This window comes from Colossoma macropomum, unplaced genomic scaffold, assembly GCF_904425465.1.
Source record: "Colossoma macropomum unplaced genomic scaffold, Colossoma_macropomum, whole genome shotgun sequence".
Classification (NCBI taxonomy): domain Eukaryota; kingdom Metazoa; phylum Chordata; class Actinopteri; order Characiformes; family Serrasalmidae; genus Colossoma; species Colossoma macropomum.
Window position 1 is genome coordinate 9,413,637 of NW_023494800.1, and position 124,061 is coordinate 9,537,697.

Consider the following 124,061-nt stretch of genomic DNA (forward strand, 5'->3'; position numbering starts at 1 on the left):
CACCACTGGAGGTCAGTAGGCATGTTTACGAAAGACATTTACAACCAACGATGGTTGCATTTTCCATTGTGGCTGGAGTGCACCTATAAGCCAATCAATCAATCAATCAATCAATCAATTATTCAATCACTCATACATACTTGTTGATTGTGGAATGCTGTTGGTTATTGAAAAGAGTATCTCTGCCTCTACAAAGTTATTTCTGTCTTAGACGGAAATTGAATTAGCTCTAATTTGGTGCATGACTGGCTTTTAGCAGAAGATGAGAAATAAAAAAATAGACCATAATTTAATCTCAGGGAAAATGCTATTTTGAATTTAAGGTAACGCTGACGTTTGTTGTTGTACAATAAGTGATTTTTATTTAGCTATGGGCTTGTTCAGCTGCTGAGCACTTTGTGTCAGTGAAAGCGATGGGCATATATATTGATGCGATCTCCGGGATTTTAAATCTAATCTCCTTCAGATGCTTAATGCTGGTATGATCATTTACGTTGGCCCCATGTACACAGAACGAGCAGCAGCAGAAGCAGTGGGTGTATTTGATGGGATCTTATTGCTCACCATTCTTGCTGTCATATTTTGCCTGGCTGTGCTCTCTCAATCACAACAGAGCTTCAGTCCTGCTGATTCTGATGGGATTAAAGATAAGAGCCATTACCAAGATTTCTGAAAGACATGGGTCTCCCTAAACAGAATCACATACCAAGCCATCTGGCCTTGAGGACTCATGTAATGCTTGGAAAAGGATTCTTTGAATGTTGAGGGGAAAGTCACCAAAAAGCACTGCTTAGCAGAGTCAGAGTACAAGTCTACTACTTTTTATCATTTAGCTTTTCATGATTTAAAGGTTCAACTGTGCCATGTGCACCATGTGGCGGACCCAAGAAGAAAATTGCCGTTGAGATATTTTGCACAGGTAATGTACTGAAATAATTGAGTGCACCCAAAAAAAACCCCAAATGCTTAAAAAAACATAGTATTTTTGCTATTCTACGCCAGCTAAATATTATGACATTATTATTTATGCACACAAGGGATGAATTGACAATAACATGGTCTAAGAATTTACAATTTAAATTACAAATAACCATCCAGGGGTCTGTCTTATCACACAGTATTACTAGCTAACTCACCTTACTTTAAGCTTAGTTTAATCTAACCCTGTTGATGGCTTTTTTACACTTATAAATGCTTTACTTTTCTTTTTCTTCTTTGGCGACTTCTCCTTATATTTCACGTGACTAGCTTCTCATCATAAATGTCACTCTTTCATGAGGATTAATCACAGCTTGAGTATCTAAACCTGGACTAATCACAGCCTGAGTGTCTAAACCTAGATTAATCACAGTCTGAGTATCTAAACCTGGATTAATTACAGCCTGAATATCTAAACCTGGATTTTTCACAGCCTGAGAGTCTAAATCTGGATGGGATAATGTGGATGCTGTATAACAATATTATGTAATTAATAAACTGTTTTTACATCTATTATATTGCACTTATAAATTATAACAGATCAAGACATCTAAGACCAAAAATTTGCAGAAATGCTTATTTATTTTCAGTGTCCTTCAGTCAAGAAAGAAGAAAAATCACCCAGCCTTTCTCACTCTCTTTCCCTCCACTCTTCATTCATTTAAAGGGTGTCTCTTCCCTTCATCTTTTTGTCTGAAAGGTCATGGATGACGCTGAAACGTGTGAGGAGCTCACGGATGTCACTGATCTGAGCTGTGGAAGTAATTAGCCAGGCTGATAGCAGGCCTGTGTGATGCTTCCAGCTCTGGTGATGACTAGCACAGATACAGGTGACCTTCTGTCAGCAGATTACATCCTATCAGCGCACAGAGGCTTTTATAACTGCTCCAGCCGCTCTAAACCCACATGAGCACCCCTGACTTCCATTCAGTCCCTGCTGCTCTTTGATCTTCATTTTGGTCTGCAAATATTACCTACTCTGGAAATTTGTGCTATTGGACATTTGGATTGGGTGCAGAGGTTGGACGAAACCATGGAACCATCAATATATGGATTAGTCAGTCATAAGGCCTTTAGGCAGCCTGTCATTGACACAACAGCTTTAGTCTTTCTTAGAATTTGTGTTATGGATGCACAGTTTTGGTCACAGGCTGATTTATGGAGGTATAAACTGAAGTAGATAGTAATTTTTCATTCTACGTTGACTCCAGGCCATTGCTCAGTGTTTTTTCCTATATATCCATCTTGATTGGATATACTTAAATAGGCAACTGCAATTTTCAGCTGCTGGTTTTTATTTAAGAGGCAGATTTTTCTGTTTCACATCTATAAGTTTGAAGAGAGTTGATGTTTTAGTTGCTTATATGGTTCATAGTTTCTTAATTGTCATATATGTCTTGCTTTAAAGGGGAATTACACTGATTTTTTAAAATTTCTGCCTAATTAAATAATTAAGATGTAAACAGTCATTCAGAGTGGTTTAAAATGAAACAAAAGAAACTTACCCTGTCATAATTCTTCACGGTGGTGGTGTTGGGAACCAGACGTCTGGAGGTTGTAATGCCTCTAAAAGGTCCCTCACAGGAAGTTAGTACATGGTATGTTGACCGATGATGGCCGAGACATTATTTTAGGATAGTTTTGAGAAGCTTTTGGTCTAAAATGTATTTTAATATACATTCAGAGGGGTACATACAGGGTGTTGTGAGGCAAAATAGACCCCAAAGAATTTTTTTCAGATGTATCACTATTTCACTATTATTTACATTACAATAAAAAAGCATGTAGGTATGTGTTTACTGGTGCTTTCAGCGCGTTTCTGTACTATTTCGCATCCAACCACTCTGAATTATTATTTTAATCATTAAATTATGAATGAATTAGCATGAATTAACATTAGGATTGATGTTAAACGGAAAGTAATATAAAATAATAACAGTACTAATAACAGTATAAAATTGTTATTAAAAATGAGAAATTAAAACAAAGATATACAATGATAATAATTACTATTATTATTTAATAATAATAATTACTACTATTATTATGTTCTTATTCTTATGTATAAGTTCACTGGTGCTGTTGGCAAGTTTCAAACAGTATATAATTATTTTCAAAAATATAAATTATGACGAAGATGTACAATGATAATAATTACTATTATCAATTAATTATAATAATAATATTATGATAATTATTATTATTATATGATATAATAAATAATTATATCCCACCCAATGACAGCTGGGATAGGCTCCAGCACCCCACTGCAACCCAGAAGGATAAGCGGTTTAGATGATGTATGTATGTATAATAATAATTACTATTATTCTTATGTTCTTATTCTTACATATAAGTTCACTGGTGCTTTTGGCAAATTTCTCCACAATGAACTATTTCACACCAAACCACTCTGAATTATCATTTTAATCATTAAATTGTGCATAAATTTGGTGAAATTTCATTAAAATAGCATGAATTAATATTAAGATTAATGTTAAATGCAAAGTAATATAAAATAACAATAGTACTAATAATAGTACACAATAATCATATCAAACTTATAATTTATAACATAAATTATATAAAGATTCTTTACACGTCAGTGATTAAGTGGACGACAGAATAAGAAACAGACAATGCTAATTATTCTCTCTCTCTCTCTCTCTCTCTCTCTCTCTCTCTCTCTCTCTCTCTTCCTGTCCACTCCACACACCATTTCCTATCCACTGCACTGTTTGCGCTGCCTTTTAATTGGTGCCCTCAGTCATTATTTGCTATAGAAACGCCACTGAGCTGCCTTCCTGCCTCAGAGACCGCAGGGCCTTAGAGATCTGTTTATTACCTTCTCTGCTTGTAGCATCTTCTGCAACACTCACACAGCAAACCTGATTACTGAAGCCCTGTTGCTACTGGTTATATGTGCTTGTTGAACTACGTGTAATGGGGGAGGGGTCTGAAGGGGTCTGTGCATGCAACAGCAGGGCCAGTGCAGAGCAGGCCGCCATCTCTAACTGTACTGTAGAGTTTGATTCCAGTTTAATCAAAACATTATACATTAAAGTTAAGAAGTTGCTTTGCTTTTCTTATAAAGTCACCATACAAGGATAAATAAAGCAAAGTTACTGTCTATAGAGATATCAACATGGTACAGCTGATAAAATGTTGAGAAGTCAAGATTTATGTTATTTAGGTTTATGTTACACTATAAATCAAAGTTTTTAGGTCATAAAAACCATCTGACCACAGAAAGAGCCATTCATGCATCCAAATGGTTTTTTAACTGTTCATAGTTCTGTGTTGGCAGTACTAAGGAACCCTTGAAGAACCAGTTTTTAAACAGCACAGTGTTTAAAATCTCAACATCGGGTGATTATTTTCTAACAGTAATGTTTTTTAAACTGGTGTTAATTTGCTGTTACAGTCAAGATTTTCCTGATTTGTTCTCAAATGGAGCAGCTCAGCTAAACTTTGTGATGTGTTTCGAAGTGATTTAAGTGTGTAAGTGTGATGTAAGTGTGTTTTCCACAGCTCTGCTCCTCCTTCTCCTCTGGACAGACTCTTCGCTGGCATTTCCTTTGATTAAGCCTTGATTCATAATGGCTTTCACGTCTGTCTTCCAGTGCATACGCATGAGATATCAGGTTCATTTTTTGCCAGCCTTGTGTAACTGAAACGAGAGAGACAGAAAGAGAGAGAGAAAGAGGTTTCCATGACGACCACACATCCTTGACAAATGACACACTTTGAGGCAACAAGAAAAGATTTTGCGCGTGTGTGCGAGTGAGAAGGAGAGAGAGAAGAACAGAGACAGAGAAGAACAAAGAGAGATGCATGATTAGGATTGGTAAAAAGACATACAGACAGACAGACAGACAGACACATACATACATACATACATACATACAGTACATACATACAGTACATACACACTTACATACATATGAAGGGTTTCATTCCAAAATGCAGTAAATGCCACTTATACATATATATATTTTTTTCATTATGTTTGTTGTGGGTGGGCTTCATACATACAAAACATTAAAACAAATAAAGTGTGTTTCAGTTGTTTTTCCTTTCAAACCTCTTTTTGCTATAACTATATATATATATATATATATATATATATATATATATATATAATATTATATGAGTATATTATTTATAATGTACATCATATATAACATATATGTATGTGTGTGTGTATATATATATATATATATATATATTTATATCTGCATAGACAGATAGGAGACAAGCAGATAGATAGATAGATAGATAGATAGATAGATAGATATATAGATAGATGCTCACATGCTTACATATGTGTATACATACATACATAAACATAAATGCTCACATATACACACATGAAGATTTTGATTTGATTTTGATTTGATGAAGAGTTTCATTCCAAAGTGCATTTAATGCCACTTCTATGAATTTTCTTTTTTTTTTAAGTACATATATTGTTGGGAGTGATCTTTACACATACAAAACATATAAATGCTGTATCAGAGATAAAAGCACCTTTTATGGAGAAATAAAAATGTGTTTTTGGCAAATTGTGTTATACTGTATGTCAGCTACTTTTCTTTCTTGTTGCAAATGGATATGCAACATTTTGGAATGCAATTCTGGAATATGGCTACATTACATCACCTTACAGACATTATTTTAAAGGACAAAACAACGTAAGATCATTGAATGCATCAGAGGAATCACATGCCATGATCAGCTTAATGATGTGAAAGGTCAAGACCGGTCTGGAGATACTGCTCTACAAGATGGACAACAAAGCCCAGTGGAGTATTTTCCTTTCCATTTTGACTCGATTTTAATGGCAGCATGTTGACGTAAATCCTGCTCTTATAAGATGAATGATTGCTGATAGGTCATGAACGCTTGTGTAAACCTGTCCCTCTCTCACACTGGCACCTGGTGAATTTGTCCCCTAATTTCCTGCAGCACTCACTCACTCCAGAGTAATGTACACATGTACTGACCACTGGTCATGACGTCTGCTGTGACTCAGAGTAGCCTTTGCCCTATCAGAGCACTGGTTTGCTTCTGTGACTCTAAGCTGGCATTAACGTTCAGGCTTATATGTCGCAGACCTTATTTTACACATCATTACACATTAGAATGTCTTTATAAAGTCATTCCTGAAAGCGGAAAAAACAGCAGAACGGTCAGCATCACTGGCTCATCTGGCTTTTCCAGGATTTGAAGTTGTTTTATTTTTTCTTTATGAGTGTGTGTGTGTGTGTGTGTGTGTGTGTGTGTGTGTTTCATATATTTTCAGGCCAACAATGTCCCGATTGTGTAGAGAAAAACATGACACCGTATGGAACCAACAAAACATACATTTAGGTACATTAAGATTACATATACTCTCAGAAATAAAAGCATGAAACTGTCACTGGGGTGGGACCCCTCTTTCACTGGGATGGTATCCTCAAGGGTGCATCTCAGTACCTTTGGTCAGGGAACATAATTGTACCATAATCCATTGAAATGATGTTTTCTAAGTCGTTTTGACTCCAGACACCCCGTCTCGTCTCCAGGCTTTTTATTTTATTGTTCCATTTTAAAACATTAGGTTAAGAAAAGATACAAATACATACTTTTCACCATGGAAAAACTTACTTAACATACACAATTGGACTTTAAACCATTCCATTTGAGGGAACATTTACAATGTTTGTACCTTGATAAATAAAAAATCTGCCTGCGCAGAACCTTTATTTCTAACAGTGTAGGTACATGCAAATCTAATATATAGGGCAAGTTATTATTGCTTATATGTACTTTTGGTGAACAGCCTGTAATATCTAAGTCTATGTCATAAGTTACTGCTATGTATTGTTGTAGTCCAAAACAAATGTATCTCCTTTTCTTGTTATTTGAACACAGCAGCTGTCTTTTATATCGTATCAGAATTTCATGATGAATGGACCAATAGCAATGCTCCGAAATTACTTGGAAAAAAATCTCTTTACATTGACTTAGATTAAAATTAAAGAGTGTTTTGTTCTCTCCTTTCAAGCTATCATTTTGGAGAAATTTGTTTTTTTTTTCTTTACAGTACTTCTTTGAGAAATAAGAGAAAATCAAGCTCCACTCTTGCTAAAAAATCCACAGGTGTTTCTGTCCATCCTTCCACTGTGAGACAACTCCTACAACAATATGGGCCTGAAAGGATGTGTTACTGCCAAGGAGTCCAGACCTCAACATCACTGAATGTGTTTGAGATTATTTGGACTGTGAGAAGCAGAAAATGCAACCAACTTTTAAGACTGAACTTTGGAGGTGTGGTAAAGTATCCCTGCAGAATTCTTTGAAAAAACTGAAAGCAAGTCTCCTGAAAAGAATGGAAGAAGTAATACAGGCAAAGGGTGAACACACTAAATACTGATATATTTAATATTATATTTAGTTTTGAGTATGTTTCTGTGAAATAAATCTTATGCTTTATTAAGATGATGAAAAGGGAATAGCTTGTACTTAATGGCTGTTTTGACTAGAATTTAAATAAGGACTGTAATACGTTTGGGACGTGTTACTGACCCAACGTCCTGGCATTGAAAAAAACAGTGTGTGTGTGTGTGTGTGTGTGTGTGTGTGTGTGTGTGTTTGTGTGTATGAACAAGGTTTATGCCACATTGTGGCAACCAAAACCTGTTCATACACTCATGTTGTGGGGACCTTTCTTCCTTGTGGGCACCACAGACCACAGGCTGGTTCCCATAGTGCAAATCATTAGCCAGTAGTAGTTCTGGTTAAGGTTTAGGTAGATCTCCAAGAAATGAATGGATGTCTATGTAATGACCTCACAATGCACAGGAACAAGATTGTGTGTGTGTGTGTGTGTGTGTGTGTGTGTGTGCGTGCGTGAGTGCATGTGTGTGTGTGTGTGTGTGTGTGAAAGTCCTGCTGTCTGTGTATTTACCTCACAGATTCCCTGGAATAAGAAGGATGACTGAACTCATCCATCTATGTTCAACAAAACAATCAACCCGCTCAACCCTCTGTACTAAACATGGAAGCAGTGAGCCAGTGTTTTGGTAATTGAGTTCTGAGCTGTCTGAGTAGCGGCACTGCTGCAGAGTTTTCTCAGGGCCAAGCCCTTGCTTTACTCAATGGCTGGAGTCCAATGATTCGCGCTGTTGGACAAAACAGTAAAAAACAAGAGACTGTGTGAGCGTACACGGTTTATAAGAAAGTGTCTATACTGCTTCAGCTAGGATTAATGTCTCTATTTTCAGTGCACTGCAGACTGTGAAGAGGGTCTATAGCGTGCTGTGGAGCCTTGCCAGCCGCTCTAATGCAAACAGGTGTTGCCAGGTAGAGGCAGAGAGCAGCTGCTGAATGGACCGCTGTGCTGTTTGCTCAAGAACCTGCCTGACACTCTGAGTACAGCACTGCATTATCACGCCAACATGGCTTAAATTAACTGTGCAGCCCATCTGAGCTTCTCCTTTAGAGAAGAGAAAGTAAAGGTTCTTTTGTGATTCTTCACATACAGATGTGTCGAGAGACATTCAGAGTGGCTTAATGTGAATCGGTTCATTTGTAGAGAAACTTACTGACTCATATGTTCTTTTGAGTGGTGGTGATAGGAAGCAGGGGTCGCAACATCTAGAACACAAATATAGCCATTTTATTTACTATCCAACACGGTCAGTGACTCTAATTTTGGAGAAAAAACTTTTTTGGTGGACTTTTTCGCCCACATGTACACCACCATGAACATGTTAAATATCTTGTAGGGTAATACCTTATTGTAAAACTATCATAAAACCATGTCTCAGGAATCAGAGAATTCCTAATCATTTCATGTAATAACTTTCTGTGTGGTGTGCTGTTTGCCTAATAGTGAACCCAGATTCATTTAAACTGTTAAATCTCAGATTTTGATGTTTACTGATCTCACTTTGTCTTAATCAGTCAACATTAAACCCATCAGCTTCGTCACATTCATATTCGTCTGCTCACTTTTGCCCTTATTTTTAATGTTATAACTGTTTATTACTGATTAATAACGTGTTTATGACATAACTAATAACCCTTAACAAACTAATTTTAAACAATTCATTAACCCTTTATAAAGATAGTCTTATTTTAAAGTGGTACCTGTAATTTTAACAAATTGATAAAGTAAACAATTATTATAAGCACATCTGATTTGATTTGATTTCAGTATAATTCTAAACCTTCTTTGTACCCCAGGCTGAATACATCTGCATGCTTTTCATTCGTGCTTGTGATCTCGGTTTTCAAAGCTCTCTCTCTCTCTCTCTCTCTCTCTCTCTCTCTCTCTCTCTCTCTCTAAACTAAATTCACACTGGCGTTATGGTGCAACCAATATATATATATATATATATATATATATATATATATATGTATATATAATGTGTGTGTGTGTGTGTGTGTGTGTGTGTGTATATATATATGTGTGTGTGTGTGTGTGTATGTATATATATATATATATATATATATATATATATATATATATATAGATAGATAGATAGATAGATAGATAGATAGATAGATAAAGCAGTCAAATATAGCAAATATATAATTAGATAGAGCTGTCATTGTTAGCCAGTGGTCATTGCTACAGTCCTTGCCAGGAGCTGTCCGGTGCTGTGGTGCTGCAATGACTTGGTGACGTACGTTTCTTCGTCACCGTATGAAAGAAATGAATTAATAAATACATACATTTTATATTTAAAAGAGCTCTTTTGATCACAGAATATGCGCTAAGTCATGTGTGAATCAAGATCCAATTTATTCCAATTTTCGACATATTTACAAAAATCCCTCTTATATGTCGTCGTTTTCTTGAACCTAAATTCCAGCGGCCGTCTTCACCTCGCCTGAGCGCTCAGTGGTTATTTATAGATCCCGTCTCCCCTCCTCTTACCCCGCCCGTCTCTTCCACCCCCCCACTCCCTCCATCCTCCGGGGACCAGAGCATCCTACCCCAGGTACAAACTGACGTCAGAGCTCTTCGTAATTTGACGCGTAAACATCCCTTACCCTTTCACGACTCACTCTCACTGGTAGCTTTCCACGCTTTGCTCCAACTGCTCCCCTCCACGCTGCAGCGCGAGCCTCCCCTCGAGCCTTCATGCCAAAGTCAAACGGAGCGGATCTGATCTTTCTTTCTTGAGCTCTGGGTTTATTTATTTGTTTGCTTATTTACGTACTTATTTATTTATTTATTTATTGAGTTGTTGCATCTCGCGTCCTGCTCACCCAGGAGTCAGCACGCGCCCCCGTTTCTCCAGCGCTGCTCTTTGCTCTGAGATGGCAGTGCGATGTGCTGCTGCGGTGATTTTCGGCGCTCTCACGGTTCTCAGCGCGCTGCCGTGCCAAGGAGTGAACGCCTCCGACCGGCAGTACCTCAACGAGTGGGCCGTGGAGATCCCCGGAGGGGTCGACGTTGCACGAGCGATCGCCAACGAGCTTGGCTACGAACTAATCAGACAGGTAGGAAAACCTAGTAAGCCAGGCAAAGTGCCGCGCGGGTTCAACTGAAACCCTTTGGTTGAGTTCAAGCGTCACTTGAGGCTTTTTGGGTTAATCATTTGGGTCCAGTTGAAACACTTGGGTTGAATTAAACCACTTAGGTTCAGTAGAAACATTTGGGTTGGGTTAAATTTTTTGGGTTGCATTAAAACCTTGGGGGTGGATTGAATCACTTAGATTCAACTAAAGCTATTGAGCTGAGTTGAAGCCCTTTGGTTGAGTTGAAGCTCTACAAGTTTTGTTTTGGGTCGAGTTTAATTCGTCGGGTCTACCTGAAACATTTGAATTGGATTGAACCACTTAGGTTCATTGGAAACCTTTGGGTTGAGTTAAATTCTTTGGGTTGAATTGAAGCCATGGGGTTGGACTGAATCACTTAGGTTCAACTGAAGGTCTTGAGCTGAGTTGAAACCCTTTGGTTGAGTTGAAGCTACACTTGAAGTATTTTTGGGGTTGATGTTGGTTTGAGGTTCGATCCTTTGGGTCCAGTTGAAGCATTTGGGTTGAATTAAATTCTTTAGGTGGAGTTAAAGCCTTTGGGTTGAATTGAAGCCTTGGGGTTGGATTGAACCACTTAGGTTCAGCTAAAGGTCTCGGGTTGAGTTGAAACCTTTGGGTGAGTTGAAACCTTTGGGTTGAGTTAAAGCATTTGCATTGAATTAAAGCTATGGTTTGAAATGAATGGAATTTGCCCCTTTTTATTGATATGAAGCCATTGAGTTGTGCTGAAATTCTTGGGTTCATTTGAAGCCATTGGGCTGTGTTGAAACCCATAAGCTGTTTTGGGACAATGTTGTAAAAAGAGCTATCCAAATTGAATTGAATTGAAAGGCTACAGCTGGACTCCAAAATCTGCTGGAACGCAATGCTGTTGCATATGCATGGGGTTTTATAATGCATGGCTTTGTGATCGAGGAGCTCAATCTGTTGCTGTACCCTGCCAGTTTAGCTTGGCTGGTGGGAATTACTCTTGCTTTTGGGGTCAGAATGATGTATCACAATAAAAATCTGAACCTCTGATGAGTTTGATCTGTTTACATGATGTGTGTGAATTGATATGGGAAGCAAATCATAAACACCGTTTAGCTGGACCTTTTTTTTTCTTAAAATCTGATCTAGTGTTTTTGTGTCATAAGAATTACCAAAATGGATAAGAGCATTAAATGATGACTCACTGATGATCAGTGAGTTCAGAAGAATTCCACAGGTTGGTTCATATGTTGTGCAATTCCTTATAGTCATTCATTTATTGGAACATCACAGTAGAGTTTTAAATGGTCTTAGTGAAGATCTGTCTTTTTGTGCTGTGTTGTTTGATTTCAGAGAATGTGCTTTCATTCACCAGAGGCAGGAGGCACAGCTGCTGACGTTGGTTTGCATACGTCAGCCAGAAGCAGATGTTTGTGAAACACTGGGAAAGAACATACATTGAAAAAGAACACCATAGAGAAATGCCTTTGTTACCGTATAACAGTCAGTTTGCCAGCCCACCGTTTTCCAGTCAAAACAGCCATTATATAAATATATAATTTTTTCATAAGATATTCCAGAGGAGATTAGATTTGCAAAAGGAAAAAAGTGAGAAAACAGGAGTTTTCAAAACTGAAGTTTAAAAAATGATTAAAAGATATATAGAAGATGACTCCAAACAACAATGCAAGACCTGATTGACCACCAAAACTGTCACATCAAATAAACCGTTCTTAAAGATTTTATCTTTGAGAGAGAGAGAAGCACAGCTTTTGCTTCAGATCTGGGCTCGTGAGAAACAGACAGTGTAACCAACTTCTAAGACTGAACTTTGGAGGTGTGGAAAAATATCCCTGCAGATTTCTTTGCCAAAATAAAAGCAAGTCTCCTGCAAAAGAATGGAAGCTGTGTATGGACACACTGCTGATAAAAACTGATTTTGTATTCAGTTATTCTGTGCAATTTACGATTAAATATATGCTTTCTGAAAGCTGGAAAATGAATAATGTCCACTTAATGGACATTTTGACTGGAAATTAAATGAAGGAAATGGTGGTCTCTGACTTTTACACAGCACTGTATATATAGGCCTACATGACATGTTGAGAATTCTCAATATGCAGATATAAATTCAATAGTAACATCTATTTTATGGTATGTCTCTATGTAGTTATTATTTATTACATTTGACAAAAGAAGTATGATGCCATAAGGCTTCACCTCAGGAAACATAAATCTCACAGACACATTTAACCAGCTGAGGCTCATCATTTTGCTTGCAAAATTGGAATAACGCCAGGTTTATTCATTTTTTTGTATAATTTTTGGTTTGTTGTGTACAAATAATATATGCTTTAAAAAAATGGAAAATAGTAGATGTACAAAACTAGAATCATGATAAACCTTATCAATTTGCAAAAGAAAGAGGACCACATCTGTAATATTTAGCTATACCAGGGGCTGGAATAACTGGAAAAATAATAAAAAATATGCCTCTGTACATGTTAGGAATACAAATAGGCCTGCTGTGTGTCTGGCTGAGGAAGAGCCAGGCCGACCAGACCAGACAGATGGAATTACGTCACTTAGATCAAACTTAATTTAGCTCCAAAAATGAACCATCTTTTTCAAAAGATTCTATCACTCTCTTACTCACTCTTTCTCTCTGTCTCCTTTTCACAGATTGGGGTGCTAGAAAACCATTATTTATTCAAACATCACAGTCATCCTAGCAGGACCAAAAGGAGTGCAGATCACATCACCAAAAGGCTGTCAGAAGATGACAGAGTAAGAGCTTCCATTCATGTCTTTTCCTGCTGTTTCTGAGATGAGTATGAATGCCTATCTGAAAACAATTATATAGTCTCATCTGTTGGCCTGTGAGTGGTCAATCTAAGGTGTTTTAAAATGTCTAATGATTTACCATTTTAAATGATTTATATAAGCATGTCTCCTGTCTGTATGGATGTTTGAGGTATTCTGTTTCATTGCCTCCCTCAAGGTGTCTTGGGCAGAGCAGCAGTATGAAAAGAAGCGGAGTAAACGCGCTCCACTGGGGGGTGAATGTAAAGATTGCTCCGTGGACAAACTCTTCGATGACCCTATGTGGAACCAGCAGTGGTACTTGGTGAGTTTGAGTATTCAAATAGACCATTCACTCTTTCCTTGTGCTCTATTCCATTCCTCTGTGCCGAGCAAGTCAACTGACCTACCCATGCTTCACCCACAAATGCATTCTGTCTTAGCAACTGTTGTGAGAATCTTAACTCTAACTAACCGATAGGTCAGTTGGGTGACTCAAAACATACTGACCCAACATTCCCCAACCAACAGCAACATTCAGATGTTGGGTTTTGGCTTTATACTGTCCAGAAATGAGAACTGATTTCTAGACCAAATTCTAGAGGACAACATTCTAGAACAGTGTGAGTAGGGAGAACATTCTAGAACAGTGTGAATGAGGAGAGAACTTTCTAGACCAGCATCAAGTGGAGTGGAGAGCTTTCTAGAGCACCGTCAAAAGGGGAGAACATTCTAGAACAGTGTGAATGAAGGAGGACACTGTAGAACAATATGAATGGGAGACAACATTATTGAATAGTATGAATGATGAGAGGATATTCTAGAACAGTGTGAATGAACATCATTGAATACTGTGGAAGGGGAGAGCATATCAAATGCTAAATAGGCAAAGAACATTCTAGAACAGTGCAAGTAGGCAAAGAACATTCTAGAACAGTGTTAATGTGAAAGAACATCCTATAACGTAACAGGGAGACCATTATTGAATAGCTGGAACGGGGGGGGGGATTATGAACAAAGAGAGAACATTGTGGATCGATATGAATGAGGGGATAGCATTCTAGAACAGTGTGAATGAAAGGAAAACGTTATTGAACAGTATTAATGGGAGGGGCATTACTGAACAGTGTGAATGAAAGCAGAACTATAGAGAATAGTTAGATAATAGAACAGTATGAATGTGAGAACATTCAAGAACAGTGAGAATAAGGGAGAACACTCTAGAACACTGTGAATGGAGGAGAACATTACTGAATTGGGTGAAAGGGGAGAGAATATTCTAGATAGTGTGGATGAGTTAAAGCCATTCTAGATCACTGTAAATAGGCAGAGAACATTCTAGAACAGTAGGGAAGAAGATTCTATAACTGTAATAGGGAAAGCAACATTGAATAGGAATGAGGGAGAATTATGAATGAAAAGAGAACATTGTTGAACAGTGTGAATGAAGGAGAACATTCTAGAGACCCCCAACAATCAAACATAGATATGGCAGACCAGCTCAATGTTTGGTTTGTTGGTGTTCTTTTGGAGAACACAGGGTCGGTGTTCAGCGAGTGTTGAGATGTTTGACAGTGCTGTAGGTCCAGCTTTTATAAATAGGCGAGTTTCCACATTGATCATACTGCTGTCAATAGAAGACAGACCCTCCTCATTGATAAGTGACTACCACTAAATTAGGAGAAAATGAACAGACATAAATCAAAATGAGAAAAAGTCAATCCTTCAAATGGGAGCATCCATCACAGCAGCGCAGAGTGCTTGTTTGTCTGAGCGGTTAAACTGAGTGGATTCCAGCTTCTTGGTGGCTGCCCTGGTGATTTCTTCATTACTGGACCAATCTAGCCTCTGGGTTTGAGCTCTGAGCTGCTGAAGTCCAGCAATGGTGCATTAGGACTTAGCGTTGCATCATTCTTTCCGCTTTGGGATCTTTTTTATGGCCAAGCACACAAAGCCTTAATGAATCTGTGGCTCTATAGACTTTGTTCCTCATTCAGCAATCTGGATACATCGCTATCAACATGGGCTTTGTTTGTAAATGGACAGGGAGGGAGGCAGAGGTTGAGAGAGAGAGACAGATAGAGAGACAGAAGGAGAAAGAGAACATAAGCTGCCAAAAAGTGCATTTGCTTAATTGAGCATGCCTTTGGATATGTAGGAGAAAAGCAGCCTGCGCTAAAAGCAAAACAACAGAAGAGGCAATCAAATGTAAAGTCCTAATTTGTTTCAGCACTGTGGGCTTATCTTACAGAAGCCATGAAGCATGGGCACAGATGCAAATGTCCCAATTCTCCCAGATATGAATTACATCCGCTCGTAGCCTGAGCTGTGACCCACTCTAATCAAATGGAGCGCTCGCCATGCTTTTACAACTGATGGATTCATTTTAGATGTGCGTATTATCCCAGATCGCTCTTTAGCGGCACTATTCTTCTGTTGTGTTGTTCTTTTCAGAGTGTTTCTGTGTGTGTGTGCGTGTTTGCACATGTTCCTGCTCATGACTCCTTCTGTTATATCGTTCATTTATGACTGAAAAACAGGATATTAGAAAATCTGAGTCACCCGTAAAGCACACATTTTGCTTTCTTTGTCTGGGCAATTCTAATTGAACTGGTCATAAAATTCCTGCTTGCTTTGTCATACGCTGGTCCACATCATCAAATCAGCCTGACAGCCCAGCTTCCTCTCAGCGGTTCGGTCTGTGCAGAGTATCTGTATCTTTTCTGTCATGCTGTGATAGCAGTGTTTAGGGGTGCCATTATTTGTCCAAAAGTCTCCAGACAGCCCTTCAATTCAGTGAATTCAGCTACTTTAAAGTGCACTTATTGCTGACACAGGTGTGTTCCACTGCATAGAAGAGAATAGAAAAGCATCGCCAATAGAATGGGACCACAGCCACAGTCGCTGAATTTTTGTTGTTCATGTACAATAATAATTCCATTGCATTCCCTTCACTGGTAGCCACTATGAGATTTCCTATGGAATGAGGATCAATTTACTCATTACCGAATGTGCCAGTTGCAGAAACAAAGCAGAAGCAAAGGGTCATAGAACTGCTTTTGGTTCCCTAAGAAACCTTTTAATGGATGGCTCTTTAGAGAACAGGATCCTCCACTTAATGGAAAATTTCCAGGAAGAACCTTTAAAATGGTATTCAACCTTTACATTAGGTGGAGGTTCTTTAAACCTGCAAAAGGCTCTTCACACACACAAATCTCTTTTTCAAGCATGGTTCTTTGGGGAGCCAAAAACGGGTTGGTAACATTTATTTTTATTTATTTCGAGTGGTCCATTGTAGATGATTAATAAACTCTTTACAGATTATCAGTAACACATCAACTACATATCAGTGAAGTATCAGTAGTGCAGCATCTGAATACACTGAAGTCAATATCTTGAAGATGTTCTGTTGATACATTACTTACATTAAGTAGATGTATTGTTAATATGTTACTTCCATTACACAAAACCTAACCTTACCCAACACCTAACCCTGGCCCTAATCCTAACCCTGACCTTAACCTCAACCCAGAACCTGATCCTAACCTTCATATGTTGTTGACATGTTACTGAGAGTGTTGAGTGTTTGTTTCATTTAAAAAAGACCACTCAAAATAATGCGTTACCAAAGGTTCTTCTATGGCAGGGGTGCCCACCTTTTTGTTTTGGGTGCCAAAGTACATGTTTGTGGTTGGTTGAGGGCCAAAAAGACAAAATATTTGAATGAACAAGGTAGGTAGGTTTCATATTGAGTTTTAAAAATGTATTTTACAACATTATGCTGTGTTCTGTTTCTTCTTGGGCAGCACTGCTGTGGGAATCTCAAAGATCCTTTTGTGGCACCTTTGTAAGAGTGTAGTTTTCCAGAAAACCTAAACCCTGGAAATTAGGGCTCAAACATGTAGTGAAAACAAACACTCTAAACAGAACCAATACTGTAACCACCTAAATGTGATGTTGTTCAGTACTAGAAATAGTGTTGAAATCTATTAAACCTGCAGACAGATATGTCCATAAATATAAAGACATGTCTACACAGTTTGAAATGTACTGTTTTTTAATTAGTAAGTTGCTCCAAAACCTGGTTATCAGGAAGAAGAGAAGGGATGTTATAATGGCATAATGTTGATTTTATAATTAAGTGCATTCTTTTCAGAGAACTTGAGTGACCTGAATCAGTTAACCATTGTAAATATTTTCACATAAAAAATAGAGAATTCTAACCTTTATTTTACTTGACCTGTTTGCATAAGTAGTCTTCGTGGCGTGTCTTTGTGCGCCATTGGCCCTGGTTTCTTTAGAGAGGCACTCTAGTGCAGTGGTGCATAGAGAGGGAGGGGGCGAGCGATAGAGGGAGGATGACGTGCGAGGTATGGAGATGAGACGGAGGATGTGCTAAGAAGAAGGAAGGGCATGAGCAAAAGATGGATATTCATGGAGGAGGAAAGAGAGAAAGAAAGAGAGAAGGAGAGGGACGGAGAGAGAGAGAGAGGGGGGGGTGACTGCATAGCGAATGCATTACCTTATGGTTCTTTAGAGAGGATGCTTGATAATTCTATCAGAGATGAGTCATAAGACAGTTCTCTCTATTTCAGGCTGAGTGCCACAGGCTGTAATTGGGTGGGTGTGGTGAATATGAATGTGTGTTTGGGTGCATGCTGATCCTTCAAAGCTAATCATCATAGAAGAAAACTCCAGAGATACAGTATGATAGGGCTATAGGCTTTTCCACAGTCATGCGTTCTCCACTGCTTTACTCATCTCCATAAATTAATAAATAATAATAAATAATAAATAAAAGTAGTAAATTAAATTCTACAGCAGCTTATTAACATTACATATGTATACATCTGTATCTGTATCTATCTCTATATATATTTATTAATGTGTGTGTGTGTGTGTGTGTGTGTGTGTAAAAACACTGATAAAACACTTATATATATATATATATATATGCACATATACATATAAAAAAATAAGATTGATTAATTGTATTATTCTCTTACCCTGTTCTGAATTCAGGGCAGTGGCCTCCCTGACCATCCAAAATCTTCATATGTGTGGTCACGTCCACCATCAGCTCTAGCCACCTCCTCCTTCTGCTTAAGAGAGAGGGAGGGAGATATCAGCTATGAGTCATGGCTGAGGGGTTGGTGCTTGTGCTGCGTCTATGCATAAATCTACAGCCTCCTGGAGCTGTTTATTCCAGCCTTTTTCTCCTGCTTTTCCTCCTCTGACTCATCAGGGCCCCTGGGCTGCCTCTCTATGCCCCCTCCCAGTCTATTAACCAATTAAAACACTGATGCTAATGATGTCCCCCACCTTCCATGTGGAGCTTCCATACATTATCTGGCCTTTACTGAACAGATGACATGACAATATTGTGTATAGCTGAATTCGCTCTTCAGCACTCTCTCTAATGGTTAATTACCTGGCCAGTGACAGCCTGGTTCTCATTGCCGTGGAAGGACAGTGAATAGAGCCTAGAAAGGTCAACATGGAAGATTATATCATTTAAACAAGAGGCATTCTGCTTTAGAGTGTTGCTAATGGATGCAGTTTGTGGAGAGCCTTTTTATTAAAGGAAGTGGACAAAAGTGGACTGTACAACGTCAATGGATCGATGGATACACATACGCAGAATTCAATTCATTACCTTTGCATGGTCACATTTAGAGACACATCTTCAGGCAAACAGCACAGTATCTGAAAACGAGGCCAGTGCACTAAACTGAAAATGTGTGGACTTGTATATACTGTCTCTACTCCATTTAATCGATTGTGGCCTTTAGGATTCTTCAGTAAAGAAAATGGTTCTATATAGAACTATGAGCACTCAAAGAACCTTTTGCATGATTAAAAGGTTCTTTGCACTGTGAAGTTGTTCTTCAGATTGATGGAGAATATGCTGTTAAAAAAGGGCTCTTCTGTTGTTACAAGCTTGACATCGAAATCATATAAGAACCCTTTTTGGTGCTATATAGAACCCTTTTTAAAAAGGTTCTATATAGAATCATCTACAGCACATTCACCATCAATCTGAAGATCCCTTTCATGATGCAAAGAACCCTTTAATCATGCAACAAGTTCTTTGAGTGTTCATGGTTCTATACAGAACCATTTTCTTGACTAAAGAACCCTTGAAGAACCATCATTTCTTAGAGTGTAGTTAAAAGAAGCTCATGTGCTGATTTACTCTCTCTGTCTTGCTTTCTCTCTATCTCTGTGTCCCTCATTCTCTCTCTTTGTCTCTCACTTGTTCATTTCTCTCTCTCATTCTGTCTCTCTCTCTCTCGTCTCCCTCTTTCTCATTCCTTTTCACTTTCTCTTCATCTTTTTTCTCTGTCTTTCTCTATTTTATTCTTGTTCTCTCCCTCTCTCTTTCTCTTGTTCTATTTCTGTCTTCCTCTGTATCTCTCCCTCTTTCTCTTTATCTCTCTCTCTCACTGTCTCATTCTTTTAATCTCTCTCTCATTCATCTTTTTATCTCTCTATCTCTCTCTTGCATTATATTTATCTCTCTCTTTTTAACACTGTCTCTCTCTCTCTCCCCTTTCTCTCTCTCTCGCTCTCTCGTTCTCTCTCACCTTCTTTTTATCCCCCCCTTTCAGCAAGACACGCGGACGTCTCCATCTCTACCGAAGCTGGACCTGCATGTCATCCCCGTGTGGAAGAAAGGCATCACAGGCAAAGGCGTGGTCATCACCGTGCTGGACGATGGCCTGGAGTGGAACCACACCGACATCTACCCCAATTACGTAAGAGCGTCACCATAGCAACACCCACTCCACCACCACAACACCTTACAGCTGTTTCCATGGTGACTGCTACCCCCAACCATGCAAGACATTATCCATAGTGACATCTAGTACCATCACCGCTGTGTGCGAAGCCGTCTGATGAACATGTTTAGCGTTAAGCTCACATATACGTGACATTCGCGCTGAAGGAGCCTGAAATATCAGTAAAGAGAGTTAAGGGCTCTGCAATGAAAGCTTTGTGGTGTGTTTACATTTAAGAAAATACAAAAAATCAGGTTCCATTTGTAATTTACGTACTTAAAAGGCGTGTTACACTGAAAGTCAGAGATGATTAATCCCTACCTCTGATTTAGATTCTCCAGGTTCCATTGATGTGCATCTCTACTGTAATGTGTCCAATTTGTGCTTAAAAGTGAAGGCAGCAATGAGGATTAGTTTAGAGCTCTAAGGGTTAAATAAAACAAACTCAAAATAAAACAAACACTCAAAAAGTGTTACAAATGCAACTACTAGTGTAGTCTCGAGGGGCCAGACATAACCTTGTATTGAGAATACATGTCTGAGGACAACTGGTTAAACTGATGGTGCTGGCAGCCCCCTCTAAAACCCACCTCACATTCCTCTAGTCATCTGGAATACAATCACTGATGCAAGCAAAACGAGCTAGCAACATGCTACTGTTAACTAGGGGAAATGTGTTTTTGCTTTGAAATGTTTACCTCATGTAATGTGGTCGACACATGAAACACACATCTGCATGCTTTATTGAAGTTTTTTTGGGGGCGACTTTTCAGCCATACTAACTTACCGTACATGCATGAGCTGGTGACAGGCTTGTTGCGTGTTTGACAGTGCTGACAAGGACACCATTGTGCTCTACTTTGAGCTCCGACAATTCGATTGATATACAGATTTCACACTTTGTTTGTTCCTATCCTAGTACATAGTACATGTTCCCACCCACATTAGCCCAAGGTTGTCCCCAGATCCAATACAAGATCATGTCTTGTCATGCAAGACTAATGACCCAAAATGAAAATTCTTGGTGGAAACTGAAATTCAGGGTCCAAGAAAAGAGAATTAAAGAAGCTGACAATAAATAAAAAGACTTATTGTATTATGTACAGTGTGTGCCACAAAGTCCAACATCCTCAACAAAAGAAAAAGCATTGTCATCTAAGAAGTTATATTTTGCACTTTGGAACTGTTGTTTGAGAATTATTTCATCTTTTAGTATGAAAATTTTCGGTGGCTGAATTGTCGGTTTATGCCTAGCAAATATGGCACAATATGTGTAACCATTAGAATATATATGCCAGTTATTAGCACTCAGACATACTGTGTTGCAGCATGGGCAGTTCCTCCACCTGTAGTTGTTTACAAACTGCAGAGGCTGATGGGGAGGTGCTTTGAATTGAGTGCAGGCTTTATGCGTGTGTGATAGTGAATAGATGTGTCGCAGTGACAGACCACACATGCACACAGAGACTAAAGGGGGCAGAGACTGAAAGAGTGAGGCTGGGTCTCCACACAGATGGAGCCACAGTGTGTAATTATCTTTACTCAGTCAGAAAGCCTTTAGTGTCTCGATTGCGCAGCCTCTGGCTCAGACCAGCATTACACTTCAAAATCATTATGGGCTGCTTTCCCAGTCACAGATGCAGGCTAGTGAATGGCACTGTTAGTGGGGTCTAATCTGTGGCCAGAAAGCCCACTCTGTATGTTCAACTAGCAATCAAGTCTATTTTTGCTGGTGTATATTTATAGAAAATTGTGACCCGCTGGATTAAAGGAATACTCCAGTGTTTTTCAATGTAATCTCTATCTGCTGTATCTGTAGCTTACAGTCGAACACCACTGAGAATAATCTTGACATGTTTCCTTGTACTAAGTAAAAGAACAGAAAAACCCTTACCTCAAACAATACTTATAATAGAAGTCAATGGGCAGATGCTAAAAGACCATCGTGCTGGCTTCAGTTATAAGTATGTTTCAAGCCAGGGTTTTTTTCAAGTACAGGAAAATATAATGGTATATTATTATTATGGTAGTCAAGTCAAGTCAAGGTTTATTTATGTAGCATTTTGTACAACAAGCATTGTCGCAAAGCAACTTTACAGAAAAAGCCAGCTCGAAGCCCCCATGAACAAGCCAATGGCAACGGTGGCAAGGAAGAACTCCCTAAAAGCAAGAGGAAGAAACCTTGAGAGGAATCAAGACTCAAAAGGGGAACCCATCCTCCTCTGGTTGACACCGGATAGCAAACAATAACAAAAGAGCAATATGAGCAGAGAATTAGGTAAAAATATTAAAATACAGAAAAGGGGAAAAGCAGGTGAAGCAATGGCTATGATTAAATAATAATAATAATAATAATAATCTACAGATGCAGCAAATAGAGACTGGGTGAATACTCCTTAAAAAGAATCTGTGGCTGTATACTACATACATTACACTACACCTTATAGTTTCATAGTAATTCATAGTAATTTAAGGGATTAAGTCCTGAGTGTTTATCACTAATTACCTTCACTAAATTCATCAAATTTGCTGTTTTAAATATAAAACCTCTCTGTTCTTCTCCAGGATCCTGCAGCCAGTTATGATTTCAACGACAACGACCCCGATCCTTTCCCCAGATACGACTCCACCAATGAGAACAAGTGAGTGCCTTACGGTCATAATTCTTTCATGTCTGCAGATGGATGAGCAGAAAGTCCTGTGAGTGGATGCACACCCAGGCACAGAGCCACAATCCAGGATTAGGAAGTGGTAATCTAGAATTATGACAGGAATATAGGGATCGCCATTATCGGATGTGCTGTAACGTGTCCAGGCCCAGCCACAATGACAGCTGTGTTTAAAAGGCGCTGGTGATAGTGTCAGCAAGTGTGATGTAGAAAGGTCAACTCGCCGTCACACAACGCATGTAATCCACTTCCCCTCTTATACGTTTCCCTCGTCCACTCTTACATAACAGGATTACAATACATACACAGTTTGGCTGCCCTAAACTTAAAACGGAAACCTAGAGAAGCACGCCACACTGCGTCCCAGCTAAGTCTGTGTTGCATCACTGGGGTCATATGCTGCTGTTTAAAGTTTGGAATCAATGTTTTTAGAAATATCAACCCATATTTTGGGGCAGATACAGTATAACCTGGTTCTAATATAATGTTGGTAATTGCTGTTGGTCAGTTGGCCTTATCATCAAGAGGTTGTGAGTTTTCCATGGTCATCTGTGACCAGGTGCTCAAGAGAGCATAACTGGCCTTACTGTCTCTGGGTGAGAAGGATGGTCAGTGTTCTCCTCCAAGCATGTTGAGCTGTCCAGTGAGGTTGCATCTCAAAAATGGTAAACAAATCTTGAGGCAAATATTTGATACATTTTACATTGCACATATGATATTAGATAATTCTAACAATATAAGTATTGTAAATAGATAATTACAGTGTATTTATCATTTAATAGCCTCTTGATGTTCTCCAACTTACTGAAATAATACCATTCAAAAGTGTGGAACCTCCATTCAAAAGGTTTTTAATAATACATTTTTTGAAGAGGTACATGCTTAAAATGATTAGAACATTGATGTAACAACAAAACCAAATGATAATTTTACAGAAAAAGAAAAACTTTTTTTTTTAACTTTGAATAGAAGCAAAATGTTTTTACCAGTGATTTTGGAGCATTTCTATTTCTCCATTCATCATGAAATGTAGTGTATGATTTGTCATTTTATCACTTCTAGGAGTTCCCTATCACATAAAGTATTGAATAAAATATTTAAAAATACACTCTGGCATTTTTGGTGTTAAATTATAGTTATGCACTAGTATGTACATGTATTATGTAGTTATTATTGAAAAACATAACGATTATAGCCTTAATTATTAGCCTCTTGGTGTTCTCTAAATTACTAAAATTTTGAGTAAAACATCTCAAAATACCTTTTGTCTAGATTTTATATTTGAAATTATTTCTATACGCTACCATTGAAAGTTTGGAACCACTTTTTTTGGGTGTTACACTATAGTTACACACTAGTAGTTATATAGTTATTAATGAACAAAATAACAACACTTATTCAATGGCCCATTTTCCACTATTTTCTGATTTTCCCTGAGGTCCACTTATGACACTTGCATGGTTTTATGTACCAAAAACAGTCATAATTCATTTTATATGTGCATTTTCTAACATCTTTAATATCTTAGAATAAGAATATGAATTCTGATTGGCTGCCTTATATTGGGCCTCTTTTAAAAAGTTCTGTGTGAGTGAATTAATGTATGGAGATATGTAAATGTGTTTTTGTGACATCATAAAGACTTAAGACAGGCTTTTTTGCCTTTTAGTTTAGTTTCCATACATGAACTGTGTAGACTGGGAAGTGAACGCTGTATTGTGAAAGTGTTACTACATACTGCATCAAATTCTTAATGTAGTTTTCCATGAGATTGGAACTTTAATGTGATTTCAAACTGTTTAACAGTAGTGTATAATTTGTTGGAAGGTGCATTACATTAAGCAAAATCATATCTGCCCTATGAGATGTGAGGAGAAGCTGATTACTCATTGCCATAAGGCAATTCCTATATCATTTAAAAAACAAATCACACAACAAAATCACTTTGCTAGCGCGCCAGGATGAATGCTGAGCTGTTCTGCAATTAGAGGCTGGCATAGGTGCTGAAATAAAAATGGAAAACACTCATTATTTTCCCCCACCATGAGTTCAGCTGCCTCCATTTCACACACACAATGCCTGCGAGTGACTCATACTGTGGCAGCACACACACGTACGCATGCACACACAAACACACTCATCCTCTTACCCACCCATGTCAGAGCACTCTTTTGTCAATAGACTCAAGGTACTTCACTGTAATTGCTTGTATAATACAGAATTTGTCAACAGTCCATTTATGCTCAAAAGAGAGTTCACATGAATGAGGAAGCAAAACCAGGAGAAAACAGAACTCAGTCATTAACAATTAACAAGATTCAGCCCAACAATTAGCACGTCTTTGCAAATTACACCTTCTAAATGGCATAATGTTATCAAACATAAAAAAACTAAGGTAAATACTCAGAGCAGGCAGCCATCCATCACTTTATAGTACAGCAATCTAAGATCCTTCGAAGAAGCTCGTTTTCTAGATGGAGATTTAGCTCCCCATTGATAGTGTGATGGAGATGATGGAGAAAATAAGTGACATCCTACAATGAATCTTGCTTTTGTGCCTATAAAGCATGAGACAGTGAATTGCAGATGAGGATATTAGGAATACTGAATGGATAGTCATAAAACCAAATCACAAAGCCTTATTTTAGAGCAGAACTGTAATGAATTGTGCTGGATTTCATCTATCTTGACACATTTTTATTGTTCTGTCTTCAGGCATGGCACACGGTGTGCAGGTGAGATTGCAATGCAGGCGGACAACAACAAATGTGGAGTCGGAGTGGCTTACAACTCTAAGGTTGGAGGTGAGTGAAAAAGTAGTTATGGGATTCAAAATATATGCAATAAAACAACCATAATTTTATTGTTTGTTTGCGATGACACATGACTTAGACTTCTGTGCTAAAGTCAGAGATCACCCTTCATTTAAAAGTTATTCCTTTTTCAGCATCAGTAAAAAGCAGGATACAAATATACACAAAATTATACAAAATTCTAAACAATCAAATATAATATCAAATGTATTTTAGCATTTAATCCCTTACCAAGCCATGGGCCCACCAGCAGGCCCAAAGTCTATAATCTAAGAAAAGCTCCATTAGTTTGCATTGAAGTCCCTAGAGTTAATGAATAATAAGCCTTAGTGTGTTTTAGGCCTGGAATGTTGAGGGGTAAATGTGTCCACCCTTTGCCTTCATTATAGCTTCTGCTATTTTCAGGAGAATTGCTTTCATTTTTTCATAGTAATCAGCAGGGATATTTTTCCACACCTCCGAAGTTCAGTCTTAGAAGTTGACTGCATTTTCCCAGTCACACATTTCAACTCATCAGTCCATAAAAGGTTACTCCACACTGCAGGTGTCCAGTTTTGGTGTTCTAGTGCAAAAGTTTTTTTTTCTGTCTATTTCCTTTTCTCATTAAGTGCTTCTTGACAGGAAAATCCTGTTTTTCCTTACATACTTTCCTTTGACTTTCACCTTCCTTATGCAAGTGCATTATGGAATCTCCTCAGAAATCTGGCCTGAAAAACGTAGAACTTGTACTTAATGGCTGTTTTGACTGGAAAACACATAAAGTAATGACGGTATGCAACACTTTTGTGAAGTAAAATAAAAAGTAAAACACACACATACACATAATCTAAGCTGCTTATCTTACTGGGTTGCGGGGGGTGCTGGAGCCTATCCCAGCGTTCATTGGGCGGAAGGCAAGAAACACCCTGAACAGGCCACCAGTCAACAAAGAAAAATAAAGAAGCCCTTAACATTGTTCCAAATAACATGTTTTTAAAAAAAGGAGTTCCAGCAGTTTAAAGTAAAGCAATAATTATTGTTTATTGTTTATTACTGATTGCATGGCCAGGCAAAACTAATGTATAAAGCGTTTTTAGACAATATTGTATCTGAATGAACATTGTCATAAAGCTGAGTATCCTATCTGATATAGTGAAAGGCTATGAATGCTTTAGAACGTTTAGAGTCTGTGCCTTCAAGGTCAAAATCAAATATAGAGGCGGGTGGATGTAGAGAGTTAAGAGGGCAGTATGCTTTTACCACAGCACCTATTACATAACAGCACTCATCCAAATTACCACACACACACATACGGTGCACCTGGCAAGGCCCATTAAGAACGTTTTCTAGGTCAGCTCAGGTTGGGTTAATCACTCCTCTGAACCTCATTTTGCTCCTCAGGGATCCGGATGCTGGATGGCATTGTGACGGACGCCATTGAAGCGAGCTCTATAGGGTTTAACCCAGACCATGTAGACATCTACAGTGCCAGCTGGGGGCCTAATGATGATGGGAAAACAGTGGAGGGGCCTGGACGCTTGGCTCAGAAGGCCTTTGAGTACGGCATCCTGAAGGTGAGAGATAAGTGGGCCTATTTAAGAATGTGTACCACTATTGATTGTGGTAGAATTAGCAATGTTATAGTTTATTTATGCACTACTGGAACATGGGCGTCAATATGCCTTCAGAGTGAGGACACATGTCTTGGGATGGGTACATATATACTGCCTTCACCTGCTTGTCAGATGGTGATATTTAATTGTTATTTAAGTCACTTTAGAAGTAAACTAGGAAGTGTTTTGTAGTCTAAAACATGGAATATATCAAGATGTTATGGTGCTAATGTTGACTAGTTGGCTAAACTGACAGTATCTTCCAAACATTTCCCCTCCCTGTAAAAATTGCGTAATGCAACCACAGGTGACTGATGTGAGCAAATATTTACAGCCTAATTGGTGAGCACTAAAAGTAAGCTGAATTAATATTTTGTCACAGCAGCCATAAAATGCAATAATGTTTATTACTTTTCTTTAACAATATTTACAAAACTGGAAACAAAACTGGATCCTCGTAGATATCCTCATAGGTGAACAAACGAGTCACATGAATGACTTTCTAAAAGTATATTTATTGTGGAGATGTGTTTTCACAACAGGGGGTTCTCACCCCTTGGCTTTCGTCCCTCATTGCTCACTAGCAGCTCAACACAGAGTCACACAGTTCCACAGAACTATGTTAATCTGATTACAGTTACAGGTAATTGTTTTAAATATATTAATTTCAAAATAAAAATATCAGAGTCGATTTCCATTCCACCAAGAGAATAGCCGCTAGGGGGCCTGCAGAAAGAGGCTACGAGATGTAAAGAATTGTTTGGCATTAATTATTCATACCATTCCTTTCTCAATCATGATGAAAAAGTTTCTGTAGCTTGCAATTAAAGGGACATTCATGTGCAACTTTAATGTTGGGTACTTGTGTTTTTACGATAATTCTGATATCTCATCAAGGCAGCATTAGCATAAGCACTGCTGCAGAGGTTTGGTTACACATTGAATTCTATAATTCCGTTAGCCTTGTAGATGCTGATCTAAGCCAGACTTTAGCCCTTCTGTAAGTGACCCTGTTTGCTCTCTCAGGGTCGAGGTGGAAAGGGCTCCATCTTCGTCTGGGCGTCGGGTAACGGCGGACGTCAGGGTGATAACTGTGACTGTGACGGCTACACAGACAGCATCTACACCATCTCCATCAGCAGCGCATCACAGCAGGGCCTGTCGCCATGGTACGCAGAGAAATGCTCGTCCACCCTGGCCACGGCCTACAGCAGCGGGGACTACACTGACCAGAGGATCGTAAGTGATATACGACCATCTCACACATGTACAGATTAAGCTTCACCAGAAATCCTCATTTAGGACTAGTGGTAGTGGAGAAAAGCTCTGACTTACATTTACAGCATTTGGTAGATGCTCTTATTCAGAGAGACTTATAATGTTATGGCCCCCCGAAGTCAGCTGTGTGGAGGGCAGCACTGTTTCTGCTCTGCACTATACCAACCAGCTTTTATTCATTGGTTCTTTAAGAGATTATTCATTACACATAATACAAAAATGTGTATGGGAAGAACTATTTACACAATAGTGTAATATTGATATAATAAAATACACAAATATTTAATAATAATCTTATTTATTAGTAATTAGAATCACAGAGAAGCAGCTCACATGCATTCTAAAAACATCTTTACATATTACATTAAGATGGTCATGACATTTTTAGCAATAATAACAATAAACAGTTCTGCTGTCTCAGTGCCTTGCTGCCCGTGCTGCCTCGTAAGTCAGGGCCTCAGAAGGTAGCGACATGTCACAACGTTTTGAAGATACCGACAGCATTTAGCTGTGCTAGTGTTAGTGTTAGCATCTTTTACCAAAAAAAATCTCTTATAAGAAATCTTTCTTTTAACCCAAAATATGGTATTTTACATAAATTAAACATTCACCTCACAGAAAGAAGCTCTAATGCTACCTAAGCATTGAACATTAGATCGTATTAGTTTAATTAGCACAGCAGAACATAGCCAGAACTAAAATCTTTGGCTGAAACAATCACAAATAAATATTTGTACCCATGCTGGTGTCTTCTGCCATTTGTTCTCCTAATGGCATCAGCAATGACACACAGGATTATGGGACATGTAGGCAGCGAAGGAGACACCTAGACTTCTTTCATAAAAACAGCCAAACCGAGGAAGCTAAGCAGCGTTTTTATACAAACACTCTATTTGGATATGACTAGGTGCCTTCTTACTGTCGGAGTAGGCAGCATTTGTTATGTTTCAGACAGAGCTGTAGTTCATTAACAGTAGGCTACAGATGCCAAGCAACATAACAGTCAAAGATTATTTTAAAAGATCCAGAAACAGATTTTAGAACTAGAACCATCTATATTGTTGAATCATTGCTGCTGAATCACCACCTTAAGATCAGCTGATGAATTTTTCTGGCCCTAGTATTGAACCTTTTTAAACTAGCCCTCTGGTTTCACTGTTCTATCCCGGCACCAATCAGGTTTAGTAGTTTTGCAGTCTAACCGCAGCCTGACACTCACACTGTAAAAGCAATACCAATGGGGTATTATTTATATCACACATGGTACTGTACTAATTCCCTGTATAGAGCAGTTTTCCTCATTGGTGCTTTTCCTGTGAATTATTAATGAGCTCTTTCATCTCTCTTTTTATCTGCATGCTCTAAATCCTTTGTCTTTGCTTTTCTGCTGCAGACCAGTGCCGACTTGCACAATGAATGCACAGAGACACACACAGGAACATCTGCCTCTGCCCCACTGGCAGCTGGGATATTCGCCCTGGCTTTGGAACAGAAGTATGTAAAGACATCTTTATAATAGTGCTATCTTTTACTAAACATATTCATAATGACACCCAACAGAGCTGCAAATTATATTCATTCTGGTGTCCAATACAAGATCAGCCAAGCATAGCAAATGTGTAATTGAACCTTTTTACCTAAGCCTAATTACTTCAATATTGAAAAGTGAGTCTGTTGGATGGGATATTGATCTGCTGTGGAATCAGTACTGTATGACTGTCCAAAGCTCAGACTAAGTGAAACTCTATCTATCTGTGTGGTTTCAGTCCTGATCTGACCTGGAGGGACCTGCAGCACTTGGTGGTGTGGACGTCTGAGTTTGACCCATTGGCCAACAACCCTGGCTGGAAGAGGAACGGCGCCGGGCTGATGGTCAACAGCCGCTTCGGTTTCGGTTTGCTGAACGCTAAGGCTCTGGTAGACCTGGCAGACCCCAAAGTGTGGAAGCACGTGCCTGAGAAAAAGCAGTGCATAGTCAGAGACGACACCTTCCAGCCCAGGTACAGCCTTACACTCATAGACTGTAATTATTGAGCATTGCAGGATAGCAACATCCATAAAAACAAGATTCATGTTGTTTGTTTGTAAACCCTATGTGTTGCATTTATCATAGAAAGCTGGTGAAGGATGTAGGCAAACAAAGCAAAAGAAGCAGATAATTACTGAACTTTATGCAAATGTGAAGCACCAACCAATTAGATTGTTGAAATTTAAAGCACTTTGTTTCGTCATGCCTCATATAATTAAGCTTCATGCTGAAATCAGTGTTGGAAAGATGCAGAAGTTAACAGGAAACAACTACAGTGGCTGGGAAAACCCACATAAACATTCAGCGAGAAATTTTTAAAGCAGAATTAGGCCTGCTGGACTTCACAGAACCAGCCTATAACTCCACATTCACTTTCACTAGACAGCTAAACTTGCTTGCATTTTATCAACACACCCTCAAAGCAGCCAGTAGCAACAAATGGAAACACCTCCTTGTATCTATGCACTTTGTCAGCTCCCCTTACAGTATAGGTGCACTTAGTCCATCTATTTCTCTACATACTTTGTTAGCCCCCTTTCACCCTGTTATTCAATGGTCAGGACCCCAAAGGACCACCACAGAGCAGGAATTATTTGGGTGGTGGATCATTCTCAGCACTACAGAGACACTGACGTGACGTGTAAGTGTGTTGCACTGGTACGAGTAGATCAGACACAGAGTTTTTAAACACCCACTCACTGTCCGCTCTATTAGACACTCCTACCCTGTTAGTCCTGTTACCCTGTTAGCTAACCTTGCAGATGTAAAGTCAGACAGTAGATCATCTGTTGCTGCACAGTTTGTGTTGGTCATCCTCTCGTCCTTCTATTGGAAGGATATTTTTGGTTAGTGGACTATTCCCGGTCCAGCAATGACACTGAGGTGTTTACAATCTCCAGCAGCACTGCTGTGTCTGATCCACTCATACCAGTGCAACACACACTAACACACCACCACCATTAACATTATGCTCTATAAATCCCAGTCTGAACATAGCAAATATATAATAGTATAATATTTTGAAATATAGTATTTGGCTGTGTTGCTTAGGTACAGCTTTGTCCATCATTTTTTGAAGGGTTTTAAAAGGGAATTTCGTCAGTGCGCCGTCAGTTGTTTTCATTTGGTCTCTCTCCACCCGAGGGCTCATCAAAGAAACCACTTTAGCAAATACAGTAATAAAACAGCCCTTAAGATGGCCCTGAGGGGAAATGGCAGAGCCAAGTTGATGGATGCATGTTAAAATGAGTATTGAATCGGTCAGCAACTCTTCTTTACAGCAGACTCCATGCCTTCTCATTGTAATCCTTAAGAATTATATGATTCACATCTCTGTCCCTGTGAGTTGGACAGGGAAATCCTGTCATTCATGTCTTGTACACTGGGGCAGGGATTATAGTCCCCTGGATATGACAAGGAAACATGAGCCAAACGTAGTTATGCTTTGGAAGAGTAAATCAGAGTACATGTCCCAAAGGTACACATACATAAGTATGTTTGGTCTTGTTTATATGTGAAACCTGTGTGTTTGCTGTGTTTCAGGCCTCTGAAGGCAGCAGGTGAGATCAGCATTGAGATTCCCACTAAAGCATGTGCTGGGCAGACAAACTCTATAGACTCTCTTGAGCATGTGCAGGTGGAGGCCAGCATTGAGTACACGAGGAGAGGAGACTTACACATCACACTAACATCTCCGTCAGGTGAGACACATGCTCATACATGTAGTTACAATCATGACAGCACAAGAACACATACAGTACTCCACCAAGCCAGACATCCCATATATGACATATAGTAGACACCTCAGTATAGTGGGACATTATAATGCTGCTGTAATGCTCTTGTTAAGCCTTATTTAGTTTGTAGCTGTTAATTAACTGGCCACTAGAATAGTGAATTAACTCCTTTACATTCCAGGTTTATTTCATACTAAGGCTTATTATTCAGTAACTACAGTGACTTCAATGCAGACTAATAGCATTTTGCATACTTCAATAATAAATCACCAATTAGCTGTACATAAAGTGTTTTAGTTAACATGTAGGTGTGCTAAGGTCTTCAAACACACTTCAACTTCAGGTGAAACGCCCTCACACATCAGAAGCCCTGAGAAAACTGTTTAAAACAATATAATTGGGCTGTGAATGAGTTTTTGCTTATAAATGCACTTAACATTAGAATTGATGCAAACAAACAGCAAAGGTACAGTAAAAAGCAACACGTTTTCACTGAATTGGTTAGAAGAACATAGGTTTAGTTCCTCTGCTCCTCGATTGTACCTCAGCCATTGTATGGATTTGTTCAGTTATTTTCTCAGTGGTCTTGTGCACAGTGTTGTATTCATGTGCATACAAACATATACCACATACTGACTGTAATGGATGCAAAACCCCTTGTTTGTCATCAGGAACTACTACAGTGCTGCTGGCTGAGAGGGAGAGGGACACGTCCTCTAATGGCTTCAGAAACTGGGACTTTATGTCTGTGCACACCTGGGGGGAGAACCCTACCGGCACCTGGACGCTAAAAATCACTGACACTGTAAATATCAGCACATCTTCCTCCCTTTTCATTTTCCTCTGTTAGCACACGTGCAGCTCTCTGACTCTCCATTCTTTCTCTCTCAGTCGGGCCGAATGGAGAACGAGGGGCAGATACTGAGCTGGAAGCTGATTCTTCACGGGACGTCTGAGAAGCCAGAGCACATGAAGAAGCCGAGAGTGTACACGCCCTACAACGCCGTGCAGAATGACCGCAGAGGAGTCGAACACATGGAGGACATGCTGGAGGTGAGAGCTACATACACACAACCTTCCGCGTGAACATTAATATTTCTTTTGTAGTAACTATGTGACAGTGCATTGCTTTGTGCACCCACTGTTTAATTGTGGTTTAGCCTTGAGCGAATAAAGGGATAGTTTGTCAAAAAAAATCTCATTTACACAATTTTATTACAATTTTGTAATTTAGTGCTCAGCCAAGCACTAGATCTACAAGGACAATCTGCTAATAAGTGTTACAAAACGGATAGTTCCGGTTCTAAAATCTGATTGGCTGAGCCGTGTTTGAAGCTGTTGTAAAATCCACGATATACACACTCCTATGACCACCTCACAACAACTGAGTCATGTTTACTACACCACGGCACGAAAAAGACCCTTGTGCTGTAAATGGAATAATCTTTGACTCTCGTGATTCTCACGTGGACCACCAAGTATATTGATGAAGTAACCTATTTTTGTTTAAACTGAGGGGCTGGCAATTTATGTTCTTAACTAGAACTAGGCTGGTCAGCTAGCTAACAGGCTAAACAACTCCATCAGTAATACCACAGGCTTGAATTAAAATACTTACGGTACGATTAACTACAAAATAGCAGTATAAAAGTCTAAAAATGCCACTTGAATGGATTACATGCTTCAAATGTTCGTGTTTCAGTCAGAAGTAGCGTCAAACCCAGGCTGGCTCTGTGCTCCGTAAATAGTGTGCTAACTATGAACGTTTAGAAATTCTAGCCTCTAGAGCCAAATAGTGCATCATTTATCGAGTGTGGATGTGGCTGATTTTGCATTGTTGGGATGCAGGATCCAATACTTAAATTCCTACATAGTGCACTATGTAGGGAGCAGGGAGCCATTTGAGATACAGCCCCAGCACAAAAAGTGGGGTGCTGCTGGATTGGTGCTAAATAAGACTCGTGGTGGTAATTTGGTGACCAAAAAGTACTTATAAAGCAAAAGCTTTTGCATTAAACAGTGCTGTGTTATCGAAAGTTCATTGTTATACAATAAAAATTTTGAAATTCATGAAATGACTGCAATATACGGTGATAGATGACTGAACGTGTAGTTTGCACAATGTTAATTGAAGTATACGTTTTTCTTACTTGCTAGCTATACTGTAAAAACTTTGACTGGGAGTTTTAGCGACTGAATTTTAACATACCCAAGGGAGCAAATGGTTTTGTCTGGAATACTGATGAAAAGGGAGTTGCAGTTCTCTAGATGAAACAATATGAAAGTCAGGGTTTAACTTTAAAAAGTTGAGCAGACTTTAAAATTTTAAACTTTTAATTTTAAAAAGTTTGTCTTCATTTAAATGTACAATCTGGGATACAGGACATTGGGTCAGGCAGTAGGATAGTGGTAGCTTTGATGCTCACATAGATCTGCAGTTATTCTTCAGAGTGTGTTTGGTGTAATGTGTATTTTTTTCTTTCATGTTATTATTTTGATACTATTTTAGCCTTTCTGACATTTATTTTCTGAGACGTATTTGTTTATCTGTTTTCATTTGGATTTGTTTTTGTTGTAGACTTTACCAAACGCTTTCTGTGCTTTAAAATAGGCTTCATAAATACATTTGACCTGACTTCACTTGACATAATCTCACTTTTTATTTCCTCCTCTCTTTATAGGAGTCCTCTGTCCCTCCCAAAAAAATGGAAAAGTCTCGTGCACCAGCTCCCTTCGCTGCCTCTTCCTCTGCCCAGGCTCCTGCCCCAGAAGAGAAGCCTAGAACGGCTCAGGCTGCTTCCACCCCTGACATAGCCCTGCTGCACCTCCTCCAGTCAGCCTTCAACAGGCAGAGCCCTGCTATCTACCCCCACTCTGTGGCCTCCCTCAGCCGGGCTCCCCCGCTGCGGGACAGGATCCCTCAGCAGAAGCTGTACAAGGCCCAGGAGCGCCTCAGCCCTGAGAGCAGCCTGTACAACCACTACAGAGACAGCTTCTACAGGGACCAGGCCGACCGGCACAGAGATGAGCGGCTGCTGCAAGCTCTGTTCGACATACTGGAAGGAGAACAGCAGTGAAGGGGGTGGAGAGCAGAGAGGGGGAGGAAGGGGCCAAGGAAAGGAGTAGATGTAGGGGTAAAAAAGTAGTGAGGTAGAAGAGGGTTCTCAACTACAGTCCTGGGGACCCACTAAGCTGCACAGTTACAAGTATACCCTGGCCTTGTTTCAGCCTTAAAAGCTCCGCCCACAGAGCTACACAGACCTTCTGATGTATGTTATGCTGTAATGGTGCATTTGGACAGTAAACCTTCTTACCAGTTGCCAAGGACCACCCAAACTCAAACACTGGGTAGTTTTGATAACATGACAATTGTAGGATTTTACAAGGCCAATGCGAACTTACCACAAGATGGTGACAGCTAGCAGAAATTCGTCAGCTACACTCTCATTGGCCACTTTCACCATCATGCACAAGTTTTATCAGTCCAACAGAAAACAGGCTTTTGTTTATCAAGCTAAAGACTAGCTAGACATCAATAGCAAGCAGTTGGCTGGCTCTGCACACTGTGACAGTTGAGCCTTTTGGCATAAAATACAGTATATAAACATTTTGCAATGCTGCCTTTGGTGCTACCAACACAGGATTTTCTGGCCACTGTTTCACCACTTTGTTTAATGGGGGTCTGTTTTTGTTGCAGACCGTTTTTAACAGTCACCTGCCCTACACGCCATACAAAAACTATAGTCTGTGATTTGCTATTTTTCATGTCAGTCGAAAGGCCCATTCCTTGAAAGCAGATGTTCTTGGCCTAAGACTATTACCAACTCAAACACACCTGATCCGGCTCATGAACATCTTTATTATTAACAGATGAGTTGCATCAGATATGTTGGAGCAGATTTGGAAACTTTGCAGTGCAGTGGATCCTCCCCAGGACTGGAGTTAAGAACCTCAGAGGTAAAGCAAAATAAGGTCGAAAGATGCATGGGGAGTGAGATCTGAAGGGGCAGAAGGTGAGAAAAAGTGTGGATGAGTGCATTACAGCCAGGCACAGAATGAGAGCAACATTACTCTTCCAGACAAGCTTGTAATTTGACACTACTGTTTCTCATCTGTAAGCGTTCTGAGGCCTGTTTGTGAGTGTCTGTATGTGTCTGAAGTCTTAAGCAGTGCCATCTACCCCTCAAAATACTGGGACCAGTTTCGAAGCCTATCACGTCCTTTCTCGTCCCCCCGACCTCTCTGCCCATAGCCGGTTAGTCATATCATGCTGCTTTCAGTGCCGTTAACTTCTGCATGTTCTAATTAAATGAGATGTTTTCTTTAGTAGATTATGATAACATGGTGTTCTATTTATTGCACAAAAAGTAAAGGTAATTTGCTTTTTAAACCTCTCTTACCTTCATATGTTACTATCAATCCATTTTCATTTCACAGATTATATTAAAAAATACCTTAATGCCTATACAGATCTACATATAGCTCAAGAGTTTAAAGAGTTTATTTATTGCAAAGTGCAGATGATGTTTAGAATTATTTTGATTTTAGATATTTTATTATATTTTGATATATCTGATTCCAGGTTTTCATTTTATGCTGTTGGTAAAGGTGTCTACAAGAAGTAGTTTCCTTACTTGGTTCTGACACATGGGTTAAGCAGATACACCTCATAACATTAGTATTGTGTCTATTACATCTATGGACAGGTGTATGATATCTAGACTCAAATCTACTCAGAGACTTGAGTTTTTACCAGCTTTTGCACAGTTTCTGTTGTAACTTTTCACCCATGGTAAGAGATCATAATGAGAAGGATTGATGCCACATGGGTGAGTGGTTTGGAACATCCTTAAGAGAACCTTAATTTCAAAACAGGGAAATATAACGAGGCATTAGGCCAACATCTAAACCTACTGCTATCTACTATCAGTTGATTTTGTATATTCAAAGATTCACAAAATGAAATAAAAGTTTATTTTTCTATGGATTCCTAGTAGTTTATGCAAATAAACAGAAAATAGTCTATAGAACCCTGATATTTTACCTCATAGGAGAACCTCTCTAGTCACAGTCAGGTTGTGTCTCTTTTATGGCCTTCATGGTTTCAATCTGTGATCAATCAAATCTACTCTTGAATCACCTCTGAAGCTATTTACAGGAATCAGTGCTGCCCTATTGTTGTGTTATAGAACTGTCTATGACTGGTATTCATGAAACAATCTTGAATGTTAGTTTATCCTGCATTGGCCACATCTTCGCTCCTCATGAAGCAACATTTAACAGAGATTGAGTCATGTGTTTGTGAGAATTCGTTGGTACTTGAGTTTACAGCAAGGCCTGGTTTGAGTTTGCCGAGTGTGGCTTGGTTTGACTGGTTCTGCGACTGTAGCCCCACTTTCCTGCCAGCTGAGAGAGAAAGTCCACAAGAGTTGAAGGGAGAGAGAACGAAGAACGTTTACACACACATCCTGTAATTTATACATTTTTCAATGTAGTCAGTGTTTATATGTTAATTGATCGATTGATTGATGCTTCTGTCCAAAGTTGTTTACAAAAGCTGATATAGTTTCAATTCTGTATGATTATACCATATGGATTTTATCGTAATAAACTGTAAAGTTACCTTGCAAGTGAACGCTTTGTTGTCTATGTGTCTCGGCTTCGTGCCGTGTGCTGTTTTGCAAAGGGTGGCCTTCGTGTCGGTGCATTATCGGGAAGAACTAAATTCCCCCTGCCTGCCCCACCACCATTAATAATTCAGACACCATTGGCTTGTGAGAGAATGCTTCAGCAGATATGCTCCAAATATACAAAGTGAAAAGAAACACATGAAAGCAAAAAATAAAAGAGTGATGGTTATGTTACATAGATCTATTTTGAATAAGGGGGATTTTTCAAAATGACTCAGAGTGGTTTGATGTGAAATGCTGACTTGCTATGAAATGCTTGAGAAACTTACTGAGTAAGAATTGTTCGATGTGGTGGTGAGAGGAACCAGACATCTGAAGAGTTTAATCCCTCTAAAAGCTACGTTAGAAACTTATTACATGAACTGCTTATGAATATGCTGACTTATGTCTTAGACATTGCTTTGTGATAGTTTTGAGAAGGTTTTGGCCTAAAATATAATTACAGAACTAGATTATGGTGGAGAGGTACATGCAGGGCATTGTAAGTAAAAATACCAAATTAAAACTTATTTTTTATCAATATTTTACATTTATTTTACTCTCAGCTTTACATATAAAGCATGTGCAGGTTCACAGGTAGTTTTGGATTTTAAACAAAATGGCTATATGTGTGTTATAAACATTGTATCCCCAGGTTCCTATCACCACCACTGTGAATCGGTGTCAGTAAGTTTCTCAACAATGAACTATTTCACATCAAATCATTGTTAATTAATTTGTTACATATTAACGATTGAATTACGCAAAATTAAAAAAAAAAACACACATTTAAGCTCTTATACAGGAAAAAGCTCCATGGCGACACTACAGATTAGGTTAGAGTGTCCTATATACATGTGATTTGCTAACTTACAGACTTTACAAATGCCAGCAAAATGCCTCCCATTGGTATAACAGAGGCTTCAGACTGCCTCACTGTAGGGGTCAAGCATTCAGGCTTGTATTGCTCTCTTGGTGTACACCACATGCACTCGACCGCTTGTTGAGAACATGGTGAAGGATGACTCATCTGACCATATCTTTTTTTCCACATCTCTGTAGACCAGTGCTTATGGCTTTAACACCACTGAACTCTCAAATGAGCATTTGTCTTTGTAATGAGGGGTTTAACTCTACTATAGGATCCGTCTCTGCGTCACTGAGGACAGACTGTTCTTGCTGACACATCCTCAGTCACCTGAGGAACAGTTGCTCTTCTGTTTTCCTTACATATCACACTAACGCACGTTCCAAGTCACAAGTTCCAACCCTGTTTACAAGAATCCAAATGCAGATGTTACTTTAAGTCATTGTTCCTACTGAAACACTATCCAGTAGGGCAGTCTTTGTGACTGAAGCTCCTGCACCCCAATAAACCCTCTTTTAAACTCACTGAGATCTTTTGTTCTTCCCATCTTGACCCAACATCAAGGTCAACTGAGCTTCCTCAGCATTTGTAAATATGCCACAGAGCACAGTAGGATAATAATTGCTTAACTGTATCATGCAGTACATCCGTTTGGAAGTATCTGTACTCATTTTATTTCTCTAGTCTTATATTCAGCTTTTTCCTTTAATTTGTCACCTCTCTACATCATAGTGAACATCAGAAGGATGAATGTTATAAAGAATATACTGCCATCTTGTGGCAGAAGTGGGAGAAAGCTCTTGGTTAGATGGCCAAGAGCGAACAAAACCACAACACTTCTGTTATGATAGGGTTACTATATTTTGTTTTCCAAAAAAAGAGGTCACTAGGGGCAGGAGATCAGCATGGCGCAGACAGTAGAAAGCCGATGCCAACATAAAAGGAAAGTCAATTTAGAAATTAGGCAATTTAGAAATACAGGACAGACACAGTTTTAGGTCCCAAAAAGAGGACATCCGGTCACCCTATGGTATAGGCAGTTGAGCAGTTTATACCCACGTTTTGATGTTGTCTTGATTACATTTTGTTTAGGTGGTTTATGCGATCTTTCTGTAAACATGAGCCAAACATACAATTATATACAGTTAAACAAAACAGATTTAGGCCCAAATTATGGACAACTTTTACATTTTTTACTGTTTTTTTTTTTTTAATAAAACAGTTTGATGCAGTATATAAACACTGTTAAAGTCCACAGTCCACATAGAGAAGTTAACTACAAAGACAGCCTGTTTAATTTTTTGTGACGTCACAAATAAACAGGGGCACGTTCAATCTCAAAATGTTGTGCGCCATTTTGCTATGGTTTCCGTGTTAAGTGACATGTTCCACTGAAACTTTGTGAAATGGTGTGAAACTGGCTTTGAGGTGAGTTTTCTTTCGTTTGATGAGTGTGTCTGAGGCATTACCCAATCAGCAGCGACGTGTATATAAACCTTGCCATATTAAAAAGGCAGTGCACACTATGGATTCTAATAGAGTCCTCTACAAATCGAGCTGCTGCAGCTTGGTGTATACAACTATTGAAGACATTAGAAGACATGTTTGTTGTAAGTATTTTGTTAACAGACTATGCAATGCCTTCTCAGCTGCCATAGTTGCAACCCTTGCATAATACAACAGAGTGTTCAATGCACCACTGTTTCCATTTAAATAAACATTTTACTACGTTTACTTGGGGCTGAACTCAGCCCAGATTGACATATATCCACCTATTCAGCCTATAGCAGTTTAGCTCAACCCCTTCACACTGAAATGATTGTTTCAGCCTAGGCTGCTTCATTAATGGGGCACAAACAGAGGTGAGCCAATCAGAACAGAGGCCATTTACAAGTGGTTGTGTACCTGTTTTTGGTACATAAACCCAAACATATATTCCAACAATATGAGCTCAAAATGACAAATCAAAACAGCACTAACTGTGGTGTGAAATTGCAAAAAAGTGAGTTGGCAGGTGCCCAGAAAGCACAGTCTAGCAAAAAGACCAAAGTCTTGCTCACAACACAAAAAAAAACAAACAGGCAATGTCATATAAGATCTTTAGAACAGAGCTTACAGGTACTGTTACACTTTAAATATATCATATAACACTGATTATTTAATATTTAATGTAGCCTATGACTGACACTTTTCTGTTTTTTTTTTTCTTTTTTGAAGTAAAAAACAACTCACGAATAGTCAGATACTGAGTCTGGATTTATTCTAGACATTAATTATACATGAATTCTTCTCCTGCTTCTACTGCAGTATGCATACCACTAAACTGCTGCCTTACAGAAGGTGAAAGACAGATCTCTGTGCTGAAAAGTGTGATCCGTTCATCATTCTTTTCTGCTCCTCTCTCCTTTCACTCTGGTATCTGCTCTTCCTTTCCTTCTGGCCTCGATTCCCCACACATCTGGCTGCTTTGGGTCAGAGCCAGTGGAACAGATTCCTGAACCTCGAGGACAGCAAGAGTGAGAGAGGGAAGGAAGAGAGCGAGTGAGACAACAGACGGGTATGGAGCTGAAAATAAGGAAGAGGAGGGAACAGAGAAAACATCAGGGTAGAAATTAAGAAAAGGGCTAGTAATGAGACAGTGAGAAAGAAAAAAGAGAGAGATAGAGAGAGAAAGAAAGAGAGAGAGAGAGAGAGAGAGAGAGAGAGAGAGAGAGAGAGAGAGAGAGAGATAGAGAGAGAGATAGAGATGGCACTGTTCCCATGCTCCAGACTGCCCTCAGGTCAGTGGGACTTTGTTCCGCTACTTTCTCTCTCTGTCCTTCTCTTGCTTTCTCTCTTTCACTCTTTCCTTGGCTTCCCTGCTTACTCCATGTTGATCCTCCTTTTTAGAAACATCACTTAATCGTCCATGTTTTGCATTTTTCTGCAATCTTCAGAACGTTTCAGTAGCCTGTGGTTCCCTCCTGCCTTTGGGGTAGCAGGCTCTTTCTTCAGATGCTATGAAAACATGCTGAGACGGCCATAACCAGATTAGACTTTCTATTATTGACCGTCTTGTGGCGAATCTTTTAAGCGTGCATCATTTTTCTCATTTTCACATGAAAATGCTGGAGGGATTGTAGCAGAGTTTAGCAAACTGTCTGCTTTTGGACAAAACACAGAGACGTAGAAGTTTTCAGTTCAATAAAAGTTCAACATGCTGCAGATTAATTCATTCAATTTCTTATGTGACATTATGAGATGTGATTTACGGTTATGAGCTGAAAATGTGCAGCACTGTACATGAGGAAATTGTCTCCTTACCCCAAACGTAGTTGATCAACCTAAACATCTTTGGTGTCAGAAGTTTGCTTCTTTAGTTTTGAACTGGAGCTACATGGCTAACATAGCTAACAAACATAATGGAAGCTTGTAGTCACCAGTTAACATGTGCAAACTTGAAAGACAAAGAGTAGAACGACAAAGTTTACAGAAAAAATGATCGATTTTTGAGCTTTTTCTAATCGTGGAAGCTAAACAAGTACAGAATGGTAATGCAAATGGAAAAATCCGAAAGTATTTATCAAATATATTTTTGCAATGTGTGAAAATGGCCAAAAAAGTATTTGTTAAATATATATTTAAAATGCATTTATTTGTATTTATTATTATATTTTACGATGTATTACATACATCCAATTGTATGTAGTTTCAGCAGAGTTTACAGATATAACTATCTGTGTATTACATTGAACTTTGCATTAATCATTGTGCGTATGCAGTAAGATGTATGTATAAATGTATTTCCAATAAACAGTATATCAAATCATTGGACTGCATTTTCACAGGACTTGCTTTTGCCATATTAACGGTTCACTGGCTAGTGTTTTAAATTAAGATAGTGGAATACATATTAATTTCAAAAGGTATTCCAAACAGTAAAGTGCATTAGACAATATATTGGCTAAACTTTATACATTTTCAAATGTTCTTGATAAATATATTTACATACATTTTTATATGGTGGATTTCTAGGTGTAATATTTCCCCACACATTTTAAAACAAATGTGTTTTAATATATATTTGGTCAATATGGCAATATGTTCTGAAACACATTTTAGTGTTTGGAATGTATTTCAGCCTGGACTGCGATGTATTTGACATGTACTTCATATATAGAAAAATATATGTCCATACATTTTTTTCCATATGGGCAGTCCCTTCATATCGTATTTCAGACCTCCTCCAAATGTGGTTTGGATCTGATTTGCAAAAATAGGATTTTATGTGTTTTTTGCTGTCCAGACTATCAAAAATCTGGATGTGCCAAAAATCAGATTTGGGCTGTCAGTCTGAACACAGCCAATGAAAATGCTCAGATTGGAATTTATCAGATTTTTTCTACTGCGCGTGCGCCATCATTCAGCTTTAACGTGGCAGCAGCTCCAACCTGAAGTCAGTGCCAGGAAACAGTGGAAAAGCAGCACATCTGACACTTTTACATCTTCATGTCACTCTTATAATGAAGAGCTGAGCGCTGTTCAGAGCTGGTCATCTTCACAGCGCAGGCTTGTTCTGCGGGTTAGTTTGTTTGTTGTTCATGATGCGTGTGATTCATTCAAGTGACATCGCTGATTAGGAGTTTGTGGGAGTATTAGGAGGATACTGGACGCCTGTTTTTTCACATTATTAGAATGTCAACCATCATGTTAGAGAAGTTGAATGTGAACAAAAAATCAGATTTGAGCCACGATGTCTGTAATGTGAACGTAGCCAAAGTGGCCCAAATCGGAATCGAACACATCAGATTCAGTGTGTTTTCCTGTTCACACACACACACACACACACACAAACAAACACACACACACACAAAAACATATGACATATGAAGAAAAAGATCAGATTTGGGTCACTTTTACCTGAATGTAACCTAGACTTGCGTATGTGGTTGCTGATTCACTATGGAACCACAACTGGACATGTTGAAGCAAGTATATGATGATTTAGTAATACATCCTGTAACTAATTAACCAATGTCTGTATGCTATTCTTACATCCCTGTTGAAAAACTCCATAGAAACCATTAAGTGTTTATGTTGGTTCCTAATGATTTTGTAACGTGTTTTGTTGTTTTTCTTAATGGGTTGATATCACAATGTAAAAGATCCTAATGGTTTGACCAATTGCTGACTCTAAATGCATTCAGCGGTTTCCTAATGGGATCTAACGGTATTCTACAGTAAACTAGTGGTCTCTATTGGAAATAATTAAGCCAATACAAAATCATGAGGTTTTAATCCTAATGGTTTCTAATCATCTTTTTTTCAACAACTTCATCAACTACATTTGCATTGTAGCATCAGTGAAAAACTAAAGAAGCAAACTTGGTGGCAGAGAAAACCACCTTCTGGCCTAAAACTAGCGTCCATCATTGTTCTCTAACTAACCCCCCTCCCACCTGCTATAAACAACTCCTGACAACTATTGTGGCTGCTGACAGAGGCCAATAAATACAAATGTCTTATTCAGCTTCCTAGCTGTAAAGTTAGAAGTCTGGCTTCTGTATTAGCCAGCTAAAAAAGGTTTTAAAGAGCTGCCCTCAAATGACCAACACCAATGCAACTGTAAATTTTCAAAAGTTCCTCCAACCTTCAAGACACATCATCAGAAGGGGCGCTTGTGCAAAGTGCAAGGAGAGAATTTTCTGTAATTATACAATGTATAGGTTCAAGGTTATGGGGTGCAGAGGATGACTGTCAAAATATACATAGCCTATATTACAGATGACGTTTTTGAGAGTGATTTTTTTCATCTCCCACTTCAACAACAAGTTCCGTGTGTTTTTTTTTTTTGTTTGTTTGTTTGTTTTTTTGGTGGGTCACGTCTCAAAAGGTTTGAGAACTGTGTAGCTCTACTGTCTACTGTTTTTATAGATTAAGCCCCCTCTGTTTACTCTGTGTTGAGTCTTGCATGTCCCTTGCATTGCCCTCTTCTTCTACTCACATTTGTCATTATCAAAGATTTTTTTTCTAGAATAATTATCAATAAAAGCCAGTTAGAAGATTTAATTGAATTTCAGCGACAAAAAATGTAACAAAAATAAAATCTGATGATAAATATGCATCAGAAAATGTATGACATTATACACATACACATTATATGGCAATTTGATAACTATCTGCAGGTGACATTTTTTACCTACTTTTATGCTGTATGTAGACTTTAGCCTTGGTCCCAGCCTCAGACCAGATTTGCACCCCTGAGGTTTTTTCTAGTCTTTAAACTAGAAAATCTCACTCTAGACACTACTGTGAGACTGATGTAGGAGGCAAGTTGCATTTTTTATATATAATAATGTTTTTATATATGTTTTTATAATTTTATAATGTAGTGGTTAAATTTGTGCTTTTTAGCCAGAGTGCACCTATAAGTACTATAATTCTTATACTGAGATTCCCACAGTAAACACCACATGCATGGTATTGCATACAAGCGTTTTTCAATGTCTATTCGACAGGTGTTCACTGTGCAAATCGGAGGCGGCTGCTTGTGCTGTGTGTGTGCGTTCTCTCCGGACTGATCTGTAAGTGCAGAATCCTGTTCGTGTTTCAGCTTGCTTTCAGCTCAAGGCCCCAAGCTCCCTTACACTAGTTGTATCGCTGCATGCCTCAGTCACACTCTGAGAGAAGCTGAATTATTCCTAGAGCAAAATATTCACTCACAGAGTAACTCCAACAGATTTGAACACAGTTACACCTGAATTTTTGCATGTTTTAAAGCCTTTTAAAGCCACACTTAGCGAAAAGGGTTCTATAGTACTGAAAAAGGGTTATATGACTCATTCTTGAATACTAGAATTTTAAAGGGCTCTGTAAAGAACCATATACAACTGGTATTCTATCAAGGAGAGAAGCCTTTTGACCATGCTTAGAACCATTTATGCATTCATATGCTATGTTTGAGTGTTCATACTTCTACAAAGAACCATTTTCTTTACTAAAGGAGCCTTGAAGAACCATTTTTAAGAGTATACTATCTGGTTTGTGCTTTTGAAAAAAGTCAGAAACGTAGTAAAGGATTACGTGTTATGTTTTTTGTCATGAAGTGTTGTTGAATGTACTTTGTTTTATGCTTGCCATTTAAACTGCCCTATGGGACAAATAAAGTTTATGTTATAATGTTACTACTGAAAGGAAAATGCTGCTAACCATGTGTTTTCCAGACTTTTTGAAGGGGAAGAGGTTAGCTGCAGTTTCCACACTTTTGCTGTCAGAAGTGGAGAGAAGAGAACCAGCTTTGGAAGGTGAAGAGCTTCCTGTGAAGACTCCTTGGGGTGCTCCTCTGGTGTGGGGGGACAGCGAGTCCTCAGCCTGGCGTAGGGACGAGTTTGCCCATCACAACGTCCGCACTGGGTTGGCCATCCTGGCCGTGGGGAACTATAACTACTTCCTTCACCGCCTCATTTCTTCTGCTGAGCTTCACTTCCTTCTCAACCTCTACGTCACCTACTACGTCCTAACTGACCGTCCAAGAGAACTGGACCCTCCTCCAAAACTGGGGCCCAACAGGCAGCTGAAGGTCATCCCTGTGGCTGAAATGCCGGGCTGGGATAGGCTAGGTCTGCGGCGCATGGCACTGCTGGCATCCATCATTGGTGAGCGGATTCATTTGGAAGTGGACTATGTGTACTGCATTGACGCTGACCAGGAGTTCACAAACACAGTGGGTTCAGAAATCTTGGGCAAGCTGACTGCCACCCTACACCCAGTATTCTATGGAAAGCCTCGACATTATTATCCCTACGAGAACGACCCAGACTCGATGGCTTATGTAGCTGACGGCGAAGGTGACTATTACTACACTTCCGAGTTCTATGGCGGCCTGTGCTCAGAGGTGTTAGCCATGACCCGGGCCTGCTCTTTACTCATTCTACAGGACCAAGAGAGGGACATTACAGCCCAGGAGCTCGAGGAGAGCTACCTGAACCGCTACTTGGTTAACCGTAGGCCTACCTGCGTTCTCTCCCCAGAATACAGCTGGTGGGAGTCGCCCCAAGTCCCTGAAGTACCCACAAAAAGGATTCATTCTGTAAGCAGAAAGTGATTATCCAAAGGCAATGTGAAGGTGAATACAGATGCTTGCTGAAGAGAAAAGAAGATGGCGGTGGAGTAGAGAGAAATGACCTTTCTATACTCCACCCAAAAATGGTTGACAAACATTACAGAACAGCAGCAAAAAAAGAAAAAAAACAAAAATCAACATAATGAGAAACTGTATCACTCACATTAAAGCTCCGATGAATATTTTCTTGTTATAATTTGAAAGATATGGAGCCCTGCTGGTGACATCCTGTATAAATAAAAATAATGTGTGGCCACGACTTAGTAAGGCATGGGAAAAAGATAATAAAGTCATGGCCACAACTTAGCAAGGCATGATCTCGTCATCACTTACTAAGTCATGGCCACAACTTAATGATCTCATTCCCATGCCTTACTAAGTCATGGCCACACATTAGGATCTCATCCCATGCCTTACTAAGTCGTGGCCATGCATTATTTGAATTTATACGGGATGTCCGTAGACAGAAGTATCTGAGTTACTGCTAAAAGACACGATAAAATATGGTGTTCATGCGCTACTGCGAGTCGTCCTGTAAAGCCTAATAAATAAAATCATTAATAAATTATAAATAAAAAATAATTATTATAAAGAGACATGTTGGATTTCACAGGATTTTTATACCTTTGTTATGTAAAGCGACCTTTGGATCATGAAAGGCGCTATATAAATGTAACTTATTATTATTCTTTTTATTATTTTCTGGGACCGGGCCATACGTCTTTACATATCAACGTCACACGCACAGGCTAAAGAAGGTCCAGCTTGATGTTTAGGTCCCAAATTTAGAATCAACACTATACTGATAAAGATGTGATGACAAAAGTAGATAATTCACTTACATCCTCGCAAGACATTGTTCATCAAGTTTCTATTTCTCTTTGAGTTCTCTTTGAATTCTCTTTCAGTACGCATGTAATCATCAGAGTCATCCACTCAGGGAGGAGTCTGACGCACCAAACATTCTTCTGTGCGTTACTTGCAAATAAATTGACACTATTCTGTATGCATATTAAACGTCACATTCTTTGGAAAGATCAAGTGTAAATTTTTTAACGTTAGCATGGTGACAAATTCATTGTCGTCGTTCTCAACCTTTCTGCTTTTATCTGCCTGTTTGGTAGCATTTTAAACTGGAAACTTTACATTAGTGACAAGTTCTCATTAGGTTGAATGGGATTTTTGCCAACACACTGTACAGCTTGTTCTATAAAAGACCTTATTTGTGGGTGGAGCATGGACAGATCAATTAGAATGTTGATGTTACATTATTTGATAAGTGTAAGATGACATTATGCTTCAAATTTGTAGCATCAATGTATAAAAGATTATTTTTCTGTGTGAAAGTACAGAAGTTTTTGAATTTTATGCGCTGTTTCATTCACCAATATCTGTCAGAGGCACTGCAAAGACATCCAATAACACTAAAATAAACATTTTCTTACGCCTTGACATTTAATTCAGTTCTTTTCCATTATAATGTTATCGGAATGAAATCCAATCATGAGCCTAAGTGTATCTTTCCTTTTAAACAGGAAAGAACTGACCTGGCTCTCTCTCTCGTTAAACAAGGGACCAGCTGCACCGTCTGTGGCTGCTAAAGAGATATGGCTCAAACATTTGTGTTTTTGTGTGATAAGGGCTCGACGCAGTTGGTACCCACTTTGACTGGCTGTGCTGGTCAAACATTAACCAGGCCTGTTGTTCCAAGGCTTTTAAATCCTAGGAAAGGGCAGGGGAAGGACACACTGGTAGCTGCTCCTCACGTGTCCCCTTAACTAAGTGTGCCCAGCTCATCTTGACTCCATCGAGAGCCGGGCTGACATACAGCTCAGTGGGATGTGTTTAGATTCATTGTGCAGTCTGTAAACAGCATCCACAGTGTACTGTGTATGCACTGAATTAGAGTGGCAGATTCATCTGTCTTGCATCCAACAGATTTTATGCATTGCTGGTATCCACTAGGAGGGCTGTAAAACATTGATATTGTTTGTTTTGCCACCATGTGTCACCGGGGCTATCTGAATCTATTTTTATACATTTTTCCTACCTCTCCTCCATTTCCCCATCACTTTTTTTTTATACCAGGTGGTTCCCTCTCACGTTCTTTACTACTGGTGGCCAAACTAATGACACATGTCACAGTCCCACACCATACTGAGGTTCGGGCCTCACGTTTCTAACAGCTTTAGAAACAGGAAATATTTGAACTTCACCCCAGTAGCATGCATGCAAGGCTAAATTTGTCAATAAACCGGAGAGAAACATACATTAGTACTATAATATGAGTTGAGACATATACCGTGTACTTTCAAGCCACCATCTCAAAGACAGAACAACAAAAAATTACAAATGTCTGCATATAATTCAATAGTAAAAATGTAAAAAAAAAGTCATTCAGCGTGGTCTGCGGTAGAATTTATTGACCCTTGTAGGATCAATAAAGTACATAAACCAACACGGATGTGAAATACTCTGTTCTAGAGAAACTTAGAGTCAGAATTGTTCACACATGATGATATGAACCAGACATCTAAAGCATTTAATGCCTTTAGAAGGTCCCTCAACGAAAGCTATTACATGAAATGGTTATGAATACGCCATCTGATGTCTGAGTTTTTGCTTTACAATAGTTTTGTGATAAGCTTTAGTGCAAAACGTAAAATCCATTTTTGGCGTAAAGATAAATGCAGGACATTCAAAAAACTTTAGATACATTCATCACCATTTTACCATGATCATTACATGAAAAACTCACTGGTCATTTTGTATAGCAAATACAATGGCTATATTTGTGTTGACATCATGACCCCTGGCTCCTATCACCTAAAAGAAGTTGAAAAGTTTCCCTACTACACATCATTTCACATTAAACCACTCTGAATGATCTTGTTTACATCTCAATGAGTGAATTAAGCTTTCATTTTGAAAAAAATGGTGGAATTCCCCTTTAAATCATAAAAAAAACTTTACAGGTGACTTGATGTTTACAGTACACATGGAATCTTGTCTGCTGAGTCTACTGAGCTATTGCAGCTCATTTCAAACAATAGGCGCTAAATGAGTTGGTAAGATCCAATCCATTCTGTATTGTATCCCCCAGCAGGCAGGCTTTGTTATAGGCAGGGCAGCCGCACAGGGTTTAGCTGCAGCACTCCTCTGCACTAACGATTCACCACAATGAGCACTTGTGCCAACAAAAAGGAGGAGCTGAAGAGAGGAAATGTAATCAGACGTAATGGCTCAAACATGTTTGAATCATCTCGGTCTTTAGCCATTGTTCTCTTGACAGATGTTTAGGGAGGATCCGTCATTAACATGAAAAGAGAGACAAGAACTAATCAAAGTGGCTTCGCAGTTTTCCACTATAATGTAAAGGGTGGATACTAAACCTTCAATCCAAATATTTCTGGCCAGGTCTGCGTACAACAACAGAGGCCTATACAAAGACACCAAAAGCTAATATCCTGTTTTAGTCTTCAGGATGTTTGTAATAACAGGATTTAAACCAAAACTGATCACTTTTCTTTATTAGCATGTAAATATCATTCACTTTTCTTTACCGTGTTCACTCGACCAGTATCAGTCATTGCAATGAAAACAGCACAGCACAACAGAACCATCTGTGAATAAAGCAAATGTGTTTATAACAAAAAGTGGGGAGTGATTTAGCACACTGTAATGTTAGAGGTATGCTGGGGCTTCGGAGCTGCTTTGTTTGTTAATCTAGCATTCATCTTGCTGAAACACATGTAGAAGGGCCTAATCCTATTATTCTTTCTCAGTTATGTCTCAGGCTGTGCATACATACTGTACATACTGTACATACATTTGTTTTTATATGCTTCCTCATATGTGCATACACAGTAACATTAAACACCAAGTTTTAAGCTAAAGGTGTGGCAGGCTTTTATTTAGGCAGGGCCTAATCTGGTGGATTCACACAAGCTTCCCCACGCCCAGTCTTGGACCATTCAGTGCACCACACCAAACACTCCACATAATCACACTGCTGCCAGGACTGACTGCATGAGATAGTGCAGGTGTGCATGAGTGTATAAAATGCCCCAAGGGTCTTACCTTCTGTTCTGAAGTGCAAAAGCCTGAAAAACAGCCCTTACTTTACTCTTAGAGTAGCATGCCGCTGCATTCTGCACCTGACTAGTACGAGGAAGCAAATATTTGAAATAGGTGTAGTGTTTGCTACAGATAATTACTCAGTAGGAGGTCTCATATAGGGATGTTTAATTTGCTCATATTGCCTACCTATTACAGACCTTTCAGACACATCCTCATAGCAATATTGACAAAATCAACATCAATTACTGCTTTATTAACTATCCTTACTATTGTTCAGTTGTAGTCTTTGTCAGTGTTTCTCCACTCTGGTCCTGGAGGCCCTACTGGCCTGCACTTTTTAGCATTTTCCCTGCTCCCCACACACCTGATCCAACGAATCAGCTCATTAACAAGCCCTTACTGAGTTGAAGTGAGTGTGTTAAAGCAAGGAAAATACTAAAATACTAAAATATGCAGGACAGTGGGCCTTCAGGACCAAGGTGGAGAAACACTGGTCTATGTTAACTACTGTATTGCTAAGAACACAGCACCCACTTCTACAGGAACACAGCTGAGGACAAAGTCAGGGCTTTTAAATTACAAGTCCTAGGCTATAACACAATAGCTATGAGATAAACTGATGAGGACAAAACTCAATAATAATGTCGTTGGGTTGGTGAAATAGAGGCCTGACTCGGACGCATAGCTGAACAATGGAATTTCTTGTTATTGGCAGCGCACATATACAGCATAAGACTGAATATTTGGTGTTTAGCCACAGAGCTAGAAAAGCTAGAGTCAATGGGGATTTATTTTGCCACTAAACATGGACAAACACCAAATAATGTGCTATATTAAAATTTTAAAAATGTGTTATAGAACCACCAGACTTATGCAACACTTCCATTTCCTCTAAAAAAAAAACCTGAGATATTTGTTTACCAGCATAACAGGTAGTCAGAGGGCTGATTACTGTGCAGATTAGCTGCACAATACGCAACCAGGCTCAGCTACACCACAGTATGGTCAAAATTAGAGCCGGGCGATATGGAAAAAAATATAATATCACAATACTTCAAGAACAAACAAATTTCAAGAAAAAAGAACCAAAAAAGCCTGTCAAAACGATGAATAATGATTTGTATTGAACATTTTGCATACTGCACTGCAATAATTCTAATTAAACAGCACTAATTATGCTCTCTTTGTAATGAAATATGTAGCTGCTCAGTGTTTTTTTAAGTACTGATGATGTCCACAACATACTCAAAGAAGCATATTGTGACATAGTTTATCACAATGATGATGAATATTGTCATACTGCCCATATTAATTATGATTGGGCAATAACGCAGGAACTATCAGGGAAAGTTCTGAGTACAAAATAATTACAGTTAACAAACACTTCAATTACAGTTGTGGGTGGCGTCACTGTGAACTGGCTATAAAGATGGCAAAATGATGAGGACAATTAAAGTAGTTTTAATATCACCAATCTACACTCATATATGACACCTTTGTAAGCGTAGTATGAGGTAAACTGATGATCACAGAGAATTTTTTACATCACCGAGTTCCATTTCTTCGTGTCGTCATTGTGAAGTCGCAATGACGCATGACTGTGGCGTAAACCGATGAGGTTAATTCAGAACTGTTTTAAATTATTTGAGAACCGATGGTCGCTGTGATGAGCAGTTCTACTTCCTCGCCATAGCAGACTAACAGAAATGGTTTTGGCTGTAGGGAAGAACAGGGGTAGAAAACCGACTCAGGCCAGCTCCTCCCTCCGCGGATGAAGAGAAACGCTGGGTCTCTATATGCGCCTCAGACAGAGGGACTATGGTGGCAGACTGGTAAAGATGGCCGCTCTCTCTGAGGATGGGAGGTATGGACTAAATTGTGGCCGGAATGCCGACAGGATCACCGTTTTGCATGTAAAACTGACAGAGACAGCCATACGAGCGCTAGAAAACTACCAAAACTGTAAGGTAAGCTGAATGGAAAACAAAATACGTACAGGTTATGTGTATCAATAAACTTTTCACAAGAGAGAGAGGAGACAGCAGTGCCACGCACCAACGCACAGCTAGTAAGTCCAAATGACGAATAAATTACGAATAAAATAGTAAGATAACAAACAGAACGACGTGCTATTGAATCTACACTGTTGTCATTTTTGAAAACATGTATGAGTTTAAGAAAACGATGGATGACTGGACTGGAAAAGTCCAGCCAGCAGCGTTAAGTCAACACTGAATTGCCAGCTCTGCAATCCTAATATTAGCGAGCTGTGCCTGTTGTAATGTTAGTTATTAGGTTAATTGGTTAGCTAGGTGACCTGTGTCTTATATATTCAGTCAGCTACATTACGTGTAAACTATATACAGGGTTGTCAAATTAGGGGGATAACTTTGTCAGCTGTTTGTCAACTTAGTTTGCTAGCTAGCCAGCATTCTGACTGCAGTCAGCTAAGCTAGCGTTCAGCCAGCTACTCGCTGCTAACTTGACTTCCGGCTAAAGAATGGACATAAAATGGCATAACGTTGTACTAAGCTAATGCCCAGGGATTTGAAAAGAGGGAGAGTATCGGGGGGAAGTCTGTTAATGGTCTGTGGTATCAAATTGGCGTGATACCCTTAGCTCAGAGATAGCTAACAGTGCGCTAGCGTTGGTAAAGTAAACGAACGCTAGCTAGCTAAATGTTTGCTATGTTTCTGAAAACATCAGCCACCTAACCTAATCCAGTTTTATCACTGTAAACACCTGCCAGGTTAGGGTTTGTGTCTTCTGAATGGTTTTGCATACAGACCCAGACAGCAGCGTTTCTAAATATAAAGACAAAGCCCGAGCTTGGCTGCTGTCCAACTTCACTTTATTCTTCCCAACTTGGCAGTTGAAAGCTAAGCTAGCTAACTCTAAATGATTTGCTAGCGGTACCTAGCCTAGCCTGCCTAACTGTTTCCTCCTGCCTGACGCGAGGAAATTAATTTATTTGCAAACCGACCAACTCGGTAGCATAATAGCACATCGGCTTATCTAACTTTTAGCTGGAAATGTTATTAATTTGGGGAGTTTTTCTTCCGAGTTTACCCATCGTCAAAACTGTGAGGTAGCAAGCTAACGTTAGCTGGACAACCTATTACTACATGAGAGCCAGACTAAACCAGTTTTATCTAATGCTGACCATCAACGAGCAAACTAGCGAAATATCTTAGATAAATAACCTAAATGTGACTTTTAAAGCTGGCAGTGAGGCACATCGTTTGCAAAGTTGGTGATGTGGGGTGGAATGGAGTTCAGTTAGCTGGCTGTAGCTAAATTTGCACGCTCAGTTTCTGTGTAAAAGCCATGAAACCTGGGTTAGATAGAAAGAGAAGTTCTTTATTGATTCTTAAGTGGTAAATTTCGGTGTCACTGCAGCAAACATGGGGTGCACGTAAAAAGACAATCCTATTCGCCAAGCTTCTTGTTCGATTTTTTCCGTTCCATCTTAAATGTTGCAGTTACATGCCGCACCATTTAAGGTGGAACCCGAACATTCTAATAAGAAGCTGAGCTCAGCTTCAGCACAGCCTCACAGTGCAAAGACACCAGTATGTGGCCATAGATTCCTGTGGCTTGTCTGTTAAAGCGAAGAGGAAGCTGAACAGGTCGTTAGCTTACTAAATCTCATATATTCCGGTCACACATGCGAAGCGAAGTTTACACGAATCCTTTCTCGCCGTTTCTATACGCTCAATAGCGAACACAATGGGTGGACGGTGGCTTAACGGGGGAGAAATTAGGTGGCCTCAATGAAGAGTTGCATTGTCTGAATTTTTAAAGCGCTACACTGGTCAAAGTGCTTACGAGGCACTGTTTGACTTAAAGCTACAGCAGGCCTTTTCTAAAACCTGCTCTGGAGTTCAGCTAGTGAGAAATGTCATTCGAGCCTGAAACCACTTAACCCATGATTTCTATACATTCTCCATTCAGGACACACGTCCACACACGCTAGAAAAGAAGGCATCATTAACTATGCTTTATTGGTCTTTTAACAGAAGTCATGCAAGTTCTGCACTTCTATTTGGGAACCTTATGAACTTTACCTTTGGCTAAACTAGTTGGCGTGTCTCTAAATCTCAAACCAAGTGAGAGCAAGTTTTAAAATTCAACTGAACTCAAATAAGTCAGTCCGTTTGACTTTAAAATAGCTTGGCCTCAGTACTTTGGTAACTGTGTATGTAAAAAAAAGATGGTTCTTTAGTAAAGACAATGGTTCATTTAGAACCATGAGTTCTGTATAGAACCAGTCCGTGCTCAGATGGTTCTTTGCATAGTGAAGTGGTTCTTCAGTGTTGTATGTTGGTTTTATGTAGAATCTTTTTGAAAATGTTTCTATATCACACTAAAAAGGGTTCTTCTGTTGTTACTTGGCATTTAAGCACAACATAGTTTCATATAGAACTCATGGTTCTATTTTATTTACTAAGGTCTCTTAAAGAACCATCTTTTTTAGGTGTGTAGTTTTTTGGTCTTGTGAGCGGTAGTTTGGCTGACTGCTTTTCTCAGATGCTAAACATTTTACAGTGTCCCACTGGGGTCAGCCAGTTGAACAAGGCCTTGGTTGTCAAACTAAACACTCATCTCTCAGTTGGGTGGCTGAGGTTTGCTTACCTTTAAACACTCTCGGAAGTGAGCTGGGTTTAAACACTAAATATGACAGAGTTCACAAAAGGTTAAACATCTACTAAAGATAAATTGGGCCATTGAAAATGCTCCTGCCTGCAGTATAATTTCAAGTCTAGCACATACATATTCTGAGGTTTAAAGTTGGTGGCCGAACTCCCAGAGTATGTAGGACTGCTCCGTCCTGCCTTATGGGTTGGAAACAGTAGGTGTTTGATATGAATTTGGCAGGGTTGCATATTGAGCTGGCGGTAGGCTTAGTTTGCTGTGAATGTGCACTGGAATGTGTGCATTCCTTTTGGAAGGGAAATGTGGCACGTAGTCCCTAGTAGCCTATGTTTAACTCGCGTCTAGCTCTCTATTTGGCAGTATGGTATTTAGTGATGCACAATGATATCTGAATCGTGTTGGTAGACAGTCACTTAAAAATGATCAGCATTTGACTGACCAGTAATTCAAACCAGTATTTGATGAAGCATTTGTGTGTTTTTTCCCCCTCCGGAAGCACAGAACACTTGGGTGACTCTGGGCTACTATACTAAAATATCTGCATCTTATTCATTTTACTGCATTTTTAATCCTGTATAAATACATTCATACTTTTCTATAATATTATTCCAGGCATTTGCGATTCCCTTATCAGTGAACCCTTAATGATATTGTAAATGTCCTGATTGAAGTTCTGTGACTGCTGTTTTGTCTTTACAAGGGATCTCAGGGTAGCCTACTCTCTTTTACTGCTTCTTTCCAATGTAGACCATTTGTTAATTATTACTAATCTCTCTGGGGAGACGACGAGAACAGCAGGGGCAGCCTAAGCGAGTGAGTGCTGAGTCAACTCCTCCTTCATGTTTGCATGACAGCACTGTAGGCCTATAATGTGTTTTGGTCCGTTTTAAGCTTCAAACATTGTGTGAGAAAAGGGAGAGGGATTTATTTTCAATATACACTAGGCTGCCTAGCTTGTTCAGGCTGAGGTTGTAGGTCCTTTTAGACCTGCGCTGGCTGTCTTTGCTGTCTGTGTCTCTCTCAAATTCTCCTTGGTCTTATGTGGTGATTTAGCAGTCATGAGAGAGCTGTCTGGGCCTGGTTCTCCCTGCTACTCTGTAATGTGATCAGCGCTGTGTGGATGTGTGTGGAGTAAGAGAGTGTTTGGGGGTTGGGGAATGTGAAACTGATCTGGTTGTACAAGCCTCTGCAGAGAAAAAGTCTCCATACGGTCATTTGAATATAAGTGAGGACACTGGCTAGTGCCGTTTGTGCATAAGCGAGAGCGAAAGAGGGAGGAATAAATATTTTTTGCATTGCTAGCTTTGCAGTCAGTCATGCTTTTCCCCAGATTCTAAACATTTTAGCAAGAAATAATCAGCACACTAGAGATTTGAGTTTTGTAGCTGTTTAAGCTTTGACAGGTTGAACCATTTATATGCTGTTCTGGTGTTCCTGTGCTGCAATCAAGTTAAAAATAGCCTCTGTTTATTTTACTCCGCAGCAATGGAAACTTCATGGTTCAATTTAGAGACTTTGCTCCAAGCTCGAGTCTTTAGTTAAAAGCACATGTAGGGAATTAGTACGGCTAATCATATAGGCTAATAACCAGATCCTAGTTTTTGGATCTGTGCAGATATTTCATCCAGTTTTAGTCCTGTTTTCACAGGACAAACAAATGTTTCTAGTTGTGGACACCAAAGAGTCACAGTTTCTGTCCTGTATGAGTGACTGAGTGTCCTTCATAAATATTGCTGTGCACACAACCAGCATTGTTTTTAAATAGGTACATTTTGTACATGTGGGGCTCGATGTCTTAACAAACAATGTCTTCTCACTTAAAAATATAAACACACAAGTCACTAATATGTCTTATGAGATTAAAGATCTGGTCTGATTACCATCTGTGGTGCAAATTAACTTAACAAATTTAATTGTCAAATTTTATAATATAAACATATTTTTGAATTCTTACTACTGTATTGTTATTCTTTTTTTGGTGTAAAATTGTTATTTATTGCCAAAAATGTTGTTATAAGCTTTGGGCTGCTGTTTAAATCCAGTGTTTCTTATTTTCCAGCCTTCTCTGGATCTATCCAGTAAAAAGAGTTTTGAAATCTTGAGCTGAGATGACTCAGAAATCTTCCTTCCTCTGCCTTTCTAAAATTGCTTTAGTTTATTCAGCTTTCATATGAGGTCATTAGTAGAGCTAAGAGGGAAGGTCTGTTTTTGGTTGCTTAACTGTTCATTCGTGATGTTTACTTTGGCTTTTTTTCTCTTTTTTTGTCTTACAGAATGTACCGTCCTCACGGCCAACAATACACTTCCAAGGACTTCAAGGGGTAGGTGAACGATTCAGGCCAAGAAACGGACTAAAGGAAAAACTGACAGTAGTGTACTGACAGTAGAATTGCACGAGCAGTCCAACTACGACCCAGTTTATTTCCAGGGCAGAAGTGTGCTTGTCTGTCAGAGTGCTCTCTTAATGGTGGTCCTGTCGTTGAGTAGGGTGCTTTTGGCTTGAGGGGCTATTCTGAGGCTCGTCAGCTCTCAGTTCATCTGTAAAAATGGCTGGTTAACCTCTGACCTTGCACACCGTGCGTGCACTGAGGCTATTAATATTCTGCAGCGCTTATGCAGCTAGGCTCAGGCTCTGATTCTTGCACATGTAGATTCACAAGCCTAGTGCTGCTGTATCACAGTCTGCCTATAATTGACACTGATGTAGCTGCATGAGGGACTAGCAATGGGCATTTCGAGACTAATCTCGTGTAGGGCGATATACCGGTCTGCCAAAAATAAGTGCAGATAAAGCGATGTGCAAACCATGCTAACATTAGCCAGTTTTCTAGAATGGCTGAGTCACGGATGTTTGTCGTGTTTCAAATGAAAATGAAAGCGCAGCATACGTGTCACATAATGATTCTACAGTAAGTCGATTACCCTTGCCCATCCCAATCAGGGACCAGTTTTAGAAACACACATTCAGTTTCTCAGTTTTTCAGGGTCCTTCTTGTCTTGTCAAACATGTAAGGTTTTGTGAACATTGTCAGTTGAGTTTATCCTGTCCTGTTTGCAACCCTGCAGTGCATTAAGATTCCAAAGACGGATGTCTCGGATGGATCTCATACCTTTGATTTTTACCTGTCCAATGTCGGCAAGGACAATCCTCAGGGAAGCTTTGAGTGCATCAAACAGTATGTGTCAAGGTAAGATGCAGTGTCACTTTTGTCAAAAGTTTAAAACTTCTTTTCAACTTTGTTAAATTAAAGCAATGTAAGCATTCTGTCTCTCAAGCCGCTGTCTTCCCACTCTAGCTCTGGGGTCTCCAATTTGTCATCTCTGGGGACGATTCAGGACAAAATCACAGTGCGTGCCACCAACGACTCCTACCAGATGACCAAAGAGCGTATGACGCAGGCAGAAGAGGACACACGCATGAGGGGCACCAAGGTCATCAAACCAGGAGGGCAGTTCAGAGGTAGGTGGCTCTTTTTGGCCCAACACCATGCAAGTCCTTTTGTCTGCACTGTGCATGCATAACCACAAATGAAAAACCAAAGCAAGGTAGCAATAATGTGAATTAGGGTCAGGGAAGGAGGAAAGTAAGAGTTAATCCACGTAATCCAGGTTGGATTAGCCTGACACCATGGTGCATATGATGGATCACCACTACTGCATAGACACTGATGTTTGCTATCATGAACGCTGATGCATGCTGTATAAAATTGAGCACGTTGAGTCCTGTTCAGATTGTGAACCGGATTTGCACCGTCACTCAGTAACACCTGCTTTGAAAACGTTACGTGTGAAACTGGCAATTTTGCATTCGACTTTTCTGTTTTCTTTTTTGGTTTCCTTTTCTCTGTGCTCACTGTTGCGTCTAAGCACAGCTTTCTTACTAATAGAAGATCAAGGAGAGCGGATTGGCTGCAGATCCGAAAAGGTCCATACTGCACTTATGTCAGCATGCTGTGTCTCAGTCTCATTTCGTACTGAAACTCCTTATTACCATCATGGTTTGTTTTAGAGTGTCAGGTCCCTGGAGGGAGTTTTGTGTGTAACTTGAGGGATCACTGAGCTCATTTCATCCCAGTGCTGTCTCGCCAGAAGCTCCAGCCCCCAGGTTAGGCCTGACACTTCCCACCACAGCAGAGTGCTGTGCTGTAAACTAGAAAAGTCAGTTTCAGTGCCTCTGTGTGTGTTCTAAAGCTGCTGGGGGGAGCATTTGCATGGAGTAGCGAAGTGTTGAAATGAGCAAAAAGGAGTGAAAGGACTGAGTCAGGGGATGTAGCAGCTGACTCTGAGGCATCACTGTCAAACTCGCTCTTCTTGATTTTAAAGACATATATAATTTATTTATTCTAGGTTTGTTTTAATTTCTAAGTATAGTCTGTTTCTTTGAATTAATATGCACTTGACCTCTCTGATGCTATGCCATGGGTTAGATTAGGGGTGGGAAATATGGTAAGTTATAACACAATGTTCTTTTCTGAGCAGATCTTGGATATTGTCAGTACTTAAAGAACACTGACCAACTGCATGTTTCATTACAGAGAGTATAATTAAGCCTGTTTAAATAGATTAAGTGCAGTGTTTGAAACGTTTAATAAAAATCTACGTTTTTGATAGTAAATAGTTAGGAAACCTCAGAAAAACTAAATTTTGTAACATATATTTTTGCCATATCACTTACCCCTAGATGAGAGAGATCCTATTACTCAGTTGTGACACAGAGGCTTATGGCTAGATTACATGTGCACTAGCCTCGAATTTCAGATGACACGATATTGCCTGGGTTTATTGAATCATTTCTGTGGAATCACGTTGCCTGTTGTCAGAAAGGGTGTGTCAAAGGCAAGGCAGTCAGTGATATGTCATTCGTGAATATTTCTTAAGTGGTTTCCCAGCTTACAACTCATCAACTACTTCATCATAGCACAACATTTCTAATCAAGCTTTTACTATAAACTGATTGGTAAACATGTCAAGTATGGCATTATGAGAATTAGCAAAGGTGCAGAATTTTTTATGTATTGTTTTGTTGATGTATTTAGGAAAGAACACACTAGTATTCATTATTTAATATCCATCATCCCTTAAGAAATGTATAAGAATATGTCTTCATTTTATTTTGACTGCGCTTAACTAGCTCTGTATAATAGTATGTCTTAATTCTGACTAGACCTGGGCGATATGGCCAAAAATGTTATCACGATAAACAAAATTTATATTGTTCGATATCGATACATATCGCGATAAATGTCATCATTATTTCTTTCAAGTTTGAAGGCTGATTTTTGCTCCTGGGTGATTAATTGCTGTTTTAAACTAGCCTTTATGGTCGGAACACAACAAACGCTCACCAAACAGTGGAACATTTCACAAATCTGTCATGGGAGAGTGGGAGAAAGTGTCTGGTGAGCTGTTTTTACCAGCTGGAAAAGCATGGCTATTTTGTAATAGTCATAATTTAAGAAAGAAAACAGATTATTTTTAGCTGGTGCCGCGCGCTCGGCTACCCCGCTACAAATGACATCACAGTATTCAGACACCAGCTAGCGACGAATGGATATTCGATTGTAGTAGTTTAAGGGGTGAACCGCAAAATATCAACACCAGACAAACAGAGTCCTCCTTTTAGGGATGTTTAAACTGAAAGCGGTGCTTTTGTGTCGTGTTTGATCTACAGTATCATTAATTCGCCGTGTCGTGCAGTGACGAAGCGCTGCTTTAAGTTAGCCAGCTGCTAAAAACAGCTAGCCTGGAAAGCTAGCGCTCTCCCGCTTTCCAATGCCTCACAGCTTCCTCAGTTTACTTTTGTTTACATCAGGGCCGTAACTGCATGAACCCACTTCTTTCTTTCACTTTCTTTGCTTGGGAATGCACTAATGTTTAAATATGACTGCCCGAGCGCTGTAACAGTGCTGTAGTTGTGAGGATTGTGATTTAACGCTGCTAAAGCTGGTTAGGATGTACAGAAAGAGGCGAGTTCGCTGTAGGACAGTATAGTTACACCACTGACCTCGTCACTCACACTCGGTCACAGGAGAACAGATCGCCTGTCGCTCCACTCAAACAGGGAATGTATAACTCCGTGTTTCAGCCATTGCTAAAGACTCATCTTACTCGTGGCCCCCTCCCTCTCTAATCATGTAGAAAGACTCGGAAGTGCGCCCTCTCCTGGCGACAGCACAGTAGTGTCGCTTTCCTTGCAGTAGAAAACGCCACCAAGGCTTTCGCTGAACGTGGGAGTGTGAGAGTGGTGTATTATATCGAACATTTATCGAACATGTCGTATCGCTCTATCGAGGAAAAGTTATATCGCGATAATTATCGTTATCGCCCAGCCCTAATTCTGACATATTTAAAATACACTATACACATGGTTCTATACACACTACACATACTACACACAGGTGGCTCTCTTTAGCCTAACACCATGCAAGTATGATGTCTGTCGTTTTGTTGCATCGTAAGAAATCTTTCGCGGTGCACAATTGTCCCAGCGTGCAGAGCACAACAGTAGTGTAAGCCGCAGCAGCATTTTGCCGCAGAAGCATTTCACAGAAGTATGAGATTTGTGCACAAACAAAACTAAAGCACTTGAGTTTCAGTACATTTTTTTTGCTCCCGCTGCTGGTGAGTCAGTATCCACTGACAGTGGGTGAGACTAAAATGTTCATCTCTTCCAATAATTGTTCTGTTTTCTAACACACAGCCTAATATTACGTTTAGTCATTTAGTTAGTAAAGGTAAACGGAAAAGAGAACATCCAATAGAAGAGATGAACCTTTTTGGGCATTCCAGGGAGGATGAAAGTGGGCCGGACGTTATTAAATCGGTTTTATGATGCTTTCGGGTTGATGAAGTTGTGCAATTTGCACATAGAATCTGTCATAAAATCATAAACACACTGATGTTTACTAATGTAGCCAGTGATGTTTTTAGAGCTTTCTTTGCGACTCTCTTATATTCAGTCATACTTCTGATTCGGTAGGTAGTGTATAGCTATCTGATGTTTGAGTTCGTTTTTATTTATTTATTTTTTTTAAATAAATGATTCTAAAGTATGGTAGTACATGAATTTTGCAACAGAAATAAATGTCAAAGTGGGGTAAACGAAAGCACTGCAAATGTGCATTTTTTTTGCCATTATTGGTTTGTTAGTGTTATTAATTGTTGGATTAGATAATTATTAGTCAGTTAATCAAAAATGGTGGTCTCACTTTATTTGGATAGTCCACTGTTGTCCCCTATAGATTGTCTACAGATGTTCAAATTGGTTACAAACTATCTGTTGAAACTGTACACAGTGGTGTGGGTTAGGTTTAGGGTTAGGGCTAGGACTAGTGTGAGGGTTAGGTTTAGGTTTTGGGTTGAGGTTAAGTTTAGGGATCGGATTAGAGCAGGTTTAGAGTTAAAGACAATTGTAGCCAATTTAGTAGATATGTAGTTGAATGTAACTTGAAAGTAAATTAAGTATCTACAAAGCATCTAAAGTGGACTATCCAAATAAAGTGTTGCCAAAATAGTTGATGCGTTAACAGACTATAGAAGTAATTAAGTGTAATGCTGAAATGGTTTGAGTGGGGCTTTTTTCTTACAGTGAAACGAATGGAGAGATCAACCAGATACCACTACGTTCACACTCACATTTTTGCAGTGACCACATGTCATTGTGGAGCTCAAGGCAATTAGACATAACTTATTATTCGCTGATGTCAGGAATTAAAGTGATTGACAAGCACTGAGACAGCAAAGGTTTTTGTGTGCGTGTATGTGCATTTTGCTTGGTCTGGCTGCTCAAGCTCAGCTCCTCAAGAGATACAGAGCGAGAAGGAGAGGACGGGAGTTGCTGTTCCTAATCTTTTAAAGAGCTTTTTGAGAATGTCATGATTTCCTGAGGAAATCTGTGAGGAAATGTTGTGGCATCTTATGCACTTACACTTACCTGCCCAGGGGACAGCTTGTCTTAATGACGCTGCATCGCAACCCCCTCTGAGTCTTACTCACACCATGTTAACATCAAAGGGAAGAAGTGTGGCACTCTCAGCATCCCTAATTATGATTACCCTACTCCTCATGCAAAGCCGCTTCTGGTTGTCTGTATACGCTGTTCTCAGCTGCTTCTCTATTTGTGCAGGTAAAATTGCCCAGATCCGAAAGCCAGCTCCCTCCGCCCCTGACCCAGTTCCAGAGCGGAAACGGTCCACCCCTATGAACCCAGCCAACACCATCCGTAAGTGCCTTACCAGCAACCCGGTGTCCCAGAGGCCGTACCGGGACCGCATCGTCCACCTGCTGGCGCTGCGATCCTACAAGAAGCTGGAGATTCTGGCCAGGTTACAGCGAGACGGCGTTAGCCAGAAGGACCGTAACTCGCTGGGAAGCACCTTACAGCAGGTAAGCATGCAACACCAGTGATGAGACCAGATAGATGGTGGAGCCCACCTGATATGAAGATGTCACTAATACAGAAATTTTAATAATCAGCAGTATCAACCAATACAAATTTATAATGTCAAAAATGAAAGCCTCTTAGTTTTATTGACTAATGTTATTGAGAATAATGAAGAATTGACAACTATAATAATTCACAATTGTCAAAAATTCTTAAACTCGAACAGCAGAAACTAAAAGTCTTTGATATAAATATTGTGGGTGTGGAGCATTTTTGTTGGGTTCCTTTACTAGCACTTATTTTTCTTGTTGTTCAGTCACATCTTTTCCTATGTTTTGTCCTAACATATCCTCATGCTAAAAAGTAGGTTTTGAGTATTTCACGTTTTTTATTTTAATCATGTTACAGATTGTGTTGCTATAATAAAGATAAGCAGTTGGTTACTGTTAGTATTCTTTGTAAAGGCTGGTATAAGACAAATGAGATGTTAAAATACTCCAAAATCACACTTTTCCCCACATCAAATTATAATGTTAAGCTTATAATTATTAATGTTAATAATCTTCTTAACAACGTTGGTGCTCTGTCGGCAGTTTTTTTTTTTCCCAGATTTCATTTAAGAGGCTTTGGCTCGGTAGAATCTTGGTATTGTCCAGTTTTACCAGCAAAATGACAGCACATGTGTAGATAGCATGGAGAATATTAAAGGAATATTAAAGTGGCAAGCAGAGATGAAAGGGGGAAGCAGGGTTCCAAGGCAGAGATTTGCCAAGAGGGAGACATTGCTCAGTTTGTGATGAGAGGCACACCTTGTAGAAGGTGAGAAATGGAAAGAGATGACTGAATCTTAAACAGGCTCCACTCTCCCTCTGGAGCTTCTCTAGCTGTGAGAACGTTCCAGCTGTATTAATGCGGTGTTGATGCTTATCCAGCTCGGTATGGTAAGGGCATGTGGCTGGGGAGTCACTGCTGTGCACACAAAACAGCACAGAGAGAAACTACCAGAGCACGGGCACATCACGGCTCAACAGACGGAGTGAACTGATAAGTCATTATCACATGGACTTTCATGTCCGATTTTTGCTTGGGCAGGGTAAACTTCTCAGAGAGGAGCACTGAAGTCTGTGGGACTTTGGTATTTTGTTAAAGTAAAAACTCTTAACTGAACCAAAGCAGCCTGGCTACCTAACTCCAAAACCTGTGTCTCATGTCTATTTGATAAAAGGTACAAGGTGCATTACAACGATGCATTAAAGGGCCATTTAATAGAAAACTAAATTTTCTACACCTTTTGGAAATTTGGAAGTTTCAAAATGTACCCTTCATTCTTCAGTCTGTGTAGTTCTTATATGGATAGTGAATTGCAAAAACTACCTGTTTTGAATTCATTACAAAGACGAACACAGTTACATCTGTCTGCTTGTTCAGCTTTCAACAGTTTAGCCCAGTGCATTCACACAGAAAATATAAGGAGTGTTTCAGCCCGGACTGCTTTTTAAATGAGGCACAATGCAGGCCAGTGAATGAAAAAAGAAAAACATTTACATATCAGACTTAAAGGCATAGCAACAAAAGCAGCCTTCGTAATGCTAAAGGGGTAAAGAGAGGTTGAAAATGGTCATGTAAAAATAAATGAATGAGTTTGTTGCATAAACTCACAGAAATGGCAAAAATACAATAAAAATAAGAGTTTATTAAAATAGTTAGTTGTACACAGCAACACATGGACATGGTTTACAGCTTGTGGTAAACAAGATTTATGTTTATTGCTTTGGAAATGACACACAGAATGCTGTTTATTTTTGTTTGTTTGTTTGTTTGCCCAAAATGGAGTGAATGGATGAGGTGTTGTTTTTGACAAGTTCTCTCTTTACACATAAATGTGTTGGATTTGAATGAGGGGAAATCCTAGCAAGTGCTGCTTTCAGTTCCTTCCACTGGTTTCACTGGAGAACTATCAAACATGCTCTTCCAGGACAGTTTATGCGTTGCTTACAAGTGACCAGTTAGTTATTTCTGAGGAAAAAAGAGAGACTGGGGTTTTTTCCTTGTTTTGATTGAAGAGATAAAAAGAGAATCTGAAAATGTCCCCTTCCTGGAATGGAAAGGAAGAAGCTGCTTTATGGTCACTTTTCTTTTTTGCTCTAGGCTTCCTTATTTATTTGGTTTTGTGTGTTTCTTTATCTTAGACACTGTTTCTTGCAGCACTTTAGCAGGGGTTGTGTGTGTGTGTGTGTGTGTGTGTGTGTGTGTGTGTGTGTGTTTTTTTTTTTTGTTTTGTTTTAATTTCCTTCATGCATAGAGGCTCAAAAGTATATGAATAGTAATTTCAAATTATTTAGATCAGGGATGTCCAATCTTCTCCAAAAAGGGCCGGTGTGGCTGCAGGTTTTCATTCCAACAAAAAGAGGTCACCTGATCAGCAGTTTGAAGACTGAAACCAACTGATTTTAAACAAGTGGAATCAGGTGAGCTCCAGCTTGTTTTGAGTGAAAACCTGCAGCCACACCAGCCCTCTGTGGATAAGATTGGACACCCCTGCCTTAGATGATCTCAGACTGCCTGTTTGTCATGTGTAGCAAATAATGCCCAGGGGAAGCAAGAGTTAAAGATCTGCATCTTGCTCATGAAATAGGAGAGAGTTCAGCACTTCTGTTTCTGTGCCATACAAATCTGAATACAGATTTGCTCCATTCCTCTTTCCAAAAAAAAATGTCAGTGCAATCCCTTTCTCAAAACAGTATAAATGCGGACATGGCTCATAGACGTGGCCTGACTGTTCTTAAAGGGAAGTTTTATGTTGAAACAAAGCTGCAGAGGTTCCTCTGAACGCTGAGCAGTTTATCCACTGTCTTTTTGTGTTTATGGTACAATTTATGCAGTTATTGCATAATGATTTATTTTATGCTCATTAAGTTCAAACTGTATTATTGTACAAGACCTTAGCCATGTTTAGTCGTAAGTCACAGTTATTCAAGTTTAAATTGCATTAGGACTGCCAGGCCTCTAAATTAGCTGGGCAATAAAAACAAATGTGCCAGACTGTTCAAAATGCAATTTAGACCAGTTTTCGGGAAATTGACCAATTTTAAATCGCTTTACACAGTCAGTCAATCCCACATGCGCTATTCAGTACTTAAAAGCCAAAGCCCTATATGCCCTGCTTTTTTGCCATCATTCCTCCCTCCTACCTCTAGATAGCCATCCAGCATGTTACAAAATCTAGGGGAACACACCTACTTACAAGTATGGCTCATCTTTGAACCATTTGTGGGCTGTTTGAAGTGAGACACAGTCAGCATGAAAAGAGACATTCATTAAATTTAAAATATTCTCATTGCAGTCTATTCTGTCATTTTGTCAGGTTGCCAATCTTAACCCGAAGGATAACTCGTACTCACTAAGGGACTTCATCTACCGTGAGGTCCAGAGGGACTGGCCAGGATACTCAGAGGATGAGCGTATTCAGCTGGACAGGATCCTGGCTCGGTAAGCGTTCAGTAAGCACAGAGAAGAAAACGACCCTTCAAAAGTGACTGAATGTGGAATCGGAGAGCCAGCAGTACAGGGCTTGGTGAAGTAATGTCAGCTTCTGGCTGAAGTTGATCCTCTTTTTGTGTCTCTTGCAGGAAACTAGGACTGCCTGCAGATTCACTCTCATCCAGCAGTTCTCCTAAAGAACCCACATCGCCACAGGTATGAAAGCAGCTAGAATTCCAAATTAATTAGTTATACTCAAAGATAACATGTTCTCTTTTTTGGTGAACATTTCTGTTCTCAAATTTGCTGAGATAGATAGAATAGTCGATAACGATACTACCTTGCACATGGAACATTAGATTCTCAGACAGGAACACCACTGCTTTATTAATAATAGTCCTTGGTCAAAATTCTTAAGGCTGCAATTGCATGCTGTTCAAAGTCAGTCTCAATAAAAATGCAATAATGTGTGGAAGTGCACACATATTGAGTAACCTTTTGAGGTGCTAGTATTTTAATACTGAAATCACTATTCATGTATGCATTACCTTTCATCATGTTGGCTGAATATTTTCTGTCTTCAGTTCAGTGAAACACAATGATTTTCCTTGTATTTTCAAGTAAGTGTTTAGTACTCCAAAACACAAGTGCCTTAACATGAACATTGCCTTCTCGGTCATGTCTTTGGCAACAGAGATAGCGTGGCTGTATCACTAACTTACTGCTGTTGCTGATATTGAAGTACTCGTTCATGAGCAGATATCCGGTTAACTGGGAAAAACAGTGTTACACCAAAAAAAAAAAACAATGCTAAAATAAAAAAAAAAACAAAAAAAAAACGAATTTGGTTTGTTTTTTTTGTTTTTTTTGTTTTTTGAATTAACATTGTTTTTCCTTCCCTTCAGTTAACCAGATATCTGCTCATGAACTGTTACGAATACTGGAATATCAAAATTGGTCAGAATGCACATTACTAGAATGTATTTGTTTGCAATATTTGTCTGTCTGATTTAGCCAAGACATAGCTATGTGATATTAATCAATGATCCATCTTTTAACTTGTCTTACATTCACTGCGCTTTGTGTATGGATTATTTTGTGATTTATTAGTGTTATTATTATTGGTATCGCCATGACAAGCCATTCATTTTTGTTATCTGCCCAGAAATTCTGTATCAGTACATACCTATTTTGCTTGTTTACTGATTCAACCCTTTTGTTCCTCTGTTTAGAAGCGCCAGCCCGAGGGTGACTTCATTGACCCTCTGATGCCCAAGAAGCCACGTATCTCCCACCTCAGTAACCGAGGGGCTCCTAGCTCATCAGAACGACGCACCCCTACAGAAGCTGAGGAGAAGAGATCTGCACCGCCGGTCACTGCAGCCTGCCCAGGACCCTCCTCCCAGCCGCCTGTCTCTCACCCCCCCTCCGGCTCCAACTCCAACTCCCCGAGCACGCCCGAGGGCCGTGGAACACAGGACCTGCCCCTGGACCAGAGCTCCACATGTGGGGAGGAAACCGAACGCTATGCCCCTCGCACCCGCACCCTCACGCCCAGCCCCCCCAGTCAGCCCACCCTCACCTCCTCTTCTTCATCAGTCTCCAGATCCTCTGTCCTCCCCACCTCTGCCATGTCCCCAGCAGTCAGCAGTAGCAAAAAGCCCAAAAAGAAGTCCAAGAAGCACAAAGATAAGGAGAGGGAGAGAGAAAAGGATAGAGGGAGGCACAAGGAGGGCCACGCTGAGGAGAGCGAGAGGCCCAGGAAGAGACACCGCACTGAGGCAGAGGAGAGGTGTGTGCCAACCATCATCCACAGCCCTGCTTCAGACGCAGAACCACGTGGTGAAGGTGAGTATTGTAATTTTCTCTCTTCAGGAGGTCAGAAAAAGCATAGGGGACCATGTACAGCCCATTAGCAACCACTTTGTGGAATTTGAATAAAGAATATACATTTGGCAGTGCAATCTTTTAAAGGTTCCATATCATAAAAAAAAAAACTGAATTTTCTCTGCTCCAGTGAAATATTATCATTCGATATAGTGTGTAAACATTGTTAGTTTCAAAACCAATGGAACTCCCTGGTCCATACGGTCCACATATGGAATGTGAGCAACAAAAACAGCCTGTTTTGAATTCAGTGCTCAAATTACAGTTTATTTGCACAACTTAACATATTGGGTGGGGGATTAACATAAAATGTGGCGTATGCAAAAGTTATGGTACGTTTTTGTTTTTTTTTTCCAAAAAAAGTTATTCAGCAAATAATTAGAAATTGTTGAAAAAATTTGCTGGAAAACTTCATATTTAAATTTGTCCTCTGTAGAGGATTTGTTAACTTATTTTCAGTTTGAAAATCAACAAAACATGTAGTTTGACCGGGGGTGATTAAATTTCTGCAAACAGCTATGTAGCTGTATATTGAGCTGACAGCAGTTAAGCCGCACCCATTCATGCTGAAGTTATAAAAAGTATTTCAGCAAGGAGACAAGACAAGCCAATCAGAACAGTCTGTTTAATTGTAAGGTAAAAAGAGGGGTTGGAACACAGTCATGTGACAATGAATTGGGACGGTTTGTTTTTGATCCATTAAACCACACAAAAATGGACGTCAGGGAGCACAACTACTAAATACCTTCAGGATGCAAACATGTAGCATGAGAGAAATTATGAAGGTGAACAAAGATTATGAACAAGACTGGATTAATGTTCATGACATTTAATGTCAGTCATGGTTTGCTTTGTCATGGAATTTATGCATCATTTCCCTGTAAGGTACTTTCCTTTCCAGGTATTGTGGAAGATTGAGTCTAGACGTCACACCCATGGTTACTGCCTGTAGCTTTATGAATCTCTGAAATGGTAGCTCAGTGAACGTCTACCTTGTTGCTGCATTGCTTAATTTTCATTTTGAACTGAACTTCTAGGAGAATTATGCCTTATGCCATTAGTTTGAGGAGTAAAGACTCATACGTTCTATGCAGATGTCTTATGTCATGACTTTGATTTCTCCATAGACAGAACAAGCAAATCTGACTTCACTGAACTTTCCACGCCTGTGATCCCCGATTACATAGCGTAAGTTTCAGTAGATCTCTGTAGATGACATTGTCCCTAGGCTGAGTGTGCTCTCTGTGTCAGGTTGTTTTGTTTTAGATCAAAGTACTTACACCATCACTCTCTGTAGACTGTTTTATCTGTACAGCCTCTCTCCTCTAACCTTGGACATTCTTTAATGTTTAGTCAAACAGTTCTACATTGCAAACCAATTAAATGTATGTTCTTTTCATCTTCTGCAGTAAGTACACTGCGGTGGTGTCTACAGACCAGAGGCAGCGCTACAAGGACGACTTCAACGCTGAGTACGATGAGTATCGTGTCCTTCATGCTCGTGTGGAGAGCATAACACGGCGCTTCGCTCAGCTAGACACCCAGTGCAGACGCCTCCTGCCTGGAACCAAAGAGTACCAGGTCAGAGTATATTTGTGAATTAAAACCCCGGGAACTCTGTAATGGAGCCTTATGTGCTTTGTGAATTTATATGTATATGTATGTATGTATGTATGTATGTGTGTGTGTGTGTGTGTGTGTGTGTGTGTGTATATGTATGTGTATATATGTATGTATGTATGTATATGTGTGTGTGTGTGTGTGTGTGTGTGTGTGTATGTATATATATATATTACACACACACACAAATACAAATACAGAGTGGCCTTATGTAAGATTGACACAGACAGAGTTAGTCTTTGCTCACAAAATTGGGTCATTTCTAAATGGTAATACATTTGGCTTTTTTTCCACGCTTACTTCAGCTTTGTAGAGCTTAAGGGTGAATACTTTGCAACACTTTGTGTTGGGAATGCAAATTTCAAATAGATAGCATATGAAATCTCCTTCAAAATAAACAGCTTCAAATATCTTCCCTGTGTAGGAGGTGCATGAAGAGGTGCTACAGGAATACAAGAAAGTGAAAAAAGTGAGTTAGAACTAATAAAGATCAGATCACTCATGGTTGAATATATCCTTAAAAACACAGCCTCAATTTCTGTGGCATGCAATATTTAACAGAATTTAATTGTACTTCCTTTCTGCCTCCAGCACAACCCAAACTACCATGATGAGAAGCAACGCTGTGAATATCTGCACAACAAGCTGGCCCACATCAAGAGGCTCATTGCTGACTTTGACCAGCGGAGGGCGCAGTCCTGGCTTTAGGTGGTGGGGCCCGAGAAAAGCCTGCAACCAATCAGAGCTCTCCAGAGCCTAAAGACCACAGCCAGAGGGAGCGAGGGGATCAAACAGCATTTTTTTTTCTTCTCTTTCTAAATGTCCCCTCTTACCTTCGCCCATTTCCCACTCCCTTTCAACCATGTTTTACAAGTCAACATTTCATTCTTAGTCCCCTTTTCCTTCCCCTCTTCCCTCTTATTCTTCCCTTTTTCTGAAGTGATGTCCCTCCTGACCACTGCCTGTTTAAGAGAAGAGAGAGCCACTCTTCCTGCTAGTGATGTCATGCATGTCCAGGGGGATATCGCTTACTTTGCGAGCTTTTCTTCTTTTGGAAGGACTATTAAAAAAGACAAAAAACAGAAGAGAATTAAACATTTTTCAAAGCAAAGAAAATATTATATCTATAGCTACCTGTATTTAAAAGAGAAAAAGGAAGATCTATTTATTTTGAATGGAAGGAGGAGATTGAGTCCACAGATGATTATAAGATTTAGATTCCTTTTTTGGATGCAATGCAATACCTGGGGCCTTACAATACAGTATGTATTTGACTTCCTGAAGCCTTTTGCACAGGGGCGGCTGAGCCAGTGCGTGTTATAAATGGGGGGAAAAAAACGGAGCCATGAGCTTCCCTTCCTGCCGGGACCCTGCTTGCTTTCAGCAGTATTCTTGCTCACCGTGCAAATGGTGCCTTAATGTGTTCGTTTACACGTTCAGCGATGTGGAGTCCGACAGGGGCCCGGGGCGGGTGTGGGGAGAGAAACGTCTACGACCTAGTGACGGGTCACGCACACATCTATAGAAGGTGTGCGTTCGCGTGAAGAGAGAACGCAATATATTGAGGGATTGTCAGTGTTTATTTTTGAGACAGGATGTGTGTGTAAGAGCGGTCAGGCAGAGAAGTGTGAGTGCGTGTGAGAGAGCCCTGTTGAATTTTCTGTTTTGTGCGTCTGCGTGCGTGTCGGGGGGGATTGCGGGAGGGTATGTGCAAAACTGGGTGGGTGGGGATGTGGATAGAAGACCATAAACAAGTAAAACAGAAAAAAAATAGAAAATGAAAACCAAAAAAAGCTGCTATTGTCTTTGAACAGCCAGAGCACTCAGGATCAACCTGGCTAGTGTTACATGTTCTTAATTTGAAAGAGCAGAAGGGTGGAGGATGGCTGGAGCGCTTTCTCTCCACAGAATTGTGTAAAGATAAGGTACTGTGAGACAAGATCACCAGACAGAGACCTATTAAGATGTGTCCTTAATTATTCCATGAGTTTCAGAGCGGAGTTATTTATGACTTCTGAATAGCAATATATGTTTTTGTTTGTTTTTCTAAAATGAAGAGGAAGAAAATTGCTGATTTACGTTTGAGACAAGTGGATGGAAAAATGATGGAAGTGATCAAATATACTAAAGTCTTTATTTTCATGGTATCAATATTAGAGATGCTTAAAGTTTAAGGGAAATCTTATGTTTACAAAAACCTGTGTTAGGATGTTTTGCCAAAAGGAAATGGATGATTTGGAATAAACTACATAGACTATTGTTTTTAGCCTGTTTTTGTCAGACAATGCACAATTTTAGCTTTCTTAAATCCTTGATCACTTACTCTGTTCCATTCTTATTGTTATCCAAAACCAAAATCATCCAGATTGATCATGTTTTGATGATTATCTATGAATGCAGACACTGTTTTGGCTCCCTGTGATGCAGTCTAGTCTCATTTGAATCTGGTCACTACAGCCATGTGCAAAGTCTTACTGGATAGGAGAGACTTTCTCTCATTATTTGCTCCTGTTTCTTGTGTGTTTGACCCATTTGAGTATTATCTCCACAGATTGTTCACTACTAACATGTGGAGGAGGAAAGATTGTGGGTCAAACTTGATATAATCGCCCCCAAAATGTAGTATTGAGAATCACAACTACCCTGCTTCAAAGGAATACTCCAGTATTTTTTCAGTCTAACCTCTATCTGCTCCATCTGTGGCATCCATTCTGTTACAACAGACAACAATGTGAAAATGTTTTCCAGCTGATAAAAGAACAGAGCTCCAAACACACTTATAATAGAAGTTAATGGACAGGCCACAGATTCAACAGAGAGATTAGGTTGGGGAAAAACACTATTCCTTTAAAACCCATAAAGTATTCAGTGTGGTTCGAAGTCTAAGTTGGCTGCTTTGAAGCTACCCACAGAGAAATGGATAAATCCTGTTCAGTATTTGGGTCTGTGCCTGATTCGCAAATCTGAGGCAGTGCTCAGCAGATGGGATGCAAGCCTTTCCTTAGGGACCGATGCTATCTGAGTAACTAAGCAGGGTCTGCTGGTGCCAGAGCAAGAATGATTTTCATTTTTCTTCCCTTTTTCCCATCCTCTCCCTGGATAATTACATTACTCTTGTGTCCCAGAGGTAGATCAAGCAGTGACAAATGACAAAGCTAAATACATATGATGATTAATTAGCGGAGTTCAGCAGCACTTTATCTCTTGGCCGTGTTGCCCGCTCTCTCCCTCCTTCCTTCCTAAGTCCAATGCAGCTCGTCTGGAGAGACTCTTTCTCTAACTTTTGGCATTGAGAGCTTTAGGATTGACTGTCCCTTCAGCAAACTTGGTGTCTGCACTGTGAAGTGTTTGTTGGGTTCGTGGAGAGAGAGCGAGGACGTTGTATTCTTGGATCTGTACATGCACGCACACACACACACACATACACACACATACATTCATACTGATACATTTCTGGGACTATGTCAAAAAACAAGACTTAATTCCATTGCTCTTTTGAAGAGACCATTCAATGTCTTTGACACTAACTATTTAAGAGATGTTAAGTGTTAAGGGTTAAGGCATGCGTCAGACAGAAAACAAGCAAAAGGTAAAAAAAGACCACTCGTCTTTTGATTTAGCAGTGGGATGGGGTTTATTCAGATTGTTCTCGAGGAATTCCAACCTGCTCACCTGAGAAATGCATTATATCAGTTCAATAAAATGTGAACTTGACAAAATATTATGTACCCAAGCTTCTTTCTTGACCTATTTTTGTTTACATCAAACGCTGTAATGGTTTCATCAGCCTGCTTGAATATTCAGGAATTCTGAGACATGCTTTTATTTATGCAGAATGTCTGGGAGAATAGGAAGCTCCATCTCTGGGAGAAAGATTTGCTTTTGTATTATTGAGATCAAATTCAAGCTCCCTCAAAATGTACAGTACAGCTGCACTCAGGAAAGGCAGCTATGGGGATGGTAGTTCTACGCCTGTAAAACTGAAGCTGGTATAATAAGGAGTGTAACGATACACAAAATTCATAATTTGATACAGCAAAAATAAGGAGTGCCTTTTTGTGCTGTGTTCATATGTCAGTGTTTGCATTATGCACATAGCTTACATGAATGTGCACGAGAGGTGTAGTGATGCTCATATTTCCAGGACTGATAGGATTTTTCAAGTACATTTTTTGATATTTTGTATGTTAAAATGTTTTACACAATGACTCTTAATGACTCCTAGAATCACAGCTCCTAGCATTTATAATTAGTGTAATATAAAGACTTATAAAGAGCCCAGTCAGTTGAGCTTGGGGACATACATAGTGTAAGCCCCTTCCCCTCCCTGCCCACTTTACTCTGATTCCTAGATTTGACCACAGTGATTTCCACAGCAGATGATTAATGAAAAGCCATTTTATTTACTTATTTCCACTGTAGACATCGCAACCCTTGGTTATTATCACCATTACTATTAAGAGTCAGTTTGTTTCTCCACACTGAAATATTTTACACCTAACCACTCTGACTGTTTACATCTCAGTGATTGAATTAGGCAGAAAGTTTGATGAATTTATGGAATTCCCCTTTAATCCGGAACATGTGCTTTTGTTTAGAATGTCTGAGATTAGTGTTGGAATCCAGTTTTACTGGAGGCTAGATGTCCAGGTGGTTTTGCTTTTGTGATGTGGAGATTAATGGGCCTCATTCACCAACAGTTCTTAAGAAGACATTTCTTCTTAAAACCCCTCTTACACAGCTTTCACAAAGATTCTGACATTCACCAATGTTTTATTTGGGATTTATTCTTGGGTAAGAACAAACTCTGCACAAGTAAGAGCACAAAGGTATGAACAATTCTGCAGTTTAAGAACACGTCATGAATCTGATTGAGACTTTTTCTTAGGACCTTCCTCAAGAACAAATTTAAGGAGAACACAGGAAGATATTGGTGAATGAGGCCCAATGTCAATCCCCCAAACTTTACAGTGCAGCTGCAGTTAGGGCAAAAACTTAATACATATAAAACTAAAAACTACTAAAACAACTGAAGTAGTTTTTTCTGATGCTGTAAAAGAGTTCAGAGTGGTCTGCGACTTTGTTTTAATACTAATCTCATATACACTGATCAGGCATAACATTATGACCACCTCCTTGTTTCTACGCTCATTGTCCATTTTATCAGCTCCACTTACTATATAGGTGCACTTTGTAGTTCTACAATTACAGACTGTCGTCCATCTGTTTCTCTGCATACTTTGTAAGCCCCCTGTTCTTCAGTGGTCAAGACCCCCATGGACCCTCACAGAGCAGGGCCTATTTGGGTGGTGGATCATTCTCAGCACTGCAGTAACACTGATGTGTGGTGGTGTGTTAGTGTGTGTTGTGCTGCTCTGAGTGGATCAGACACAGCAGTGCTGCTGGAGTTTTTAAACACCTCAGTGTCACTGCTGGACTGAGAATAGTCCACCAACCAAATATATCCAGCCAACAGCGTCCTGTGGGCAGCGTCCTGTGACCACTAATGAAGGACTGGAGGATGACCAACACAAACTGTGCAGCAGCAGATGAGCTATCCTCTCTGACTTTACATCTACAAGGTGGACTGACAAGGTAGGAGTGTCTAATAGAGTGGACAGTGAGTGGATACAGTGTTTAAAAACTCCAGCAGCACTGCTGTGTCTGATCCACTCGTACCAGCACAACACACACTAACACACCATCACCACCTCAGTGTTACTGCAGTGCTGAGAATGATCCACCACCCAAATAGTACCTGTTCTGTGAGGGTCCATGAGGGTCCTGACCACTGATGAACAGGGTAAAAGGGGGCTAACAAAGTATGCAGAGAAACAGATGGACTACAGTCTGTAACTGTAGAACTACAAAGTGCACCTATATAGTAAGTGGAGCTGATAAAATGGACAATGAGCGTAGAAACAAGGATCATAATGTTATGCCTGATCGGTGTATGTGTCTGATATTAGTCTGGTCGCTGCAGGGTGTGGGGGGCAGCTTTCTACTGTACTAATATTTCTGTAGGGAACTAGAAATTACTGTATTCTGGTTCCTTTTGGTGAAGCTCTAACCTGCTGCTTCTTTTTTTTACAATAATAATATCTGATTTCTCTAAATTATCCAAAGAGAAACAGTTTCTTGCCAACACAAGCTGTGTTTCTATCCAAAAAAAAAACACATGTCCAAAAGTTTTATTGAAAAATAAATCTTACAAAGACTGATGGAGGCTGAAATCCACGATTCATGATCAGTCCATACTGGAACACTCTGAAGACATTAAAACAGGAGTTGACGTTGGCTGCTGTTGCTTTGTGCTGACCTTTTCACCTCAAATTGCTTTACCAGGCTACGAAAGTACAGATTTTGACCTCATTATTCCATCACATAAGGACAGAACTATTTGTCCTGGTCTGACTGGCCAGATATGCTTTGAGGTCACTGTCCATGTGGAAAGACATTGTAAATTCCCTAGACATTTATTTCACATTGCAGTAATGGGCATAATGGAATCGGGTGAAATGGACATTATTAAATTGATGGCGGATGTTCTTTCAGTGAAACCATTCAGCAATCTTGCTGTCTTTCAGGATCAGGATCATCTCAGTAGAAATGAAGCAGTCTGTATGTGTGATATCTAATGCAGTGTGCATTTTTATATTATTATTTTTTGGGGGGATTTCAATTTCAGGATTTTGATTTGGATTTGGCTGGAAACTGTGTTCCTGGGGAACTGAGGAAATTTTACACTATATGTCCAAAGGGTAGATACTTGCTCATGCAATGTTTCTTCCCTATTGAAGGGCATTAAAGGGGGATTTCACCAATTTTTAAAACTGCACAATTAGATTAAGATGTAAACAAAGGCATTCTGTGTGTTTGTCAGTTTGACGTGAAATGCTCCATTCCAGAGGAACTTAGTCAGAATTGTTCACGGTGGTGGTGATAGGAACCAGACATGTGAAGCTTTTAATGCCCCTAAAAGCTCCTTCACCTAAAGTTATTATACAAAGTAGTTATGAATGCACTGCCTGTGCATTCATCTCCAAGGTATTATTTTATGATAGTCTTCAGATAAGATTTTGGCATAAAATGAATTATTTTAAATACATTCATGGTGGATAGGTGTATGCAAAGTGTTGCAAGACACTGTAGTCCCCAAAATTCTTATTTTTTTAGGTTTAGCACTATTTTATCATTCTCATTGTCATCAACAGGTATGGATTGTCCTTTAGGAGGACTGGAACAATTCTCATATTTTTTCACTCTCTTTTTCTTTTGTTCTCTTTCTCCTTTATAGTTTTTTTTCATTCATTCATTCCATTTCTTTCTGTCTTCATATATATTTCTCTTCCGTGTTATCTCCTTTCATTCTCTCTTTCATTTTGGGCCACTGAGAGAGTGAGAAAGAGAGAAATGCATGATTGTTTCTAATGTAGCCTTTTATAAAATGAAGGAAGACTGACTGGGACAAATGGCATGACCCAGGTGAATACTGGAGTGCACATACATTATATGGACAAAAGTATTGGGACATCTATACAGGTTTATGTCATCCCATTCTAAATCCATAGGGATTAATATGGAGTTGGTCCCCCTTTGAAGTTATAACAGCTTCCTAAAATCTTTCTACAAGATTTTGGAGCGTCTGTTGGAATTTTTGCCCATTCATCCAGAAGAGCATTTGTGAGGTCAAACACTGATGAGAGGGCCTGACTCACAATCTCTGTTCTAGTTCATCCCAAAGGTGTTTGTTGAGGTTGAGGTCAGGGCTCTGTGTGGTCCTCCCACACCAAACTCACCCAGCCACGCCTTTATGGACCTTGTTTTGTGCACTGGGGCTCAGTCATGCTGGAACAGAAAAGGGTCTTCCCCAAACTGTTCCCACAAAGTTAGAAGCATACAACTGTCCAAAATGTCTTGGTCTGCTGAAGCATTAAGATTCCCTTCACTGGAACTAAGGGTTCTAGGCCAGTACCTGAAAAACAACCCCATAGCGTTATCCCTCCTCCACCAAACTTTACCTGCATGATTGCATTGTGCCAAGTGTAATGTTCTTCTTGCATTCGCCAACCTTAGACTTCAGATTGCCAGATAGAGAAGCGTAATTCGTCACTCCACAGAATATGTATCCATGGCTACAGAGTCCAGTGGTGGCATGCTTTACACCACTCCCCAAATGCTTGGTATTGTGCCCTTTGATCTTAGGCTTGTGTTGTGCTGCTCAGCCATGTAAACCCATTTCGTGAAACTCCTAATGCAAATATTTAGGAGGGGTGTCCCAATACTTTTGTCCATATAGTGTATCTAGACGCATTACTGGCCCACTGCATTCTCAACGAAATTTGAAAATGCCGGCTGGTATTTACATTGTGTTAGAATTTCATGATGAACAGACCAATAGAAATGATCCAGAATTACTTGTACTTGTTGTTGTGGAAAAAAAAAAATTTGTTCCATTAACTTTGAAAGTTACGAATGTTTTTTCCTCTCCTTTTACTGTTTTGTCACTATTCCAGTTAGTATTTTGGACAAACGAAATTTGTCACAACAGTAACAATATAAAAACTGGTCATTTTGGCTAGAAAATAAAATGGCTATATTTGTGTTATAGACAATGAACCATTTCACATCAAACCACGCTGAACGACTTTGTTTACAACAACTGAATTATGCAGACATTTTGAAAAGCAATATGTAAACATTATATTTGGCACACTTACAGGTGTGCATGCACTAAAAATGGTATACTGGTGAGGGAAATCATCAAAAATCTGGTTGATACATCTAACATGACTGTTGTAAGAACAGTTTTTTGTGTTTTAAGTCATTTAAACTGTCTTATTTTTTGCTGGCCTAAGCATTATGCCTCGAAACAATTAAAATGATAATAGAATAAGAGCATATTTACAATAAGAAACATGTTAAATAATCAATGTTCTTACAACAATCTCCAAATGAGGAATATTAGACAGGATGATTAGATTTACTTTCATTCTTGTATTTTTTTTTTTGCAGTGTAGAGCAGTGCATGATCTTCAAAGAGGCCATAACTCTTCACAAAGCTTCACATTCTTGTTAAATTTCACACCAGCATCACCCAGAATGTTCATATTAAGCATAATCATATTTATTGTATCTGTCCTTTTCTTGCTGATACTAAATTTAGTCATTTAATCATCAGGGATTTTAGAACAATAGTGTCAGACTCTGAAAAGCCCTTTCAGAGTCAATGAAAGGGTTTAGGGACAAACTTGAATTCACAGTCAGGAGGTTTTTGTTCTCTCATTTTCTTTCATTCTTTTTCTCCATATTTATCTGTTTTTTCATTTTTTTTACTTTCTCTAATTCTGTTTCTTTTCTATCTACATTTATTTCTTTCACACTTTCCCTTCTCTTTATCTTTCTTTCATCCTCTCTCTGTTTTTATTTGTTTTTTTTTTCTTCTCATTCTATTTCTTTTTTCCCCTCAGTATTATTTTTTCTCTATCATGGTTTTTCTTCTTTCTCTCTTTTTTCTTTCTTTCTTCTTCTTTTTTCTTTATCTTTCTTTTTCTTTTCTTTCTCTATTTCTTTTCCCCCTCTCTTTGTTTCTTTCTCTTTCTCCCTATCGATCTCTTTTTTTGTTAGTTTCTTTCTTCAGTTCTTTCTTTTCTATCTACATTTTTTCTCTCACGCTTTCTTTTTCTTTTAATCTTTGTTTCAATGTCATGCTTTCTTTCAGCCTCTCTCTCTTTGGTTTTTTCCCTTACTCAATTTTTTTTTCTCTATACTTCTTTCTTTCTTCCTTTTTTCTTTCTTTGTCTTTCTTTCTTTCTCTTTCCCTCTCTCTCTTTCTCTTTCTATTTCTCTCCATACCACACCCCACTCCAACACATCCCAAAGGTATTGGACTCCATCACTCCAGGGAGCTCAGATGCCCTCTACACTGTTAGAAATAAAGGTTCTGAGCAGCTACATTTTTCCTTCATCAAGGTACAAACAATGTAAATGTTCCCTCAAAGGAACAACAGTGGATTTAAGGTCCAATTGTGCATCTTAAATAAGTTTTTCCAGGTGAAAATTTTTATATTTGTACCTTTTCGTAACCGAATGTTTTAAAACAGAACAATAAAATAAAAAGCCTGGAGACGAGACGGGGTGTGTGGAGTCAATACAACTTAAGAGAATATCATTTCAGTGGATTATGGTACAGTTATGTTCCCTGACTAAAGGTACTGAGATGTACCCTTGAGGGGACCACCCCAGTGACAAGAGGGGTACTGCCCCAGTGACAGTTTACTACCTTTTTTTCTGAGAGTGTAGTAGACCCTTAGGACTGGGCATGGTGGCTCATGTGCAGCTGCTCCAGAGCGCGTCATTCTACTGGTAATGCTTTCCTATAGAGATACAGGCTGTGGGCGCCAGCGGTTACACATTAAAGCTAAATTCACTCATTTGAACGGGCCTTTAGCTTCTTTGGACACTCAGTATGTATCAGTTGTCAGCGGAGTGCCCTGTCTGAGGATCTGTCTTGTTTATTTCGACATTAAAAACGATGGACGATCATTAGCCTGACCCTACAAGAGACGCCGCTGTAGCTAAGAGGAAGTAGAAACTGACTCCTCCTCTTAGGGGAAACAAACCGCCGCTGAGCAGAACATACACGGCTGGTCTGTTACTCTCCACCTCTGTCCAGTCACAGAGCTCCTCGGTGGTCCGGCTGAAGTGGAAGTCTGGGGGCGACAAGCAGCAGCATGGCTCAGGAATTCGTGAAAGCGAAAATCAAGGGAGATAAAGTGGTGGTGTTCCTGAAGCCGACCTGTCCGTACTGCGTGCAGGCCAAAGACGTGCTGTCCAAGTACAAGTTCAAAGAAGGACATCTGGAGTTCATCGATATCAGTGGACGGGACGACATGGGCAGCATACAGGACTACCTGCAGCAGATAACCGGAGCTCGAACTGTGAGTTCTTCTCTCTGCATGTCACCTTTTCCTCACTGTTTATAGCCCCTCGTCTCTTCTCCTCAGCTACACCTGTTTCAGTGGTCGAAAGGTTCTCTGCTGCTTCTTTCTGATATTTTTATGAATAACTTATATTGAACAGTTTCAGATTTCTAGGATCTTTCCTTCCGGTTTAAACTTGCTGTAACTGGAAGCCATGAGTCATTTTGATTTCCCAGTAAAAGCTGGCTGGCTCGTGGTTAAGGCACCGTCGTAAAAGTGCACTACCCTGTTTAAGCCGCTGTAGAGGAACAGACTCGCTGTGTTTCTGTCGCCTTAAATCAGAACTAACCGCTGTGGAGGCGACTGTGAGTGTAACAGAGTGTGTGTGGTTGCAGGTGCCCCGCGTGTTTATAGGTGAGGAGTGTATCGGAGGGGGCAGTGACGTCTCAGCACTGGACAGAAGCGCCAAGCTGGCAGGAATGCTGCAGAAAATAGGAGCCCTGCAGTGACGTCACGGTAGGTAAATAACACGCGCACCAACATAAACTTTCTTTCTTTCTTTTCTTTCTTTCTTTTCTTTCTCCACCTCACTATTTTTTTCTCACTCTTGATTTCCTTCTTTTATTTCTTGTCTTTCTCCATTTATTTCTCTTACTCTTCTATTTTTCTTTCTTTTCCTTTCTTTCTTCCCTTTCTCCACATTTTTTCTAACTCTTTCTTTTGTTTTCTTTTATTTTTTTAACTTTCTTCCTCCGCATTTATTTCTCTTGGTCTTCTTCGTTCTTTCTTTCTTTCTTTCTTTCTCTATATTTATTTTTCTCTTTAACTCTTTCCTTATCTTTCTTTCATTTTCCTGCTTTCCTCCGTTTCTTTTTTCTCTATCTTATTTCTCTTGGTGTCTCTTTTTTTCTGTTTCTTTCTTCATCTGATATCTCTCGCTCTTTTTTTATATTCTCTTTCTTTTGTTCTGTTTCTCCTTTTCATTTCTTTCTATCATTCATTCATTCCATTTCTTTCTGTCTCCACATGCATTTCTCACCCCATTTATCTCTTTTTGTTCTCTTTTTCTTTTTCTGTTTCATTCTCCCTTTCTCCACGTTCATCTTTCTTTCTTTCTTTCTTTCTTCCATTCCATTTCTTTTTCTTCTATATTTATATCTGTCTTTATTTTTCTTTCCATCTTTTTCTTCCATTTTCCCTTTCTCCATCTTATAACTATTGCTCTTTCTGTCTTTGTTTTTCTTTGAGTTGTTTCTTTCATTCTATTTTTTTCCCTATATCGATTTCTCTCACCGTTCATGTTTTCTCTTCTGTGTCTTTCTTTCTGTTTTGCTCCTTAACACCTCCCCCATCACTCAGTCTCTCTCTCTCTTGCTCTGTCGCTCACACTCTTGTTCTCTCAGTAAGGATAAAAACAAACACAGCTCCCGGCAGCACCCGCCGCCACCGCTGCTGCTGCTTCTTGGATAGGCACACAGTGACTCTCCGAACGCGCGCCACCTCAGGATCCTTCTAAAATGTCTTTATTCAGTGTGAGATGAAGATAAACAGAACTGCACTAGACTAAAGACAGCCAGAGAAGTCCAACACACTGACTGACTGCACTAAACAATCCACATGCTGGATGCATATACTGCGTACATATTTGTTCCCAAATAAAAATCTCAGATGTACATGTTACAAAAATAGTTGCATCACCGTAAAATTATAACCTCATGGCAAAAAATAAACATTTGAGGTGTTATTCAAGTTGTTTTGCAAGAGTAATCACAAATTAAAGAAATTCGCACCATGAAAGACCATGGCAGACCATGAGAATGTGATAGAAATCTCTAGAGAGTATGAGATTGACCCTACCCTGTTTAACACTTTGGGGTTTGTTCCAGCTTTGAATGAGTTTACGCCACTGAGCTTTCTGACCAAGGTCCAACCACGACTTACCCGGCTGTAGTTACACAGCTATTGTAGTCAGCAGTGTCCAGTTGAAGTCACAGTTTACTTCCGTGTACACAAAGCAGGAGGGCACCATGAGAAACACAGTAACGTCCACAGCCACAGTGTTCGCCACGGGGCCTCTGACAGCACATGACTGTCTGCTGATGTCACAGGATCGAAGGTCAACGTTTATACAGACACAGTCCATCAGAACTTCACCAGAATTCTATGAGAATCCCATTAAAATCCCATTAAAATCCCATCAGAATTCCATCAGAGTTCCACAGGAAGATTCGTGTCTGCCTTTGTGTGTGTTTGTTTGTGACTCCTCTTCCCTCTTTCTCTCCTCTCACCCGCTCCTCTCTTCAGCATGCTGCGTGAGGGAGGTCACATGATGCTGCAGCGGGATTTGCGCAGCTGTCTCCGCCGTTGCTGGTATTCGCTGAGCTCCTGCAGGTATCCTCTAGAGGGCCATCGCAGACGCTCCACCTGCTCACGCTCCTCCTCTGTCCAACAACAGCACTGTGACTACATAGAAACCACAGCAACACACCTCCCCCTCACACCCATATGACCACTGCAATTCACTCTATGCTTTATGCTCTTCATGAATATTAATCACTTGAACCCGTCTAGATTACTTAAAGTGATGTTTTGTGTCCAAAGTTCGTATCTTTAGCTTGGCACTGGAGCTACGGGACTGATGTAGATGTTAGCAATGTGAAAACTGCACATCTAAATCATCAGACATTTGCCTACGATGGCCTTGTTTTTGTGACTAAACTGACACAAAGTCATAAAGTTTATATGTTTTGTTGATTTTCTAATTGAAAAAGAGTTAACACAGCCCCCTACAGAACAAACTTCCTGCAAAGTTTGGTGTGGATTTCTATTTATTCGCTGAGTTTAACATATTGGAAAACATTTTATGTTTTATTATTTTCCCCAATTCAGCAAATAAACAGTAATTATGCATTAAAATGTGCAGAAGTGTGTTCTCTGTATAGGACAAACTTGTAATTTGACCAGGGGTGCCCAAACTTTGCATACGACTGTATACAACACTACTTAAGAAATAATTTATGATGACTGAACTACTCTACAGAGTTTGAGACAAGTCTGAATTGGTTTCATTCATGCTGTATGCATGATGCTAACTGGCTAATTGGTATGTGTTACTTGTTAGCTACATTAGCCTTGTAGCTTGTACACAAAACTAAAGAAGCAAACTTCAGGCACCAAACATGTCTTGACCGATCGACTGAATTCTATCAACTGAAAATGATTTTTAAATGAAGTATCGCTTTAAAGGTAAAACTGTCTTGAATGTTTACCACTTGCATGTGTCTATTACATTTCTATAGCAAGGTCAGATCCGTCCTTCCCACTATATAAAGGGCCTCGTCAGTTAAACTTTGCAGTTTGAAATAAACTTGAATCAGAAGATAACGCCATGATTTGTGTTACATTATTTTCAAAAATGTTATGGCTTCTGTGAAAGTCAACAAGTCTGTTAAAGAGGCTATACAATGCTGAATTGAGCTATTATGCGCTCAGGACAGAACCCCCTGGAGCTCTACAGGCATTAGCATTCTCTGTTTGCAGTACAAATGCCAACAAGCTGGTAGTGATTTGTAATGGTTTAATGTACTGTAGCAGATGTTGGGTGGGGGTTAGGGCATTTGGTCAGGTTTTTCAAGCTTTTAACAACGACACTGTGTTTGCTGTAATGATTATGAAGCAGATGGTGTCCCAGACAGCTCACCTGATAGCTCCAGGAAGTCAGGTTTGTGGCTAAAGATCAGGTAGTTATTGGCGATGAAGTGGAGGAGCCAGACATACAGTTGGTCAGCATTGTGGCACTGCGTACAGAGGGAAAAACAAAACAGGTCAAATATAATCACAGAGAAAATGTACTGTCAGTTACAAGGAACTAATTTATACTGGCACTGGATTGAGTCCAGTGTGTAACTTGCATAGTGTTTACACCACCTCAGTATGTTTGTGCTAATGCAGTGACAAGGTCGATATGCCTACAGCCACTCTTCTGTATATCAAAGTTGTTAGCTGTGATATGGAACAGCTGCAAGCGTGCTTCGTTTGGCAGTTCTCAAACACTAAAATTTCCACATTTTTCTCCTTACCCCAAACGTCCAACATGTGCAGTACTGTGCAAAAGTCCTGGACAGCCATGAAAACTATTTAAAACTATTTATCTCAGCATTACAATAAATACACAGTGGGGTCCAAAAGTCTTGCGCTAATTAGACTCATAATTTACTGTTTACTATTACACTTATATTTACTATTACATTAATTTAACACTATTTTTCATTGTAGGTTATTTAGTAAGCAACCTTTTTTCGCTTTAATGACAGTGTGTGCACTCAAGCTGGCATGTTTTTTGTACTTTGCGCAAAAGCGCCAGACGAGCAGATCAGATTCACCTGAACACAATTTTCAGTTGAAGAGATAAGACAAAAAAAATCTGACGTTTTTGTACAAAGGCCTTAATAATGTCGGAGATTTGCTTAAATGTGTATATTGGCCTAGAAATTATCATAGTTTTTCACTTTTTTTTTTAATTTATCAATTATCATAACTTTTTTTGTTTTAAGCTGTTCACAATTCTAAAACTGTTTTAATTTCCAGGTTAAAATGAAAAATCTCAAAATTTCACTGTGGTCTCAGACTTCTGGATTTCACTGTAAATACAGTAAAAAAAATCTTTAAAAATCATTATTTAGTCATGGCCAGTTCCACCTAGTAGCTACGTCTCCCCCATCACATGATGCTACAAAGCTAGGAAGGTGAAGGCTAGATGTGCTTCCTCCAAAGTGAAGCCAGCTACCACACCTTTTAGAACTGCTGCTACGTCATCAGACAGCTCAACACGCTTGGAGGAGAACTGCCAATTCTGTTACGCCAGCTAAGAGACGCCTGTGTTGGCTAGCGTCATGCAGAGTGATGGGGGGGAAACGGTGGTCCATTCTACTCACCCAGACAGAGCGAGGTCAAATATGCTCTCTTGGACACCTGGCCATGGATAGCTGTGGGCCTTAACCTAGTGATCGCTTTACAACAGGGCCAACGCTTAGACAGCTGTGCCATTCTGGAGCCCAATTTTTTTGTTTTTAAAACATTATTAATATGCTGGCTAGATTAATACAGTTAGAAGAACTCAGATTTGGTTCCTGACTTCTCACTGCACTCCAGCCATTGCACTGGTTTGTTCAATTCCATCAGCATCACCCAGTTTAATTTATAGATGAATTGAAGACTAATTAGATAAGGTAAGTATTGGATGGTAACTGTATGTGGGTCAATGACAAATGAAGTTTTCAAAATGACTTTTTTAATAAAAAAAAAAGTTAATTAAAAAGGACATGATGTGCATTTTTTATGGGCTGTGCCGTCTGACATTTGAGGAAGTATGAACTTGCGGACAAAAGTTTTTCCAGTGAGTTGAGTACTTTCAAAGTTGCCTTATTTTGTTTTATTTTAAAGTTTTCAAACATAATCATACCAAACTCTTTTATTTAGAATTGTATTTAATTAACTTACCTTTTTTGATAATTTACTTAATCAAAACATATGGTTGGATGGTTGTACCACCTGATATTTTGAGACCTTTAGAGGCAAAAGCAAACTAAAATGAATTTTATATGAATGCACTGAAAATTGTTTTACATAAAAGATGGACTTGGGCACAAAAATTCACTTCATGTCAAAGACACAAATACTGGTCTTTTTCAAAGAGAACTTAAATGGATAAGCAAATAGATAAAGAGCACCTAAGACCTTTACACAGTACCCCAGATGTTGCCAAAAATTTTTTGGTGTCTAAGGTTTGCATCAGTAGTGTTGCACTGACATTATGAAGCTAATGGAAGTGTATCATCAGCTATGCAAACCGCATGCCTAAATCATCACAAACATCACAAAAGACTCAAGCTGTGCTGGGTTAATAAGTAATCTCAAAAAGACTTGCTTATGTGTTTTCTGACACTGACATACTGTTATCTATAAAAATGGAAAAAAGTACAGACAAAATACCATATATATATATATATATATATATATATATATATATATATATATATATATATATATATATATATATATGTCAAACTATTCCTTTAATACAACTTTTTTGCCTTGAGGATGGCCAAAAAGACAAAACAATACACAAATACAGAAGGTAGCATTACACTATATTTTGTTACTAAAATACCTAAAAATACTTTGGATTTACTTTAAATTATAGAAATGTGCTAGTGGGCTAGTTAAATGCAATTAATAAGCTCACAGGAGATAACGTTAGATTAAAATGCCATGATTAGTCAGCTAGTCGAGGGAACAGCCCAAGCTGAAATGTATTGATTATTGAAAATTTTAAAAAATTCATCAATAAACACTTTCAAAAGATAGTTAAGATGTAAACAAAGTTATCCAGCGTGGTCTGATGCAAAATTCATCTCACAGAGAAACTTACTGAGTCACAGCACACAGTGGTGGTGATAGGAACCAGATGTGTGAAGTGTTTAACGCTTCTAAAAGCTCCCTCACAAAAAGCTATGACATGAAATAGTTATAGATAGTCTGATGCCTGAGACACTGTTTCACAATAGATCTGCAATGTTTTTGGCCTTAAACCTCTTTTTTTAATGCATTTTTAAATGCATTTATGGTGGAGAGGTACAGGCAGGGTGTTGTAAGGCAAAACAGAAAACATATGTTCACAAAAAAAGATCAGCATCACATATAAAACTTAGAAAACGTGTAGGTTCACTGGTGGTTTTGGATAGTAAATAAAACAATTATATTTGCGTTGTAAATATTGCAACCCCTGGTTCCGATCACCACCACAACAATGAACCATTTCTAACCACTCTGAATGACTGTTTACATCTTAAAAATTTAATTTTGCAGAAATTTCCAAAACCTCCCTGTAAGGCTGTCAGGGGGAGCACTCTTCTCAAGCCGTGCTGAACTCACCTTTGCTCTCCTCAGTAGGCGGATCACGCTGATGCTTGTAGAGGCCAGCTCTCGGCTGGGCATGCTCTGCAGGTAGGCACACACGCACACCTCACAGAGGTGCTGCAGACGCTTCACCTGATACATCTCCGCACAGACCAGCACAGCCATAGCCTGCAACACACTGGCTAAACACACACGCATACACACAAACACAGAGCTGTCAATCATCTTAACCTCCTCTCTTCTCCCCATCAATCAACCCATCAGCCGTTACACTCTGCTGCTGTTTATCCGCTCATATTCATCCACTGCCAATCAAATCTAGCGCATTCTTCAAAAAGACAGTGATGCCTGTCTGTTCAATTCAGGACAAGTTTCGTATTCATTAAATCAAGCGAACCAGCTTGAAGCACTGCCATAACAGAACATGCAGTGCAGTATGACAAGCTGAACTGCCTTTCTTTAATTCCATCTGAAGATGTATTTGTCAAATGCCAAAAAAAGAATGGCGCAAACATTTGGACATTTGTCTGGCTTGTAAACAAGCTGATTCTTTTAGAGACGTTCTTGCTTCTTTGTACGCCTTCGTAAGCTTTGAGAATAAAGAGATGAGTATCAATGATTTTGTCCCGTCAAGGCAATTTTTCAGTGTAGTGTAGGAATAATCTAATGCAGCATTTCTCAGTCCAGTCCTCGCGGTAGAGGTGGGCGATAACTTCATATCTCAAGATAAAGTCTCTAGACATTGTTGATAGGGTATATTAATGTTAGGGTACATTTTAACTTAATAAATGATAAAATGTTCCTTCTTATTCATATGAAACCAAACATGGTGAGACAACCAACATTTACTTTTATACCAGTCCACTCCTACCACAGCGATCCCCCTAACAGTCCACATTTCTGCTCTATCCCAGCGAGGATTCCCAGTACTATCTTTCCGAACATTACATTTAGGAAATGAATCAATGAAGAACTGAATGCATAAGTGTGCTGGGAGTTGGAACAGAGCTAAGAGTGACAGGCTGGGTGTTGGGTGGGTTGGGAAACACTGTGCTTTAACAGTGATCCCAAAGTTGGTCCTGGAGTACCCCCTGTTCTGCATATCTTAGTGCTTTTTCATGTGTTAACACACCCATGTTAACTTGGGGAGGGCTTGTTCAAGGAAAATTCCCCCAACTGATAAAAATGTAGTGATTCAGAGTGGTTTTTATGTAAAATGCAAGAACACTACACAGTCAGGATTGCTCACAGTTGTGGTGACCAAATGTAGAAACTGTTTAATGCCTCTAAAAGCTACAATACATAATGGTATTACATGAAATGGTTACAAATACATTGCCTGATGCCTGAGACATTGTTTTATGATAGTTTTACAATATGTTTTGGATCTAAAATATATGTTTAAAATCCATTCATGGAGGAAAAGGTATATGCAGGGTGTTATAGTACCCAAAGAAAACCTCTTGCCTCTATTTGAGAGTTGCCTCTATTTTGACATAATCAACATTACATACAAAAACTAAGAAGACGTGTAGAATGACTGCTTATTTTGGATACTAAATAAAATGCTTAATTTGTGTTGAACCAGGAGTTATAATTGCTATAACGGCCCCTGGTTCCTATCACCACTGTAAAGACATCTGAGTCATTACGTTTCTCTAAAATGCAATATTTCACATTAAACCAGTCTGAATGACTTTGTTTACATGTCAAGAATTCAATTATGCAGATTTTTCTGAAAATCGATGGAATCTCCTTTAAATTACTTGGATTGATTGGTTGGATCAGGTGTGTTACAGTTTTGATTCTCAAGCCACTGCATGGTACAGTATACAGTAGCCCTTACCCCAATACATCTAATCCAGCTCATGCACTAATTAACAAGCCCTGCATATACTGGAGTACTTGAAACAGTACAGGCTAGCAGGTCCCCAAGACTGCAGATGAGAATCACTGTACTACACCAGGCTGCATTGATGCACTGTGAATAAAAAGCAGACTATAATGCTGTATAATGTGATCAATCTGACAGATTGCAAGGGCATACTACAGGGCATATAGGAGTGCTATGGTTCCTATTGTTTTGATGCCTCATAAAACACTTTTCGCAAGACAGAACTTCCAGTGAGGTGTTGAGACGGACAAAGTGAGAGATCCATTAATCGATTAATCAAATCATAGTTGATTATAGAAACAGTCATTACTCATAGGACAGGGCTACTCCAGGACCAGGGTGGAGGGCTGCTAATCTAGGGTAAGATTAGTGTAGTCGGTGCAGTTGCCTCACCTGGGCAGCAGCTGTCAGTGTAGAGATACTCCAGAAACGCGAGGAAGGTGTCGGAGGAGACTCCGTGAATGGGCACCACTCGACTCCGGGCCTCAGCGTACTTCCCACTGAACATGGCTGCCATAACGTCGCAGCGAGCCACAAGCACAGCTCTGTGTGCCGGCAGCACACTCCCTGAAACCAGATACCCAGCGAACCTCCTTAAGATAAACACACTCACCAACATCACGTATGACAGACGGGCTCACGTGCTTCTCCTGAACAGACTCTCTTCATGTTAAATCATGAGTGTATGTGCATTAATATGTATCCATAAACACTTGCCTTGCACCATAAAAATGACATCAGAGTAGAGAGGGGAATTGAAGAGGTTGCCCAGTGTTTGAGGGCCTTGCTGCGAGCGAGGAGTGGGCGTGTCCCTTGGGGCCTACACACAGAGAAAGCGCCAAAACCATGAGCAGCTATGAAGTGAACCTAGGAGATCTAATTAAAGTTAAAATCTAATTTACATAACTTACATAACTACATAATTTTCCCCTTATCCCAAACGTAGTCACTCAGCAAAGGCATGTTTGTTGTCTGGAGTTTGTCTCTTTACATTAGCACTGGAGCTACGAAGCTAATGTGGCTAATAAGTAACCAAAGCCTAAAACCCAGTGGGGATGGTGTACTCAGACCACTTTGGCAGGGGTGGTTAAGAACTTTAGAGTGAGAAAAAATGTCTCTTGGTTTACATTGTGATTAGAATTCCTAATCTTTCTTCATATAGAACAATGTTTATTTGTAATTCCACAACATGAGACACTTTATATAAGAATTCTCATAATAACATTAATCCAATGGAACTACAAAGGGGCAGTATTACACCTGGGATGATTTTTGTTTTTTTTTTTTTTGGACCAGGGGCTAGCGTCCCCTCGCAAATACCCTTTAATTCAAGCTCTGACAATAGTCCAAGCAAACTGAATGCCTACATCATCACACATTTGCCTGCAACCAAACTTCAAATTTTGAGTTAACTGATCGAATAGTGCGTTAACAGAGCTAGAACCTGTGTCTTAAGTCTTAAGTGACTTACTATTTGTAGTTCAATAAACACAAAATTTTTATGGTAGCCCAGTGATCTATTGCTTTTTCACAGTGTATGTCAAGTTGTTGAGTAATCTTTAAATCAACTCTGGTCCTGGAGGGCCGGTGTCCTGCACATTTTGGTGATTTACCTACTCAAACACACCTGATTACACTGATCTGTTCATTGCCAGGCTTAGTAGGTGTGTATTAGTAGGAAAACCTCCAAGCTGTGCTGGACACCGGCCCTCCAGGACCGGAGCTGCACACCCCTGCTTGTAAACAATGGTTTATTATTTCAAATTTCAACCTACAAAAATGTCTTCATGTGTTAACAAGCAATTTAACATGTTTCATCCAGCTCAAATAAACACTTAGAATGAATCAATGAAAAGCAAAATTTTAACAGTATGATATACATCAAATTAACTTCTGTCCTGTGCCACGCTTTACAGTGTAGTCATGCAGCTTGCATGATGCCAATAGGTATAAATTTCCATTACTTGTTAGCTACATTAGTCTCATAGTTCAAATGCAAAACTAAAAAAACAGTGGACACTGAACATGTCTTGGCTCATCGACTGCATCTGGGGGTATTTCTGTAAAATAAAATGTTTTGTTTAAACTATCTCTTTAATAACAGCTCCACCAACAGCTAAATGCCTGCTTTAACCCTCGCTAAGCAATTAGGCAACTCCCAAACCAGCCACTTACAAAGGTTTCTAGGTGTGTCTGAGTTTTTACCACTCACTACAGAGCTCCTTTAAAGAGAGCTCTTCTTAGATCTACATGTTCCACAGCCAGAGTGACCCATGACCTGTTAGACAGCTACCTTTTCTCTCCCAACGAACGAGCGTATCCTGTCCATCAGCTGGGCCACAGCTAAAGGGTTCTTCAGCTTCTCTGCTATAGCTTCCTCCAGATACTCCCATTCCCAGGCCCCTGTGTGAAAACACACACACATACATGCTTGCGCTGATCTGAGTATATTATGCCAAGCCATCATGCATGACTTGGCTGCCTAGATGACTGCTGAACAACTCTCACCCTCGCGCACTGGCTGTTCAGTAGTCAATGCATATAAAATAACAGATCAATCCCCCAGTGGAAATACAGAGCGGCGCGTGTAGCAGCTTTAATGATACCCATAAAACCATCCTGCATAAAAACCTTCATCATAATCCGTATCGTTGCTGCGTGGGACAAACCAATCACACTTTTTCTCTCCCGATACCTGATCCCAATCCTATCCCTGTGTGCCAGTCCGATCCCAGCGCTGTTTATTTCATCTTTACTTTAAAATCTGTATACTTCACTGTGTGAAATGTGGGATTATTCTGCTATGTGTAAGGCAACATGAAGCTGCACACATCACATTTAACTCTTAAAGAAAAAAACAGATGTTTTATGCATAAGATGACAGACAAATCGAGTACAGTCGTGTGCAAACGCTTGAATGCCTCTGGTCAAATTTTGTTTTTAGTAATTTTCTACAGAGAACACACATATACACTGATCAGCCATAACATTATGACCTCCTCCTTGTTTCTACATTTATTGTCCATTTTATCAGCTCCACTTACTGTATAGGTGCACTTTGTAGTTCTACAATTACAGACTGTAGTCCATCTGTTTCTCTGCATACTTTGTTAGCCCCCTTTTATCCTGTTCTTCAGTGGTCTGGACCCCCATTGACCCTGACAGAGCAGGTACTATTTGGGTGGTGGATCATTCTCAGCACTGCAGTAACACTGACGTGGTGGTGGTGTGTTAGTGTGTGTTGTGCTGGTACGAGTGGATCAGACACAGCAGTGCTGCTGGAGTTTTTAAACACTGTGTCCACTCACTGTCCACTCTAATAGACACTCTTACCTTGTCAGTCCACCTTGTAGATGTGAAGTCAGAGACGATAGCTCATCTGCTGCTGCACAGCTTGTGTTGGTCATCCTCCAGTCCTTCTTCAGTGGTCACAGGACGCTGTTGGCTGGATATTTTTGGTTGGTGGACTATTCTCAGTCCAGCTGTGACACTGAGGTGTTTAAAAACTCCAGCAGCACTGCTGCGTCTGATCCACTCAGACCAGCACAACACACTAACACACCACCACCACATCAGTGTTACTGCAGTGCTGAGAATGATCCACCACCCAAATAGTACCTGCTCTGTCAGGGTCAATGGGGGTCCAGACCACTGAAGAACAGGATAAAAGGGGGCTAACAAAGTATGCAGAGAAACAGATGGACTACAGTCTGTAACTGTAGAACTACAAAGTGCACCTATATAGTAAGTGGAGCTGATAAAATGGACAATGAGCGTAGAAACAAGGAGGTGGTCACAATGTTATGCCTGATCGGTGTAATGCACAATTACGGTTTATTTGCTGAATTTGACATATTGGAAAAAATAAATCCTAAAATGTGGTCTGTGCAAATGTTGTAGCACATTTTATATTTTGTTTTATTTTTTTCTTTATGTTATGTTTCTTTCTCTGTCCTTTCTGTGTGGAGTTCTCCCTGTGTCTACGTGGGTTTCCTCCGGGTGCTCCGGTCTCCTCTCACAGTCCAAAAACATGCAGTCAGGCCAATTGGACATGCTAAAGTGTGAACGTGTGTGTGTGGATGTATATGTCTGTCTGTCTGCCCTGTGATGGACTGGTGACCTGTCCAGGGTGTATCCTGCCTTCTGCCCAGTGGCCGCTGGGATGGGCTCCAACACCACCCCCCCCACAACCCAGAAGGATAAGTGGTTTAGACAATGCGTGTGTGAGTGTGTGTGTAAATGTGTGTGCAAATAAATGCAGATTGTGCAAAATAATTTGCAGAAAAATGTTGTTTTTAAGTGTGTTTCCTGTAGAGGAGGTGTTTTTTCACTTAGAAAATCAACAAAACATGTAATTTGACTGGGGGTGTTCAAACTTTTGCATACGGACCCCAGACCTTTTTTCACATTTATGGCTGTACCATTATCAACATTACATATAAAAAATCAGAGGACACATTTAAGTTCACTGGTTGTTTTTGGATAGTAAATAGTAGGATGTAAATAAAGGATATCTGTGTTGTGGACATGGCGACGCCACCACTGTAAAGAAACTCTGTGCTAATTTCACTTTACGCCACTCTGAATGACTTTGTTTACATCTCAGTGACTGAATTATGCAGAATTTTTTACAAATTCAGTGTTCCCCTTTAAGAATAAAGTCACCATTTCAGAGACAGGTTTTGTTATGACAGCGATGTTACCTGGCTGCACTTGTGCTCCCCTTGATACTGGTGATGCTCATGAAAATACAAAATATTTCAACTGGCACCGTGTCAGGCTGATAAGACTGTTATTCTGACAGCAAAACCAAGCTATCAGACATATTTCTGCCATCTCTGATTCCCCTGATAGATGTATTGGCTTATCTTGTTCATAAATCTTGTCTTCTGACACGTACCGAACAGATATTTCTGTCGACGCGCTCAGCGCGTTTCAATGCATCATTTCTTCTTAATGGGCCGGCTGCCCTTGGAGTAAAGGATGGAGAGAGCTGCTGTACAATGGCTCTATATATCAGTACAGGATGATCTCATTGGTATGAGGCTCATCTCCTTACAGCCATACATGCCCTAATACTGATGAATGAGTCTATCACCTCCATTCAATTCACCTCAGTCATAAACCCCAGTCTAAATCTCTAACTGAGCTGCAATCGAATCAATCCATAATCATTTCTGCGTTTGAACTCCTGATTTACAGCGACAGCGTTTAATGTTTCTTTTCCGGCCGTGATCCTGCATTCCTGGATTATTTCTAGCCGCCTGAAGGCATTTTCACACATGCGCACAGTAAAGTAGACATAGAATCACAATTATGCATTCAGCACCACACGACTAAAGACGCAACACATCCCACATACACACACATCTCTCTCTCTCTCTCTCTGTCTCTCTCTCTGTCTCCACTGCTCCCTTTTTTCTCTCTCAAATTCTCCCCCTCTCCCTCTCTCGCTCTCTCTGTCTCTCTCCACTTCTCCCTTTTTTCTCTTTTCCCGTTTCTCTCCCCATCTCTCTCAATTTCTCCCCCTCTCCCTCCCTCTCTTTCTCTCTCCGCTTTCTCTCTCTCCATCTCTTTCAATTTCTCCCCCTCTCTCTCTCCCTCCTTTTTTCTCTCTCTCTGTCTCTCTCTACTGCTCCCTCTGTTTCTCTTTCCCCTTTTCTCTCTCTATCTCAATTTCTCCCCGCTCCCTCTCTCTCTCACTCTGTCTCTCTACTGCTCCCTCTTTTTCTCTTTCTCACTTTCTCTCTCCCTATCTCTCAATTTCTCACCCTCCCTCCCTCCCTCTCTCCCTCTGTCTCTCTCTCTCTACTCCTCTTTTTTCTCTTTTCCCCCCTCTCTCTCCCCATCTCTCTTACTTTCTCCCTCTCTCTCCATCCTTCTCTCTCTCTCACTCTGTCTCCCTCTCTGCTGCTGCCCTTTTTCTCTTTTCCCTCTTCTCTCTCTCCATTTCTCTCAATTTCTCCCCCTCTCTCTTTCTCTCTCACTCTTTCTCTCTACCGCTCACTCTTTTTCTCTAGCTCCCTTTCTCTCTCCCCATCTCTCAATTTCTCTCTCTATCTCTTTTTCTATTTCTCCCTTTTTCTTCCCCTTTTCTCTCTCCTCATCTCTCTCAATTTCTCCCTCTCTCTCTTTCTCTCTCTCTCTCACTCCCTCTTTTTCTTTTTCCCCTTTCTCTCTCCCCATCTTTCTCAATTTCTCTCTCTCTTTCTACTTCTCTCTTTTTTCTTCCCCTTTCTTTCTTCCTGTTTCTTTCAATTTCTCCCCCTCCTCTCTCTCTCACTCTCTCTCTCTGCTGCTCCCTTTTTCTCTTTTCCCCTTTCTCTCTCTCCTCATCTCTCTCAATTTCTCCCTCTCTCCCTCCTTCTCTCTCTCGCTCTGTCTCTGTCCCTCTCTACTGATCCCTCTTTTTACTTTTTTCCTCTTCTCCCCTCATCACTCTCTACCACTCCCTCTTCTTCTCTTTCCCTTTCTCTCTCCTTTTCCATCTCTTCCAATTTCACTCTCTCTCTCCCTCTTCCTTCCTTTCTCTCCCATTGTTCTCCCTCTCTCTCTTTCCCCTCTCTTCCTCCCCTTCTCTCTTTTCTCTACCCCCCCTTTTCTCTCGCTATTTCTCCCATTCCGTTCTTTTTCCTTTCTTCCGCTCTCCTTCTTTCTTTCCCTCCCTCAACTTCTCTCTCTCTCTCTCTCTCTCTCTCTCTCTCTCTCCATCTTTCACTTCAGGACCTTCCTTCTCCCTTTGTCTCCTCTGTGAATTCTTCTCTCTATCTCTCTCACTCTATTCCTCTCTCTCCTTCACTCTCTCATGGCCTCTCTCCCTCCTTCTTCTTCTCTTTTCAGTCTTCTCTCTCCCTCATGCTCTCACCATCTCTCCCATTTCTGCTTCTTCTTTTCCCTCTTTCTCTCTATCTCTTTTTCCTTGACCTTCCTTCTCTCTTTGTCTCCAATCCAAATCCTTCTCTTCCTCTCTCTCTAACCCTCTTTCTCAGACTCTCTCTCCCTCACCTGTCTCTCATTATTTTTTATTCCTCCTCTCTCCTTCTCTCTCTTCCTCCTCTTCTCTCTTCCTTCTCTCTCTCTCGCCCTATCTTTTCTCATTCTATTTCTCTTTCTCCTTGACCTTCCTTCTCTCTTTGTCTCCTCCTCCCAATCCTTCTCTCCCTCTCTCTTGCACGCTTTCTCTCTCTCTCTCTCCATCTCTCTCCACCTTTATCCTTCTTCTCTCTTTCCTTCTCTCCCCCTTCCCTCTCTCCTTCTCTCTCTTCCCTCTCCCCTTCTTCCTTCACTCCTTCCCTCCGTCTCTCTCTCCCTCTCTCTCCATCTCTCTCTTCTCTCACCCCATCTTACCTCTTTCTCTCTCTCTCTCTCTCTCTCCCCCACTTCTTCCCTGTAAGTTTATGTTTGTGTCTGTTCTCCTCTAAACCACGCTAATCAGCCCTGCAGCCTGGGGCTCTGTAAAGCAGGCTGCAGGAGAACAGACACATGTATGCAGAGAGCTGTGAACGTGAATCATACAGAACTCAACACACAGCCAGCTGCATATAAACCATCCTTACAACGGAACATCCACACAGAACGTCCCTCTATTCAAACACAAAAGGGAAAATCTAAGCATGGAGCGGAGGAGATAAGGCAGGCACGCCGGTGGGATTTTTACTGTCGCTTAATGGATTAAAAGCACATGACTTAGCGCAGAAAGACTCCCCACCGAGAAGAGCTGAGGACGCATCTTTAAATAATGCATCTTTAATAATGCTGATTTCCTCTTCCAATTTACTGTATTGAATGTGCACAGTTCAATGCAGCTGTGAAATAATTAACATCTGTATAGGCCAATTAATGCTCAGTCAATTGAAAACAATAGAAAATGAATGCTCAGTCAATTGAAATTACAACAGTAGCCACATTTGCTGTAATAATGCCCGTTTCCCTTTCAGTTTACCGTATTAAATACTGAGTTAATAATAATAATTACCATATGTATAGTCCACAGCAAATAATGCTCTGTCAATTCAAAACAACAGAAAATCAACAAAAACAGACCAGCCTGATTTAACCCTTTGAACCCATGGCTCATTAAGGGTCATTACTCAGTAACTACCCTACATTATTCAGTAACTACTGCTGTCCAAAGACAAACAGGTGTCTCCAAATTGGAAACTTTACAGGAGAGAAACATTCTTCATTCCAATGTAAGTTAATGTAAAGAGATTTTTTACAAGCCATTTTGGAGCATTTCTGTTGGTCCATTAATGATTAAATTGTCCCACAGTGTAAAGGGCTGCTGCTCAAACACTGAAAAGTAAAACTGAAAAATGGAGATAAATGTTTTTCTTTGGACAGTGATGATGTGTAAGTTTTGTAGTTTGTAGAGTGAGAGCAAAAGTGAGAAGTATGAGCCACATACAGGCCCTCAGCGCTCAAAGAGTTTTCCCAAGAGTAATCCTGACTTCCCCAGTCAGTGTGCTCTACTGAATAAGTACAACATGCTTAAGAAATAATTAACATCTGTGTAGATCTCAAGAATTACTGCTGTATCTCCATTACGGCCCAACCGATGTGAAAGTTTTGTGGCTGATCAATTAGTTACACCATGCTTTATTGAATGATATAATTACCAGTGGCCATTTGCACCAGTGCGTAAGTCCGTAAGTTCCTGTGTGTAAGTTCAAACGTAGGCTAGTTGTAATGTAAGTGTTTACTAAGTTTAGGTTTATGCATTACTAAATCTAAACGAGTTGCACCACACAAACTAGTTATAACGTTGAACTTAGTAGTTACTAAATATTTACACCTCCCCTGAGCAGGTGTACATTTTGGGGAAACTGTCAGAAACCATACAGAAAGCACAAAAAAGACCAAAAACATGACTTTTGTTGGTTAACTAGGATCAAAATTTGAAACGGTATATGCTGTGATTTTACTTATAGCTCTGATCATTGCCCTGGTCTAAATTCCAAATATGACGCTAAACACCCACAGCTCCAGCTCAGTGAGACTCAGCTGCTGCCCAAATGGCTAAACTGATCTGCTGTTGTGTTAGGTAGCCAGAAACCATCATTTAAAAAGCTGCATATTCGGTTTCCTCAGAGAAATATTAAAGACTAAACAGACAGTGGCTGTAGATAATTAGTTTTACTCAGTTTAACTTGTACACATTGTTTTCTTCTATGCTGGATATTTTTTCCATTGAAAAAGTCAGAGCAGCTGCCGTCGTGTGTCCATGGCAACGGGTTTACTGACTGGTTCTGAACATGTTATCGTCATGTTAAAGTGGCATACGCATTAGTTAGTTGTTAATAGTTAAAACACGACTTACGGATTTGTGGTGCAACCAAATTTAGTAGAACTATAGTTTGAAACTAACTAGTGTAACTAAGGACTTAGTAAAGACTTTTAATAAAGTCCAAACTTAATTATAAACTTACACAAACCTGGTGCAACAGTCCAGTTCTCCATTGTCACACTTCTTAACAATCCAGGTTTATTTCATACAACGTCTTATTATTCAGTAACTACAGGGACTTTGGTGCAAACTAATGGAGCTATTCTTAAGTCATAGAAGTGTGTAATAAAACTTGTCTTGTTAAGGGGTTAAACTCAAACAAACAACAGAAAGCAGTATAAATATCGTAGCACTCGGTGTAGAGGCACCCATAAACCTTTCAAATTTTTGTTTCTGTTTATTACCTTTTATTTTTCTTATTTTTCATTAGTTCTCTAGTTTTTTGTGTTATAATAACATGCTAATATTTGTTTTCTAATTCAATCTGTGCTGCTGTTACACTCAAATGAAACATTCGTTACCAGAACTTAACTGAATCATGGGAAGGATTTCCACACAATTAAATGGATGTCTTTCAAAATAAGGCAATTTTGTTGATCCAACATATTTTACTGAAATTGGCTAGACTTCACATGCTGTCACATTTCCACCTCCAAAAGTTGATGAAGTTCTTTTGGATTTACATTATGTTGGTTTAACTTATCCTACTAGATCAAGCTGTAGTGACTGTAGTGCCCAGTCACTTTAGAAGCAAACTCAGCAACAATGAATACGGTAACACATTCTTATGACCAAAAACAACGAGGGTAGATGAATAACCAACACAGAGACTGTAAACATTCACCCAGGGGAAGATGACCTAAAAGGAAAGACAACACAGAGGTGGCAAGTAAAACAAGAGGAAAGACACACCTATCATGCAAATAGATGGAACCAGCAGCCAATAAAAGCATGTCTCTGTGTCAGTCTCTCCAGCTGCTAACGACAGACTAAACTAAATTTCAATATGTTAATTTGACTCAAAGATCCAATATGAATACATAAAACAGTTGGATAATGTGGGATGTATCCTATTTTAAATACAACAGAATTTATTTGGGTATGCGCCTTGTGATAGCAGACGGAAATTTGATGAATCTGAAAAAATTATTTTCTTTTATTTGACCTAATTGACTTTGGCTCTTTTAACATTTGGGATGATTATGTTCTTTCAATGCTAATACTTTAAGTGCATTTCATCATTCACCAAAATTGGTCAGTTCAATCAATATCAATGTGATTTGTTTTCTTAACCCTTTAATATCCCAGGCTTATTACATACTAAGCCTTATTTTTCAGTAACTATAGGGACTTCAGTGCAAACTGGCTGAGCTGTTCCTAGGTATAGAAGTGTGTAACTTTAATAAAACTTTGAGCCCACAGGTCATTTAAGGGGTTAACGTGCAACAGCCTTTTTTGTGTTTTTGAGTGTAGTTCAATAATTGGGTGTAGACCCATATAGAGTCCCCAGAGGCAATTCTGTTTTTTGCTTGTCATCAAGAGAATCCAAGATCAAATCCCAGCGATGCCACAACCAAAAATGAGCTAATTATCAGTGCATTATCAGCAATCCTTTCACCCATAAACCAAAAGCTGCAGATCACCAATATTGGCCAATATATCAGACGGACCCAGTCTGCAGCCATTCAAAACAATAGTCTGCTTCCTTATCCAGACTGCACAAAACTCTTCTGAGATCACTGCTCTATTACTCGTAAAAACATCAGCTTTACTTTGCATCAGCTTTGAAGTAAGCTTTCCGCTCAAAAACATCAGCTTTGCTATTTTCAGCACCTGTGAGCGCTCACCTCTGTAGAGAAACATCAGCGTCTCCCACAGGCATAAACACAGTAGTGGGTCCTTCACCACCAGCCGGCTCAGGGGCCCGGGGAGGTGCCCGTCTGGCCGAGGCAGGTCGTCCAGTCCGCCGTCCCAGGTGGAGAGGAGTGAGTGGGGGCCGTCTCTCTCCCTGCAGGCGCACCGTGACATCGGACGCTCCCACGGCTGCCGGCCCACCAGCAGCTGCCTGAAGTAGGGGCTGATGGCGCACAGCACAGCTGCATGAGCCCAGCCAAGTTCCTTCCCAGAATCCCCAGCATAGAAAACAACATCAGCGAACTGCACCCCGCGCTCCAGCAGCCACTGCAGGTCCTGAGAGAAACTGGACTCCTCCACCCGCACCGGGGGCAGACGGGCTGTCAGCAGAGTCACAAAGGAAACATGTGAGTACACGAGAGCTGTCTTATGAAATGTAAGGCTGTAAACATTTCAGTAAAGTGCTGAAATATCAGAAAAATGAATGTGCAACATGTATTAAACTTTAATACCGCTGCGTCTCTAATTTGCCACTTTTGGTGGAAACCACTGTCAGTGATCGACACTAGGCAATTGGGTGCAGCCTATCAAGGTAAAGCGGGCAGGGCTGTGGGCGGTGCTTATTCTATGTACACACCAGAGGTCTGCCGCCCGACCCAAGCCTCACACGACCCAACAAAAATATTGGGTTCGGGTTGATTTTTCACATACGACATCGGCTCAGGCTTGCTTTCTAAGTATTTTTGTAGTACACGGTTGTGTCCAAAAGTTTGGGCGCCACTGGTCAAATGACATGTTTTATTGATTTTCATTAAAACATATACATTAACAGATCCTCTACAGAGAACATACTTCTGCACATTTTAATGCACAATTATTGTTTATTTACTGAATTTAACATTTTGAAAAAAAACACAGCACACATTTTGTGGCTTGAACAAAAGTTATGGCACATTTTCTATTTTATGGTTTATTTTTTAGTGAGAGAGAGATGAGTTAATGCAGGTGGAAATAAAAGAGCTAAAACAAGACAGATGGGAAGAGTGAGTGATTGCATTAGTGAGTGAACAAGCAAGTGAGAGAGGTATGAGTTAATGTGAGTTGAAGTAAACAATGAGAACAAACGAGAATGGGGTGAGTGTATGAAAACAAGTAAATGAGTGAGAGAGAGGGGGATGAGTTCATGTTCACTTGAAGGTACTTGAAGGCTACCTAATAGAGATTTCATAACATATATAAACATTAAATAACATATTTATAAAGCAATACTTACTTATTTATGAATAGCAAGACGATTTATGTTTTATGAAGTAGATGGCCTTTGCTTTGATATCAAGGACCATTAAATTCCATTCCATTCCATTTATAAGCTCCATTAATGATAATGTTATAAGGCATCATTTCCAAGTAATGGAAGTTCTAAGGCAGAGACCTAGTTTAAGAAAGTTTCTCCTGAATGAAACAGTTCACATCAAACCACTCTGCATGTCTTTGTTTTGCACCTTAACCATTTAATTACTAAAGAAATTTTGAAAAATCAGTGTAATTCCCCTTTAGGAACACAGTTCTACATGTTTCTACTTAAGTTAAAGTGCAAAAGTGCAGTCTAGGTTTGTGGCTGCAGACACAAACAACCTACTCTGTTACTGTTTGCAGCCATACAATTCCCGCATAAATAGGAATTACTCATCAAATCAATATAACATAACTAAAAATCACAGGGTTATTAGAATTGATATGTAAGTACATTGAAAAGCAAGTAATTTTGTACTTTTGCTTTCAAATAGAAGTAATACACTCTGATGAGGCCATCATATAAGTGATAATGTGGTGCTATTAACTGGATGTTGGCCTTATAAGCTCTGTTACTTCAAAATGTTGCTTCATAACAGTGTTATAAATGAAACAAATGTTTGTCACTTTAGTTTAAAGCCCCTTATGTAAATACAATGCCATTCATTTCATAAAACACCACAATGTCATCTTTTGATTACTCACATCAGCTGCTTAAGTACCTACTTTACACCTACATGTGTTACGAAGTCCCTATGTAGGCAGCCTTCAAATAAAGGGCAATCAAAAGTCGGAGGCAGAGCATAAAAACAATTAAAATGAAGCGAGTGAGAGTGAAGGCGTGAGTGAAAAAGGGATGAATTTATGAAAATAGAAGTAGAGAGAGTGAAGAGATGGGGATGAGCGAGTGAGTGAGAGATGGATGAGTTAATGCAAGTGGAAGCAGTGAGAGAGAGTGAGAGAGCAAAAAAGGAGAGATGGAAATGTCAAGGGAGAAGGAGAGAGAGATAAGGCGGGCCAGGGAAGGTATAGTGAATGTAACAGAGTGTGGAGGATGAGTAAGGAGTATGGAGGAATACAGAGGGGGATGGGACAGATAGAGGGATGAAGTCAGATTTGAGGAAATGCCTAATACGCTTAAAAAAGTCAAACACAGGATCTGATGCAGCCTGATTCATACACGCATCGTGGACACATTACAGACATATTTTTGATAAATCATCGCTGCACCTCCTCACATCACTTTTTATGTCCACCCATTTTGGCTCTTGCCAACAGGGCTTTCCAGGATTCAATGGCCTTCATATTTAATGGCCTACGCTCTATAAAAAGAGCTAAGTGGTGCTGGAACCAGCGTCAACAAACTATAGAAAAGCTTTTGGCTCCAGTCTCTCATATTAGTCCTTACAGCAAAGACTATCCAGTACTACAGCATTTAAAACTTTTATTAGGTGAAATGCACATGCATGCATTTAAAACAGCTATTAGATTAATGGTTTTTCTTAAATCTAATTGTCTTTTATATCGAAATGACTTGCAATTTTAAAATTCTGCAAGCACATTATTGACTATCTGTACATTCTCAGCCATTATTAAAAACTCAGCAGAAGATACACTACAAGTTGTATTCATATGTGATGTAATGCATGTTCGTATTCTTACCTGGCTGGTCTAGGTGTGGAGGGCGGGGCTCATTAAACCTGTGGCCCCGCCTCTTGTCCGGTCTCTCTTTAGCTTTCTGCTTCAGACACTGAATCATGAAGTATTCAAGCTGCAGGATATATAACATGTATTTATATTACATGTTTGTATTAGAGTCAGTATACACAGGAAAACCAATCCTGACTTCCCTACACTTTTATATTTAAATTACTTTTGTGTTCAGTTGTGTTCAGTTGTTTGTATTTGTTAGTTAACCTGGATTTCTGTACTTTTGTCTTGTATGTATATCTTTATGTTTTTGATTGCTGTTACCTTAAACCAATAGCTCAGTGAAAAATCACTAAAGGTAGCTGATCAGCCAAGACATTTCCAAAATTTCCAAATTTAGTTTTTTTGGGTTAGCCCTGGAGCTACAAGGCTAACAAACACTAGGAGTCAATAGTCACCTATTTTTTTCATAAATACATGACCAAAACCTCTCTCAACCCACTCAAATCACATCCCGGTCTTAATTATTGTTGCATGGTGTTGTCAGTGTGGTTTATGATTCACTGTGAGCTATAAAAATCATCTTGGGTGAGTGGAAAATTGTGTAAATTTGATTTTTTGCTTTTACTTATTATTTAGTGGTGTAACAATACATTTCATGCTGTATCGCTGTATCATGGCTAGCATGTTAGCTTATGGCTAATGTGTTAGCTCAGGGCTAACATAGCCTGTGTATACTGTTTATATGCTGCAAAAGAAGCCAGTCGGAGTGGATCAGGCAAAACTCCATAGTGCAATTCTAAAGTATCAAATAGTGTATTTTTATAATGTGCAATTCTCTAATAAATTGAAAATGGAAAAATAAACATATAAACATGAGACAGACTTTCAGGCACATCTCATTTCTGCTTTATCAAGAACTGTATTGAGACATGAATCGAGACACCACGGTAACATATCGAGCCGAATTATGAGTTTTGTGAATCATTACACCCCTATTAGTATCTTTATTATACGACTTACTACTTATTATTATTATACTTCTACTTATTATTTGACTTCAAGATGATGAGCTGGAAGTGATGTTTCAGTAGAACCTTTACTCTAAATGAAATCGGCAAATTTATCATTTTTATTTTGATCAATCTCTGTTGCAATTTTATGATATAAATAACATGAGTGCACTTGCACCGTATTTGAATGCTGCTGCTACACCTGTACTGTAGTACAGTTATGAATGACTCTTTGTACTAAATAGCCAGTTGGCCTCTTTCCACTTTCACTGGAGCACTTTATTTGATTCTTGTTCTATAAACATTTTAAATACAGTTTGACCCATTAAACAGCAAATAAAATTATTTATATTGTGACTTAATAGAAATGGCTAATGGCACTAGTGCTAGTGATTTTCTAGTGCACATTTAGCCCAGACAGTATGAGCTTTGGTTTAAAAAAAAAAAAAAGCCTAACAAACATAGACCAAAAAATGTGTGCACCCCTAATGACTATAATTAATTACTACACATCAGAAGTGAGGATGCTCACCACACTGCCAAAGTAGCGACCAACGAAAAAGTTGTTGAGCGAGGGCAACTCCAGGTAGGTGGCCCCCAGGTCCCTGGACAGCTGGAGCCCCTCGCCATGAGGCACACAGCTGCTCCAGTCAGACGCACACAGAGGGACACGTGCACGGGGGGCCTTCATCTGCAGACAATGACAAAGAGTGACAGTGCAGGGGAAAAGGGAGGAGAGGCAGAATATGACACACATACGCAGAAACTCATCCGCTAAGAGCACCGATGATACAGCATTGTTCTTATGATGCACGGGTCAACTGCCATTCGCTCAGCAAAGTCCCAAATATAGCTCATGCGTGCTCCGATGTAGGCTAACACATCTTTACTCATTAAGACACCACATGACATTCAGGGAGCTGTCCACATTGAGACATACGGCACGAGCAAATCAGTGCTGCTGTTACTTCATAATGCCAACACGAATATCAATCAGCAGACGCAAGCATGAGAACAGCGCATGTGTTCGTTTTCATATATTTTCAGGACAAAAATGTCCTGACTTTGAGAAAACCAGAGCGAAACAGGGCTAACCTACAATGTAAACCTAATATATTTATATTTATATATTTTATATATAAGATATTTTTATTACATACAGGATTGTGCAAAAGTCAGAGACCACCATTTCATTTATTTAATTTCCAATAAAAGCGGCTATTAAGACACAGAAGCCTCATCTAGTACATATAATATCAAATATATTACCAAATTCCAAACCTGGAGTTCAAAACAATTTTACAAACGTAAGACTACCAAAGGTGATACTATCGGTACTTAAGCTTTTGTCTTTGAAAAAGAGGAGAAAATCAAGCTGCTTCAGATCTGGAAGAACCCACAGGTGTTTCTGTCCATCCTTCCACTGTGAGAAGACAACTCAACAAAGAAAAACTGGCACCAATATTGGACAAATGAAATGTGCAATAAGGTTTTTTGGACTGATGAGTGTACATTTGAGACCAGTGGAACGTAAGAGTGAAGCAATGAAAGAGTCTTCAAACGACATCAACAACCATCAGTCATGGTGGAGGATCAGTGCTAGGTTAAGCGTGTATAACACCATCTGGAGTAGGTGATTTGTTTTTGATTGAAGGCATCATGTGTGCTGATAAGTACAAACTAAATTGATGCAATGGCCTCTGGAAAATGTGTAATTGAGAAAAAATTCATTCCACAGCAAGATAACGACCCCAAGCACACTGCTGAGAACATGAAACGTGTATCAAACATGGAAGCTGCTGGTGTTTTCAGAACAATGGCCTGTCCACCCAGAAAATGCAACCAGCTTCTAAGACTGAACTTTGGAGGTGTGGAAAAATATTAGTGCAGATTTCTTTGAAAAACTGAAAGCAAGTTTCCCAATGAGGGTGAGTTGTAATAAAGGTAAAGAGCGGACACACTAAATACTGGAAAAAAATATCACTGTCTGAAAAAAATACAAGTAGAGGGCAAAAATATAATTTACCTTTAATGTCAGTTAATGTAAATTAGTTTGATCCAAGCAAATTTGGAGCACTTTTGTTGCAATTTTGAAACATTTTTGTGGTCCATTCAAACTCATTCAATTTTCATACAATGTAAACGGCAGCTGGTGAGCTCAAATGATGTATGAAAAAAAAATTGGAGATTTTTTTGCAAAGGTATATACACAACATATTATATTTAGTTGTTAATGCTTCTATTTACTTTCTGTTAAATATGTCTTTTCTACTTTTTTCCTGACAATGGAAAATCAACAACTTGTACTTAATGACTGTTTTAACAGGAAATTAAATAAATGATATTGAATACATGAAAGGGTGGTCTCTGACCTTTACACACATAACTTTTAACTTTTAACAGATAGAAACACATTGATTATTATTGATTATATATATGGGGCATATTATAAATTATGGGTAGGTTCTCACATATAATACATACGGGACATATGTCTGACCTTAAATCCTAACATTGCATGAAACAAATGTATGTATTTGTGTATGTGTGTGTGTGAGAGAGAGAAAGAGAGTGAGAGAACGAGAGAGAGAGAGAGAGAGAGAGAGAGAGAGAGAGAGAGAGAGAGAGAGAAAGAAAGAGAAAAAGAAGAACTGGAAAGGCAAAGAGCAATGGGAGGGAATTACAAATGGTGGGGGAGAGTCCCAAGGGAATGAAAGCAGGCAACAAGGAGACAGAGGGAAAAGAAAGTAGGGAGAGACAGATAGAGAGTGAAGGAGAGAGAGAGAAAGAAAGGGAGGGGGATGAAATGGCCAGTTCACTGGCAGGGTGAAGGATGAATCATGTAGCCAGTAAAGGCAAAGGCCTGGAGAGGAGGATAGACGTGTCATGTGCATGTGTGTGCGTACTTGTCTTTATACATTTTCAGAACAAAAATGTTCCGACTTTGTAGGAAAACAGGGGTAATCTACAGTGTCAGGACCAACAAAGGGCTTTTTACAAAAGCTACATGTTCTTATTTTTTTCAAAACTGAAAGTGCAAAACTGTTTCTTTTTAAATATGGAGGTTAGGATTAGGTTTATGTTCAGGAACAGGCTTAGAAAATACTAATGACATATTGATACAACAGATGCAACAATGCAACATATCTTATTGTATCACTGTAGCATGACTAGCTTATGGCTAGTGTGTTAGCTTGGAGTTAGCATATTAGCTTGTGGCTTGAGCTTCAGACTAGGACACTATAAAGACCAGCTTAATGAACCGAAAGTTGAAACGTATTAATTAACATTTTCAGACACTCCTTATTTTTGCTGTATTACTAAATGTACTGAATTGAGACTCCACCATATCATATCAAATCAAACAATGAATTTTGTGAATTTTTACACCCCTCATACTTACATATTACACATGGTACACATTACTATTACTTATAAGTACTTACACACAAATACTAGTGTGTAAAAGTTCTAGGCACCTCAAAAATGAGATATAAAAACAGTTTAATTGGACTGTAAGCACGTATTTGCTCCCCAACATTAGAATAAAAACAAATAACATTAAAACAATAAGTAATAATTTTGTTATTGTAAATTGGGTTTGTTTGATACGGAGCCCTGCTGGCGACATCCTTTATAAATAAAAATAATATGTGGCCATGACTTAGTAAGGTGTGGGAATGAGATCCTAATGTGTAGCCACAACTTAGTAAGGCATGGGAATGAGATCCTAATGCATGGCCACGACTTAGTAAGGCATGATCTCTTTCCCATGCGTTGCTAAGTCGTGGCCATGACTTCATTATCTTGTTCCCATGCCTTACTAAGTCATGGCCACACATTAGGATCTCATTCCGTGTTAATAAGGTGTGGCCATGCATTATTTTTATTTATGTGGGATGTCACCAGTGGGGCTCTGTAGTTTGACCATTTCCAAACCTCTCCTCAAGGAAGCCTAGCATTATTTGTAGTTACCATTCAGTAGCTAGTCTGGCTTATTCGATCCTTCAGTGAATGGAATCATTATGTGCTGCTGATGGAGTTTAACAAAACCATGCGATGGCTGGGAGCATCCAGGAAACATCTGCAATCAAACTCTCTTCTTAAAACTAGCTTATTACATGTTTATTTGTTAATGTTATGTAGTGTTTTTACTGTTAAATCACACAGCTAAGATAATGATTTTAAACAATTTGAACAACACTACATACATACCATCTTGTTATTACATTTAAGCGGTTACATATATAATACATATGGGACAAATGTATGACCACACATCCTGGCAATACATATAAACATACACGGATGTGTGTTTATGGGCATGACTCCATAGCTGTGTCACCGCCCGGTGCTCCCCCACAGCCAGGCAACAGAAAACACTATGCAGTTCTCCTCTCATCTTCTGTATTCACTAACAGTCTAGCTTCGTAGACAACAGTGCACATGGCAGCGACCTTCCACAGGTCCAGCGCTAACCCTGCAGCTCATTAGAGCCAGTCTATTAGCCTTTGGGGGTAAACACTGCTCCGGCAGGATTTTAGCATCCAATCTTGATAAATTATATATTTAAAGGTCAGATAGAGAACGCAGGGTGCTGCCGCTGTTCGGCTAATTCAAGTTAAATCTTCAGGCTGAGGGCTGCGGGTCCGCTCAGAATAAATGTTTACCTCTGAGCATGTGCAAATGAGCCCTCTCTACATTGTGCATTAACTACAAAACGTTATTCTATTCTTCATTGCCTTCTATTTTAGCCAGGAAAACTCCAGTGAGGTTAAACAAGATCTTTTACAGGAGTTTCCTGGCCAGGATAAGTGGCAGCAAATCAACTACTTTTGTTCTCACACAGTCATATTACACATATCATTTCGATTTTGTACTAAATATGACAGTGTTGTGTTGAAAAGATCAGCTATAACAGTGGCTGACAGCTGGGGGATGACACTTCTCACTTTAGAGAGAACTATGGTTAAGTATCACTGTGCTTAACCCCTTAAAATCCCAGGCTTATTATATGCTACAGCTTATCATTCAGTAACTACAGGGACTTCAATGCAAACTGACTGAACTATTCTTAGGTTATAGAAGTGTGTAATAAAACTCTGGGCCCACCGGTGGGCACAGCCATTTGAGGAACTTCATCTGCATAATTAAACAATTAAGATGTAAACAGAGCCCTTCAGAGTGGTTTGGTGTGAAATGCTTCGTTCCAGAGAAACTTACTAAGTCAAAATTGTTCACAGTGATGGTGATAGGAACCAGGCGTCTGAAGAGTTTAATGCCTCCAAAAGCTCCCTCACAGAAAGTTATTACATTAAATGGTTACGAATATCCTCCCTGATGCCTGAGCCTTGGGTTTATGGTAGTGTTTTGGATAGTAAATAAAATGGCTATATTTGCATTGTAGACATTTTAGCTCCTGGTTCCTGTCACCACCATAAGAGATCTGAGTTGGTAAGCTGCTTTGACTTGACAAATTACTTTACAAACCACTCTGAATGGCTTTGTTTACATCTCAACCACAGATTTTTGTTTTAAACTTAGTGGAATCTTACATTTTATTTTTTCTCCTAAGGTCCAATTATGGCATTCTTGTGATTTTATGTACCAAAATCAGCCGTGATTCATTTTTACATGACCATTTTACAACCTCTCTTTATCCCTTTAAATTAAACATGCTGTTTTTTACTGTGCCTTTAAGACTGGCTCTGTTCTGACTGGCTGCCCTGTATTGTGCCTCTTTCAAAAAGCAGTCTGGGCTGAAACACCCCTTAGAACTTTAGACTGAAAGGGTGGGGCTACACTGCTTTAGGCTGAATAGGTTGATGTTATGTAAGTAGGTTGGATTTTGTGACATCACAAAAACAGTTCATTCAAAGCAGACTGTTTTCCAGCTTGGTTTCCATATATGGACTGTAAGGACTGGGGAGTGAAACTTCAGCAATGTTTAAATATGACATCTTTTATTTCAAAAAAGAGGAAGATCTGGTTTTCCACGATATGTGCCCTTTAAGCTTCTTCATCCTTCTCCTCCAGTCAGTGATCAGCCAACCAACAGAAAACAATTGTTACACCATCTTCAGGTTAGGATTTGGTTACATTTCAGTGAAATCAATAAACCTATTTAATGTATAACTAGTTTTAACACCACAAGCCCAGTGCTACGTGTCTTCATGCTCTTGAACTTTATCCACTTCAGCTGTTTACACTGTACCGTACACTCTGATCTATTGTTAGTTTTTTCTGTTGTTGGCTGTGTTTTTTGGAGAGCCGTGAAGGACACATTTAGGCCAAAGCGGAGAAGCATATAAGAACAATAAACTTGGAATAAAAACATAACTACCACCACAGCGCGACATGAATACCAAACAGGCTCGAAATATGTATAGCGCTCCTTTGATCTTTAATCCACAACAGATTACCATATGAAAAATATGCACATTTCATAAGCAAACACTCGAGAACTCCATGTTTAACCAACAAATGTTTAAACAAAAGATAACAAGTTAAAGTGCAGTGTCATTATAGCTGTATCAGCCCTCGCGCACGTAGCAACATGCTGTTCATGGCAGACAAACATTAGCCAAAGCTCACAATTTCAGCAGTATTTATTAGAAGCCAATCGTCTCTCACCGTTAAGCCGCGCCCCCACCGCTACCAGGATGACAGGCATGCCCCAGTGGCGCAGAAGAGGGCGGAGTCTCGGGGCGTAGCCGTTTCGCACCTGCTGGAATGCAATCTTGTCGTTGACGGAATACTTAATGACCACGATATCAGCCTGTTCTAGAACACTCCGCACGCTGGCCCAGTCACTGTCCAGTAAGTCCTGAGGGGAGAGTGAGGATGAGTGTGAGGGCAATGATATAGGAGATTAAGGAAAACAGATTTAGAAGCCATGCGTCCATCCTTAGAGCCTCTTCCCAGGTTTATATCCAGCATATTCACAACTATGAAAGTGCTTAAGATCTTTCAGTTCTCTGCTGAGGCAGGAGCCGTCCACCAGCCCCCCTTCAATAGCCTCCGGAAGACCCCTAACCCCCTCTAATCCTTCTTTTGTAGTCCACCGTCCCACACTCTCACTCACTCACTCACTCAGCCACACCCATACTCACTCCCCCACTCACACACTCTCCCACCATAATAAAAACAATCAAACTAGCCTATTTTCCACTGCAAGGCCGAACAGTCCTGAGCACAAAGAGAAACTGTTCCAATGAAACTTCCACCAGGACATGTAATAAACAGGGCTGGGTTTTCCGAAACCATCTTAGCACAAAGATAATTCTTAAATGGTAGAGTGAGCTTCACACTGAACACTCTCTCTGCTAGTTAATGTGATCTTAATACTAAGATGCTTTTAGGGAAACTGGGCCCAGAACATTTATGAGCATGGTTCCCCGCAGCACACACGAACAATCCGGAAGGATGGCTGCCTGCTCGGGTGGGTATTCTATGGGTAATACCTGGCCCACCTTACAGGATAATCGGGCCAATTTTGAGGCCGTTTTGCCCCTCCAACCAGTTGCGAAAGGTGTCCCAATTTCAGGAAGGTCTCAAACAGTTATCTTCTCATATGATGCTCTGATGTGGGGTGTGTATAATCCAATCTTTAGCCCTCCAGTCTCCTCACAGTCCAGTCGTAGCTGGCCCACTTTAACATTGTAAATATTAAACATGTTTAACATCCTTTAGTGTGGGGGATCACAGATTCTGTCATACAAAACGCTGCACAGAAAATCATGCGTAAAAGACCATTAACCAGTGAGAGCTGAGCTGAATAGAGTGCCCAGCTGAAAGGAAGGACAAGAATCACTTTATCCTAATCTGCACTGTAAAAAAAAAAACAAATAAAATAGATCTTCTTTCACTTTTACGCAAATAAATTCACACACACCCAGCACATCTCTGCCTTGCTGCTGTTCAACATGTTTGTTTTGATCTCACATCAGGTTTGTTCAAGGACAACTAAAGACAAAAAAATCTGCAATCTGTCTAAAGACAAAAAATAGTGGAATCTGTCATTATTTGTGGGGTCTCTCGTGTTTTCAACATCAGTTAGGATTTGAAAAATCCAGGCTAAACTGGCTTTACATTTGTGTCACTATTACAGTCTCATCAGGCATAATTTCCAGCCTAAAAGCAGTCCAACAACTCATCGATCATCGGTCAACAGAACAGGACGTCACTGACTCACTGTCATTTCTGTGGTTCTTTTTTGGTTCTTCCACGTCCTGATTTAGCAACACAACGGATGGAAAAACAAACCATAACCATTCACATGAGTCCTTACTGGCACAGAACAGCATGATGCAGCCGTGGCAACCGTTCATCCCCACAGCAGAAAAGAGACTGTACTGAAACCCTTCCTCATGCATTCATTCGTTCATCATACCACAATCATGTTTTCACCTAATCACACATTCACCACAATATATTTACTCCCTCACTCACCCATCACACCATACTCACTCACTCACATCCTCATTCACCACACCATCCTCAGTCACTCACTCATCACACCATACTCACTCACCCACCACACCACACTCCCTCACTCACATCCTTATTCGCCACACCATCCTCACTCACTCACTCATCACACTCCCTCACTCACATCCTCATTCACCACACCATCCTCACTCACTCACCCATCACACCATACTCACTCACTCACATCCTCATTCAACACACCATCCTCACTCACTCACCCATCACACCATCCTTACTCACTCACTCACCACACCATCCTCACTCACTCACTCATCACACCATACTCACTCACTCACATCCTCATTCACCACACCATCCTCACTCACTCACCCATCACACCATACTCACTCACTCACATCCTCATTCAACACACCATCCTCACTCACTCACCCATCACACCATCCTTACTCACTCACTCACCACACCATCCTCACTCACTCACTCATCACACCATCCTCACTCACTCACTCACACACTCATCACACCATACTCACTCACCCACCACACCACACTCCCTCACTCACATCCTTATTCGCCACACCATCCTCACTTACTCACTCATCACACTCCCTCACTCAGATCCTCATTCACCACATCATCCTCACTCACTCACTCATCACACCATACTCACTCACTCACATCCTCATTCACCACACCATCCTCACTCACTCACTCACACACTCACCACACCATACTCCCTCACTCACATCCTTATTCACCACACCATCCTCACTCACTCACTCATCACACTCCCTCACTCATATCCTCATTCACCACATCATCCTCACTCACTCACTCATCACACCATCCTCACTCACTCACATCCTCATTCACCACACCATCCTCACTCACTCACTCATCACACCATACTCACTCACTCACATCCTCATTCACCACACCATCCTCACTCACTCACTCATCACACCATACTCACTCACTCACATCCTCATTCACCACACCATCCTCACTCACTCACTCACACACTCACCACACCATACTCCCTCACTCCCTCACATGCTCATTCACCACACCACCCTCACTCACTCACTCATCACACCACACATCCTTGTTCATCCACCACTCCATCCTCACTCGCTCACCCAGCTGGGGCAGTCCCGCACCATCACTCTAACATCTCCAAACACTCTGGACTGGTACTCCATAAAGGCCGGGTTCAGTGGATGTCTGGACGGAGTGGCAGACGTTGGGTCCAGCTCCCTCGCTGCATGGCCCAGGTAGCTCCACAGCAGGCTCCCCTGCACCTGCCCTGGCCCAGCAGCTTCGTCTCCAGACCCAACACCCCCCGGGCACTCACTGCCCAGAGCCACGATGTGGATAGACCTGCAGGAAAGCACAGGGCATGGCCGTCAGGTACTGCACCTGATAGGCAAACTCACGTGTCACGGAGTGATGCTGGAGCTTGTACAGTGTGCATGAAATTAATATGAGGAGCAGAATATGGACCCCTCAGATGAGCCATATGCTTTGCACAGAACAACGTTAGAGAGAGCCCTCGTGTTTCAGGTGCCTGATCAACTATGTGTGGTCACGATTGCAATTGCATCACATTTTGTCATTGAAGGAATGACACAGACACAGTTTGGGTCTGGAATGTCAATTTCTTTCTTTCTTTTTTTGCATTGATGATGATAATAATGAGGATCGCTATTACCACCAACACTGTTATTACACAATGTAACAGACAATCTCTGTCATGCATTTAGCCTTTCCCTGAGGAATTTAAGAAGACGAGGTTTTTAAAATCTTGTCCCAACTTACATGGTGCCCTCAGCCCGTCCACGTCCTTAAGCAGCACGTTTCTCCCTCGTTTTCCGCAGTGGAGCCATCGAAACCCCGGATCGACTTTCGCCCTCCTCCGTTCGTTCCTTCATTCATTCAAAAAGACCGAAAACGGTGGAGGGGACGGAGGGAGAGAGAAGGAGAGAGAGAGGGAGAGAGGGAGAGAGGATCCCGTACAGCAAGTTGGCAGACGTTCAAAAAAACAAGACAACGTGTGTGTGTGTGTGTGTGTGTGTGTTGGGGGGCAGAAATAAGAAAAACAACAACAAAAACAACCTCTGGAGCGAGCAGCCTAAATAAAAATGAAACTCTGACGTCACTCCAGACCCCGACACGGAGCTCGGTCGGTTTGAAATGCGAAGAAACGGAGAGAAACGGAGGAGAAAGTGAACGAGACGGAGCGCCTCGACTCGTTGGACGGTGTTGGGTTGTGTTTTTTTACCACCCGTATTCCGGAAAGCCCCGCCCACCCACGCTCTTATTGGCTACCAGTGAATTCTCACCAACAACGGGTCTAGCCAGCCCAAGAGCGGGAGGGGGGGCGCTGCTGGCCAATCCCAGCGCAGACTACCGGAAAGAGGGCGGGGCTTGTCTGAATGCGGGTAGTTAAAAAAAACAACGCTGTGACTTGGCGCTCCTGACTCAGCAGGACGGGCTGCTGTTACTGTTTCTGCATGAATTCCAGTGAGTTCCGCAGATTTCAGTCTATTGTTGCCTTTGGATTCATCACGCGCTCATCAGTAGCTGCTAAATCGTAAAGAAGAGAGAAGTGAGACGGTGATGATGGTGACGTGGAAAAGACGCGCTGACGCTGTGAGACGCGTGAGACGCAACAGCAAAGCTGTTAGACATATGCTGCATCCACAAGAGAGACCACGCAAGAGAGCAAGGTCACCCAAGTAAACAGGACAATGCGAGCAAGACCATGTCTGTAAACATGGATACAAGCCAGCAGGGACCATGAGGGCAGCTCTTAGGCCCCAAAGTAAAGCACTGACACAGACAAAGACATGCTATGGCAGCAAGAAAGGACACGCGAGCGTGCGTGATCATGCAGTAACACAGCACCCCAGTAATTATATACACACCTAAAGGTAACCTGCTGCACTGGGTTATCCACTGTTTGGAGACTAACAAACTTTTAAAGCTGGTTACGCTGCGAACAGTTTTACCATTCTCCTCTTTCTCCCTCACACAACCCATTTGTGGGCCAGGAAACGTGGTTGTAGTGAGATATTTAATGTTGTCACACCATTAAACCTTTTGACAAACAAAAGTAGTTGATAAAGCCTATTTCCAGCAGATAGAGGACATTTTTTGTCAACATTTTGACTTAGTATCTTAAAATAAAGACTTATTTCCTCAAAATAATGACTTATCTAAATATTGACAGTGTGCCAAAATAATATTTTTTATTGTAACATAAACAATAAATTAATTGTTGAAGCAATGAAACAATGCACTTCAAAGCCATCACTACCCTGAACTCTGCAGTCAAACACACCTCATGGACACAACTGTGCAATACCTTATTAATCATTACTCATTTATTATTTGAACCTGTGAAGTACACACTTTTTAAAGAATGCATATGGTTGCTAAGGGTGTATGTGTGAGCTGTATGTGTGTGAATCTTGGTGGTTTTAAAATGTGTATTAATATGTATGTCATTTTTTGACATGACTTGAAAATGCCTGTTGCCCTTTACATTGTGTATAAATTTAATGATTAATGAGACCAAAAGAAATGGACCAAAATTACATGAGAAAAGTCTGATTCCATTGACTTCCATTGAAAGTAATACACACACACACACACACACACACACACATAATATATGTATATATATATGTATATATATATATATATATATATATATATATATATATTACTTTCAATGGAAGTCAATGGAATCAGACTTTTCTCAAGTATATATATATATATACACACACACACATTATGTGTGTATGTGTGTGTGTATATATATATGTGTGTATATATGTATTTTGAGCATCGTTTCAGGTGGTGCACATTTTCATGAAATGTAGATTTATTATATCAAAATAATAACTGACTCTCAAAAATCTGATTCAGTTTCATAAGATTGTGAGTTATTAAGACAAAATCTTGACAAACTATTACATTTCTGAAAAGTCAGTAATTATATGGAGTCATTATATGGAGATACAAGGTACAAAATATCAAGAAAATAATGCATTACTTGTATGTGGCAAAATAAAACTTGTGACACATTACTGCCAGAAACAGAGAAAGAACAAAAACTTAAGGGTGATATTTTATCCTCTTCTGAGCAGGACTGGGCTTCCATGGTACTGGCTTTTCTTTTCTCTTGGAATATGACATATTTTATCTGATCTTTATGTGAAAATGTTTTTTGCTTGTGTTACTGTTGAACACTGTCAGCTGCTTTTACTATGGTTTATGTCACAGTTTAACAAGCCTGGTTATGACTGGGTATAACTAAGCTTCGTCTGTTTGCCTATTGGTGGGCTGCGCCAACAAAGACTTGGATTAAATGAAGGCATATCTATTAATCTAGATTCACTGTCTTAGTTTAACAATAACCAGGGCTATATTTAAACATCATTTCAATTATGGTTTTGATTTTATGGTAAATGTAGGTTCTTGTTGCTCCATTATTCAGTTTTAAGATCTCTTTCTCTCTCTCTCTCTCTATATCTCTCTCTCTCTCTCTCTCTCTCTCGCTACATATATATATATATATATATATATATATATATATATATATATATATATATATATATATATATCTTAACTAAAAATAAAGGTTATAGGTTATTTTATTATGTATTCTTCCTGTTAATATCACCATGTCTTTGTATTATCCACACTGAACTAAGAGCACTCATATACTGAGCATTCAGCATAAGTATTTTTAAAGAAGTTTCATGAGATGTTCTTGTCTGTGGTAAAATAATTGCAGTAAATCTGAGAGCCCTCTGTCAGAGCCCTCCAGTTCGCTTTCTTTTGATCAGCCTTTCAATGATTTCCTGAAATAGCATCATTTCATCTGAACAACCTTTTTATCGCTTCATCTGCGCAGTGATAAGTCTGAACCACTGGTCATTCCTATTAGTCACGCAGCTTAGAATTGTAATAATAACACCAATGTAGCTTATATTCTCCTCAGTGTTAAGTAGACGCAATAAATTCTAACAGAAGGAGGACACTTCTTTCGTGTTTTCTGCGGAAATCTCTACATTTTTAGCCTACGATTGATGCAAAAGTGGCTGATGTGTCGTGCATTGCAGGCCTGACATCATTTTCCTTTTCACTGCTGCTTCATTTGGAGTTAATTCAGATAAGGAAAAGTACTGGCATGCAGCAGGTCAAGGTTGCTTCTTAAAATACAAATGTAACCGGATGTAAGACTCAAATAAATGAAAGACGCTGCTGTGTTCAGCGCCTCTGCTGATGAGGAGTCATTCTTATCAAGAGTTCTGGTCGCATTCTGGTGTTTATTGGTCTATTTTTAGGTAGCTTCATCTTTTCTGTTTGACATGAGCTGCTAACAGACAACATCTATTGAAGAGTGGAGAGACACAAACAATAGTGTTATTTTTAACATACTTGATAAATCAGCTTCATTGTAAAATGAGTCTCTGTGATTTGCTTCTAGTAGTGGCGCATTTAGGCATGACCCACTCTCTGCATGGTGAGTGCACACACGTCTGTGTGCCTCTTTGAGGTCAGTTTTAGTAAGCTTGTTCCAAAGAGCAGTTGTTCCATTAGGGCATGGTGGGTTACTGTAGAGAGCGGACTTATTTCTGCATGAGAGCACATTCATATGCCCCCCACAGAAATTCTCGGCCCACTACACTCTGCTGCTCCGCAGGCGGAAGAAAAAGGGCATTATCATACACAAACTGTGCATATAATTATTCACCACCGGACTGGAGAATAAGTGGCACGTTCTGAGACATAAACATTTACAACAGGTCTCCACACGAAACATGATATTAACTTTTGTGGAGTGTAAAGTCTCATCACCTCTGTTCAGTCACGGGGTCTTTACCGTCATTCCTCAATATGACTGGTATACATTGGAATGAATTGTTCTTTAGTGAGGACAAAAAGAGCGCATTAGTACTTTTATGGTCATTTTAATATTATTAACATTTAACATTTTAATATAATAAATACTGTTAAAAAAAACTTGTTTCTCTGAAATGGTAGTTTAAGTAGAAGTTAAATGTTCTTTAAAGGGAAACTCTGGCCAAACTGAAAAATGTAATCCTCATAACATTTGTTGTAAACATGCCTACATGCATCCTACAGTGGTGATGCAGTAGTCTCTTGTATGAGATTGTCTGGTTTGAAGGCTAGGAAAACCCCTTTGATGACATATCTTGAAGGTGGAAGGAATTCTTGAAAAACTACAACTTCTTTGGAGCAGATTTTTGGGGGTAGGCTGTTTAAAATGTTTTGTTGTTTTTGCTGGCTATAGGTTGTAAAAGGCAGGGAGATAAAGTTGAAAGCAAAAGTTTGCTCAAATTACACGGTGTGTTAAGAAGTTGCCCCATCCACAACAGGGAACAAACTTAAGTATGGCATTTTCCTGCAAATTTTCATGCAGAGTTTGTATTTATTTGCATTTATATACATTTTTCATAACATTATATACACTGTTTAATACATAATTGTATAATATTAACTCATATCATGTTTTGAAAAATGAAAACATATATAAATGCAAATCCAAAATTATATATATATATATACATATATATATATATATATATATATATATATATATATATATATATATATACCAAAATTATAAATAAAATTATATGAATGGTTCAAACGAAAGAAACAACTTGTCAGATGAGGAGGACAACAAGCTAGAAGCTAAAGTTTGCAAGGTAGTTACTTGACTATCTCAATATCTTACCTCAGTTTGGCTTCTTTTCTCTGGCTAGAAGGTGAAAAGGTAAGAGTTACACTATTGCTAGTTTGGTAGCAATCAGAATTGGTTGACACCATCGGGATTCCCAGTGGTTACAAACTGGGTACTGTAGTGTGGGAACACCAATGAACGAAAACATGAAAACAATATAAAAGTGTGAATTCTGTTAAACTGACGAGGCTGAGGGATGCAGTGCTGAGCTACAGAATACTGCAATAACATGACATTTAGCATACTGAATGCTAGTTTTGATCTGGAATGAGGGCATTTCTATTGGTCCAATTATCATGAAATGTTCACACAATGAAAAGGAAAGCTATAGATAGATAGATAGATAGATAGATAGATAGATAGATGAGAAACTATATAAGAAATTGTGAGAACTGGATACAAGGTTTTGTTATGACAGCAACAACATTTAAGTTTTTGTGTGTGTAAGAGAGAAATGATGTAGTGGTATAATATGTAGGTATGTCCACATTGTGCTTTATGAGCTGTGACTCTGTGCTCCCTTAACTAGATTCATAAATTCATAATCAATGAAGTTGCACTATGGCCCAAGTCATTTCATGAGCTTTCTACTCGGTCAGTAAAGTGCTGCATAGACAGATTTGTTAAAGCGCTGAATGTTGTGATGTATAGAAATGGACACACATTATTGATCACGTGGCTGAGCATTATGAATTATAAGTTAATAGTGGACAATATTGAAACATGAATCGTTACATTGCTGTTAAATTCCTGAACAAGAGGTCATTTTTGGTATTTGCAGACCATCAAAATGTTCATTGACAGGGGTGAGTAAACATAACATCATCATATATCAGATGATTCTACTGACTCATACTACCACCAAGAGTCATCTCTCATGCTTCCTTCATAGCTCAGCTCTTAGAGTGCCCAGTCTTGGACATGCATGATGAGATCAAGTAAGACTGGCCCAGTTTTACTGGTGACAATTTCTCTGGTCCCCTTGCAGGTGCGTCCCAGATATGGCAACATGCGTTAAGACTGGCTATGATCTAACTGTCACTGTGTACAATATATCAGTGCACTGTACACTGTCAAGTAAATCCATAGATGCAGTTTATTAGTCTCACCTCCAACGTAAACGGAGCCAGGAGTAACGCAGTGGCAGGTGAGAGTCAGAGATTTTGCATTCAAATGAAATATTTCAATGCTGTTTGACACTCATCACCTCAGTCATCACTGCCCTATTTCTAGTATAAATACACTTCTAGAGTCAGACTTTTTCCATTAGTTTTCCACTGAGTATTAAGTTTGCTCTCTGTGGCAGGTGTGTGTGCTGGGGTGTGCTGGGGTGGGCTTTTCCCACCCAGACAGAAGCCTTGCCCACCCAGAAGGCTGCATGCTTATCAAGTGAGAACTGTTATAGCTAGTTTTTTGGGTCTTTATAGTTTTTGTCATAGTCAATTTTGTCAATGCTCATCAAAACATGCACTGCCTTTCTATTGGTCATTTTGGGTGTGCTTAAACAGTCCTCCTCCCTTACATTATCACTAAACAACACTTTTTCACACATACGGTACAGACATGGTTAAGTGAACTGCTAGACCTGCTCTCAGCAATCCAAGTAAAACTGTTCATACTTTTCTGTGGTTTTATGAGTTATATTAGTAGTCATGTATAGTGTACCAGTTGAGTTTTCACATTTTGAAAGCTCACTTGTTGACCACTGGTTTAGTCATTAGCCAGCTAAGTAGTCACTGTAGTTGGCTTGTTGGGCAGGTATTAAATAATTTTACAGAAGGCTAACACAATTAGCTTAATTTAGTTAGCTGGGTAATTCTTCCAGTACGGATAGGTGGCTCATTCAAAACAGGCCCCAGACCCCTTACAAAAATCGGATGCAGTAACTGTAAAGTAGTTGTTATACTGAAGTTTGGGGGAGGAACCTGCCTCCTTCTTCCAATCTAACGCCCTATAAATTCACATCCTCACCTTCCATTCCCGTGACGAAGGGTTCGCAATGCCCACCGCCACCCCATCTCCTCCCTGTTCCTCAGCGCTGCATCAGTCCTACTACAGCTATGAGGGGGGTCTGGCCTTCTAGCTACAGGCAGAAGCTGCCCAGAACTCCAGCCCACGTTCTCAGAGTTCTCCCCCCTCCCTCAATCAGTCTTCCCTCATACTACCACCACCATGTTAAAGGCATAGTCTGAACTCACAAATTCCTTTTGCGCTCTTAATAATTAGCAGGAGCAGGTGTTGCAGACTGCAGTTGGAACTACACTTTGCAAGAAGGATCTCCGGGGCCAGGGTCGATTACCTCTGTTTTATGACACTGCTCCAAAGAACGCTTTTTGGCACCTTTAATAGTCTAGACTCGGACAAAATTAAATGCCAGTGTCTGGCAAAAATACTTCCTTTGTTCCTCAACAGCAGCATCTCTTCATCTAACACAGGGCAAATTCATAATTACTTTATTAAATATTTTCAGCTTGAATAGTTTTGTTGTTGAAACTTACACAGTTATATTAAGACTCTGCTACTAGAAAAGTGACCGTGATAGTACAACGTAAGAAGAACAGATGAGAAAACACAGTCAGTTGATTTATGTACCAAGAAGGCAACAGTGTTCTCTAGAAAGGCGATGATGAATGGGGCTGCTGGATCGGGTTATCAGAGTAGATCCAGCCTGTCGACTACTGTAGAATAAAATCCTGGAAGTCTCTTATTGCTGTAGACAGTTAGCACCTAAAAAAAGAAACTCCTCAACATGGCACATGATCACTATCAACTGCACTACAAACCGCCTCATGGCTATTTCTCTTATTCCTGCTGTTCACCGCAGATTATTAAGCATATTGTGTAGTTGAGTCTACAGATTTCTGTTTTTTGTGGTTCTTCCTTGTTGCAGTAGGTAAGAAATGGTACAGAATATTGACAAAAATGATGCAATACATGTCCAAAAGTATCCAAACACCTTTCTAATTAGTGAACTCGGCTGCATCCATTGCTGATATAGGTGTTTAACTGTGTGCACACAGCTTGTATAATCTCCATTGAAAAGCACTGCCAACTGAATGAATTCTAAAG

At 39.8% G+C, this 124,061-nt stretch overlaps 5 protein-coding genes across 6 annotated transcripts; 4 read left to right on the forward strand and 1 right to left on the reverse strand.

The window, feature by feature from the left end:
• The first annotated feature begins 10,055 nt into the window (after nt 1-10,055).
• Nucleotides 10,056-37,821, forward strand: pcsk1 (proprotein convertase subtilisin/kexin type 1). The gene is made up of 14 exons (XM_036588520.1): nt 10,056-10,476; nt 13,168-13,272; nt 13,487-13,612; nt 19,899-20,045; nt 22,635-22,711; nt 25,454-25,542; nt 26,932-27,104; nt 28,170-28,382; nt 29,815-29,915; nt 30,188-30,421; nt 31,993-32,150; nt 32,858-32,991; nt 33,078-33,239; nt 34,868-37,821. Exons 1-14 carry the CDS (start codon nt 10,294-10,296, stop codon nt 35,261-35,263), a joined length of 2,298 nt encoding a protein of 765 aa, XP_036444413.1. The 5' UTR covers nt 10,056-10,293; the 3' UTR covers nt 35,264-37,821.
• Nucleotides 37,822-41,194: 3,373 nt separating this feature from the next.
• LOC118820652 (globoside alpha-1,3-N-acetylgalactosaminyltransferase 1-like) lies at nt 41,195-47,118 on the forward strand. The gene is made up of 3 exons (XM_036589042.1): nt 41,195-41,503; nt 45,221-45,286; nt 45,926-47,118. Exons 1-3 carry the CDS (start codon nt 41,470-41,472, stop codon nt 46,804-46,806), a joined length of 981 nt encoding a protein of 326 aa, XP_036444935.1. The 5' UTR covers nt 41,195-41,469; the 3' UTR covers nt 46,807-47,118.
• A 5,441-nt stretch (nt 47,119-52,559) lies between these two features.
• On the forward strand, nt 52,560-71,977 carry ell2 (elongation factor for RNA polymerase II 2). Its single transcript, XM_036587565.1, has 12 exons — nt 52,560-52,871; nt 57,834-57,881; nt 58,627-58,748; nt 58,857-59,020; nt 63,686-63,945; nt 67,308-67,432; nt 67,573-67,639; nt 68,656-69,271; nt 70,438-70,498; nt 70,720-70,891; nt 71,355-71,399; nt 71,522-71,977. The coding sequence occupies exons 1-12, from the start codon at nt 52,701-52,703 to the stop codon at nt 71,636-71,638; spliced, it is 1,968 nt and encodes a 655-aa protein (XP_036443458.1). The 5' UTR covers nt 52,560-52,700; the 3' UTR covers nt 71,639-71,977.
• A 9,550-nt stretch (nt 71,978-81,527) lies between these two features.
• glrx (glutaredoxin (thioltransferase)) lies at nt 81,528-85,236 on the forward strand. 2 transcript variants are annotated; one of them, XM_036587698.1, is made up of 3 exons: nt 81,528-81,870; nt 82,248-82,372; nt 84,157-85,236. In XM_036587698.1, the coding sequence occupies exons 1-2, from the start codon at nt 81,664-81,666 to the stop codon at nt 82,359-82,361; spliced, it is 321 nt and encodes a 106-aa protein (XP_036443591.1). In that variant the 5' UTR covers nt 81,528-81,663; the 3' UTR covers nt 82,362-82,372; nt 84,157-85,236. The 2 variants fall into 2 exon arrangements, with proteins under 2 accessions (XP_036443591.1, XP_036443589.1); XM_036587696.1 differs by having other exon boundaries at nt 82,248-82,368.
• On the reverse strand, nt 83,354-116,539 carry rhobtb3 (Rho related BTB domain containing 3). The gene is given in 13 exon segments (XM_036587699.1): nt 83,354-84,293; nt 85,553-85,649; nt 88,786-88,952; nt 91,058-91,231; nt 91,382-91,484; nt 92,958-93,067; nt 101,798-102,184; nt 104,760-104,868; nt 106,293-106,427; nt 106,429-106,451; nt 112,394-112,586; nt 115,351-115,591; nt 116,030-116,539. Coding segments are annotated over 13 exon segments (1,860 nt in total). The 5' UTR covers nt 116,032-116,539; the 3' UTR covers nt 83,354-84,174.
• Nucleotides 116,540-124,061: the final 7,522 nt, after the last annotated feature.

What these genes read in the sequence shown, in the direction of transcription:
- LOC118820652 (XM_036589042.1), top strand. Translation starts at nt 41,470, where the DNA reads ATGGCACTGTTCCCATGCTCCAGACTGCCCTCAG. An exon ending in ATGCTCCAGACTGCCCTCAG is followed by an intron (nt 41,504 to 45,220) that starts GTCAGTGGGACT and finishes TCTATTCGACAG; the next exon opens with GTGTTCACTGTGCAAATCGG. An exon ending in CGTTCTCTCCGGACTGATCT is followed by an intron (nt 45,287 to 45,925) that starts GTAAGTGCAGAA and finishes TGTGTTTTCCAG; the next exon opens with ACTTTTTGAAGGGGAAGAGG.
- pcsk1 (XM_036588520.1), top strand. Translation starts at nt 10,294, where the DNA reads ATGGCAGTGCGATGTGCTGCTGCGGTGATTTTCGGCGCTCTCACGGTT. An exon ending in GCTACGAACTAATCAGACAG is followed by an intron (nt 10,477 to 13,167) that starts GTAGGAAAACCT and finishes TCCTTTTCACAG; the next exon opens with ATTGGGGTGCTAGAAAACCA. An exon ending in TTGAGTACGGCATCCTGAAG is followed by an intron (nt 27,105 to 28,169) that starts GTGAGAGATAAG and finishes TTGCTCTCTCAG; the next exon opens with GGTCGAGGTGGAAAGGGCTC.
- ell2 (XM_036587565.1), top strand. Translation starts at nt 52,701, where the DNA reads ATGCGCCTCAGACAGAGGGACTATGGTGGCAGACTGGTAAAGATGGCC. An exon ending in ACTTCCAAGGACTTCAAGGG is followed by an intron (nt 57,882 to 58,626) that starts GTAGGTGAACGA and finishes GCAACCCTGCAG; the next exon opens with TGCATTAAGATTCCAAAGAC. An exon ending in ACCAGGAGGGCAGTTCAGAG is followed by an intron (nt 59,021 to 63,685) that starts GTAGGTGGCTCT and finishes CTATTTGTGCAG; the next exon opens with GTAAAATTGCCCAGATCCGA.
- glrx (XM_036587698.1), top strand. Translation starts at nt 81,664, where the DNA reads ATGGCTCAGGAATTCGTGAAAGCGAAAATCAAGGGAGATAAAGTGGTG. An exon ending in AGATAACCGGAGCTCGAACT is followed by an intron (nt 81,871 to 82,247) that starts GTGAGTTCTTCT and finishes GTGTGGTTGCAG; the next exon opens with GTGCCCCGCGTGTTTATAGG.